Here is a 144,179-nt window from a genome sequence, read left to right on the forward strand (position 1 = left end):
GCATAGTAAAAACAAAAAATGAAGAGTTTATTTGAGCAAAAATCAACTGAAATAGGGCAGCACCAAACTGGAAGTGGTTAGGAGCGCTGTAAGGACAAGAGGTGGGGAAGAGGAGGAAGATTTATATAAAATTTTATTCCATTAATTAAAGTTTACAGGGGCAAAGAAAAAATTATTTGATTGGCTAGAGCTTAAAGCCTAGTTGGCTGTTTGTTTTTGGTTATCCTTAAAGTTTTGATTTTGTATCCTTGAGGCATTTGCAGGCTTAGATTTTTGTTTTCTAACATAGACTGCCATGGCATTAAAGCCTTATTAACCTTATGGCCTTCTTGTTTAATTAATTGAACATAAGAAACTTAGTAGGTATACTGGTTAATAATGAGGTTTTTTTTTTTCTAATAGATGGAGTTACACATATGTTGATATATATTCGATTTGATATGTATGCTATTTTGTTGTATTGCTCTTTCAGATTACCACTTGTTCTGATCAATGGCACACGCACTTTCTGAGCAGCACTTCAAAACATACAAAGAGTAATCTTGGTTGTAAGTTTTTGCTATTCATCACTTTGAATATTTCTTGCCACTCCCTTCTGGCCTGCATAGTTTCTGTTGAGAAATCAGCTGACAGTCATATGGGTACTCCCTTGTAGGTAACTGGTTTTCTCTTGCTGCTTTTAATATTCTCTCTTTGTCTTTTGCCCTCAGAATTTTAATTATGATGTGTTTTGGTGTGGTCCTCTTTAGATTCCTCTACCCAGCAAAGCTATCATTTAGAATTGAAGGTCAGATAAAGAGCTTCACAGACAAGAAAAAGCTAAAGGAGTTCATCACCACCAAACCAGAATTATATAAAATGCTGAAGGGTATTCTTTAAGAAGAGGAAGAAGAAGAAAAAGGTAAAGATAAAAAATAATGAACAACAAAGTGACAACAAATACATATCTATCAACAAGTGAATCTAAAAATCAGATGAATAAAAAATCTGATGAACAGAATAAACTGGTGAATGTAATAGAATCAGGGGCACAGAAAGAGAGTGGACTGACAATTCTTAGGGGGAAGAGGGTGAGGGGGGTGCAGGAAGAGATTGGACAAAGATCTTACACCTATGGACGAGGACAATGGGGAGGCAAGGGCCTGAGGTGGGTGGGAACCGAGTGGAGGGGAGCTATAGGGAGAAAAAGGAGGAACATCTGTAATAATTTGAACAATAAAGATTTTAAAAAATGAATAGAAAAAAAAGTACGAAGAAGTGGAAAATGGGTCTCTGAATGGTCTGCCTTCAAAACAAGAAAAATTCTATTGGGACAGTATCCACAAATTACCTGAAAGATGGGGGAAATGTGTAACTAGCGATGGCTATTACTTTGAATAAAGCACTTTTGATGTTTCTCTTGAAATTATTGTGTTTTCTTTGATTACAAAATCCGTATTGACCGGTTAATAATGTGGATTGACTATTAACCAGTTAATATTGTGGATTTTGTAATCCAAAGAAAACAGGATAATTTCAAGAAGAAATCTGCTGGCCATTGTATTTCCTGTTAGGAAGCCTTGAGGAAGGGGGAGCCTAAGGGTTCTGCAGAATGAATGACAGACATACTGGTAATGGCTTCCCTGGGACACAGGTGCAGGTCTGATGGACATAGGCATTGGTAAAGGACACTTGGATCAAAGCTCACCTACCATTCATTGAGCCCCACTCTTCCTTCTCCCCTCTTAGGTCTCCAGTGCTGAGAACCAAGATCAACAGTAATTAATATAAATGCGAGATGTCTGGTCAGTCAGAAGGCTGAATTTGGGCTCTTTGATATTCAAAGGGTGAATATTTGCATTTTATTACCTACTTCTGACTCAATGGCCTAAAGCAAACTCCCCCAACCTGATAATCTTACTTTTACTAAACATTACCATTGATATGTCTGTTTGCATTCCTAAAAGGCAAATTGTGTGTTCTAGTAAATAAAAGCAGATGGGAATGAAGACTCAGTGGAACTTTACTACAGTTAAGCTTTCCATGGCTTCCCCCATAATTTCCAAATTTATATTTCATGTCTTGTGTTTTAATTTGCACGTCAGCTCTTTCTCCAAGCCTTTGAACCTGAGGCCACACTGGCCGTGGCTTTTCACACTCCAGTCTTCCAAAAGCATTATTAATTCTAGCCCATATGATAATGATAAAAGTATAATATTAGTAACTACAATAATTGCCATTCACATAATGCATACCAGGTGCTAGGCTCTGTGCCAGGAGCTTAAGCTATAATATCTATTTCTTAAGAACAATTCAATCTTAGGAACAATCCAACAATTACACATATTATTTCTAATTCTACAACAAGCAGACTAGGTTTGATTTTCCCTATTCCACAGACAAAGAACTGGAGAGTTATGTCTGTGAAAGGCCACACAGCCTGCTGAGCACAGAGCTAGCATTTGGGCCCTGGCCTTGAGGGCAAAGGTCTTGTTGTGTCCTTCACAACACAGCCCCTCAGCTCATTGTTCTGTGGAAGGTTCTCAGGAAGTACTAATTTAGTAATGATTTACGTGAATATCTACCATCTACACCCAGAGGCAGTACTATGGTATGTGCCTTTCTGTATGCATCCCGGGGGTGGAAAAAGGAACGTGGATGTGATCTCTGAGAGAACCCTGGGTATCAGCACCCACCTGCCATGAGCTGCCAGGTGCCTCCCCCTAACCTCACTCTTCCACAACTCAGAGGGTTCCATGGTTAGAGCTGGAGCTGGCCTCACACACTCTCTGGCCCAACCTCTTCATTGTATAGGTGTTCCCATCTATACAGCCTTTTGGAGTGATGTTCAGAGAGGCTGAGTGAGTTGACCAAGATCACACAACTAATGAGTGGAGGGCTGGAGCATGAATGCAGGCCACCTCCTAAACCAGCTGTGGGCAAACTACGGCCCCATTCGGCTGTTCTATCCGGCCCGCAGAGCCGAAAGAGCGGAGGGTTCTCTTGCTCTCCCCTCCGCTCCTTTACTTTGAATTTATATTAGTTCACACCAACACTCCATCCATGCTTTTGTTCCAGCCCTCCGGTCCAGTTTAAGAACCCATTGTGGCCCTCGAGTCAAAAAGTTTGCCCACCCCTGTACCCTCATCTGGCCCTTTTTTTCATTATATACCAGCAAGACAGGGGACATTAGAGCAGAATGGGCCTTGCCCTTGCTTAGCCGACCATGGTAACACCCAGTCTTGCTGTGGGTTTGAGGTAGAGCAACACAGATCACTTGCCTGCCCATGTCAGTCTGCCTAGGCAGAACCTATCAGCAGCCTCAGGTGCATATTCCTGGCAGGCAGGCATCAGCCTGTCACGACCCTTGGTCTGCCAAGAGTCAGGCCTTGGCTGTGACAATGTGCACCAACGGAGGAGATTTGCCTTCTGAAAGCTGACTTCTACATGCTTCCTTACAGACCGATTGTGACGAAACAAGCTCCGCATCTGTGGGAGGTTTCTCTAGATTATATTTATTTGGCCTGCCTTGCTTGTTTCAGTTTTCCTCTATTATCCCTGCCCAGACACTCCAGGAGGTACTACATATAGGAAAATCTCAGTTAATTATTCAAAAATAGGAATATATGCAGTTGAAAATACTTTTATTAGACAAAGTAAGTTTTTCAAAATCTGCACCAGACTTCACTATTTCACTGCTTTCTCCTTCCTGAAGGAAATGGACCTACACAACGGACTCTTCTCTCCTGTGTCACCCGTCCCTCACAGAGATCCACACATTCTTGAGCATATATTCTGTGGAAGGCCATGTGGGAAGAACACGGAGCTATGAAAATTAGTCCCTGTCCTCAAGAGACATACCTTTTAGTGTAGAAAAATAACAGTAACTAACAGGTACTGAATTCTTCCCATGTGCCATGCACTGTGCCAAGTGCAGGCCATCTCATTTACCCCTCCTAACACGCTAGGTGCGGGGGACTGGTGGTGAGAGACCAAGGCCCCAGCCATGCTCACGCTTCTGGGAGTGGCGGAGCTGGGGTATGTACCTGGCCTTGCACTGCAGCCAGCAGACATCACACTTAATAGCCAGGGCTGTGCGTGTGATGGTTCCCCAACAAGGGGGCAAACTCATCGTGAGCCCCAATGTCTTACATGTTTAGGATCCTAACAATCCCATTCATGGTCCAGGCTTAGTACATGTTTCTTGATTGATTGCTCAGGATAGGGGAGCCACACTGCTTTGTAGTGTTCTGAGAATCAAAATACGCCTTGTAAGTAGTAAATTCTATCCCAGTGGTCGGCAAACTCATTAGTCAACAGAGCGGTAAACCGTGGCTCATGAGCCACATGTGGCTCGCGAGCTGCAGTTTGCTGACCACTGCTCTATACAGCTCAGATGAAATCTAGCCCAAGAACATTTGTTAGGATGGGTCCTGGGCAAGTCTAGCACACGGGAGGGTGGGCATCTGTTCACCTAAAGCTGCTGAGTCCATAGCTTAGGCATCATTAAGGATAAGCCACTGGAGGGTCAGTGTTAAGTTCTGGGATCAGGAGCCCCGCACAGGGGCTCTGATTAAGAACTCTGTGGTATCATGAAGGTGAAAGAAGATTGGAGCTAGGCCTGCCCTCCCGAGCTGAAGGTGAAGCTCTGAGCTCTCATATTGCCTTGGCCCTGGCACCAGATAGAATGTTATGTGTTTATGTTTGTATGTACTGTATGTTGGTAAATACATAGGTATCTTTCTTTTGTTCTTTTGTTTAATTTTTAAATTTTGATGATGAATCCATAAGGTTCCACCCTCCATTCGTGGGAGGAAAACCTTCGTCCGGGCTCCACCACAGACATTAACATGTAAAAGTTACCCTGCTGAGGATTGGGGCTGGGAAAAGGCAAGACTCAAAACAGAGGTCCTTGTTTGGTGGGGAATGGGTCCTTCCTGGAGTGTATCATCTGTGACATTTAAAACTGTCGGAGGCATTTCCCAGCCAACTTCACTCCTGGGCAGAGGGGCCTGGAAAATGCTCGTGTTTAGCCTCCCTCCACCTCCCCTTCCACTGTGGTGCTTCCTTTGCCAAGAACACAAGGGCGCTACCTGTGTGAGCTGGCCAGGCCACTCTGCGGCCAGAGAATCTGGAGGCTGGCTGGGTCCCAGCGATGCCGCACCCAGGACTGCGCGGCCTTGGGAGGCGAGGTGAGCCGCCTGCAGTGACTCAGGACAAGGAAGTGCGAAGCCCAGACACATTTGTTCATCAGTTCCTCCCAGGCCTGAGCCCATGCTTACTATCCTGGCAGGACAGACAGACACTGAGACCCCAGGCAATGACTGGGAGTCCCCAGGGACCAGCAGTCTAGGACCTGTGGGTGACAAATATGACTCAATGATCTGATCTTCATTTCAAGTGCCAACAGCTTTTTTTTTTTTTTTCTTTTCTTTTCTTTTTCCTTCTTTAACTTATTAGGGACTTTTTCCGTAAGGGTATATAAAAGAGCCTGCTCAAGCTTGCTCCCAAGCTCAGACCTAACCAGGATTTTTCAACACCCTCCTGGTTCCCTGCCCTCCAATTACATACAATTAATAAATGCTGCAGCCAAATAGCATTACATCCTGAGAGCAATGTCCAGGGTGAGCCTTGCAGAAACAGCATGCAAAGGAGCCTTGGACCCCCGGGTCACAGTTCCGGGGACAGGGCAAGAGCCAGGAGAGCAGGCCCAGCTCCAGGCTTCTCTCCCCTGAGGACCACCTCTCCGTCCCGAGCAAGGAGCCCTGTGTTGGCTCATGATCCCTGCAGTGAAAGTGCTAGAGGAACATGGAATGTTGTGAGGCCCACATTATTGCTCTGTTCCACCTTCAGATGGACAGACAGTCCGAGCCATTCCCTCTCATCCTGAGAGTCTCTGAAGAGCCCCTTTCATCTGAGCTTCCCTGGAGTGAGCTCCGCTCAGTTTGGCATTTATTAAGGCCCCACTGAGTGCCACACCTGAGCCAGGGAACGCAGGAAGCCAGTGATAAGAGCCCACTGATGGCAGAAAGTATTCAACAGGGTCTGCTTTTCTCTTGGATTTGAGCTTGATGGGATCCTAAAGGTGGCACTTCCTTTCTAACACTTCCTACCCACCGTGGGTTAACTAACAGGTACTGGGCTAATAAGGCAAGGAAGCAAATAGAAAGCGTGCTGATGAGCAGGTTGCTGTGTGCCCTCATTTCCACGAGGGACCTCGGGGAGAGGACATAGAGCTTGCCTGGCCTTGTCCCCCACCTTCAGGCCCAGGAAGCTGGGGCATGTGTCTGCAGCTTTCTCTGTCTCTGGTGGAGGGCATTAACACTTGGCAAGTCTGGTCTGCCCGTGGGCAGAGCCTGTTTCTGAGACAGAGAGATCCCTAAGACAGGCCTGTAGAAGGGTGAATGTGAGTGGATGTGGGCATCGCAGCACCCACCTTGTCCACCCAGGCCCAGGCCCGGAGGAGGAAGCCAAACCTCTGAGGACAAGAGAACCAGCAGGCCTGGTGGGAATGGCAACATAAGGCCCAACCCAGGGAGGAGGAATGCTGCCCGAGGTCAGTCAGTCAGTCTCTCTGCTTCCCACCAGCAGGAGGGGTGGTGGTTCAGAGGTGTTTCAAACAGCGCCTGGTCCAGAAGGGGGATTTTAGCTTTCCTCTGCCCTCCTCTCTCCTGATTAAACAATTCAGGTGTGATGCTGGTGAAAACTGAGAGTTGAGAGGCTAACCTAAAGCCGAGAGGCTTTAGTCTACTCTCCCTGTGAGGATAAAGGGGCTCACATCAGAATGTTCTCCCCTCTGCATTGAGAGCTTGGGGGAAAGAGAGAGGTGGCTGCTGGCTCATCCCAGGCTCCACCAACAGGAGGTGGCTGACCAAGTGCCTAACTATTTAGGCAAACAAGCGCTCAGGGCTCAGGCAGCCTCCCTCCCAGCCCTCCCTTCCTGCCAGTTTGGACTGCTTTCCTCCAACGCGAATGAACAGCTCATCGGTACTCACAGCTCATAAGTAAGCTCATAAGGAGTCTTCCTTGGCACCCGGAAGCCAGGCAGCTCAACTTCCAAGGTGAATTCGGACCAAGCCTAGACCCCAGTGCAGTCTCGGCATTTTCTGATTGACGACTCTGGGTGGCTGAGATGTGCAGGAAGGCTCGCCACAGCTCCCAGAAAGCTGGCTCTCTGCAGCCCAGCTGGGCCTCCCACAGACCCTTTCTAGGTCACAGAAACTTCCATCTCACAGACAGGTGTGAACACTGAACCCTCCCTGATACTCAGAAGGTGGAGCAGGTTCCAGAAGGTCCAAGATGGGCCCCTGGTGTCAGAGAACATTACTATGGAGATGAAAGCAGGGATCACACAGCAGTTCCTACCCAGCACCCACCCCAGCCACCTGCTACAGCTGTAAGTGTGAGAAGTACAGACGATACATACTCTGAGCTCCTACTCGGGCCCTCGGTAGGTGGCGGAAACTCCACTGTGTGTGTGTAAGGTTCATTCAAACCTACCTCCCTGAGCACTTACACCTTTTCATAAGGAAAGGGCCCAAAGGAGATGTGTCTGTCCTAAGGAGGCCTCAGGACAAGGTGTACCTGGACATGGCCCAGAGAAAAACTTGCCCCCCACTTATGCTGGGACTAGTACACTAGCTGAAATGCCCAGTATCACGTGGACCTCAACGGAGCCAGGGCAAGACTAGTGACACCTCCCCAGTACAGATAGGTGACCAGTCACATTAGAGGGTACTGATCCCCATCTCTCCTCTTCCCTGCCTCCTGCCAACCTAGAGCAACTTGACCTGTGAAAGGGAAGATGAAGAAAGAAAGGGCAGGCCACACACATGTCCTCCTGAAGCCTAACTTTGCCAGGAAGAAAGGAAAGATAAGATTTAAACTGGGTCTGAGATTGGAGTTTTGACCCAGACGGGACTGGATACTGAATGTGACTGGTGATTAGGACATTTCCTTAAGACATTATCACAGGATGGGCAAAGGTGGTTACTGGGGAAAATAGTCATTTATTACAACTTTTCCCCACTTAGTTGAAACTCCTCAAACTGTTTTTGCAGCCATGAGTTCTGAGAACTTTAAAGAACATATTTCCCTCTGGAAACACAAGATCGGGAGACACCTAGAAAATGGAGCCAAAGTGGTTGCCTTGTTTGAAGCAGAGCCGAACACTCTGAAACGTTCTTCACTTCCTGGAGAGCTATTTCTCAAAGATGTGTTAATACACAGAATACACAGTGTGTGCGTTTCCTGCAGCTACTGTAACAAATCACCACGGACTTAGTGGCTTCATGCAACACAGCTTTATTCTGTAAGTTAGAAGTCCAACATGGTCTCACTGGACTAAGATCAAGGTGTCCACAGGGTGACCCTGGAGTCCTCGCATGGCATCACTTCAGCTTCCTCTGTCGCCCCCCTCTTCCACATTAAGGACCCTTTTTATTGCATCGGGCTCACCTGTATAATCCAGGGTAAAGTCCAGTCTTAGAGTCATTTGGTTAACAACCTTAATTTCACCTGTGATATGGATTCCCTTTGCCATGCAACCTAACACAGTCACAGGATTTGGGGATTAGGACATAGACAACTTTGGGGGCCATTATTCTTCTACCACATGAGGCTTCTATGTTATTGAATTCAATATAATTAAACAAAAATGCATGTGATCCTCACAACACATGGCCAAGATTCAGTTACTATCAGTCACCTCACCTCACCAGGGTGTAGGGAGACAGGCTTACTGTGAACTCTGAGAGGAGTAGCCAAGACTTTGTTGTGTCTGGAGGATCACACAAAAGCATTCAGTCTCACTTAGGCCCCCAAGCAGAGGTGACTGCAGGAACGTGGCCTGCACTCACCTCCCCAGGTAAGGGGCTCTGACACCCACCTCCCCACTCCAAGCCCCAGCTGCCACTCTGTTGCTCTCACTGTTCTGCTGGCACCAGGACTTACCCTTCCACTGATAGCATCTTCTACAAGTATTTGGCCAGTAAAATCCCAGGTGACCTTAATCAGTATCAGGTGCTGCAAGATGCTGCCTTAGGGCCATGGTCAGCAAACTGCGGCTCGCGAGCCACATGCAGCTCTTTGGCCCCTTGAGTGTGGCTCTTCCATAAAATATCACGGCCTGGGTGAGTCTATTTTGAAGAAGTGGCATTAGAAGAAGTTTAAGTTTAAAAAATTTGGCTCTCAGAAGAAATTTCAATCGTTGTACTGTTGATATTTGGCTCTGTTGACTAATGAGTTTGCCGACCACAGCCTTAGGGAATAGAAAAGGTGGTGACATGTCTTGTCACCAGCGCTCCTGAGAGTTGAGGTTCACCTTTCTCCAGGGTGTTATCTCCAGTCTTAAGCTGCATCTGCACAGGTGCCACAGCCTGGTTTGGAGGGAGAGCTGGAGTCCAGCCCTGCTGATCTGCAAGGAGGACAGTTGGTGGAAGAGTTCTGGGGAGCTGGGACACAACATTGTTAACTGAGCTTGCTGGAATGGGAAGCATGCGGAATCCTGGCAACTCCTCTGCACTAACAGCTCTTGTCTGGCCTCTGAATACAGAATGGAAATCTGTGCACCCTTCTAGGACTGGGTTCCCAGGACACCATAGGGCTCCCAGGGTGTTGGGGGAAGTCTGAAGAGCAAGGCTGCTGTGACACATCACCTCCTCACACCTTGACCAGTCAATCTGGTGCTCTGGGTTTTGGGGACCTTTTCATCCCAACTGGTGGGTCCCAGCAGGTTAGGGTGGCCCTGGGGTAGCATAGGCCCTGAACATCAGAAAGTTCCCCCTAGGGATCTTCCCCGTCTCCTCGTCAGGATGCTTTGAGGGCAGCAAACCCACATTCAGACCACCCTCAGCGATGGCGTCTGGGCAGCTGAGCCATCCCTCAGCAGCCCCCTCCCCCTGGAGCACTGCATGGCCCACACCCCAGAGCTTGTACACAAAGGCTCTCATTCTCTTCTTTTCTTACACAATAAGCTTTCCAGCTTGCTGGGAAGGACATGATGACCTGATAAACTGGAACCTCAAGCTGGGAGAGACATAAGGCCTTATTTAACCTCCTGGGGGGTAAAAAGGGCCCAATCCTCCATTAGAAACACATAGCTACTGGGACCTTGGACACAGAGCCCCAGGAGCATTCATTCCTTTAAGATGAGGTCATCTTCCCCCCAAGAATGGCCCAATAGCTTTCTTTCTGAAGTAAAAATATCCACAAACCCACTCTCTAAGCACATTTTCTATAATAAGCATTGTTACTAGCATAATGGAAAAAATGGAAAAAATAATCCATTTATGAGTTGATGGACATTTGCTCTATTTCTTTCTGACTACTAGGAATAACACTACTATAAAAATTTAGGTACAAGTTTTTGTATGGACAAATGTTTTCATATATATATATATATATATATATATATATATATATATATATAAAATTGCTGAGTTACATGGTGACCCTATATTAAACTATTTGAGGAACTGCTAAATTGTTTTGCAAAGTAACCACTATTTTCCATTCTCACTAGCAATGTAGGAGGGTTCCAATTTCTCCTCATCCTTACTATTCTTGTTATTGTCTGTCTTTTTTTAATGATAGCCATCCTAGTTAGTGTGTATGAAGTGGCATCTTATTACAGTTTGATTATATTTCTCTAATGATTAATGATGTTAAGCATCTTTTGAGGTGCTTATTAAACATTTGCATTTTTCTTATGAGAAATGTCTATTTAAATTATTTGCCCATTTTTAAAATGTGTGGGGTTTTTTGGTCTTTTTATTGTTGATCTGTAAGTGCTCTTTATATATTTTGGATACTAGACTCTGATCAGATATGTGATTTGCAAATATTTTCTTTCATTCTGTGGCTTGTCTTTTTACTTTCTTCATAGTGACCTTTGAAGCACAAAAATGTTGCACTTTGATGAAGTCCAGCTTGTCTATTTTTTGCCTTTGGTTGCTTGTGTTTTGGTGTAACATATAAGAAACCATTGCTCAATTCAAGGTAATGAAAATTTACGCTCATGTTTTCTTCAAAGATTTTTATAGTGTTAGTTCTTATTTTTAAGTCTTTGGTCCATTATGAATTAAGTTTTGGTGTGATCTAGGAGTCCAACTTCATTCTTTTGCATGTGGGTATTCATTTGCCCAGCACCACTGTAAAAAGACTATTGTTTGCTCCATTGAATTGTCCTGGTGCGTTGCCAAAATCAATTGTACGAGTTTATTTCTATACTCTCAATGCTATTCCACTATCTGTATGTCTATTCTTATTCTAGTGCCACACTGTCTTGATTACTGTAGCTTTGTAATTTTGAAAGAAGAAAGTATAAGTCTTCTAACTTTGTTCTTCTTTTTCAAGATTGTTTTGGCTATTCTGGGTCCCATGCATTTCTAGTACCAACTTTGGGCATTGGCTAAGAAATTTAGAGCTTGAGGGGATCATCTGATCATCTAGTCTGCTCCTCAGCTGAGAGAGCAGAGTCTAGAAAGCTGAAGTAGCATGGGATGCTCTATAGGAGAAAAAACAAAGGGTTTGGAAACAAGTGACTTAAGTCATCACTACTAGGATGCCACAGTCTTTTTGCAGCAAGGGTTCAGGAATCTGGAGAAGGGGCTGTGACATAAATGAAGAGACTAGACAAGAAATATAAATTTGGAAGGCATGGGGAAACCAGGTGGAGGCCTCACCCTCTAGTGAAGTGGGCTCCCGAATGTCCAGACTCATGGCTTTTTATTTACACATTTTGCCCTTTAGCAAAGCAAACACACATATGAAAAGTAAGGTTTGGTAAATAATAAAGGAATATCAGGTTAGGGTAACTTCCTTCAGCTGTTCAGCCAGCAGCAGGTAATAATATGCAGATTTTCAGCCCTGCTGAATATCAATAATCCATCAGCTTTCTGATGAACTTCTTCTCGAACTTCTTGCATTTATGACCTGCTGGTCTTAGCTTCTAGCACTAGGAGACCTTGTAGAAATCTACTTAGCCTCTGTTGACCTCAGTTCTTCATCTTTAATAGGAGAAAAATGATGCCTAAATTTTAGGGTAGTTGTAAGGAATCAGTTATTCAATGAATTATAAGTCTTTCTCAGTCCCGTGTGCCAGGTCCTGTGCTTGGTGCTGGGGATGGAGCAGAGAACAGAAGAGGCACAGACCATGCCCACAAGAAGAGTAGTTTTAGGATGAAGATGAAATGCGACAACAGAACACAAAGCTCAGCATTGTGTTTCTCTGGTTCACTAAAAGTTCCAGTTAACTTTCCCAAGGGCAGGGGCTCTATTTCATTCAATATTTTTATTTTAAAAAAAAAAATTTTATTTTTTATTGATTTCAAAGAGGAAGGGAGAGGGAGAGAGATATAGAAACATCACTGATGAGATAGAATCACTGACCAACTGCCTCCTGCATGCCCCACACTGGGGATTGAGCCCACAACCTGGGCATGTGCCCTTGACCGGAATCGAACTCAGGACCCTTCAGTCCATAGGCTGATGCTCTATCCACTGAGCAAAACCAGCCAGGGCTATTTCTTCATTTATGAATCCTGAGCACCAAGCACAGTGCCTGACACACTGTAGACACTCTGTGTTTGTTGAACTAAACAAACCATCTTCTTACCCCAAGGCAAAGGAGGATTTTAGATAGAAAGGGCAAGAGTAGTGTATGCTGGGCAAGGAAGCAGAGCATTTCAGGAGCAGGTGGTTCTCAGCATGGGGCTAGGCATGAGACCAAGGCCTGCCCTGAGCCAAAGAAAAAGGCAAATATTATCAGTTGAGCCAAGGTTTATTTTATTTTATTTTTAAAAGAAAGCTTATCTCTTGATAAATTGAAACAAAATCCAAAGACCTTTCTGGTCCCTTTTCCTTTTAGTGACATCTGCATGTGAATGTCTTATCTTACCAATTGGTTATTCTTAGCCAGTAGGACAGGTTTTTAAATAGAAAGAAAATGAAATTTATGCTAGCATCACTCTGAGAGAAAGACAAAAACAATTCTATGCATATCATCCCAAACTGGGATGATAAGAATGATGAGGGCAATGTAATTACAGGGAGAACATAATAACCTCAGGCTCTGGATCAGAAGTCCAGGCCCCTGGGCATCACTATAGGTTTCTGCATGGGGAGGACCTCTCATTCTTCCTCCTGGGATCACAATGGCTTGAGGCTTGCTGTCCTGCTGGGAGCAGACAGAGAGAGCAGGAGCCATGTTGGGGCCACAGAGCAAATGGTTATCATGAACCATGTGTCAGGCAGTACGTGGAGCATGACCTCCCATTGCCTCATAAAATCAGCCCTTTCCAGATCTTGTAAATGAGAACAACAAAGAGTTTATGTTGCAAATAATATCCACTCTCCCTGCATGGTTACTCAACACTCTATTCCTCTCCCCATGGTGCTGGAAGGACCATGGCCCATCCTCCATCTTTGAGTGAGCAAAATCAAGATCAAAACAGATGTGGTGAAGTGATTGGCCAAAGGAAAAAATTATGATAAAAAAGAAGCAAAACAACAAGAAGAAAAGATTGGAAAAATGAAAGCTGCAGATGATGAAAATTATGCCATTAAAGAGCAGGCAAAGGAATCCCGGATGATGATCCCAGATTGCCAGTGCAGGTTGGAAGCTACATATACCGATCTCCTGCATATATTAGAGAATAAAAAGGTTGGAAGAAGCTGAGGAATATAAGGAAGTGATAGGGCCAGTGAGAATGGCACCAGGTGTTAGACTGGTGGGGTCAGACTGGACCTGGATTCAGCAACCTCAGTACCTGAGTTCTGGCTAGGAAAGAATTCAGAGCCAAGACTCAAACTATAGGAGAACATCCTATCTAATAAAAGAGTAATATGCAAATTAACCATCACTCTGCTACACCCACAAGCCACGCCCACCAGCCACGCCCACCAGCCAATCAGGAGTGAATATGCAAATAAACCCAACCAAGATGGCTACCACCACAGAGAGCAGGAGGGAGGCTTGGGTTGCCCCGGCGATGGAGGAAGCCAAGCTTTCTGCCTGCCCTTGCCCGCCTAGGCCTCCACTTAATGCTACAAAGTTTCAATGATAGAAGATACATAAACCCAAACAGAAATGGCAGCACCCACGGAGCTGGAAAGAGCAGGAGGCTAGGGTTGCCCATGGTGATGGAGGAAGCCAAGCTTTCCGCACACCCTGGCCGGCCCAGGCCTCGCTTAAGGTTACAAAGTTTCAATTATAGAAGATACATAAATCCCCCCAAAAATGGCTGCCGCCATGGATCAAGCAGAAGGCTTGGCTCTGCTCCAGGCTACAAAGTTTCAATTGTAGAAGATAAATAAACCCCAGATACCAGGGCCTCCACTTGGGTCACCAGGGGGCGTGGCCAGCCTGCAAACCACCACAGGCCCCTCACCCAGGCTGCCCCACGCCCCAAGGAAACCCCCACCCTGATCCAGGACACCCTTCAGGGCAAACCAGCTGGCCCCACCCGTGCACCAGGCCTCTATCCTATCTGATAAAGGAGTAATATGCAGATTGACCATCACTCCAACACACAAGATGGCTGCCCCCATGTGGTCAAAGATGGATGCCCCCATGTGGACACAAGATGGCCACCACAAGATGGCCAGCAAGGGGGGGGGGCAGTTGGGAGGGACCAGGCCTGCAAGGGAGGGCAGTTGGGGGAGATCAGGCCAGCAGGGGAGGGCAGTTGGGAGGGACCAGGCCTGCAAGGGAGGGCAGTTGGGGGCGATCAAGCCTGCAGGGAGGGCAGTTGGGGGTGACCAGGCCTGCAGGGAGGGCAGTTAGGGGCAAACAGGCTGGCAGGGGAGCAGTTAGGCATCAATCAGGCTGGCAGGGGAGTGGCTAGGGGGTGATCAGATTGGCAGGCAGAAGCGGTTAGGGGCAATCAGGAAGGCAGGCAGGCGAGCAGTTGGGAGCCAGCAGTCCTGGATTGTGAGAGGAATGCCCAACTGCCCGTTTAGGCCCATCGGGGATCGGGCCTAAACGGGCAGTTGGACATCCCTCGAGGGGTCCCAGATTGGAGAGGGTGCAGGCTGGGCTGAGGGACACCCCCCTCCCCCATGCACGAATTTCGTGCACCAGGCCTCTAGTTTATTTATAAAATCACAGAAGTGGAAGAAGTAATTTATTAGAAGAAATGGGCTTAGGAAACAAGTTGTAGAGGCAAAGGAAGCATTCTTGGAGCTTAGAAGTGAGGAAGGTAAAGATGAAGCACCTGAGTGGGAGTGGGGGCGGGAGGAGGAGGGGAAGAAGGAAGGGAAAAACCTGGCATGCTCCTAGGAGGGAGAGTGCTCTGGGTCCTCCGTCTGAAGGGTTTTAAGGGTGAAAATTTTAGGGGAGCTTTCAGGGGAAGATCTCAATAGACTATTCAGCAGCTTTCCAGGTGTGTCCTTTCAGGGTCTAGGTCTCCACTGATTGGCTGGTCGGCACCAGGACAAGGGGTCATTATCCAATACAGCTTGTCCTGAGGTCAGCTGTGGGGTTTTGTCTGGTTTTGCTGCTTTTCTGGGCCTGGAGCTGAAATACAACTGAGGTCTAGATGTTATCTCTCAGGAGGAAAGGTCAGGGGGTCCTAACCACATGACCAGTGACATACTAGTGGAGGAAAGGACACCCTGGGGTTGAGGTCGCACCTACATTTGTTCTTGGCTGGGCACCCAGAGCTTTCCACCTGCTGACCTTCTTCTCTACCTGGCCCATCGTCCTTGCTCTGCTCATGTCTGTCTAACTGCCTACCACATCAACACGTTTAGTCCTGGATTCAGTGAAGCTAGAAGCTTGAAGTTCTTCTGTACAGGGTGTTTCTTGCAATTCATCCTGGGATTCATTCCACATTCTTTATTTTGTGATCAAGTAGAATGAGAATGTGATTTTTCTTATGCAGTTGCATATATTTTTCTTTGCCTAATTTAAGGTGTTAAATAAATGAATTCATCTAAAAAAAAGAAAGGAAAGAAAACAGTACTCAGGTAGAAAATTAAAGGGCTGGATTCCAGGTCCAGCTCTGCTTCTCATTGGCTTATGATCTCGATCTTGACTCCCTGAATATCAGTTCCCTCAATTGCAAAATGAAAAGTTAGGGCTTGATTAAAAATGGTAAATACCCAAGAGGGGTGCTCCTGTACTGCATCTCCTCCAGGGCAGACACTGCTAAACATTGTCCACCATTCTTCTTCCCAACCAGCTGCCTGAGACTCCTTCACAGACCAGTGCTACATGGAGCTAATACCACATATTTGGAACAAGTGCAGGATACAAGCTATTTGCCATTTGTTGGGGGAAAGCCCCAAAAGTTTAAATTCAGGATTGATTCTGAAGAACTGATTCAAGAATTTATTCAAATTCTTAAGAGCTTTAATATGAGAATCTTATATACATGGGCAAAGCAGCTGCTGCCAGCAGTGGCAGGCCCCCCCAAAATCCATACCCTCCCCAAACAGGACCTCTTTTTATAGGGGATTAATAGTAAAACCATGTGATGGGTAGACACCAAGACCACCAGAAAGAACAATGCGTTCCTAAGTAAACAGACAACACTGGCAGTTATCACACTCTATGCTTATATTCACTGGCCTCCTTCCTGGGGGTATGATGTTTATCTGTGGTATTCTGGTTTTCCTAGTAGTCAGCCAACTTTGAAGCTACAGATAGTAAACAGTCACAGTTAAACAGAGTCAACATTTCCTAGACACCTTTGCTGCTGGAGCCATATTGCATCTCTAAGTGAATTCCCCTACACCAGGTGGGGAATGTCTGGCCCTCGGGACATATAAGGCCTGCAAAATCATTTGGTCTGGCCCTGTCAAGGCATTAGGGGTGAGTAAATTAAATGTTTGGCCAAATATAGCAGAATGATTTTTAAATTGATGATTTTGTATGGCCAGTGAACGATGTTATCAATATCCAAATACCCTTGGCAGAAAAATGGTTCCCCACCTTTGCCCTAAACCATCCTTAACCAGACAGTTTGCTATGACTCTTTTACCCTGACATGTGATTCTAAATAATTTCTTGTAGGTTTGCCCAGGCTTCCTATTAATGTTGTCATGAGGCAGAAAAATGATAACTTCATAAAGTCAAGAATCAGCCCATGATGGCTCTATGTAAACGCAAGCTATTGTGAATACTATAATTTATGCAACATACTTTCAACACTGTTTTCACACAAGGCTTTGGAGTTGATGATGAAGGGGACCCTGTGCTGAGCTTGGTCAAAAGCAGTTCCTGGGGGTGGTGATTGAGTAGCAAGGGAGATAAGGAGACAAGGAGAAAGAATTTCTAAATGTCCCCTCGCCCCCTGTGAAATATAAACTTCCGCTTCTATGCCAGGGTTAATTCCATTCCCTGCAAGAATTGCTAGAGCCGTGTTGCTAGGAAAAAAGCAGCTGTCGATCTGGATGAGCTTGGAATAGGATGTGTCATTCGTGCAGTGTAAACAGGGAAGGGGTTTGGTTTATGAGACCAGTCTTTGTCAGTGCTGTTCAAGGAAGCACGGCACACAGGGCCTTTTAGACAAAGCCAAGGTGGGGATCCTTCCCAAGGTGACCTATTTCCCAGAGTTGGATGACCTGGAGCACTGCCTCAGGGTCTTCCTTCCATCTGTCTGGTTTGTCATTGTCAACCTCACAACTGTTGCCTAGCTTCTGACCCTTAGCCTGGCTGCTGGGAGCCTGGGACCAGAATGACCCCTGAGCTCAGAGGAAGATGATATCTCTTTAGAAATGAGTCCCGGACAGCTAACTCACTCCCCCAAAATTCGGCAAATTGGAGCTTGTAAGAATACCCCGACCCTTCTCTGATCTCACCTCACCCCTGCCACTCCTCATCCTCCTTCCCTGTTTTATTTTCTCCATACACTTACCACCAGTTAACATTTAATGTATTTTATTGACTTACCTGCTTAGAGTCTCTCTCCTTTCTTGCATGTTTGTTTCGTTGGTGCCTAGAACAGTCACTGGAATAGAACAGACACCTAGTAAACATTTGTTCAATGGCCAAATCCATTCCTCTATTCAATATTTTGGATATCCAGAAAACTGGATTTTTCATCTAAGAAAACTTTATTGAATACCTTCTGAATGCCTGCAATTATTCCCTGAGCTTGGGATTGGGTTCTGGGAAAAGTTTGAAAAGAAAAGGAAAGAAATTTCCCACTGATGATTGAAGGGAAGGGCGAAATAACAATAGCCTTCCTGATGTACCACTTCTTAATATACCAAGTGCTCTTATGTTCATTGTCTGCGTCTTGAGTCAGCCATTTGAGATAAGTAGCCTGATCTCAGTTTTTCAAAGGAAGAACTGGAGGTTTATTGGAAGTAGGCAATTTGGTCATGTTTATGAAAGAATGTCCAGCCTATAGAAAACTCTTATAAGAGTTTTTTTGACCTAAATTATTGAGGACATGCTCAGAAGCAAAATCTCAAAGAATTGAGAAAATGCTCCAGGGAATGGCAGTTTTACAGCTTATTTTATACATTAGTATCAAAGGAACATGAACACCATTGGTGATAGATCAAGGGGTGGGAGAAAGCAAAATGGGAAATCTTTAGGATTGGACAAAAAGCAACATGGAAAAACACATCCTTCTTTTACTTTGGTGGGTACGGGATAGTTACTAAGCATAATACAGAGATGGCATGTAGGGTTCTATGATCTCATGCTCTGGTGGTCTTGTGCTCCGGTGCCTGCAGTTGTACCTCCAAGGGGTCTAGAAAAGAAAGTTAGGCTGACATTTCAAAGGTTATCCTAGATTCGTAAGAACAATGGACAGAGGCCACTTAAGGTAAAGATGAACCTTGCTAAGGAAGCTATAGGCCTGGGCGTGACTAACCACCATGACCTGTGCAATTAGGAATTTATGGTCAGACCACCCTGTGTGGTTACTTTTGGTCACTGAGTGTGTAAGGCCTGCCATGCAGGACCCTCTAAACTTGTCAGGTTTAGTATGTGGCCCCTTTTTTGTCCACACTCCAAACCGCATTGCTACTAAGCCTCCCCAGTGATAAAGCCTGGGCCTATACACAACATACAGATGCTGCCTTCAGCAGCTGGCCACTGCCCTCCTTTCTCCTCTTTATCTGTCTCTCCAGTCAGCTGTTTTCCAGGGGGGCAAAGGGGAAAAGCTGTTCTCATAATCAGGGTCTGACCGAAATCCCTCAGAGAATAGAATATCCTGTAAATGATTGCAACACATTTTTTTTTTAGTCTGCATTGGTTTGAGATTCCTACTACTATAAGCTCTAAAACCCAGAGTATTCCTCCTGATGCTTAGTCACAGGAGGGGAGAACGTGCATGGAGAAGAGACATCCTGTCTTGGAATCAGATTTCCCAAACAACTAAGGGATTGGACCCTCCAAGAATACCCTCCATAGAATTCCTGCAGGATTAGCAATCTCATTTTTAGGGAATTCCAGGTTTACGTCATAAGTAAAAATCAAATCTTTTACCAATAAAGTTTAAGTTTAGAGATTCTCAGTGATATACTCCCCTTTCCAGGCCTCCAGGAATTTAGCTCCTGATCCCCAAACTGCAAACTGGGAACACTTTGAAATTTTGGTGATTGAGCAACTGAGGATTTTATCTAAACCCTCCAGCAATTAGGAGATGTCCCATCTTGTGTGTAAGTTAGTTGTCCAGAGGTCTCTCTGAAGGAAGTCTCAGCTCTGGGCTGGAGAGCGTGCCTGTTTATATTTGAATCGAGGGTTCAGATCAAGTCTCTCCAGAAAGCGCCACTTTGGCATGCAGACTCTTTTGCGCTCAAAACAATCAAGGCCCCTGAAGACTCAGGAAGAGCTCATTACTTCCCCTTTAAACGCCTAAAAGAATTTAGAGGTCCTGGTCTAGGAAGCGGACTATTACCAGAGATAAGTACCAAGAGTATGTGCTAGTGTGGTGGGCTAGGGGGAGCGTGGGGCCCTAGAGATCAAAGTCTGTGTCCCATTGTCTCTGAAACATTTGCTCTTCCCATATTCCTGTGAATTGTCTCCTTCCCTTTGAAGCAGAGACCCCTATCCTGTTCTCCTTAGCTCAACATAGCATATAGCCTATTTCCCCTGACTGCATGTGGGTCTCATAATCGTATGGTGTCCCCATATGGACATAATTAAATTATTTTCTCTCCTGTTAATCTGTCTTATGTCAATTTAGTGATTAGATCAACCAGAAGACCCTAGAAAGGTAGAGGAAAATATTTTTCTTCCCTATAGTGTATTACAGAATCACTGGATGTCTGGAGCAGTGGTGTAGGCCTGCCTGGCATAGGAGGGTTAGAGGGGTCAGTGGTTTCACTCAAATAAATATCTTTTAAGCAAGTACCTAAATAATAAAATTTATTTCAATGGAGTTTCTCTTATCTCTTTTCACATTAGTTCATTTTCTTCAACTACTCATTTATTATTTTGTAAAATAATTCAAAACATTTTTTTAAGTTAAGTTCATTTGCTAGGCTTTTGGGCAAAAATGACATCTGTTGTAAAAAGGGCCTAGATATTTGGTAATATCCTAATAAAACATGCTCCTCTTTAGACTTGATGGGAAAAAATTAGCAGCATGTTCTAAATACAATCATGTCTCAGCATCCAGCCTCAGGATCCCAAAACCCTGCAGGGCCAGAAAATGACTGGTGAGAGGATGCTCAACACCATCAGTCATTAGGGAAATACAAATCAAAATCTCCATGAGATACCACTTCATACACACAAGTTTGGCTAAAATTAAAAGACAGACAATAACAAGTGTTAGAATCTGGAGAAATTGAAATGCTCATACATTGCTGGTGGGAGTGTATAGTGGTGCAGCTGCTTTAGAAAACAGCTCTTCAAAAAGTCTGACATCGAGTTACTATATGACTAAGCAATTTTACTTCTAAGTATACACTCAAGAGAAATTAAAACATGTCTACACAAATATATGCGTACAAAATTCATTGCAGCGTGATTCATAATAGCCAAAAAAATGAAATCAACCCAAATGTCTATCAACTGATGAATGCATAAACAAAATGTGATATACCCAGACAAGGGAATATTATTTAGCCATAAAAGGAAAAAAAGTACCTATACCTGCTAAAACATGGATGAACCTTGAAAACATGCTCAGTGAAAGAAGCCAGTCACAAAAGGCCATACATTGTGAGATTCCATTTATATGAAATGTCCAAAAGAGGCAAATCCATAGAAACTAAGAGTAGGTTAGTGGTTGCCTAGGGCTGGGATGAGGGAGGAATGGGGAGTGACTGCTGGTGAGCACATTTTTTTCCTAGGTGGGTGGTGGTAAAAATATTCTGGAATTAGAAGTGGTGATTGTACAACTTTTCCAATATACTAAAAACCATTGAATAGTGCACTTTAAAAGGTTGAATTTTATGATATGTGAATTATGTCTCAATAAAAGCATCTAGTGAAAGGAGATATGTAAAAATAAAATAATGTGAAAAAATCAATAATACAGTTAAATTACTACTCTCTTTGGAAACCATCTTTGCATCCATTTTAAGACTCGCTGAATTCCATTCTAAATCTGCCACTTTGGAGAGTATGAAAGTATAAATTGGGGAAGTGTACATTATTCTTTAGTTCTATTTTTCTCTCTGTAATACCCCCCATCTTGCCTTGTTCCTGGATGCTCATTCTTGCCTTAGAATCCAGGATTTCTCAAAGTGTCACTTTAGTCCAATTGCAACAAAAATCTGTGGTAGTGCTTGTGAAAAATTCTTGGGCCCCACTCTGGGACCACTGAAACAGAAAGTCAGTGTGTATGACTCTGGACCTCGCATTTTAAACAAGTCACCTAGCTATAAAAATAATACTATTATTAATAATAATAGCTCTTGCCTATAGAATACTATGTGCAGGCACTACTCCAAGAGCTTTATATTAATTAATTAATTAATTAATTAAATCCTCAGCACAAGCTATGACTGGGTAATATTATAATACTCATTTTTCAAATGAATAAAATGAGTTACTGAGAGGTTAAGAAACTTTCCCAAATTAATATATAACTAGTAAACAATAGAGCCTGGAATAAAATACAGACAGTCTGGCTTCAGATTTCAAGCTCTTAACCATTGCACAATGCTGTCTGATATGGTTTGAATGTTTGTTTGCTCCCAAGTTCATATGCTGAAATCCTAACCCCCAAAATGATGGTATTAGGATGTGGGGCCTTTGGGAGATGCTGAAATCATGAGAGTGGGACCTTCATGAACGGGATTACTGCCCTTCTAAAGGAGGTTCCAGCGGGGCCCCTGCTCTTTTCACCACGTGAGGACCCACAGAGCAGGTGCCAGTTATGAACCAGGAGGAGGGCCCTCACTGTGCTGGATTGCCCAGCCTCCAAAACTGTGAGAAAGAAACCTACCAGGCCTGTGGTATTTAGTTATAGCCATTCGAATAAACTAAGATACCACCTCTTCTCCTCATTGATTCTCATGCTTAAGTTTGAGATTATTATGATTATTATTTAATATATTCTTGCATCTGCAAAAATAAATACCTATATTTCTACCTTTGGTGTGAAAATCTACAAAAATGAATTTTCTTAAGGGGAATGTGCCAAGCCCATTGGAGGTTGTACATTTGGAAACAGGGATGTGAAAAGCATGCCTCCTTGGGAAAGGACCATGCCCCTCCCTCCTGCCTCTTGAGTAATTGACTCCAGGGAAGCCAACCACCCAGAGAGAGACCTGTCTCCTGCAGCAGAAACCTGTCCCGGGTTCAGTTCCAAAGCCTGGGCCAACCTGCCCCTCTGGTGCTTCTGATTCACCAGAGCAAGAAGAACCCTTGTCTGAGGGTGTCACTGCTCTTGTCACAGAGCTCAACCAGGCCTATGTGGAAGTCATGGCCAGCTTTGGGCTGCCTACTGATGGCCCAGGCCACTTTCAGGCTGCAAGTAGGTCCCACAGCTTCTGGCTGGCCAGTGCCACCATGGCCTCAAGGTCCATGCTCGGTTCCATGTCACATGGGGACCTTCCAAGGCAGTTTTCTCCATCCCTGCAGCACACTGATAAGAGCTTGGCAGGGATGGAAGAAAGAGCAAAGGTACAAGGCCTGGATCGACCCCTGGGGGTGGGCTCATTGGGAAGGTCCTGGAGGCCCTCCCAGCCTCTGATACTTCACCTGTAGAAGAAAGGTGATCTTTCCCAACCCAGGGCCTCTGCAGGTGGCTAAGATGACTGGTCACAATTAACATCCATGAAACTGCTTCCTATGATGTTAGCGTCACTGTTCTGAATTGCAAATCTTTAACTTTGAGCTTGACCTTCTTCACCCAAAAAGGTCTGGCACCCACTAATTCAATAAATACTAATTGAAGGAATGAGTGATTTTCTTTGTAGAAAACATGTGGGATTGCAAAGTGACTAATAGGCATCTCAAATTTACCATGGTTGGAGTGGAATTCAATTTCTCTTTGAAACCTGCCCCTTTCCAGTGGGATCTATCTTGTGAACAGTGCCAACATCCATCCAGTTGCTCTAGCCAAAACCCAGGAGTCACCTTTGACTTTTCTCTCCCTTCATTCAACCCACCAGCAAGGTCAAAACACACCTGAGCCCCTCTCCCACTTGTCCAGCCCCCATCATCTCACTCTTCATTCACTGCAATGACCCTTTATATGCCATGTGACACTCAGCAATCAGGATAAATCACATAATATCATTCCCCCGCTGAGAAATCTGCAATGACTTCCCAGTGCACTTAAAATAAAACCCAAAGATCTTGTCATGCAGGCAAGTCTTTACATGAGCCGTTCCCTCACACCTCTCTGGCCTTGCCTCCTACACCATTCCCCCTTTCACTGCATTCCAGCCACACCTGCCAGCCTACTTTCTGTCATTTCAACATGCCAAACTCATTCCCATCTCAGGTCTCTGCACTGACTGCTCCCTGGGCCTGGAATGCTCTTCCTCTGAAACATGGCATGACTCCTCATCACTTCAGTTTTAGTTCAAATAGCACGTCCTCAGGGAAGCCACAATTCCTATCCTAAGTTATCCTCTCCTCCTTTATCTGTTCTACTTCTTCATTGTACTTGTTACAATCTGAAGTTACCTTGTGTGTTTAATAACACGTCAACTACTGTCATTCTCCTCAACTGTAACAATGCTGCAGGAGGCCAGAGACTTTGCCTGGCTATGCCCAGTCTTGATGCCTGACACATAATTGACTCTCACTAAATAGTTCTTAAATGAATGGTGTGATGTCACTATGAAAGCACTGGTTTCAACTATGTTTGCCTTGTTCTAAAAAGAACATAAGGAGGTTTATAGAAATGAAAATAATAAGGTTTGTTAAATACCAGCCTAGGAAATTAGGTTTAAAAAAATGAGGGTAAGATGCTTAGATGAACTCTTAGTTTTGCAGCACCCCAGGACTCTGTCCCTCAAACTTAGCATGTCCAAACCCACTGTCCCATATTCTTTCCTGAGAGAGCGTGAAGTTCAAAGCCTGACATTATCCTGCTTCGAGATACGTTTGACCACTCCACTGCCTCACTCACTCCACTTCAGTCACACTGACCTCCTTGCTGTTTCTTCAAAATGCCCAGCACACACCTGCCTCAGGGATTTTGAACATTCTGTTTCCTCCATCTGGAATGTTCCTCCCCTAGGGATCCACACAGCACACTACCTCAGTTTCCTCAGGCTTCAGGTTTTGCTCAAATGGCATCTCAGAAATTCATTCCACCTCTTTCTACTCTAGTCCTCTTCCCTGTTTAGTTTCTACCTCTCTATCACCAATGAATACAATATTACATGTATTTATATATAATACATTTTATATAAAATATATAATACATTAAAATATATTTTAACACATTAAATACATTGTATATGATTATATACATATATTATATACAATTATATATATACATATTTATATATAGTCCCCAAAATTGTATATACACTTTAACAGCTGATTTTATTACATTTTGAAAATGAAATGTCTTTGAATAAACACTGCCTTTGTAATTTTTCAAAGTGTGTATACATTTCTGGGGACACCCTGTATGTATAATTTTGCCATGTATTCCTCCACTAGAACGGAAGCTTCCTGAGGTAGGGACTTGGTCTGTTTTGGTCAGAGTAGTATCTAGAGGAATGCTTGGCTTGTGGCACGCACCCACTAATTATTTGTTGAATTAATTAATGCAGATGAGGCAAGGACACAAAGCACATGCTGTGAGGGCTTTATACTAGTGTTGAGCTACCAACCTGTCTCTCGACTTGCTCACACTTAATATACACATGAAAGCAGCTTCGGTTATGTGAGTCACTGCCCGTCTATAAAATCAAATGAAACTGTCCAGAAAAAACATAACTCTTCCTGATACTGAGATCAGAGAGAGAGAGAAGTTTCTCCCATGAACCCCTCCAAAGAGGTTGAGTATTTGAGCAAGGTCCTAGCTAGAGTGTTCAGACAACTGTGGTGAGGATCAGTGTTTCTCTTTACATTCTCTAACCTTGCTGATGCCTTATGCCAGACCATAGTCATGTAAAAGCATTTGCACGTAGGGTTAGAACAATGCGGTCCAAAGACACAGCTTTCTATTAGTCTGGACTATTGTAGGCATGGATCTGAAGTCCTCAGGAACAGACAGGATTCATGGATGTTGGGCCTGCTTCTCTCAGTCAAGCTTTTGTTGAACACTAAATGGCCAAGCGTCCATTTGCTGGCCTTCCTGGAGTCCTGTGGAGACTGTACCATACAGTTTTGGAAGTGCTATTGTGGTCCACTTCATGAAGGCATACAAATGGCCAACAGGCATATGAAAAGATGTTCAGCATCACTAGTTATAAGAAAAATGCAAACCCAAACCAAATGAGATGTCACCTCACACCTGTTAGAATGGCTATTGTAAAAAATTGGAGCCACTTTATATATTTTTTTAATATATTTTGATTTTTTACAGAGAGGAAGGGAGAGGGATAGAGAGTTAGAAACATCAATGAGAGAGAAACATCAATCAGCTGCCTCCTGCACACCTACTACTGGGGATGTGCCCACAACCAAGGTACATGCCCTTGACCGGAATGGAACCTGGGACCTTTCAGTCTGCAAGCTGATGTTCTATCCCAGTGGTAGGCAAACTCATTAGTCAACAGAGCGGCAAACCACGGCTCGCGAGCCGCATGTGGCTCAGGAGCTGCAGTTTGCCGACCACTGCTCTATCCACTGAGCCAAACCTGTTAGGGTGAATTGGAGCCACTTTAAATGGAGCTGGAGCTTCCATGCCAGAGATACTGCTTTGCACTTACCCCTTATGACTCAAGTCTTTGGAATGTTAAAATAGCAACTTTGTATCCCAAGGAACTATTTGCAAAGATAATACAATAGTAGTGGGGTGGGGATAGATTAACAAAGAATTTATATGCATACTAGAGGCCCAATGCATGAAATTTGTGCAAGGGCCTTGGCCCAGCCCCCTCTCCCCTCCTGCTTGCTGCAGTGGCTGGGGGGGCCTCTGCTGTGGCCCCTGCCCACTGCATCTTTTTCCCGAAGGAAAGACATCTGGTCTAATTAGCATATTATGCTTTTATTATTATAGATATGAATAACCCATAGACACAGACAATAGTCTGGTAAAGGCCTGGGGGGGATGGGTGTGAGGTAGAGGGGGTCAATGAGGAAAAAATAGGGGACATCTGTAATACTTTGAACAATAAAGATAAATTAAAAATTAATTAATTGATTAATTAATTAATTAAAAAGTAGTTATGAATATCAGACCAAAGATTAAAAACATGGTTTAGAATTAGCATTACTACCTTTTGTCATCTGCACCAATAGAAATGCCTTCCTTTTATTGATATGATTGTCCTCCTTGTCTTTCTTATAAACAACCACTGCATTTGTCTCCCAATCAGAACACTCTTTGGACTTCTGCCTGAATCAGTGCATCCTGAATTGCTATTCTTTTGATCTCAAAAAAAGCTTATTGCCTCTCACACTGAAAAGCCTTTTTATCTTTAGGTTGGCATATCAAAAAGACAAGAAATAACAGGTGTTGGAGAGGAGGTGGCGAAAGGGAACCCACATACACGGTTGGTAGGTTTGTTAATTGAAAATAGTATGGAGATTCCTTTAAAATTTAAGGATAGAACTACCATATGATCCAGCACTGCCTCTTTTGGGTATTTATCCAAAGAATATGAAAATTTGTAAAGATATATGTATTCATATGTTTATTACAGCATTATTTACAATAGCCAAGATATGAAAACAACCTAAGTGTCCATTGGTGGATGAATGAATAAAGAGGATATGGTATGTATATACAATTGAATATTACTCAGCCATAGAAATGATGAAATATAGCCATTTGTGACAATGTGGATGGATCTTTAGGGTATTATGCTAAGTGAAATAAGTCAGAAAGAAAAAGACTAGAACCGTATTATTTTGTTCATATAGGGAATATAAAAAAAGCAACAAACAAACAGAACAAAACAAAAACAAATGAATAGATACAGACAAAAGAATTGTGCCTACCAGAGGGGAAGGAAGGTGGGGGGAAGGCGAATTGGGTAGAGGGGGGTGAAATATATGACAATGGAAGGAAACTAGACTTTTGGTAGCAATAGGTTATATAGATATCAAACTATAATATTGTACACCTGAAATGTGTATAATTTTATTAACCAATGTTACCTCAATAAATACAATTTAAATAGATAAATGAATGGCACTCCTTGGAATCATGCAGGACACACCTTGCACATCTCTACAAAGCATCCCTGTTTATGAGAATAGGTAAGTGTAGAGCCGTAAGGCTTTAACCAGCAGCCAAGACAGGAGAAGTTTTGACACATATTTAGAAAAGTTCCAGGGCCATGAAAAGACACATGATATTTCACTTCATGCAGAAATGGGCTAAGAGAGCAGCAGTGGGTAGGACCACAATGCTCCTCAACAAAGAATTTGGAGTTAGATCTAACACAGAGAATGGCAATAAAAATATGTCAGTGTGAAAATGTTCAAAGCAGATGAGAACAATCTGCCTTCCCCACACAAGCCAGCTGTACAATATCTCAGGAGAGCTCACGCTGACTAGCTCACTGAGGAGGGCGGTTTTCCCTTCCATGAGCAGCTGTGAAATAAACACTAAGGTAGGTGATGAATTACATGTTACACTGCTATTTTGGATTGCCAGCCATAAGCCAGGGCAGTTACCCAAACTAATGAGTGTGGTAAGTTTTTCCACTAAGAAATTGGATTCCATAAAATTCACAGTAATAAAAATATTCACTCCATCAGGCATCCCAGTCAGCACTTCCACCCAAGGGCCCTTAACTTTGCACATGGCAGGAGCATCCATATTTCCGTGTGTTTGTGTTTAAGAAGCACATTTCTTAAATTTTTGTGGTGAGATCAGGGCTTTCATGAGAGTTCATTTTCACACACACTCACCACAGTTACACATAGTTTTCTTTCATTTATTGGAAGATATGAAGAAATTGCAAGATAAGCTGAAAAATATGTACGACGGTGATGACTCAGTAAACACCTCAGCTTTCATGTTGTGGCTGCCTGAAGTCCAGGAATGCATTCACTCAGGGCTAAACCATCCTGGAGAGCTTACCATGTGCCAAGTACCATGCTAGGCACTTTTCTGAGGCTGAGTGGGGTTTGACCTTACGGGGCTCCCAATCTGGTGGAGGGGTCACCTTGTTCTCTAGCACTGAAGGCAGTGTGTGCTGAGTGTCCACTGAGGGGGTGACCATGTACAGTCCCTGTGGATGAGGGATCTGGGGCCTCCAAGGGAGGTGGGCTCTGAGTCAGTCTTGAAGAAGCATAGGATGTAGAAAATTGGGGTCTCAGAAAGAAGAGCTGCTCACCAATCTCCTGCCTCTGACCATCTCTGTGAATAAGAGAAAAATTAAATTTGAACACATTTGGGCCACAAATTTGAACACATTTCGATCTCTTTGTTACAGCAGCTTAGCCTATAGCTTAACCAATACATTTGTAGAACAGTTATTGCACTTACCTCCTCCTAACACATCCAGGCCAATATGACTCGTCAGCAAGATGAAAGGAAGGAGCCAATGACAAGATAATCCTTGTGATGAGCCGCGCATTATCCTTAAAAAAGAAATACATCAACTCTGACCTCCCACGGTGCCAGGCAGGAGCTATCTCTCTCACTTCTAGTGATAAAGGAGCAGAGGTGTAAAGATTATCCAAGATGACTCACAGCCAGTAAGCAGCCAAGACCAGAACCCGGACAGGTCTGATGCTTCCTACACTAAAGTGTAATCAATTACATAGAGGGAGTACCTCAGAGGGCCCTATCAAGTGTCCCGCTGGGTCTCTGTTTATTCCAGGAGGGCAAGGAAAAGCATCCCTGACATTTTGCTGAATCCCAACAGGGGCAGGTGACCTGGGAAACTTAGCAGAACTAGAAAGGAACTTGGAACATTTCCAGTTTAACACCTTGTTTTGCAGAGGCCAAGGGCAGATATGTGCTTCAGTCATTGGGGTCCAGAGCTGACCCTTGACCCAGTTCTGCCTTTGTCTCCAAGTTTCCCTTCCTGGGTCCTTTGCTGTCCTCCAGGTCACCCCTCCCACTATTATCTCACTTCACTTGAGGTATATACGTTCATTTGGGCTGTTTCTCCAACCATGAGTGAAAAACTATCCTCATTACAGAGACTTTAGGCTCAGCCAGCAAGTAGAGTGGGATTTGGAGCGGGGAGCAGGATGGTGGCAGTAGAGGGAGGAGGGGTCACTGAGGAAAGTCTGTTATGCATAACAGGGAGGCAATCACTCCAAGCAGACTTGTACCCTGAGCACTGTTTCCAAGCGGTCTGCCTGCTGGAGCGCAGCGCTGCCTTTCAGAAAAGATAGTATTTCGGCGATGAAATAAGAGCTTTCCTATCTGCCTCATTCCTGCAAGGCTTCTGCCTTGAGCAGGCTGCGTTAGGTAAGTGCAGAGAGTTAGTGGTTCCTCAAGACTTTGTAAACGGATCCTGTGTGGGAGTGTTTCCCTGTCCTTAAATGGATCATTAGAAAAGATTGGACACAAATCAGGAATTCAACTTGTAACCAAACAAATTTCTACCCACACAGATAACTTGACTCATGCAAGCAACTTCTAATAAATAAAAGGTTTGCGTCGTCTCTGAGACTGGCTTCTTTTTGGCACCTCGGGGAGGCTCTGCAGGGGTCCTTTCCGGGTACCCCTCTGGGTTGCTGTGATGCAACATGTTACAGTTAAGAAGCACCACATACCCATGAAAGCCTGGGATGAAGACTGTGGATCCAATTATCATTCCCACTTGATAGATGTGGAAACGGAGGCCCAGAGTGATGAAGCATTGGCCCAAACTCACACAGCGAGAAACCATCTTCTTCTAGTGCCTTTTCCCACTTTCACACAGAACCCAATTTCTTGGACGATGAGCCTGAAATGTCACCGGTTAAAAGGGAGAGGGGATGAACCACCAAGGACCTATAGGTAATTTACTCATTTGTTCATTCATTTAGAAACCTTTACTGAGTGCTGACTGTGCGTCAGGGAACACTCTAGGTGCTGGGGATTAAGCGGTGAATAAAGTGGACATGAATCCTACAGCTGTTCTATTCTGCCCCTTTGATTGCTGTCCATTTCTGGGTAATAATACCTGGCATTTACATAGATCTTATTGGTTCTCAATATGCTTTTCTACACCTGCCTCCTAGGACCCTCGCAGCCATCCTCAGAAAGGCTGAGTGTGTTGCCCACAGGCCCAGGGCAGTGCTGGGATTCTGACCCAGCTTTTCTGACAGCAATGCCAACAGCCCTGCGGCTCAGGGGCACTGTTTCCTTAACAACTAGCCATGGTTAGAGCTAGGGGTGGGGACACCCAGGGCCCTAAGAGTTGTTCCACTTCCCATCCCCTTCTACCCCCACCCAGTCTAGTGGGTTTCCTGAGAGCCAAGTGGTGGGAAAGAGAGTCCCCCCAACTATTCCTAAGCTCACAACTGGCAAAGCCCAAGGACTGACCACAAACGGAGAAAAGACATAGGTATTCATACCCTTGTGCCCTGTCACCTGGAGAGGGATCAGGGAGGGCCAGACTGGAAGGAGGGTTCACAGGAGGTGGGGCTGTGCAGAGTCAGGCGGGGACAGGTGCACACGCATGAACTTTCTTTGCGCCATAGATCACCTTATGTAGTTTGGGCACTTTGCAATTTGTCCCAATGTTTTACGTATTTATGCGAGCAGCCAACCTATCCTTTTGGAGATCTCGTAACCTCCTTCATGTTATTATTAGTGAAATTAGAGATCGATCCTTTTTCTGGACACATCAATGGAGTGATCTTCAATATAACCACAAAAGTTCCGTTTTTTAAGCATTGTGAGTTTAGATGCCATAATCTCGTAAATATCGGTGCCTCAGCCTGGCCCTGGTGCTGACTGCATGGGCATCTGAGAGTATCCTCCGCTCAGGGCCAGGCCTCACTGGGTCCAGCTCACCTTCTGTGGGTCCTGTGGGGGTAGCTCCCCAAGTGGGTGCGCCGCACTCCGCTGGCTCCGCCCCTCTCAGGTCAAGCAGGACCTGAGGGAGCGGGAAGAGCTAAAGCACGTCGTGAACTTTTAAAGGCTATATTGTCAATATCCTGACCGGAAAAGTTAAGCCGATTTACTTTCTATTAGCAGGGGCTAAACCAAAAGATTTGGGAACCTTTGTAACTCCCTCATGCCTGCTTTCTTGTTTGCTGTTACTGCAATTAACAATAAAACCCATAAAAGACCAGGGGATCTGTGAAAGATGTCAGGGAACCACAAAGGGGACATTGAAAAGTTGGTCCTAGTTTCCAGGCTGTGGAAAGTAATCGCAGGAAATTGGATAAATGACAAAAGATTTCACGGTGTTTTTTTGTTTGTTTGTTTTGTTTTTAAGAAAAAAGGCAGATGGAGGCTGGGTGGAATAAGGAAGTACCTCTTGATGTGTGTTTTCACTCCTGGTGCCCACAGAAGGTCCCTGGGGGCAGAACAGCTCTGCTTTCTTTGCACTGATGTCTGAGCGCCCACAGTGCTGAGTGCACAGTGGGGCTCCCTCACTTGGGGCTGGAGGAGGATCTGGAAAGTAGATTTAAAGTATGGCCGCCTACAAGAGGAAGGGAGAGTGGAATCCTTGGGCCTGGTTAGCTTCAGGGAGAACTAGGAGCACGTGTGGGGTGGAGACCTAAAGGCCTTCAGATAACCAGCTCTCAGTGATATGGGGCTCATTCTCAGCAAAGCACAGAAAGCAGGCGATCCCCGGCTTTCTGACCCTGTGTAACCTAATCACCTGTCTATCAAGCTGCCAACTAGCTTTCACCGAGCACCCGTTTAATGCCCAGCACTGCCCCAGGGTCACAGATGAAGTAAAAGCCATCTACCTACCTATGAGGAGCCTGTGGTCTTGGTGGGGAGGGCAGACCACTGTGCCCAGGAAAACACCACAGTCCACACAAGACCACGGAGAAGCGAGTGTCAGACTGTGCACCGGGTGCAAGATGGTGCAACCCAGTCCTGAGGCTGGAGCGGGGGAGGCAGGGCAGGGCTCCAGCAAGGGGGCGAGGCTCGCGCCTTGGAGATCCCAGGTTGGCTGCTTTGGGTCCTGTCTTTGGTGCGGAGCTGGTTCTTCAGAGAGAAAGAAAAGCATCACCTGTCACTTTCACTATCTCCTGCTCCTTCTCAGCAACCACCTGCTCTACGCATCACTGCTCACAGACTACTGTGAAGGGAAAAGGAAGAACAAATGGCTGTGGTGAGGGTTAGAACACACCCCGCGCCTCCCACCCTCCCACCAGGCCACCTTTTGTGGCTGCCCCCTGCGCTGCAAAAGTGCATCTTCAGGCGCTCCACTCGGGAAAGAGGGGGGCTTCCAAGTATGGTTTCTGAGAGTCCCTAGGAGCAAACAAAACCAAAGAACTCCAGCTCAGTTGCAGTTTGTCCACATCCTCAAGGATGGTTCTCTGAAGTGCTGGCGTATTTCCCCGTTTAATCACTGCCCCACCTTCTCAGGTAAAAAGCTGATTTCAGCCACTCGAGAGGAGAGAGGAGCCGTGACCTTTCCGCCGGACTGATGATAACTCGCTCCTTATAAGGAGCAGAGAAGCAACAAGCCCAGGCTCACAGCTCAGGAATGCAGCCTCTGTGTGTGTTCTCCCTAACCTGACCTGGTAATGGGGCTCCACACCTGAGCCCAGCATTTCCTGTGGTCTCCAGGGGGGCGTGGCCTCCCTTCCCACTGAGCCAAGAGAGTATTAATTGTTGGAGATAATTCTAGCCATAAAATGTCTGAATCAGCCCTGCAACTGGATTCAGTGGGACCAAAGAGTTAGTTAAAGCAATATTATTTTCTATTATTTGAGAAACAAACTTCCTAACAATGATATAAACTCCAGCCTCACAAGGGGCTATTATATAACCCCTAGTAAAAAGGAGGGTCAAAGTCCACAGCGCTCAGAGCCAAACATCCCTCCAGGAGGGAACACAGTCATAAGCCATCAGTACTTTTAGCTGTTTTGTACTTACAGTGCCTCTTCTAGGCCAGGCGCTTCACCTATCTGTTAATTCCTATAGTGGCCCAGTAATTATGCCCGTTTTATTAAAAAAGGATATTGAAGCTCAAGGAGAGGTTACACAACTAGTAATGGGAACCCAGAGATTCAAACCCAAGGCTTTCCTATTCCAAAGCCAGCAGAGTTCTTTCAGCAGGAGCCACAAACACCTGCTTGGCTTTCCAATGCCCACCGAAGAGCGGGGTCCCTCTGGGCTGTGCAATGTAGACAAGGATTTTGGCTACTCCATCTTGTCTAGTTCCTCATGAGGATTTCTCAGGCCATCAAGGAATAAATGGATGCTGTATTTCCTTCTAAGCTATTTTTCCTTCCAGTCTTGTGTTGCTCAGTAAAACATGGAACCAGAAAGCCAAACTCCAGAGCGTTCTCTCTGCTCAACACGGAAGGAGTCTGTCCAAGGCCTTGTGAAATGCAACCTGGCTGAGCCTCCTCACCCAAGTTGGCCTGCAAGCCTGTCCTCTGACCGTCCCCACCACCCACCCAGACCATGTCTCGTTTCTCTGGTTTCAAGAACTAGTCTGCTGGGCTGAACCCAACCCCATATGCAGTGTGGCTGCCCAGATATTCTGACCCATGACCCCCATTATTTATTTAGATAAATACTTTGCACCCATCATGGTCTTGGGAAATAAGTCAGAGATGGTTCCTGTCCTCTGGGAGCTGACATTCAGGAATGTGGAGTAAACAGCCACTAGTTAATTGCTTGACTACCATCATATAAGTCCTGCAGAGATTGCTAAGTTGGCAAGAGAGTTCATAACTGGGGCACAGATAGGGGCCTGGTCAGGAACTGAGGGATCAGGGCAAGACCCCTACCTTTGAGAAAGAAGATGGGGTGGCTGGATGTACTCAGAGGGGCTAGTGGACAATGTGAGGCCAGAGAGGTAAGCAAGGTCTGACCTTGAGGGCCCTTTGTAGATCTGGACTTTATCTTTGGAACAATGAGACACCTTTGCAGGATTTAGGTGGTGAATTATATGGGTGAAGAAAGGAAGGATACATTTGCCAACAAAGTCTAACTCATGCTGAGAATTAACATCTGCCTTTCTGGCTCTTGGTCCCTCTGAAACTGTAAACTTGTAGTCACTTAAAGGCTGTCACTTAAAAGGGTCATGATAAATGTGCTTGACAATGATGACTTAGCTCAGGCAGTCCTCTCCAAGTGGAAGTATTCACCCACCCCTGCCAGCAGCCTGGACCTGGAATGGCCTTCCTGCATGCCCCGCAGCACCAGGCCCAGTCAGAGAGGTGGGTTTGGGGGTAGGAGTTTGAGGACAGAGAAACAAGACAAAGAGTAGAGTTGTGCCAGGATCTCAAAACAGCTGATCCCTTTCATCAGGGGGCCCTGGGGAAGCAGTGAGAGATCCCTAACAGCACTCTTAGAGTCTGGCCTGACATGGGCCACTGAAGACTGAAGCCCTTGGTTCTTGAACCTTTTCCAGTGCATACAATGAGGGCCTTGCCTCAGGGGATCCACCAAGTCTCTTCTCACCCTAACATTCTGACATTTCCAACTGACTCCCTAAGAGGAGTGTTTTAGGGTGAACAGCTCTGAGGGCCACCTGGGGCCTGGAGAGAGGATGGAAAGGAAAAGGAGGAGTGTGCGATATCAACAAGCACTTCATGATCAATTGAATGGTGAGAAGGCAGCAAGGTAGAGAACAGTGGATGACATCAGCATGATTTTACCCAGAGAGTTCTGCTGCTGAGAGCTTGACTTGTCCCATAGTGAGTGAGGAAGATTGAAACACACACCCATGCATACACACAAACACACAGACACATATTCCATGCACTTCTTACTTAAGGGATTATTAACATTTATTTAAATTTACATCAGGAGATCACATTTTTTTAACTTGTGTGAATATAGCTTCCAAAATTGCAATAAAATGTGATTTTAAAAAACATCATCTAACAATGACTCCATTTAATATCAGTGATCAAAACACGTTAACTTGCAGCATGAGCAATAGATGCAATTGACTGTTCTGCCAAGTCTCTTTTCCTAGTATTTCCTACGTTACCACACATCTGCAAACATTCCCCCAAGCTAGTCCCCTCTAAGGAGTGGTGTGAGTGAGTTCCAGGGAGGGAGTTCCTGGGAAGTGCTCCTTACATGAATGTCTAGGGCTGCTTCTGAGTGTTAAAAAGAATGTGAGATAAAAAGAGATAATGTCTGAAATGAAAAAAAGTAGGAATCTCTAAACCAAATGATCAATTGTTGCCAGTTCTGCTCCCCGGCTATCATGAATTGATACCAAATTAACAAAAGAAAAACAAATTTATGTGTGCGTGACATGACCCTAGACAGTGGCCGGATCCAAGAATAACATGTGTCTAGATATCCTCCAGCTCCGTAGCGTACAGGCCCAGGCTTTGTGGCCTTGCCCCGCGATGGGGCTCTGCTTCCAATAGAGTAGGAGGTAACATTTCCATGCACTCCAGCTTGGTATTGTGGCTTGTGCCCTGGTTGGGACGTCGGAAAACTTCTAGAACCAGCCAGCTCTGCTCTTTATTATTTGTATGCTTTGGCCAAGTTTCCTAACCCACTAGAGTCTCTATTTCTTTATCTCTTAAATGACAGCAACAACTCAACACCCCGTGACTGAGGACAGACTTATGCTGGGCTGCACCGCGTGTAAGTTATGAAGCAGCCATCATCTCAGTGAGAGTGCAGCGGTGGATGTACGACCACCTGCGAGGTGACCCTCAACATTACAGCACCCTTTTCACCTAATGGGCACTTAAGAAAGGATTTTGTTGAGGTGAATATAAAAATGTGTCCAGATGTAAATGAAATAGACAAATATCTGGGTGTAATAGTTAATGTACTTAAAATCCCATATGCTATTTGTTAATTTATAAATACTGATTATTATGTTATTAGTTTAAATGATATAGTTAAACATCACATCCTAGGGAGTAAGGTCAATCAACAACACCTCAAAATGCTGCTGGGTGGAGCAAATGTGTTTATACTTCCTAGCACTGGCGGAGCAACCTCCAGCCATGCTCCCACACTTGACTCTGAGGAACATGCTGAATGAAAAATAGCACAGAGGACTCACCCATCCCCATCCCACTAAGCTGGTACTGCCGGCTTCCAGCCCACTGCCCTGTCTCCTCTTTCTATGGTTGTTCTTTTTTCTTTCCCCCTCTCCACCCAGCTGCCATCCCCCAGACAAGTCATTAACAAGATATCCTTGCCCTTTGTTCAGACTAGAGTCTTTCCAAAGAAACCTTACCAAGAACCAAAGACATAAAGACTGTAGCTGCAGAGCCCTCCACAGACTTCAGTGTCATTGTTCCCTTCTGCACTCTCGGGGAGCAGTAGGCATTTTCCTCTCCCAGGCTCAGCTTTGTTCCCTTCCACAAGCAGTCCCTATGGGATGGAGTGGGGCGGGTGTTGAGGGGCAATAATAGAAAGCTGATGGGATTTGGAAAAGGGAAAACTAAATTCAAATCAACCACTACCTCTCATTAAGACTTTGAGCACATACCTTCACCTCTCCATATACAGTAATGGAGACAAATCTCTTGGAAAATCTTTAAGGATTCCATGAGATCATATATCCAAGGTACTCAATACAGAGCCCATCGTTGTTAAGAGCTGTTGGGCCAGTTAACAACTATTAAGTCCCTTCTATTCTCTCCTGTATTTGCTGGAGTGGACAGTGAATGGGCAGGGGAGAGATGGTTCATTCCCCCTTTTTTAGGAATAACTTAACAAGACAATATTCAAAACAAATACTTGAACCACCCTATTACCTTTTTTCCAGTGAGAAAGTGGTTTGTTTGTTTTTTGTTTTTGTGTTTTGTTTTTTTTTTTACTTTTACCAAAAGAAATTTGTTTGGGCGATCTTCAGGTCTAGGGTTGGCTGCTTAGATTAGCATATGATCTGGAAAGGGCACCCACCTCCATGGTCCAAAGACATTCCTTGCTCTTTGAAGAAGATGAAGCAAGCACATAATTCCTCCCACATGTACAAGGTCTTTCCTTTCTCCGGACATTCTAGTGGATTTGTAGAAGTTACCACATTGACCATGAAACCCCTCGGTCTTAGACCTGGCATTTGTCTCTCCTCCAACTTATCCCCTTTATTAGCTGCTTCCTTGGGGAATATTTAATAGGGGATATTTAGCAGGCTTAGGGGTCATCTTGTCTATCAAAACCTCAGCAGGGGGCTCTGGCTGGCAGTTTATCCTTATCTGGATCCTGTAAGAGTTCTGCCACCTAGGTCTTCTGACCTGTCCCCCTCTCTTCTTCCTGGTGATGTCCCCAAACATTGGGTTTCCTCACCAGGATTCTTTTTGGCAGAACAATTGGCTTGAGTTTTTGCTGGACCTCTGGTTACAGGAGGATAAACGTGTTGAGAAGACCATAGATTTTGAACACTGCCCACTACCACCAACTTTTTCCTTCCATGCTCAGTGCCTGTGGCATTTGTAAAGTGTCCCCAGAGCCTTGTCATGGACTTGAACACATTTCACTGTGCCATAGGAAACTCCCCTTTCCCATTACCTCTTTAGACTCTGCAGAATTCACTGTAGCTCTACTTTCAGTAATACTAGCTAAAATTTATTGAGCACATTGTATGTGCCGGAAATAATTCTGAGCACTTTATATCCATTGTTTCATTTAATTCTTTCAACCATCTTGTAGGGTAGAAACTATTATTATTCACTCACTTTACAGAAGAGGGAACCACGGCACTAAGGTTAGATAATTCTCTTATATGGAAAGAAAGTGTCAGAATCATGATTAAAACAGCTAACTCCAGAACCTGTCTTTTTATGTCTATGCTCCACTGGATGTTATTGGGTCTTATCATGTTTGCCAGCAACTTCCTTTACCAAAGAAGAGAACTGCTTACTTCCTGTCCACTTGGTGAGTAGTGGGTACATGCGGCTGACTGTCCTTAGCATGGCACATGCAATGAGTATCAAGTAGTGTTTGGTAGGTAGATGGGTGAATGGGTGGGTGGGTGGGTGGATGGATGGAAGGATGGCTAGATGGGTGGAAGGGTGGATGGATGGGCAGATGGATGACAGGTGAATGGATTGGTAGATGGTTGGATATGTAGATAGATGGGTGGATGGATGGCTGGGTGGGCTACCATGTGATCTGAGATCTTTTGTACAGAAAAACATTTTGGAATATAAGAAACCCAGATAATCCAGAGCTACATACTCTCTGACTGTTGTGACTTTTGTTCTTTCTGTTTGCAAGAGGGGAAATATCTCTAGGTACCGAACCCCATAGAACAAATAGAACAACTGTGTTCCTACTAACAGTTATTTCCACCTGCATTTATTTTCTTAGCTGCTTCACACTAACCTTGGAATTCAAAACAACTTTTGAACTTGCTCAGGGAGGTTTGTTTTTTAGTAAGAATGGCTGCTCTCTGATCCAGGGGGGGTCCTGCAGCCCAAACCTTATTCAAAAACATCTGGCCATGGGATTTGTTGTTTGTGTCTAGAAGTTGTTCCGGAACAAGAAAACCCACATCTTCCAATCTACTGCTGCCAAACAGAGGCTAAGACTGAACACAGTGTGGCCTTTAAATGCAGACAATTTCATGGAAAAGGTGAGCTTGCAGGATGGGGATAAACTTAGCTTCAGGTCCTCTTCCCCCTTCACTTCCAGGTTCCCGCCCATGCCCATCATCATTCCAACCCTCATACAACTCCCAGACCCTGTTTCTTATTTCCTTGTTTCAGATGACAAACACCTTACTCTTGCTAAGGTGTTAGTGACTTCCTACTTTCCTTTCCTATCAGAAACAAGTTCCTCAGTAAATGAAATCAATAAATATATATAAAAAGCAATGGTAAACTCAAAGGCAGAGTCTCAACGTGCACCAGGCATGTGCTATCCCCTGGGCCTGTCATTCAGGCTTGTCTGTTCATTTGTGTGCTAGTCTGTGTATTCTTTTACTAATATTATTAAGTCAAATGGATCTTGAGAACAACTCAAGGCCACATTATTTTCTCATCGACTCTGGTTTCTCTAGAGTGGCTCTTCCTGTCCTACTCAGAATGAGGGTTTAGGGCACAAATGTGCTAATTGCTTTCACCAACCCCAGGACCCACAGCCCCTGTCTCACTGCTGTGTATGTAACTTACCAGACGTGGCCTGCCCTGCCCCTTACATGGGGTTCATTGGCCCCATCAGAGTGACCATAGGCCCTGACCTGGCCGTGAGGCCTTGGCTGCAATGTGCCTCTGACCAGACCCCACCTTCTCCTCAGGTGCTTGTACTACAGGAAGGTAGAATTACCGCCACAGGAAAGTTTTTAAGGTGTTGAGTAGCACATTTTGGCATGGGCATAAAAAAAGGGAAGGAAAATTATATTGTCTCTGTTTGGTCTTTCTCTAAGCTTTTCAGTAAACTCTATATGCCCAGCTCTGATCTTTTTGTCTGCTGTGAGCTAAGATTACAGGTAAACTCTGTGAACTTTCTGCATGAAAACTTATATTTAAAAAAACACCAAGTTCTTTGTTTAATGCTCCAAATCCCATTTTTGTCATTGATATGACAATGCTAAATTTAGTTGTCATATCCAATTAGCCTATTTAATGTGAAAACAAATTAAATCTTTATGCCCATGAACTGTGGACAGACCTGCCCACTACAGGTATGTCTCAGTCACTGGCAATTATTTATGCTGGGTCTCATACTCTTGTTTAATTCTGATGGGAAAATGATTAGAAGGAGGGAAAGCAGGGAGAAAGCAGTCAGTGTGGTGCCTGCTTGAAGATTGGAGAAAGGCCTTCTGTCTTCCAGGTGGATACAGTGTCACCGGGCACACAGCTCAGTTAGCAGCCCCTATAGGTCCCTCAGCAGGTGGTGTGTGAGGCAGCTCCATCCCTGACCAAACAGCTTTGCGGAGAGGGTCTCTGCCCCGCTCTGGGTAAACTCAAAGATAATCCAGAGCTACATACTCTCTGACTGTTGTGACTTTTGTTCTTTCTGTTTGCTATCTTAGCTCTCAGAATGCCCGTTTCAAATATGCCCACCACAGACCTGAGCACAGCAGTGATGTCGGTGATGGAGCATAAGGATGACGAGTTAACAGGCTGACCAATCTCCCTCTTTTTACTCAGAGGCATCCATCGTCCATGCCCACTCAGCAAAAAAGGTACTGGATCTCACCGCACACAAACTGCAAATTTCTCTGAAGCCATCCATTTGAAACAGCTCTTAGATATGTAAAGCATAATTGACAGAAACTCAAACCTAGAGGCATCCTTGAGAGGCCATCTGTGTCACTCTCTGGCCTTTAGGCAAAACCACCTATAAACTTTCCCAGCACCCCTGGCAGCCAATGGAAAGGTTGCTGGTTTACTAGTAAGTCTTCCTTGGGAAAAGATTTTAATGGACTCTGAGGACTTCCAGAATGCTTGTATTTTTTAAAATTTATTTATATTTTTTGTTAATATCTCACCTGAGGATATTTTTTCCCATTGATTTTTTAGAGAGAGAGGAAGGGAGGGGAGAGACAGAGAGAGAAACATTGATGTGAGCGAGACACATGGATTGGTTGCCTTCTGCATGCGCCTGGACCAGGGCCAGGGACTGAGGCTGCAACCGTGGTAGATGCCCTTGACCGGAATCGAACCTGGGACCCTTCAGTCTGCGGGCCGATGCTCTATCCACTGAGCCAAAAATACAGGTAGGACTGTATTTTTATTTTTAATTATACTATACAAAAAGAGAAACATTCTCTGTAAAGTCAGACGTCAGCACCTCACCCCCACCACTATCACCCCTTCCTCCTCCTCTTTGATTTGGCCCCTGGGGAGCCACTCGGAGAAAGTGATAAATGAGCAAGAAGGTGTTTAAGGTCTGTTCTCAGGTAGACACCTGTGAGGAGGTAAAGGAAGCAGGACTGGGCAGAGGTAGAGGCTGGACCGCAGTGCAGTTGTTAGTGGCTTAGTCGGACAGAAAATGATTCTCAGGAAAGGACTGTGATTGGTGCAGGTTGGGTCCTGTGCTGACTCTTTGGTCCAATCACTGTGATCTGGAGATGAGTGATTCTGATTGGCCAGTTTCCAGTCACATGGCCACCAATACCAGGGTGATGGAAAAGCTTGCTAAACAGTCAAGAACGGTAGCCGACACACACACACACCTTCAAAGCTATCTACCTCTCAAAATTGCTGAAAAGATTAGTGCAAATATATAGTAAATGTGTCTAATAGAGAGCCTAAAAGGAGACACTCAATAAACTATCATTATTCTTTCTTCCATTGGGGTCATCAGAACTAATACAAACAACCTTTTTTTTATTCAAGTCTTGGGGAAAACAGATGCTGATAAAATCAAAATTGGCTCAAATCTCAACCCCAAATTTGAACTGAGCCTGAACTTTTCTGAAGAACTGAGAATACTTAACAGACATTTTTCTCCAGCTAAGCTAATCTGTGCGTCCTTATATTGCCTGAGCCAGAATGGGCCTGGATCACCAGAACCATCATCAGGATGCTTATCTCCCTGACAGCTTCAACGGTCTGAAAGTATTTCCCAAGACAGACAGTCACTAGTGTTTTTCTGACCTTTTCAGAGAGCCAGAGCATTTGGATGAAGTGGGAAAAAATTCCTGTCTCTGAACTGAATATCAGCTTCTTGTAGGGTCTTGTTCTAAGGATGGATCTTGTATGTCCTTCCCGCCCTTCAAAACTGTAGCGTTCTCCAAAGCCTCATGAAGAATTAAGGACAGAGAGTTCTTGGCCCTCGGTGACAAGCCCATAACCTCTACTCCCCCGCTCCAGCGCTACACTGTGGCCAATTGGATGTCTGGATGTTCCCCGAACCACAGACACCCTGCCCTCTGCATCCTTAACATGCTGTTCCTCTGCGAAGATCATGCTCTTCCCACTTTCCACCTGCATAACCAACCCTTCGAATTCTGCCTGTTTTTCAATGACATCTCTTCCAGGAAACCTTTCCTACCCCTTCAACAGCTGTGGTCTTGTGGTCTTGACTCCCTTTAGTCCCCTTATAGAATATACATTGTGCCTTATGCTATGTTAACCTGAATGATAAGCTTCACAATTCAGTTACAGGGCATTTATCCAGAACTTAGCATGTTCTCTACCAGGTACTGGAGATGGAGATGCATGAGATGAAATTAACCCAGTCAACATAGGGCTCTTAGCAGTCTGGGTATTACGTATTTCAAATCATGAATTTCCAATTTGAAAATTCCAATTTTGAAATTGGAATTCTGTCACTACCTGCTCATAGCTTTGGTGTCCTCAACTATAAAATAAAAGTTTTGGACTCCATGGTCCCTGGAGGGCCTTTCTCACTCAGCAATGAGTCACCCTTATATTCTACTGTCACCTGGTCAGTACTTCCAGTGGTCACTTTGCTCCTCATTTTATCATCCATCAAGAGAGCATCCATCTGAGCTTCAGATAATTTTAAGCAGAACTTTGGAATAAATAGGTAATTAGCATATCTAAGTTCACTGAACATGGTCAGCATGGTGGTCAAGTCAGAGACAAGTCACACCCTTAATCTAGACCTCAATCTGTAACATGGGATGGTTGGAGTAGGGGCTACTAAAGCCCCTTCCTACTCCAACATTTATGATTCATAGTCATTCTCTGTCTTGGTCCCACAAGAAGCATATGATGTTCTATAAGGTCGTGGCTGCTAAGCCAACTGGCAGCAGGAAACAAATGCTGTCACTCCCAGCCTCACCCAGGAAGATGAACTAAGTTTTGAAAAAGAGGCTGTGACTGAGTCCAGAAGGTTTGGTTTTCAGTCACTGGCCCCATCCTCAGCATAAGTTTGCTGTGGGAACCAGTTGAACAAATTTAATCTCTGGAGAAGAAAGTAGCCAACATTACTCAATTGAAAAAACTCACCCTCTTCCCTCATCTCCCAGCCCCCTGTCTCTGTTGGCTCCCTCCAGGCCTGGCCACTTGCCCGTGTGTTCAATGAACACTTCCTATCTGTGCCACCATGTGGATTCCACTCGACTCAGCATGCTTATGGTCAGGTACCCATCACCCAAAGAACCTGCTGTAAGATGGAAAATTCAGTCAGTTCAGATTTTTTCCGAACAGAGAAGAAATTTGTAAAACAGACTTCCTCTTAGCTTACTATGTAACCATGCTTTCCATCTTTCTGTAAAAAATGCTGGTGGACACCCCATGTCAGGAGGCTGCACCATGCACTTTGCTCCCACCAGCTGAGCTCGGTGCTGACCAAGAGCCAGCTATGCTTATCCCCCAGCCCGTTATTAGCAGTCATCCTTGGAACTGCGAGGATGCAATTTAGGTGAATATTATAAATCAGTTAAGTACGAGTGCAAAGAAGAGAGTTGTTGGTTATATAGAAACCAAATTAATGCTTAGTAAGGAGTAAACAAAACTAAATTCCTAAAAATATTTGCAGTCTACTTTTGGCATATGGAATAAATATTGGTGTTTGTTGAAAAATAATACAAATATAGAAATATTCTGCACTCAGGTTGCTCTGTAGCATCCATATCTTCTTGTTCCACTTTAAAGAAGCCATAATTAAAAATTGTGGATGAGACATTATGGCTGTAGTCTATGTAGAAGAAAACACAAATGCCCATCAAAAGGACCCATTCTCAAAAGAAAAAAACAAGCCTTAGCCCAATATCAAAACATTGGCTAGCATTATAGGTTGTAAGTTAAAATACAATATATATGTTTGAATCAGCTCTGCTACTTTTTCAGTATTAGACCTAAGAAGATTTCAGCTGTACATAGATGATCATCATTTTACAGCTTCGGACTCAAATATTTTGTGGAGTTTTTAGTTTACATTGAGATCTTATTATTATTATTTGAGATCTATTATTATTATTATTATAAAACTTTTAAACATATATAAAGAAAAGTAGAATGAACATCCATATCCCATCATCCAAATTTGCCATCCATACTTTGTCCCTTTCTGATGTGTTTTAAAGCAAAATTTAGACATCATGTCATTTCATTCCTACTTACTTTAGTAGATATCTCTTTACAAATATGGACATCTTCTTATCTACCTACACCATCATCATGACTAACATAATTAGCAGCAATTCTTTAGTGTCATCTGATACTTTATGCATACTCAGTTTTCTCAGAATGCCCCCAAAGTGTCTTTTTACTGTCAGTTTGCTCAAATCATGATACAAATACAATGCACACATTATATTTGGCTATGTCTCTTATATGTTTTTAAGTTTAGAACAATATCCCTTTACCTTTTTCTTTCTGCTATTAACTTGTTGAAGAATCCCTGCTTTTATAAAGAGAGGTGTGAGAATTTCAAATAATAGCAATTGACAAGGCGTTAGTGGTGAGGAATCGCAAAAAATGCCAGAATGGACCCAAAATTTCTCAGGGTGGTCAGGGAACTGACCTGGAGAAAAGTTTTCACTCTCCTTGGAGTGACAAATGAGCAGAAGGCAGGGGACTGGGTTGAAAGATGAAAGGTTTTAAAGTTATGAAATAGTTTTAATCTCGCACAAACAGAGGTTGAAATCATCAAGGAAATGCAAATCAAAACCACAATGAAATAGTACTTCAGACCCACCTGGATGACTATCAACAGAAGAACAATTGTTGCTGAGGGTGTGAAGAAACTGGAACCCTCATACATTGCTGGTAGAAATGCAATGGTACATTAAAATGTACCTTGGAAAACAGTCTGGCAGTTCCTCCAAAGATTAAACATAGACTTTACCATATGACCAGGTGATTCTTCTCCTTGGTCTATATCTAAGAGAACTGAAAATGTAAGTCCTCACAAAAACTTGTGCTTGAGTAGATTATTCATAATAGCTAAAAAGTGGAAGCAACCCAAATGTCCATAATGAATGACTCAATTAATGTGGTATATTCACACAATGGAATATTATCTATATACCAGAGGCCCAGTGCACAAAATTCGTGCATGGGGAATGGTCCCTCAGCCCAACCTGCACCCTCTCCAATCTGGGAACCCTCAGGGAATGTCCTACTGATGGCTTAGGCCCACTCCCCATGGTTCTCTGCTCTCTGCAAGGCCTGCCTGCTCCACACCACGGCGATGGCCAAGCAGGCCCTGCTGTCTGCTGTCAAGCTGCGTGGCTGCTCTTGCCTCCTGGGACTGGCGGTGGTCCCGGGAGCCTGCGGGTGTGGCTTGGCGCAGCTGCCCTCGCCTTCTGGGGAGGCAATGGTCCCGGGAGGCTGCGGGCTTGGTGCCTGTCCCCAGGACTCAGGCCACTTGGTGCCTGCATATGCAAATTAACCCGCCACCTTTGTTGGGTTAATTTGTATACTCACTCCTGATTGGCTGGTGGGTGTCACGGAGGTATGGTCAATTTGCATCTTTCCTCTTTTATTAGTGTAGATATAAAAGCCTAAGCGGCCTTTACTACCGAATGACTGGAGTGACCAGAACGACTGGAACGACTGGTCGCTATGACACACAATGACCACCAGGGGGCAGACGCTCAATGCAGGAGCTGCCCCCAACCTGCAGGCCCCGATCACCAATGGGGCGTGCTGGCCAACCTCCTGGTCCCCAGGCTGGAATGGGGAACCAGGGATGGGTGGTGGCAGATGCAGCCCCTTTCCTAGGGGTGCCGAGGGCTGGCTCCCTCCTCAGGGCTGGCAGCCAACATCCCGGGTCCCGCCACTGACCCTCCCCCAGGCCAGCAGGCCCCGATTGTCTGATCGGGGCTGGGCCCCAGGCTGGGACAAGGAACCAGGGGTGGGTGGTGGCGGATGCAGGTGTCGAGAGAAGGAGGAGGCGGGGAGGTGGGGAACCTGATTGGTCCTGATTGCTGGCCAGGCCTAGGGACCCCACCTGTGGATGAATTTTGTGCACCAGGCCTCCAGTTTACCATAAAAAGGAATGAAGTACTGGTACATCAGGAATGAACCAAATAAAAATATTACGCTAAGGGAAAGAAAAGACACCTATTGTATGATTCCATTTACATGAAATATTCAGAATTGTCAAGTCTGTAGTGACAGAAAGCAGATTAGGACTGAGGGATTGGAAGACTGGAGTGGGTGATGGCTAAAGGGTGTGGGATTGGTGGGGGAGTGTTGGTGATAAAAATGTTTGAAATTAGGTAGTGGTGCTAGTTGCATAGTCCTGCGAATATAGCAAAAGTCATTGGATTGTATAGAGAGTGAATTGTATGGTATATGAATTATATCTCAACAATGCTCTTCAAACATAAAGTGTGACTCAGTGTCAGTGAGGGCCACGGAGGGAGACAGCTCCTCTGCTGGTTCCTACCGTTTTCAGGAGGGGATTGTTTTGTATTATGAACCAGACAACCTTTTGACCCTCGTTTTAGTAACACTGTGAAAGGAAACCCAAGAGGAACAGAAAGGAGCATTCATTTTCATTTTCGCCCATCTGACACTGGGCTGACCGCGCTTCCTCCCAGGCCTGCACGCATTCTCCTTTCCTCTTGCCTTTGTGGAAGACAGTGACATGCAGGTCCAGCTGCTTCACATGTTGGGGAGCATAGAGACAGGGGGCGCCGTTGGTCAGCCACACTGCCACCACAGCCTCCTCGCCCCGGAGAAAGCGGGAAACAGCCAGGCAGCCAGGGCAGTCAGGTGGAGTGAGAGTCTGCTTCCACAGGGTTCAGCATGGGGCTCGGCCTGAAGGCTGGGGCAGGTGGGCAAGGGCAGCACGAGGTTCTGGCTGAGGGAGAGTGGGATGTTGGTGTAGAAGTTTCCTTGCCTGATTTCGAAATCTTCAGGCTGTTCAAACTGCCGTTCTTGTCAGAAATGGACATCTGCCCAACCCACACATCTCCGATTGCCCCGAGCTACAGGATCCTGCGCTCCTTTGGCAAAGGAGAAGCGTGTGGGCCACTGAAATTTCAGAGCCTCTGGGTCTGCAGAAAGGCCTCGGGTTTTTGTGTGTTAACAGGGAAAGCTCCATTTACGGAAGGGCGGCGTGGGTGGGCAGGCCACATTCCCAGGAGTCTCTGAGGGCTCCCCGGGGCAGCAGCAGGCCTTTCAGGCCCCCTCCCTCCTTGCTCCCATTGCTTCCAAATCCTCATCCCACTCAGGGGAAATGTGGCCACAGGCCACAGCTCCTCCTTGCAGCTCCAAGGGAACAGGTGAATAAACAGAGAGAAGACAAATATCAGTAAGAAAAACACAACTTAGCCCTAACCGGTTTGGCTCAGTGGATAGAGCTTCGGCCTGCGGACTCAAGGGTCCCAGGTTCAATTCCGGTCAAGGGCATGTACCTTGGTTGTGGGCACATATCCAGTAGGGGGTGTGCAGGAGGCAGCTGATCGATGTTTCTCTCTCATGGATGTTTCTAACTCTCTATCCCTCTTCCTTCCTCCCTGTAAAAAATCAATAAAATATATTTTTAAAAAAGAAAAAAGAAAAACACAACTAAAAGCTCATGTTTTCAGGGAGAAGAATACCGACAAAACATCAGTGGTTGTCTGGAGCCCCCACCCTAGATGCTAAAGAAGTGCCTTCTTATACCCTGGAGCTGACACTCCATCTCTCGTTCTTCTGGTTTCCAGCGCTGTGACCCCTTGAACCATCCTCTGTGCCCAGCACCCAGGAGCTGGTCTTTGTATATCTCACCCCCAACATTTCTCCTCTGTCCCCTCCATCAGATACAGAGGAGACACCTTTATAAATGTAAATTTTTCTTACAAAAGAATTACTTCTACATGGTTTTTAGAGTTTCTCTTGTTTCTCAAAATTATCAGTGCAAAATAATTCTTTTGCCAAAGAGACATATTTTGGGTGACATATTTTGGTCTTCTGCGACAGATAGGTAGAAAGAGATTTATTGTAAGGAATTGGCACATGAGGTTATGGGAGGCTGACAAGTCCCAAGATTTGCAGGATAAGTTGGCAATCGGAAACCAGGAGACTTGATGGTGGAGTTCTAGTCAGAAATCCAACAGGGTCAAGACCAGGAAAAACTGATGTTCTAGTTCAAGTCGAAAAGCAGGAACATAGCCAATGTCTCAGTTTGAGGAAGAAAAGAATTCTCTGCTACTTGGATAAAGGTCAGCTTTTTTGTTCTATTCAGGCCTTCAACTGATTCGATAGGGCCCACCTACATTAGGGAGAGCAATCTGCTTTACTTAGTCTATTGATTCGAATGTTATTCTCATCCATAAACACTGTCACAGAAACACTCAGAACAATGTTCGCCCAGATATCTGGGCACTTGTGGCCCCGTGAAGGTGACACATAAAATTAACCCTTTCCAGTCTCTCATGGAACCTCCTGGGCAAACCTAGGGCAGCTTTCTCCAAAATGTGTGCTGCATGGAGCCTAGTCTTGAGAAATACTCTGGGGGGGGGGGGGGGGGGAGGGAGAGAGAACACCTCTAGGCTCAATTATATTTAGAAAATATGATATAATATATTCCTCCCACAGCCCACCTCCACCTCTTAGAAATTCTTAAAGTGTACTAGCTGATAAGAAGAGAAAGGTCCTGCAATTAAGACAACTACTTAATGCTATTTATCTCAGTAGCTCTCAGAACAGTGGAACCCAGCTTGGGAAAGGCTGCTTCAACAATGGTTTTGAGGCTTTGCGGGATGTCTGCACCTCATGGGGAACTTAAAAAAAAAATGTTTTATTGTTTTTTAGAGAGAGAGGAAGGAAGAGGGATAGAGAGATAGAAACATCGATGAGAGAGAAACATCATCAATCAGCTGCCTCCTGGATGCCCTCCTTCTGGGGATGGAGCCCACAACCCGGGCATGTGCCCTGACCAGGAATGGAACCACCATCTCTTGGTTCCTGGGTCAACGCTCAACCACTGAGCGATGCCGGCTGGGCACGGGGAACTTTTTAAGTGCCGCTTTTCACACTCCGACTGTAGTGGGATCTGGAAGTCCATATTCCTAAAAGATCCCTGGACTGCTCTCTGTCCTGTGTGTGGATTGGTGCTGGGAACCACTGCTTCAGACCTGGGGGGAGGTGAGGGCAGGGCTGTTCCATTTGGCAGTTATCCCATTCACTGAGGTATGTCCAGGGAAGGGAGGCCACTGCCAATTCCACAGAAGTCCCCTCTCCTTGGCCTGGCCCCTGCTTCGGTGAAGGCAGCGTCAAGCTTCCCCTTTCTTGAGTCGGCCCATCTTCTTTGCAAGGCAATCGGGGAAGGCTGCTCACTTTTGGAACCTTTTACAAACCACAGGGAGGCAGCAGAATTGAGAATAATAAATAAAGGTGCTGAGGTGCATACCAAGGAGCGGCACACAGTGGTGGGTCTAAGGCCTCGCCTGGCCTTCTAGGTCCTGCCCAGCCCTGCAGCCTCTTTCTGTCCTGGGCACAAAATTGTGTTTGTCTCTCACACTAAATTGTTTTACACCTTTGTGCCTGCCCTCACTACTCCCTCTCCTTATACCCCTTAACGTGATGCCCACCTTTCTTTACTTGGATGGCTCTTCCCCCAAAGTGCAGGCCAGGTATTGTCTTCAGGAAATTTTCTGAGTTATCAGATCGAACCCAGGACTCCTCCTCTGCACTCCCACAATGCCAGCGCCACGTCCCATTTTAGCATTTATTGCATATGTGCTGAAATGATGTGTTTATGAGTCCCTACCTTCCCCACCCCCAACCCTACCCACCTCTACTTTAAAAATGAGTGTGTGTATAAAATGGGAGGTTTCATTTCATGAATATTTTGCCTAACAACGTATCATTTCTTATTACAAACTGCCCACTTATCCTTAATTCGCAAGTGGAATTTGCTGAGTCCCCACAAACTCGTGATTTCCAAACCACTCTCTGTCCTCCCTTCCCTCTGTGAAGGGTGAGAGCACCTCCACTAGGGCTCATCATTTAAGGTCAGGGAGTGTGTCTGAAACGTCATCTCTCCCCTGGAGTCTAAATAGTAACCATCAATGGAAGTGAACTGAACTGCTGAGGACCTCTTAGGAAACAGAGTCCATCTATGTGATTCATTATCTTCATGGTCTTGTATCCAGAAACCTAAGCCAATAATTTTCTTTTTCAGGCTTCTACACCCAGGACTCAGAGATTTTTAACCCTTTACCAGGGGGAAGAGAAGGTAGTTTGTTTGGAAATCATGAATTTGTAGGGGCTCAGCAAGTGCCACTTAGGAATTCGGGACAAGCAGGGCAGTTTGTATTAAGAAATGACACCAATTTTTAGCCAACATGTTCATGAAATGAAACTTGATATTTTGCCAAAGTAAAGAAATGAATAAATACAATTTAAAGGGGGGGGGGAGCTTTTTTCCTATTTATTTTCTTTGCTTGCTCAATTCTCTCACTTCCATGTGGAACTTGGATGTCTGTAAACTGACCAACAGTATGAGTCAGGGCCCATAGGAAATCAATAGCCCTTGTAATTGGAAGTGAATTGTAATTGAGAAGACCATTTACAAGCTGAGATGGGGCTATTCTTGTCCAGGGAACATGATAGGGGATGGTGGGGCCTTAGGTAGAAGGCTGCAGTGGCAGACAACCCATGGCCGAGAAGGGAGCTGGGGGATAAAGGCCCAACCTCACTTTCATCCAGCCTTCCAGTCTCTGTGGGGCCTCCTTGGCTAACCCAGGCAGAGGTCATGGACAAAGGAGCCTGTTGATGAAAATCTTCAGCCTCCTGGGCCACAGGACATATGGAAAGGGAGGAAAATCTGCTGGAAGGGGCAAGCGGAGACTATCCAGTGCACCAGCCCTTGATTAAAAAACATTCTCCTTTACTTAATGTCCAAATCACAGCAACTCTGAGCCTCCACTTCCCCAAATTAGTCTTTTTCCCTCAACCCCTGAAGAGGGCACCTGCACCAAGTTTCCATCGGTCATACACAAATCCAGGCCCTTGCTGCCTCAGGCTTTTGGCAGGATATGTGCTTCTGAATTATATTTGTTATTTTAAAATCTTAGTTCACATGGACTAAGAGAGGATAACTTTAGAGATTATTGGGACTTCCTGGCCACCTAATCTACCAAAGTCACAGATCTAGCTGTCTTCTCAAGTAAAGCTACTCCCACCACCTTCCCAGGTCATGATATAATAGTATACAGTAATCTCCCTTAATCCGTGGTTTCACTTTCTGAGATTTTAGTTATCCATGGCAAATCGCCATGTGAAAATAGTAAAGGAAGATTCCAGAAATAAGCAATTCATCAGTTTTAAATTGGCACCATTTAGGGTAGAGTGATGAAATCTCACACAATCCCACTTCCTTTGTCCAGCATATCCACCCTGCATATGGTACTTGCCCGTTAGTCATGCAGTAGTCTTCTTGATTATTAGATCAGCTATCAGATACTTTGAGAGACAGAGAGATATAGAGACCACATTTATATAACTTTTATTACAGCATATTATTATAGTTATTCCATTTTATTATTGTTAATCTCTTACTGTGCCTAGTTTATAAATTACACTTTAACATAGGTATGTATGTATAGAAGAAAACATAGCATATGCAGGGCTCAGCATTATCTGTGGATTCAGGCATCCACAGGGAGTCTCGGGATGTATATCCCACAAATAAGGGGAGACCACTGTACTAGATTTCTGGAGCCATTTAGAAAAAGAGCTACTTCTGGGTCATTTTACTAAACATTAAATTAGGAAATGTCTCTATGTTATAATCAGAGGATGATGATGGATCAGATGCCTAGTTTCTATATGAATTAAATATAAGGAAGATAGGAAGCATGAAAGTAAATAAAAAATTGTTTCGAAGTCATGGGAGAAATTTTGCTTTCAAAATTTCACACCCATTTTAGATAAAGCTAGGGTCATTTCTTAATCCAAATGGCATTGCCTACCCTTACATAGAACTGGTTTTGAGCTTTAGAGTTGGATTATCTAAGCATCATCTATTATTACTAATCTTGCCTTGAACTCAAATACTACATGGGATTGGAATGAACTTGTGAAATTTATTGGCAATTTTCAGACACCCCCCAGAGTGGTATAAATTAGCACCTGGGAACATTTGTTATGCCAAAAATTATACCTTTTAAAGTCTAGGGCCCCAAATCCTGGTGTTAAGATTTCTGGTTCTATAGACACTGGCAGCAATTCTCAGAACTATCTTGGCTGACTTCTGAGTGTTCATCAATCAACTTCCACTTCCAACAGGATGCTAAACAAAAAATTTTTTAAATACATTTTTATTGATTTCAGAGAGAGGAAGGGAGAAGGAGAGAGAGATAGAAACAACAATGATGAGAGAGATTCATTGACTGGCTGCCTCCTGCACATCCCCTGGTGGGGATCGAGCCCGCAACCTGGGCAGGTGCACTGACCAGGAATTAAACTGTGACCTCCTGGTTCATGGGTAATTGACACTCAACCACTGAGCCACACCAACTGGGCAAACAAAACATCTTAATTTTCATGATGATATGTCTTTTTTTTTAAAAAAAAGGGTTTATGAAGCTACTGCTAATTAAAAAAAATAAATGGTGTCGGGCATGGAGTCTAACCTACCAGCAGCATAGCTATGTAGGAAAGACAGCTGTCTGTTGTCCTGGAGTTTTGCAAGCGTTTTTATACATCAAATAGAGGAGAGAAAGCTATTAGTCATTCTGAAAAGATCTACATTAGCTATTGACAAAGGGGAGGAGAGAAGGTGAGCAGGGCTAGTTCTGAAAACCTTATGGCAGAGTGCAAAGGGGGAAGGGTCCTCCCCTGTGGATCAGCTGTGGGCTGATCATGTGTAAATAAGAAACGGAGGTTCCTGAGGGTCTATGGTGCCTGGCTATTCCCTCTTTTGGAAAATCACAGAAATAGCCACTTGGGAATTAATCCTAAATTCCAACTAATGTATAGGAACGTGAGCAGTCTTTTGTCAGAGCTGGTCTACATCTATTCACAGGCTGTTCTCCCACTCTCCAGTCTCTGTCATTTTAATTTAGAACATCTCAGAATTGTTTTCTTGACAAGGGTGTGGTAAAATACTGTTTCATTTGTATCCAAAGCCAGAATGTCTTTTAGGATGTTTTTCCTGGAAGAGTGGCAGGTGGAGAGGAAATGCTGGATGCTTCTAACATCACCTACTCCTGGTCACAAACTCTTTGGATATGAAAACATTGGGGGAGTGTATTAGAATGTTTGCCTTTAAATGACTGATAATCTTGAGTTAGAAAGCCTTATACAACAGGGGAAAATTCTTATTTCACATAACAAAATACCATGGGATAGGATGGCTCCTTCAGGTTATCAACTTGTGGTTATCAAATGACAGCCACTGCTATACATATCACATGAAAACACAAAAATGTCAAAAGAAAAACGAATTTTTCTCAGAGTCCTCCAGCAGGCTCTTTTTATTTATTTCTTACTGGTCATGGTTGTATCAGGCTTAATCTATTACCAGCAAGAGGAACAGGGTCACTTGGATTGGCTTCACTGCATCAAGATCCAACCTCTGTAAGCTGGCAATGGTCCCAGCCCACCCAGAAGCCCAGATACCTGGCCAAGGAGGGGGATACTGCATGGAATTAGGGTTCATTTAGGAAGGAGGGTGAGCACCTGTCCAGGTGGGGAGGCAACCCAACAGTGCCCACTGCAGGAATGTAGCCACATGCTTGAGAAAATGCCACAGGTTTGAAAACCCTGGTAGAATGGAAGGTGAAAGACAAACAAACTCGGAGAGAAGCATGGGCACTCCATCTTGTTCCCGTAATCTCTATGTTGTAAAAACTGCTGTTTGAAATTTTCCACTAAACATAGATGGTCCTTTGTTCTGTGAATTAACTCTGCTATTCTTGGCTTCTGTAAACACGCTTGCTTGAATAATAGAGAAAATAAGCTCAATTATCTGGCCTTGCGGGCTGCTCTGCTGACGTAAGGATCTGGTCCGTCCCTGGCTACTCCCATGCCATTTTTGTGTGTCTTTTAGTTATCTGAATTGTGTTGTGCTCAAGGTTACTGAATTGTGCTGTGCTCAAGGCTACAAGCTTCCTGCAAAATTTCTCCCAGTACATAGGGCTCTTTGTAAAGCCTACATACAAAAGGTCCGGAAGCCCCATATTTAGGAGACAAAGAAAGCGGGAGGGTATAAAGGGAAAGCTTCCTCCATGTTGCTTTGCTCAGACTCTGGAGATAACTCAGCGTAATCAAGACTCCAAATTTGGCTTACTGATTGTTTAAGGCTGATTTACAATATAATAGGCAGAATGTTTTGTTAGGGATGCTTCTCTCTGGTCTTCATTCTCCACACGAGTGAGGGGAGCTCTGTTCTAGGAAACTGGTTAGAAAACAGACACAGACAAACCTAATGTTTGCCCTTTATATTTTCATCTGTATAAGTATCTTCAAATACGGATCTAAAATGTAGTTAAAAACATGGAGCAGGTAGAATTCTCAATGTCAAGCACTCAGATCCTCTCTAGTTGTGCTGTATGCTTTCCCGGGAATGGTCTTCTAGGTGCTGACTCATTAGGCAGCTATGTGTCAGACCACTTGTACAGTTCTCAACTGGGAACATGTTCTGCACCTATGCGGAAGCTAGGAGCTCTCACAATGTCACAACTGTCTTCAGGTGAAAGGACGTTTGCCTCTCTGGGTCACACCTAGTCCTGCTGCCACTGATGGCTGGAGGACTGCTATTTCAGGAAGTCTAGACTTGTTATCCTGCCCCAAGCACACACCTGCCCACTATGTGACTCAACCATCAAAGAGCCAGCCGATAGCCACCTGGCCTCCCACCCCAGCCTGCTCTTGAGAGTCACTCACAGCCCCCCTTTCCCCATTCTTGTCCCTTTTATCACCTGAGGTAGGACTTCTAATTCTTGTGTTTAAATGATAAGAGTGGGTTTTGGTCATGTTTAGGTACAGACCAGTAATTTTGTAGAAACACAGGTTACTGAGATAAATGAGTGATCTCTCCAGCAAAATTGTCAGTTCTTTCACGAGTAAAGGCAACATTTTCTTAACCAAGGGGCTATTGGCTGAGTTCAAGAGGCAGCAAGCAAATTCCACCTTGAAAGCATCAAAAATTAAACTTAGCTACATCCAAAGTCACCAGTGGGGGATATTATTATTAATTGGGGTCCTCATGATGTCACTTGTTAAATATATGAATGTGTCCATCAGTAACAAGTGGCCTGTCCACTGGTAGCACATGGCCTGTTGGGTTAAAGTCCTGTTGTGGCAGGCTACTCTTCCTTCAAGGCTCTGACAGGTCCAATCCTTTTACAAAAATTCCTTCCTACTCAGAGAGGCAGTACTGTGCAAAGGTTAAGGATGTGAGGCTAGAGTTACTGCATTCAAATCCTGGGTCTGCCACTTAGCTGGAGTGGGAGCGTAGGCAAGTTGTTTCATATCTGTGCGCACACGTCCTCACCTACGAAATGGCAGAATAAGGGGGTCTGCTTTGTAAGCATGCCGTGACTGTTACATGTAAAGTAATTGGTGTGTAGCAAGTGCTCAATAAATTAGCTATTTTTTTTTAATGTTTATACCCTTTAACTCACAAATTCGGCTTCTAGAAATTCATGCTAAGAAAGTAATTATGGATTTATATAAAAACTATTCCTTCAACAATTTGTAGAATATTAAAAACCTGGGTATAGTCTAAGTACCCAAGAATGGGGAATTGGTTGAATAAATTATAATATTTCCATAAAATTAAACACTATTCAATAATTAAATACCAACATATCTCTAGATATGACATGGAGTGATATTTATGCAATATGCTTAATAAGTGATACAAACAAAAATATAAGATAATATGCATAGTAGATATAGTGTTTATAAAAAGGATGACATATAAGTATGAAGGAAAAGGGTATTCCAGATGTTGATAGTGGTTAGCATTTTAGGCTTTTTCTTATGTATGATTTTAATTTTTCTATAATTACAAGTAATCCATGTAAAAATGCATAGAATCTCAAAGTGTCTTATATTATTCACATCTGAACTTGGCTGACAGACCCTAACCTGGATTTGTGCTCAGGAAACTATAGCAAAGCTGTTCTAAGAGTGGGTACCCCGGCAAGGGCAGCTCACCCTTGAGCGGGCCTGGTGACCCATGAAGTGTGAGGGGCTCTGCCCAATAAGGGGACAGTGAATGTCAGGCGGAGCAGCTTTTTTGAGATCTAGACAACAGAGGAAGAAATGAGGTGGGCAGCCTGGCAGATGAGAATAAACCAGGACCTCAGAGATGGGCCCGAGACTCTACAAGAGAGGGAGAAAAGGAAAGGAGGCTCCCAGTGCTGCCTTTGGCTCCTGATGGCTTGCTGGTCCTTGGACCAGTGTTAGTCCACAGAGGTCTTCAACATCAACCCTAATTTCTGAGAGTACTTTTGAGCAAGTCTCTGTGTCTTAGCAAAAACAACACTGAACTGCCAGTTCTCTTAGCATTGTTTTCCCAAATGGATTATGAGTTTCTTTAGGACAGGATGTCTTCTGTATTATGCACATACAGCCCAAGGGAGTCCGTATTTTAGTTGTTCATTTAATGCTTCATTCATTCATTTCTTCACTCAACAAATATGAAATGTGCACTTAGGAAGTGCTAAGTATGCTTCCAAGAACTGGGAACACAACAGTGACCAAACCAGACCAAAAAAATATTTTTGCCCCATATAATGGTCATATATATATATATTAGAGATTAGAGGCCCGGAGCATGAAATTCGTGCCCTGCGGGGGGGGGGGGGGGGGGCGGGCAGTGTCCCTCAGCCCAACCTGCACCCTCTCCAATCTGGGACCCCTCGAGGGATGTCCAACTGCCTGTTTAGGCCCAATCCAGGCAGTCGGACATCCCTTTCACAATCTAGGACTGCTGGCTCCCAACTGCTCGCCTGCCTGCCTGATTGCCCCTAACCACTTCTGCCTGCCAGCCTGATCACCCCCTAACCACTCCCCAGCCAGCCTGATCGATGCCTAACTGCTCCCCTGCCAGCCTGATCATCCCCAACTACCCTCCCCTGACAACCCGGTCACCCCCAAATGCCCTTCCCTGCATATTCCCCCTTTATTAGATAGGGTTTTTTCTTTAGCATATTGGATAGCTCTAACTGGTTTGGCTCAGTGGATGGAGCATCGGCCTGCAGACTCAAGGGTCCCAAGTTCGATTCTGGTCAAGGGCATGTACCTTGGTTGGGGGCACATACCCAGTAAGGAGTGTGCAGGAGGCAGCTGATCGATGTTTCTCTCTCATCGATGTTTCTAGCTCTCTATCCCTTTCCCTTCCTCTCTGTAAAAAATCAATAAAATATATATTTTTAAAAAAGAAACATTTAAGATTCCTCCATATCTGCCTGGCTGGTGTGACTCAGTGGTTGAGACCCCAGGCTGCCACCGCTGGAAGGGGATCACACCCCGGCCAGGCTGAGACCCCAGCCCAGGTTGCCACGCCTGGCTGGGGATGGCGCAGTGGAGGGTGCGTGCCCTGGCCAGGCTGAGACCCGAGCCCGAGCTTCCACCCCAGCCCAGCCGGGGATGGCGCCGCGGGGGGTGCGCTCCCCGGCCAGGCTGAGACCCTAGCCCAGGCTGCCTCCTCAGCCCCGCCAGGCTGAGACCCCAGCCCAGGCTGCCGTCTCAGCCTGGCGGGGGATGGCACTGCAGGGGGTGCACGCCCAAGCCAGGCTGAGACCCCAGCCCAGGCTGTGGCCGGGGATCGCGCTGGGCGCTGGCGCCTCCCAGCCGGACACCCCGGGCTACCCCTGCTGGGCTGGTATCACTGCGTGTGGGGTGGGCGCCTCCCAGCTGGACACCCTGGCCTGCCACTGCTGGCCAGGGATCGGGCCGCAGGGGGTGCACCCTGGCCAGGCTGAGACCCCAGCCCAGGCTGCCGCTGCAGCCGGGGGATCACGCGGCTTAGGTGTGAGGCCCTGCCTTCCTGAAACCCTAGCCCAGGCTGTGGCCAGGGATCGCGCTGGGCACTGGTGCCTCCCAGCCGGACACCCCGGGCTGCAACTGCTGGGTGGCTATCGCTGCGTGGGGGGCGGGAGCCTCCCAGCCAGACACCCCGGACTGCCACCGCTGGGTGGACTGGGGGACTCCAGTGGGGCTAAGAGGACTGGGCACCGCCATTTTTGTCGCAGAGTGACAGTTAATTTGCATATTACTCTTTTATTAGATAGGATATATATATATATATATATATAATGTAAATTAATAAATTTTTATTATTCAGATTATTACAGTTGTTCCTCTTTTTTCCCCCAATAGCTCCCCTCCACCCAGTTTCCACCCCATCCTCTGCCCTCCCCCCCCCAACACACACACACTGTCCTCATCCATAGGTGTACGTTTTTTGTCCAGTCTCTTCCCGCATCCCCCACACCCCATTCCCCTGGAGAATTGTCAGTCCAATTCTTTTCTATGCTCCTGATTCTATTATATTCACAAGTTTATTCTGTTCATCAGATTTTTTATTCATTTTATTTTTAAATTCACTTGTTGATAGATATGTATTTGTTGTCACTTTGTTATTCATAATTTTTATCTTTACCTTTTTCTTCTTCTTCCTCTTCTTAAAGAATACCCTTCAGCATTTAATATAATACTGGTTTGGTGGTAATGACCTCCTTTAGCTTTTTCTTATCTGTGAAGCTCTTTATCTGACCTTCAATTCTAAATGATAGCTTTGCTGGGTAGAGTCATCTTGGTTTTAGGTTCTTGCTATTCATCACTTTGAATATTTCTTGCCACTCCCTTCTGGCCTGCATAGTTTCTGTTGAGAAATCAGCTGACAGTCATATGGGTACTCCCTTGTAGGCAACTAACTGTTTTTTTCTTGCTGCTTTTAAGATTCTTTCTTTGTCTTTTGCCCTTGGCATTTTAATTATGATGTGTCTTGGTGTGGTCCTCTTTGGATTCCTCTTGTTTGGGGTTCTCTGCACTTCCTGGACTTGTAAGTCTATTTCTTTCACCAGGTAGGGGAAGTTTTCTGTCATTATTTCTTCAAATAGGTTTTCAATATCTTGCTCTCTCTCTTCTTCTGGCACCCCCGTAATTCGAATGTTGGTATGCTTAAAGTTGTCCCAGAGGGTCCTTACACTATCTTCATATTTTTGGGTTCTTTTTTCTTTTTGCTCTTCCGGTTGGGTGTTTTTTGCTTCTTTATATTTCAAATCTTTGACTTGATTCTTGGGATCCTCTAGTCTGCTGTTGGATTTCTGTATATTATTCTTTATTTCAGTCAGTGTATGCTTAATTTCTAGTTGGTCCTTTTTTCATATCCTTGAGGGTCTCACTAAATTTCTTGGAGGTTTCTAGAAGATTCTTGAGTAACCTTATAACCGTGGTTTTGAACTCTATATCCAGTAGTTTGCTTTCCTCCATTTCTTTCATTTGTGACCTGTTTTTTTTTGTCTCCGCATTTTGGCTGCTTCTCTGAGTTGGTAGAGTGGCTTTGTGTGCTAGGTGTCCTATAGAGCCCAGTGGCTCAGCCTCCCTAATTACCTGAGGTGGACACTCTTGGTGCACCTCTTTGTGGGCTGTGTGCACAGTCTTGTTGTAGTTAAGTCTTGATTGTTGTTGGTATTACTGGGAGGAATTGACCTCCAGGCCAATTGGCTGTGAGGACCAGTTGTGTCTATGATGGGAGAACTTCTGTGCGGGAGACACCCTTATGGGGCAAGACTTGCTTCAGTGGGGCTTTGGTGCTCACTGAGTCTGCCCCCTGAGTGTGTCTCTTATGGATCTGAAGAGTTGTAATCTGGATGGTCTCACTCTGACCACTGGGTACACTGGCTCTTGGATCTCCAAGGAGGTGCAAAGTCAGCCTCTGCCTGAGGCCACCCAGCAGGAGCTACAGAGAGATCTTCAGATTCCTCCACTTTGTTTGGAGTTTGGAGGTGCCCAGATGAGGCCCAGCTGAGGTGAAGCAATGCAAGCTGCTGTCCAGCTTTGGGCCTTCTTTTGGAGACTCTGGGGCTCTCTGACCCAGCTGCAGTATGTTAGGTTTTAGATTGCCAAGGGTCAGGCCATTCATATGTAAAAGCCTCTGCGCACAGCTTGGGTGGGGCGGGGTCTCAGGGAATCACCAGGGCAGAGCAAACAGCAATGGCTGACTGTCAGCCCTGCCCGGAAGAGGTCCCCTGGTCTCTGTGTCCCACAGTACCGTGCATGAACAATGATCACTGCAAGCACCTCTGAGAGAAAGCCTCCCTCGTGTTCTGGCCAGATGGCAGACAGTCCAGTTTCTCCCTGTATGAGTCTGTGTCCCCAGAGTCTTGCCCAGAACTGGAGTTCAGAACAATCTGGAGCTTGTGTCTCCCTCCTGATTGAAAAAGTCAACAGCGTACTTAGTTGCCAGCCCTTTTCCGCGCATACCTCCATACCTCCGCACTTCACTTCCGCACCTCCGCACCTCCTCCCAATCTCAGTGAGCTTTTCTCTTTCCTTCTAGTTGTATAATTTTCACTCAGCCAGCCTTCCCGTGGTTCTGGATGATATCCGTTTTGTCTTTTAGTTGTAGTTTTGAAGTGGTTGTGCGAGGCAGCAAGTTCAGGTGTTTACCTATGCCACCATCTTGGTTTCTTTCTGATCTGGTAAAATATATTAAATAAAATATGTAATATGTAGTATGTTAGGTCATGATAAATGTTGCTGAGAAAAATAAGGCAAGAGTGGAGGGAGGGTGAGCAGAAGAAGTTGTGACTGTAAATAAGATAGTCAGGGAAGACCTCCCTCAGAAAGAATATTTGGGCAGAATCCTAAAGGGTGAGGGGGCCATGCAGTCATTTAGGGGAAGAACATGCCAGGCAGCAAGAATAGCAAGTGCAAGTTGCCCTGGTGAGTTTGAGAAACAGCAGGGAAGCAGGGACACCAATGTGACTGGAGTAGAGTGATTAAGGGAGAGCAAGGCTCATGGAAATGGGACCATTGACCTAAAACATGATGAGACTGGGGGACAAAAGAGACGCAAGAAAAGCCAGAGGTTGTTCCCAGGAGGGACATGTTGAGGAGGAAGCCTTGACCACCAATCTAATTCTGGAAACTGAGCCCTTTCTGTGGGTCTGTCTTTGGTTAGGAGAGGAGGTCAAGGAGGGGTTATACATGGAGAGCTTGTAAGAATTACTTTTCCTCCTAGTGATGTGGGGAGACAAGGAGGCCTTGGAGCAGAGGAGGGACATGCTGCATCAGATTACCCAGCTGCTGTGTAGAAAATAGACCATAGGAAGAACAGGAAGCAGGCTTTTGCAACAATCCAGGTGAAAGATGATAGAAGTGCAGGTGAGGGTATAGTAATGATGGTGGTAAGAAGAGGCAAGACCATATTCCAGCTGTGATTTGAAGGTGGAACACCACTGCACATATGATATCCTCGAGAGACATGACCCACAACAAAGGCTCTGGCTTCACTTTCCAGTTTTAGATCAAAGGTCAAGGCTACGCGTCAACATGCCCTTCCTAGGGACTATCATTGGCCTTTCTTTTGAAACATGATTCATGTGGGTTTTAGATATCAGGGCATTTCCCTGGGCCTTTGCCTGGATGAATCTTCTTTCCTAAACTACTCTTGCCTTTCTTCCTGTCTGATTGTTCACCACCAATTGTCCGCAATGATTGAAAGAACCACATTGTCCTTTTTGAGATCTTATCAAGTCTTGGGCAAGTTGAGATGAAATAGAAAAATTCCCCCTTTAAAATCATTCCACATATTTTCTTTGAAGATGACAAACAGTTTCCCTAGCAGGGTAGGGAGGAAGGGAAGGGAGACAGCAGAAATGCTCCAGTCCAATTAGTGTAAAGCTGCCCTTGGTTGAAAGTTGGGAAGAACCTTGGGAGAGGGATTAGGTATCTTTCTAAGTCATAAATTGCCGCTGAGGAACATCAAAAAGCACCATATGGCCTCTAATATTTAATGCTTCCAAATACAGCTAATAAGTTACTAGGAATGATATTAGCTCCTTGGTAATCATCTCACTGAGGCTGAATAACATAATTTCTGTGAAATCAATAGTCAGCCTTGCTCCCCCACCTTCAATCCCCACCCCCCAACTAACAGATCACTGTTAATCATAGGGAGGCAAAACAGCTTTGAACCAGACATAAACCCATCTTTCTAGCTATTACCAAAGCATTCTGAGTATGAATTAATACCAGGGAGAAAATTATGCTCCAAACCATTCCAGGAATGGGGCTGCTGAATTTCTGAGTTAAGCAGAACTAATGCTAATGTCTGCAACATGTGTGCTTCAATTGCTCAAGATCACTTTCAAGGAGCTATCCTAGAAGCTGACAGGCTTTGTTGGAATTATCAGACATTGTTTTTAGGCTGGGTCATGTTGGCCTACGTCATGTAGGAATCAGATAAAAATATCAGAGGTCTAACTGCCCAAACTCCACACTACATATTTTCTTCCTTGCTTACGCTGACTAGTTTTTCCTAAAGTCCATTGGCTTTGGGGGCAAATGAACTGTTTTGGAAATTTAACTTCACCATTTACTAGTTGTATGGCATTTAACAAGAAGCTTAAACATTCAACAAATTTTTACTGGACACCTACTGCGTCCAGGTAACCATTGATGAGCATACAGTCCTTTGAGCTTTAGTTGCCTCATACTTAGATGGCACTAAATCTTCTCTTAGAGTATTAACTTAGTAGGGAGTAGGATTAGTGAGAGGATTAAGTGAGATGTTTTCTGAGCAGCCAGCACATAGTAAGTATAGAGTAAATTATATTCATTATTGTAATTTAAAGAAAATATTCAGATTTTAAAAGGGGGTAAGGAACATTTTCTCAACTAACCACCACTTGAAGTGACAGATAAGAAAAGCTGATCCCCTTTGAGAAGGTAATCAATGGTCTCTCACTGGTCCATGCCTATGTTTTCCGTGATGATTAATTTTGTGTGTCAATTGGATTGGGCCATGGATTGTCCAGATATTTGAGCAAACATTATTCTGGGTGTATATATGGGGGTATTTTTGGGATGAGATTAACATTTAATAGGTAATTAAATGTAAACCAGATTGCCCTTTTAGTACAGGTGAGCCTCATCTAGTCAGTTGAAGCTTTAAATAGAACAAAAAGGCTGATCCTCCCTCAGGTAACAAAGAATTCTTTCCTGCTTGACTATCTTCAGCATAGGACAATGGATTTTTACCTGTCTTCAGGCTTGAGCTGAAACACTGGCTCTTCCTGGGTCTTGAGCCTGCCAGCCTTCAGATGCAAACTGACCACCAGTTCTCCTGAGTCTCCAGCTTGACAACTCACCCAGCAGATCTTGGGACTTGCCAGCCTCATAATCACATAACATAGTTTTTACAATAAATCTCTTTATATATAATATACTGTATATCTACCTAATAAAAGAGTAACATGCTAATTGACCATACCTTCATGACACCCACCAGCCAATCAGGAGTGAGTATGCAAATTAACCCAACAAAGATGGAAGGTTAATTTGCATATGCAGGTGCCGAGCGGCTGGGGGTGGGGTGGGACTTTCCACACCACCCCAGCTGCTCCGGGCCTCTGGGAAGCGTGGGAAGGCAGAAAGGTGGCTCTGAGCCGGATCGGAAAGGCAACTCCAGCCAGAGCGAAGGTGGTGCAGGCAGCCAGGGGAAGGAAGGCCCATTCTTGCATGAATCTTCATGCATCAGGCCTCTAGTTTAATATATTTATCCAAAAAGATAGATATATACATATAGATGCATACAGATTATACATTTGTATAATCTATCTGATTGGTCTTTTTCTCTGAAGAAACCTAATGTATTTTCAACCTCAATTTGTTTTCTATCATTCTCCATAATCTATCTTGTACTCCAACTGGGCTAAACCCATAAAGCTTCTTGGTTTGTCATGCTCTTGTGTGTCTCTGCCTTTGCACATCACTCAGAAAGTAATCGTTTTGAATTGGGGCCTTCTCCCATAGCACCCAATGCTTACTTCATTCCAGCACCAATAACCTGCCATGTATCACGACTGTGCCTTTATCTGGCTTTAACAGGAGAATGTGAGCCCTTTGATGGCAGCAGTGGTAACCTATTATTCATTGTACCTAGCATGTTTGTTGCATAGCAGAGAGATAATAAATGCCTGTTGCACAAATAAAATAATAAATGATTGAGCTGATGAATGAAAGCATCTCTTTCTCCAAATGAGATATAAAACACGGAGGCTAAGAGGAAAGTTGTTCTAGAATCATTAGACCAAATTGGTGAATTCATAAGGTCACTGGCCACTGGCTTCAAAACTATTGAATGAGGGCTTCTAAAAAAGCAATTCAATGTTTGGAGTAAAGGAAGAGAAGAAGATTATCTCTTTTAGAAGCCAAAAAAGCATCTATTATATTTACATTAGCTATTTTGGAAGACAAATCCTGCTAAAACCTCCATTTCAACTATACCCAAGGAGCAAAGGTGGTTAAGGCCTCCTGGCTCAGTTCTTCCAGGCTGTTCTGATCTGGTAGGAGGGACTATCCCTGACTCAGGGCTGTACTGAGTTTGGAAGTTTGGTTTATAGATTTCATTCCTCCATTCAAGTTAGGTGCCTCTTCAGGATTTTTTACATTGAAAAGAACAACTATGGCCAACTTTTAAGAATGAAGGAGGTTCATAAGGGCCAACAAAAGAATGCGATGCAATTTCAGATCCACCATGGAAAACAAGATTTCTTCCAGATTAGATGCTTACTACTGTTGCCAGCTCACCTTTAAAAGCCCCTTTGCAATTCAAGATAAGAATTCCATCCTTCCATAGAAGCAGCCTTAGATAGAAAGGGCAATGGCAAAACCCACACAAAGTGATATTAAGGGTATAGCTGTTAATCAACCTCCCACAGGCCACTGTTCTTTGCTTTGAAGTCCAAGGAAGATTTTGGCAGATCCCTCTAGCTGATATTCAGAGGCTAGCTGCAATGGATTCTCACTTTGGAAGCACTCCTTTTGGTTCCTAGGATGGCTTAGTGAACATGAGAAGCCAGGAAGAGAGATAACAGAAGCTACAGAGTTGAAATTCAGGGGCAGGTATACTTCCTGATAGGTCAGAGACTTCTGGGAAAAAGAGCCTAGGAGTCCTGGTCAGGTCTGGCTGAAATAAGAAAGAGCCTGGAACAGAGAGAAGACTACCTCCTGATCCTAACACCTGGGTCTTCATATCTCATTCTTATGTCAAGAAATGCAGAGAAGTTTTCCTGGAGAGGGGGAGTCTCTACTTGCCATCTATGCATCAGTATTGAGGACAGCAGTGGGAAGGGGTACTGCCCTATGGACACCAGATGAATGGAGAACTAGAAGGAACAGGAATCCACATGGAATGTAAGAAGGTGACTCTTGCAGGTGATGGAGATAAAGCACTACTTGATTTGGTTGGAAGAAGCTCATGCTGCCAGAATGTGGATCTTGGTGATAAAACTCTTCTGGCTAAATCCATGAGTGGGTCATTTTTGAAAATAATTGTTTCAAAACCAGATTTATTATAATCTATTTATATAAAACCCTAATATGCAAATAGACCAAACGGCAGAACAACCAAACAACCGAACAACCGGTCGCTATGATGTGCGCTGACCACCAGGGGACCCGTGCAGAACATGGCAGGCTTCGGCAGCAGGCAGCAGAGCTTGGAACATGGTGGGCATCAGCCGCAGGGGGATGGTGGAGCAGGTGAGTGGGGGCGCCAGACCAAGGCGGGGCACCGGTCACTGTCATTGGGGTGAGCCTCTGGTGGTTAGTGAAACACTTTGCTCCCACGTGCCATGGTCCCGCCTGGCACTTGCACCTGCTGCTGGCGCCGGAGCCGCCCCGATCACTTGATGCTGTCAGCAGGTATGAGCAGTGGCTGCGGGCCCCAATTGCTTCTCAGGGCTTCTCCACCTCCCCCTACTCTTGAGGGGCTATCAGGGCTGCAGCTGCTGTTCGCACCTGCTGATGGTGCAGGCCCCAATCACTCCACACCATCAGCGGGTACAAGAAGGGCCCGCACTGTCATGCATGGGAGCAGCGGCGGCGGGAGCGGGACTGCAGGCAGACAGAGGACTGGGGGCTGTGGTGAGAGGGGATGGGCAGGGGCACAGAGGATAGGCCAAGACTTGCTCCTGTGCCCACTGCAGCCTCACGGTCCACAGTTTCTTCCAAGGTGCATGAATTTGTGCACTGGACCCCTAGTGCTACAATAAAAATATTAAGTTGTATATGGTGTGATATAGACCACAGACACAGTTAAAAATTTACTGCCTCAACTAACTATATTTTTCCTTTTTCTTCCAATTTACTATTTTCAAGATAGCTTTAAAAAAATGTATTTTCATCTCTCGCCTTCCAGAAAGTGGATGAAAATATCTAATTATTCTAGATTCAGTAAATTTCTCCATAGCCAAGCATGTGTTAGGGACAACTGCATTCCCTTTGTTCTCACCTTTTTAACCATATTCACCTTTAGCAAACGTGGTGATTAAGCACTGCACACAGTATATATAATACTTCAGTTTATTCCAGCCAAGAATTGCCATACACTTTATCAGAAACACAAATAGTGCTATGATTAAAAAATTCTAAGTAGCTTGGGTAAGCAGATATTTCATTGTATAGGATCCTTTTGCTACAGCATTGCTTATGCATCTCCATGGACACCTCTGGGGTCCACACCTCCAGCCGGCCTCAGTTTCCTGATGTGGGGAAATACAAAATATTTGGGATTAAATACATTTTTCTTGAGCAGTTCTCCTTACACTGCTCGGATTTATTGCTGTTGGGAACAAGAGCATTGTCTTATTTACCTTCTCTTCAATCCCACCAAAATCCACCTCCTGCAGGACCCATAGAAGCTGTGTCTCAGCTCAGAAGGAAAGGAAACAGTGATGTCACACACATGTGCTGAACACCCACCTGGATCCAAGGTGGGAAGACCCTCCTTAATTTTCCAAAAGCCTCACTCCATCCTCTCTTCAGACCCAGGGGTCAATCCCTGCCCCCACACGGCCTTCAGGAGGCCCTGACCTTGGCTAGTACTGGGAGAAGACTTGCTTACTTCCCTGTGTGGGCTTTGAGAAGGTCAACCCTGAGGCCTGGGTGGCCCTCACCTAAGGGAACAAACAATACTCAGAGTCACCCTTTAATGACTCTTGCTATGGAGGAGCATGACATAAAAAGTCCCCCAGTCTTCCCTCTTTGTCTTTGCAATGTGTTATCTTATTATTTCCTGATGTTTTTCCTAATAATAGTTGCTTGATCTATTGGAAGAGTGAGTCAGTGTTCCCTGAACATACAGTGGGTGTGGGGAAATACAAAATATTTGGGATTAAATACATTTTTTTTTCTCCTGAATGATTCTCACAGTTGATAATCCACCCATGATAGCATGCAGATTGGAAAGAAACAAATAAGACTATCCAGATTTTCAGATGACACAATGACTTATGTAGAAAATCCCAAGGAATCTAAAAAACAACCCTCCTCCCCAAATCCCAAGTGAACAAACAAAAAACAAGCTAGAAAACAAACAAAAACACCCTCCTAGAACTAATACTTTAGCTAGATCTCAGAATACAAAATCAACATTCAAAAATCAGTTGTATCTTATCAATGACCATGTGGAAACCAAAATTAAAAACACAGTACAATTTTCAGCATCACCCCCCCCCCCAATAAAATATGTAGGCACAATTCTAATAAAATGTTTACAGGACCTGTCTACTAAAAACTACAAAATGCTGATGAAAGAAATTGAGGAAGATATAAATAAATGAAAAAACACACTGTTCACGGATTGGAAGAGTCAACCTAGTGAAGATGTATATTCTCCCCAAATTTATCCACAGGCTTAACATAATTCCTATCAAAACCCAACAATATTTTTGTATATTTATACTAGATTATGATAAAATTTATGTGGAAAGGCAAAGGAATTATTATAGCTCAAACAATTTTAGAAAAGAAGAATAAGGTGGGACAATCACTCTACCAGATTTTTAGACTTACTGCATAGCTACGGTAATCAAGCCAATGTGTATTACAGAGGGACAGATACATAGATCAATGCAACAAAGTAGTTAAGCTAGAAATAAATCCACACAAATACAGCTGTTGTTGTTGTTTTTTTTATTGATTTCAGAGAGGAAGGTAGAGGGATAGAAACATCAATAATGAGAGAAAATCATTGTTTGGCTGCCTTTTCACCCCCTAGTGGAGATCGAATCCACAACCCAGGCATGTGCCCTGACTGGGAATTGAACAGTGACCTCCTAGATCATGGGTCGACGCTCAACCACAGTAACACTGGCCGGGCCAGCTAACTGATTTTTAACAAAGGAGCAAAAGATACTCAATGGAGAAAGTATAGTTTTTAAAATATACTAGTATAGTGCTGGGACAATTGAACAGCCATCAACTAAATAAATAAATAAATAAATAAATAAATAAATAAATAAAAATAAAGAACTTTGATATAGACCTCATACCTTAGTCAAAAGGAATTCAAACAGGATCATAGATTTAAGTGTAAAACTATAAAACTTCTAGAAGAAAACAGAAAATCTTCAAGCTGTAGTGTAATGCATGACACTGAAAACACAATCCATAAAAAAAAAGTTGCACATCATCAAAATGAAAATATTTTATTTTGTGAAAGACTCTGTAAAGAGGATGAAAAGACATGCATAGACTACTAGAAGCAAACCATACCTGTGGCAAACGATTCATATCTAGAATATATTAAAAACTCTCAAGATTTCACAGCAGCTAGGGGTTAGGAATGGGGTGTAAAACAAGGGATATCTTTACGGTGACAGAGCAGTTCTGTGACTTGATTGTGTTTGCTGTTACCCAAGTTTACACATGAGATAAGATTGCATAGGCTCACATGCAAAAGGAGTGAAATCTGAATGAGGTCTGTGCTTTGTATTAATGTCACTTTCCTGGCTATGCAAGTGTTACCATTTGAGGAAAATGGCTGAAGGGTACATAGGATTTCTCTGTATTATTTATTTTGCAACTTCCAGTCTATAATTAGTTTCAAATTAAAAGTTTTTATAATTGGTTGCCCCCATGGTCCGCACCCATGATAACTGCAACTTGACTCACACTCTAGACAGCAGATTTTTACAGCTAGGGATTGAGGCTTATATCTCCTTGTGACCTCTATATGCTGACCACAGACAAATGGTCAATGTTTTTATTTATTTATTTATTTTAAAAATATTTTTATTGATTTTTAGAGAGAGAGAGAGAGAGTCAGGGAGAAGGAGAGAGCAAGAAAATCGATGTGAGAGTTCAACATCAATTGGCTGTCTCCCGCATGCTCCCTACTGGGGAAGGAGCCAGCAACCCAGGCATGTGACCTGACTCTGAATTGAGCCAGCAATCTTTTGGTGCACAGGACAATGCCCAAACAACTGAGCCAGGGCAGATGTTCAATGTTTTTAAATGACACCTCTCCTTGATCTCCTTTGGCTCCTGCCTCCCACTGTACCTCTGCCTACAACTGCTTGAAGTTTCCATCAGCTGAGCCCTGATGAGCCCCACTAGTTCCAGGGTATTCAGATCCTACCAGCAACAGCAGGCCAGTCCAAATGAACATGTCATTCCATACCATTCTACACCTTCCAAGGGAGTATAAGCTCTTTGAAGTGGAGTCTCCTTTAGTTGTGTGCACCCCTGGGTCCCCATTCCCAAGAATAACACCCAACACTTAGTAGGGACCCGGAAAATATTTATGGACCAAGTGACTGGCTGACTATCCACTAAACAACTAAGAAAAAGGAAAGAGCAGAAACAATCTTGCATACAAACTAAAGAACAGGTCCACAGGGCTCTCCCCGGTAAGGAGGCAGTGATATTCACAAATGGATGTCTTATTCAGGACCCCCCCCCCACACACACACCTAACAAATCTTCATGGGTCCTCCTGTATGCAGCAATTTCTCCTACAAACACTGAAAAAAATGGGTCACCATGCAGTGTCCTCAGTTCAATTCCAAACAAAGGCATTTACTGAGCCATGCTGGTCGACCGGGCACTGTGCCAGTCATAGGAGTTCAGAGATGAGCATGGCCTGCTTCCTGCCCTGAAGGAGCTCCCAGCACAGATGGAAGAGACAGACAAGCAGATCAGTTCAATAGATGAGCCCAGGGTGTTGGGACAGTGAGAGGAGCGGAATCCCAATCTATCCAAGGGGTGATGGGGAAGGCTCTCCAGGCATCAGGCAGATGGGATGATGAATGGGCAGGCAGGTGGGTGGATAGACAGTCACTCCTGAAATTAGTGTCTACCAGACACTGCACTAAACATCATCTTGGTGAGCCTTCTACCACTTCCAAGAATAAGTTTGTTCTTTCCAGTCACTTGAACCTGGGAGAAAACGTAAGCTGAGGCAGGTGAGAGGAAGGGAAAGATGCTCTCAGGTGAAGAAAAAGCTTCATGGGCAAAGGCAGGGAGATGTGCTCTACTTGAGATGTCTAGGGGCCACCAGGACAGATCATTTGTATTCTTGGGTGAAAACCTGACTGAGATTAAGGCAGGAAAGGAACCAGAAGTGGTTGCAGGAGCCAGAACCCAGATGGCTTTATTTGCTGTGCCAACGAATACCACTGACCTTCAGACCAGGCTCTATGAAGCTTGGCACTCATAGGCCAAGGCCGCAGTTGCTGCAGATGTTTGCTTCAAATTTCATTCAAAGTGCTTTTAGAAGAAGACTGTATCAGCTGTTATTGGTGCCCTGCACTGTGACGTTTCAATGCATACCTTTGTGTCTTAAACTGCTATCCTTTGCATTTCTTTGAGAGTGGACTCTAACTGCCAAAGTCCACTGTGTTTGGCCATATGGCTGGTTGCCTGAGCCCCACAGACCTCAAACAATGCAGTTGGTTATAAAACCCCAGCTTCACTTGCCCCTTGGGAGAAATAACTCTGAGCCACGTGCCCCATGCTGGCTCCCAGAACTCTCCAGTGGAATTAAGCTCTGGTTGTCCACGAAATGTACTCGATGATCTTTCCCTCATTAGCTACCCTCCCTTCCCACTCTCATGCCCCCAGCCCCCACAGGAGCCTCCTGGGAGCTCCTCCCAATAAACAGCTGCATTTAAATCCTTGTGTCATGGTCCAAATTAAGACATATGTAACAGTGACAACACTGGGGAGAAAAACACTGGCTGGGGATGAGGTGGAGGGAGAATGCTTTTTCACTAACTATCCTTTTGGACTTTTTGATTTTTGGACCATGTCCATGAATTTCTATTAAAAAAAAAACACAACACTTTTTAAAAATGATACCCAAAATATGTACTTTAAATTATTTTTAAAAATTAACTGCAATGTTACATCAATGTAGTCACATTTGCTTCGGGACACATTTTCACATAATGGAGACTACCCATGCATTAATTCATGCCACCAAGCAAATGCTTTTTGATACAGACAAAAGAATTGATCTTTTCTGCTAATTTGGTTCATGATTTTAAACACATAATGAAGGTGTCACTGATTATAAAAACTATATTTCTCTAGGAGTGATTTCTTAAAATTCAGGTCTATGCTGGTCTTCTCACATCAATTTGTACAAATAGACTTTGGTAAAGTGAGTAACCGCGTGCATGCTGACAAAGCCGAGGCGACCACGTTCCCTTCCCCACTGCATGCTGGTTGTCAGCATGACACTGACTGAGCACCTGTCTGAAGCTTGGGTTGCTTTTGGTGTGACATTCAACACAAGCATTGAAAGCAGTTACATATTGTTAATGATTCAACATTAAGATAAAAATCTCCTCCTTCTCTGCACTCAAGGTCCTGGATGTGTTTAACTGGGAGCATCCTGAGATTGCAAGGCAATCTGTGTAAAAATAAAAAAATAAAGCCGTTGCTAGTTGTATTACTTATCTCTGTGAGTCAAACTTTCTCAGCACTGGGAGATAGAAACAAATATAGGAAATAAATTGGATACAAAGACTGGTATAAAACTAAATGCACCATGACCATGAACGCCCAGTGTTTATGCTGTTGAAAATAGCCTCATTGTTCAGAGTGATTGGCTTTATAACAGGCAAATGTTATAAGAGTATATCTATAAGGTACATCTCTCAATAAAATAACTGCGCATCTGTTTCTTCTATTGCTGTTTAATGTAATATTTTATTTGAAAAACGAGTTACATTTCCAAATGTTTGGACCTTTGATGTGGATGACGGCGACTCATGCAGACGCCAGTGTAGGTCAGTGCCATGGTCAGATGTGTGTCTCAGGCAGGCCGCTCTGACAGCCAGGCAGAGAGGGGATTGGAGGGAGGGAGCCAGCATCCCTCTGCACCTGCAAAACCCAGTGGGAGACAAAGATTGGGCATTGAAAGCTTAGTAGGAGGTGGTTGATGTGTTGGGTGTAGGTGGAAAGCCCAGGGAAAATGCATCAAATAAGAAAAGAAGGTCAAGAGTGTAGTGGGGAAGCGATGCAACACCACCATCAACCACTTTTCCTGTTTCACAGCCAGAGCGAACTCCTGGAGAAGGCAGACTTCTATTCAACATCCTTGAATCACCCCCAGAGCCTAAAGTAAAACTGCACAAGGCAGCTACAGTACATGCTTCTTGGTTGACTGACTTCTTTATTCCAGAAAGCAAAAGATGTATTACAACAAGAATCCCATTTAAACAAATTTATCAAAATTCCCATTTATATCCAAACTTTTAAAAATGTCTCCAGCTAGACAGAAATAGCAGCGGGCAACTTTAAGAAAAAATTATCATGATTTTTTAAATTAGAAAAGATATTCACACACTGGCTACTTTTAAATGCTATATTTTCTCATGAATGAATGGGGGGATGGGGAGAGAGAGGAGTTGGAGGAGGAGGAGGAGGAGGAGGAGGAGGAGGAGGAGGAGGAGGAGGAGGAGGGTTAGAAAAAGAAGAAGGAGAAGGAGAAGGAGAAGAAAGAGAAAACTTTTAAAAAAAGAAGAAGAGGAGAAGAGGGGGAAGAAAGGGAGGATAGGAAGGAGGGATGGAAAAAGGAAAAGGAGGAGAAAAAAAGAAAGAGAGGGAGGGAGGGAGGAAGAGAGAGAGAGAGGAGGAAAGAGGCAGAGCTTGTATTTAACCAAACCCCTCTGCAGCCAGATCATGGAGGAATGGAATGGCTGCTCCTCCACACACTTAGTGTCTCCCCCGCTGCTAGTAGTTAAGACCTGGACACCGAATATTTCCTTTCCTCTCTCACCCTGCCTGCTCCACTCATGTCCCTTCCAGCTTTGCAGAGCAGCCTGGGCCTCCCTGGGTGGAGCTCACCCAGCCAGCGCAGGAGACAGTCCCTCTGCTAGTCTTCCTGCGGCCCAGCCTTCGAAGCGACTCCTGAAGGGTGCAATGGGGAGATCTGGAGGAGGACCCCCATCTTCCCTTATGGTGGGTATTATTTCTTTTCCTGGATGGGGACAGAACCACAAAATCAGAGAAATGTGCTCTGTGGAAAAGTGAGTCCTAGCCTCCCCCTCCCAGGAGGGACGTCCCGGCCCACAGGGATGGATGCTGCTCCACTTGTCCAGCCTGGGACTCACCCTCCGTTCCTCTCTCTGTCCCATTTCTATCTGTGCAAAGTAGCTTGAGATGGATGTCACAGGAAGTCTGGAATGGGGAAGAACTGACCAAGGACAGATCTGTAGGGCAGGAAGGGAGGGAGGGATCTGCCTTGGGGTGAGTGGGCCCCTCTGGTGGATCCCAGGAACTTCAGGTCCACTGCTCTGTTAGCAGGAAGCAAAGGAACCTAAGCTTCGGGACCCCTTCCTTGCATTACCAAAATGCTATGCCTAATTTCATACTTATTATTTCATGATTTTTCCTTAAAGAAGGCATCAAGGCCCCCAAAACCAAATCCAGCCATTGCCCCAGTGATTTTGAGCCTCTGTCTCCTGCTGCTACATGTCAGGGCTCTCCACACCTGGCCTGCTACTTTCCTGCAGGCCACTTCCTTCTCACTAGGATCCAGCCACTGGTCTCCCTGGTCCCCGAACAACCCAGGTAGCTGTCAAGGCATTCTGGTCCCTGCTTGGCAGTTCCCTTCCTGCCTGGAAGGCTCTTTTGCCATATGTTCAGCTCCCTTGTGTCTACTAGGTGGTAGCTTCTCTTGGAGCCTGACCCGAGTTCCCTGTTTAAGGTGGAACCCACTGCTCCCTCCACTCTGCACTCACTCCTACTCTCCTTGCTGATGCTCCATTTCATTATCAGCTACTAACACACTTCAAAACTAGTTACCTATTATTTCGTTTCTGTCCCTCCCTCACTAGAATATAAGTCCCAAAAAATTTGTTTTGTTGATCTGTGCATTCCTAGCATCTACCAGGGGTCCTCAAACTTTTTAAACAGGGGGCCAGTTCACTGTCCCTCAGACCGTTGGAGGGCTGGACTATAGTTTAAAAAAAAAAAACTATGAACAAATTCCTATGCGCACTGCTGACCCGGGACGAGTCGGCTGCTAAGCAGGACAGGCAGCGGCATCTGGCGGGCCGGATAAATGTCCTCGGCCGGCCGCATGTGGCCAGCGGGCCGTAGTTTGAGGACCCCTGATATTCTAGTATATAGTGCATGGTATTCACTTGGTTAATATTTCGCATACATTCATGAAATTGCAGGACCTGAAGCAAGGATCCCTCCTGCTGTAGTTGGAGGACAGCTCTGACCAATGCGCATCCACATGAGAGAAAGGAAAGTGACTTCTCAGAGGCGACTGAGCTTCTCAGGCTGGGCCAGATGCCTGGACCACAGGCTGAGGCCACAGGTGTGGGTACCACCTGGCCCTGTCTCCTCAGGATGCATCATTTGGCCCTTGGACCGTGCTGCCGCCTAAGAACTCCCCAGAAACGCTGAGGCTGGGATAACAGAAAGGCTGGAAGCCTGCTCGGGCTGGGGACTGTGGGACTTTTCATGTGTGGTGTCCAGTTCTTGAAAAATGTAGCCAATTACTAATGAGCAGAGATGTTTTCTCAGACCCGGAGCTAATTTCCTGCCTTTGCACATCTGGCAGCCGCAGCTCGCCTGACCTCGGGATGCAGGGGTGGAACTCGGGGTCTGAGGGCCTTGTGTCATTTTAACCCCACAGGACACATCGCTGAGTAGTATTTCATCCTGGCGCCGGGAAGAGGGTGTGTGTCTGTGAGGTACGGGGTGTGGGTGACACTACGTTGTCCATGGCGCCCCTTCCTGGGGATCCGCAGGCAGCCAGTCGGGACCCCTGCAGACAGTGCTGATGACCTCATGGGATCTGGGCTTTATATAATAGTTTAGGGTTGCCAAAACTCTTTGTCATTCCCTCTTTCATTTTGTGATCCTCCAAACCTGGAAGAAAGGCCAGGAAATATCATCCCGTTTTCCACAGGAAGAATGTGAGAGCCAGTGGTTAAGGGACGCTGGGGTCACAGAGCAGCACATAGGTCTAAGCATTCACAGGGGACCCAGTCCTGGGTGCTCAACAACATGGGCCCTTGACAACCCGGCTTTAACACTTGCAGCTTCAACTACTTCCTAGAAACCTCAGACCCCGAGTGCTGTGGCTAGATTTGAGTGTCCCTGTAGGAAGGCTGGCGTGAGGGGCACTCACTCAGCCTGGCCTCTGGGACTCACAGCACACTGCTTGCTACTCTCTAATCACTATCATGGATTTTAGTGATTTAAAAAAAAAAAACCCAAACCCAAACTAAAAAACTTGTTTCTTATTAAAAAATGGTCATCAACTGAGAGTCACAAAAATGAAAAAGGCAATCAGCGTGTGTGTTTCATGATCAAGAGGAGTGTGGCTGTCAGCAGCCGCCTCCTCGTACACATTTGTCAGACTGTGTGGGCAATGCTTTATACACATCATCTCAGTTACACCGCCAAACTGCTCTGTGACGACCTGGGCAATATTGTTATCCCACATAACAGAGGGAAACAGGCCTAGGGAGGGTAATTCATTGCTAAGTGGTGAAGCCCAGACTCAAAAATTGAGTCGTGTGGCAAGCCCATGCTCTGAAACTCCACCTTGTGCTGTCCCTCCGTGCAGTGAGATCTAGCCACTTGTGTGGATTCCTACCCGCTCCTGAGCTCATCTGCAGGTGGAGAAAGGTCTCGGAATGTACCCTATCTCCTCTCCTCTTCCCATTCCCTCTCCTCACTCTCCCCCTTCTTATCTCAGGGCTTTCTTCTCTTTCTTGGGCTGACCAGGAAACTCAAAATCCTTCTCTTGTGATCATGCAGAACATTCCACTCATTCCATTCATGCGACAAATGGTTTTGGGTGACTGTTGTGTCAGACCCTGTTCTAAACACGGGGAAGTGGTAATGGACAAAACAGATGTGGCTCCCTGACTCAATGGTGCAATCATACCAGTGGGGAGACAACAAAACCAAATGTCCCCCGTAAGATCAGGCGGGATGAGGCTGCGAGGAAAGCAAGGTGAGGGAGGTGGAATGGGGCTACAGGCACTGCTATTGAGATGTGGGTTAAGGGGAAGCCTCCCCGGAGAAGAGGCACTTGGGCAGAAACCAGAGTCATGTCACTGCCAGGGAGAACATCTGCAGTGATGGGAATAAGCTTAGCACAGTTGCTAGATTTAGGAGGAAAAGAAAGAGGAGAAGGGAGAAGGGAAGAAAATAAAAATTGGGCATGCCCTGACAGGTGTGGCTTAGTTGGTTGGAGTGTTGTCCGATACACCAAAAGATGGCAAGTTTGATTCCTGGTCAGAACACTTAATTAGGTTGTGGGTTGGATCCCCGGTTGGAGTACGTACAGGAGGCTACCAATTGATGTTCCTCTCTCACATTGATGTCTCTCTCTCTCTCTCTCTCTCTCTCTCTCTCTCTCTCTCTCTCTCTCTTCCTATCTCTAAAAATCAACGAAAAAAGAACTGTCTTTAAAAAATTGGACACCCTATTGAATTTGCATTTCAGATAAATAATGAATAATTTAGTTTGGGACATACTTATACTAAAAACATTATTCATTGTTTATCTGAATTTGTATTTGACTGGGATCCCGTATTTTATCTGGTAACCCTAGCATTGTGTGCTTCAGGAGCAGCAAGGAGAAGACGGAGGGAGAGGAGGATGAGGCACACTTGCAGAGGGCAGGGTGGGTGACATTCGAACACAGAGAAGCCATCAGCTATGCTTCCAGTTCTTCCAGTGGCATTATCTCCCTGCCGTGCAAGAGAGAAATGTATGCTAAGAGTTATGAACGAAGAGATAGGAGAGAACACATCACAGGGAATTAATCTAGTCTGGGTCACTAAAGGTGTTTGGGTCTGCAGTACCTCTTCTCCAAAGAAGGTGAAGATCGAGGAAACCTTGACAGCAACTTGACCTTGGGTCCTTTCCCCAGCAGAAAAACTGGATCCTGAGCAGATATTTCTGTGCCAGGGAAGCAGCCAGCAGAGCCAAGAGAGGGTGTGGTGGTGTGAACTGAGAGCCCAGAGGTTATGCTATAGAAGCTGCTGGGGTCTTCCCATCTTCTCTCACAATGGGGTAAGGTGGGGAGATGGGGTTGCAAGGTCTTCGGGCTCTAGAGTTCTTGGCTGTGGTGACTAGCTTGGGGAGCCAAGCGTTGGCCATTGGCCAAGGCAGTTTATTTGGGTATTTGAGCTGAAAGGACATCTAGGTGATAGATCTGAGCTGTAAGTACTAAGGTTGAAGCAGAAAACACCCTTTGAGGTTAAAATGTAAATAACTAAGGGGACTCCTCCTGGCTGACTTTGGGAGTCTAGCCAGGCGTCCTCAAACTACGGCCCACGGGCCACATGCGGCCCGCCAAGGACATTTATCCGGCCCGCCGGGTGCCGCTGCCTGTCCTGCTTAGCAGCCGACTCGTCCCGGGCCCGCAGTGCGCATAGGAATTTGTTCATAGTTTTTTTTTTTTTAAACTATAGTCCGGCCCTCTAATGGTCTGAGGGACAGTAAACTGGCCCCCTGTTTAAAAAGTTTGAGGACCCCTTAAAAAGCAAGATAAACTAGAGCAGTCATTTCAAGGAAATTCCACTATCACCCCAAACACCTACGTCACAGGTCACTCACTGTAAGGGTTAAGTCAGGTAGCAAATGTAAAGCACTGCTTGGTCCATATGACATTAAATGTCCAATGTCCCTTCACCATTCTACCGTCCCTTCTTAAGTCCACGGACCTGGATGGACTTTAAGGAGCTCACAAAAATAAAAAATAAAAGTAATGTTGGATCCCAGGCACCTTGAAGCTCAGCACTACACCTGGACCTCTTCCCTTTCCTGTAAATAGTGACCCGACCCGGTGAGATTTAAATGCCGAGCACAGTGCTACTGCTCAATATGTATTGCTGAATGTATTGCATGGAAATAAATGACCTTGTTTGTAAGGTTCTCCTGCAGTTCAAGTTCTCACATTCAAACTCACAGAAAAGGAAGTAGGGCCGCCTGAGTGGGGCTACAGATAATTAGGAGCAAGCTGCTCCCCACCCTTCCCAGTTCAGGGACATTGCTTCATCGCCCTCTGAAAGGCAGGCCAGGGAAGCAGCCAGCCGCACAGCAGCTGCCTTATAAGGACATTCGTCAGGCTGCCAGGTGTGTCATCCAGAGTCCAAGAGGAGGCCCGTGACGGCCCTGGTGAGTCAAGGCCTGGGGGGGTGCAGTGGGCTGAGGCAGCCACATGGGTGACAGGGAGAGTTTTCCATATGTTTTAAATCATCTCATCTACCTTTGCAATTGGGAAAACAGAGAAAAGACTGCTGGACTAAAGATAAAAAGGTACTCAGAAGCTATTACTTCAGTAGTTAAAGGAAAGTCCCTCTACTTTTTTTTTTTGAGGTATGGGGGGAGTCAATGAAATGAAGAAAATGTAATTTTGCTGAGAGAGCCCCTTGAGAATTAACACATGGTGGCCCCTCAAAGACAAGACAATATCCCAAGTGATGGAGAGGTGGCTGCTTTGCCCACAAGTGCAGAGCCCACAAGTGCCCAAGGGCAGCTGCTGGGAGACCCAGGCCCCTCTTGTTGTCTCCCAACAAAGAGAAGCCAGGGTTGGGTGGGGAGTCTTAGGTGAAAGTGGTCTTTTGAAATACATTGTGGTGAGGGAAGGGGCACTATGCCGCAGCAGAGTGGCACAGAGTCACAGTTAAGAGATCAGTTTTGGAAACCGTACAGATCTGAGTTTAAATGCTGTCTTTGCCACATTAGCTTGGTGAACTTGAGCAAGTTAATTAATCTTTGTTACGTCTTGTCTGTCCCTTACGTGAAGTATTTGTTCCTTTCACAAATACCTACATAGCACTCCAATACTTTACTCACATTAACTCCTCCAATTTTCACAAGCAGCCTATGAAGTAGACTCAATTATTATCCCCATTTTACAGCCCAGGAAAGTAACTTGCCAAGGTCACACAGATGGTCATTGGCAGAACCGAAATTCCACACTAGGTAGTTGGGCACTGAGGCCTGTGCCCCTAAGTGATAAGCCAGGCCGCTGAGCATTCATAATTGTTCCCACTTCACCATTGGGGTTCTGGAGGAGTAAGTGGACTAAGACATGGAACAGCTCTTACCACAGTGACTTGCACATGAGTAAATGCTCCATGAATGTGACCTATTATTACCTACTAGAGGCTCAATGCACGAAATTTGTGCAAGAGTAGGCCTTCACAGCCCTGTCTGCCTTGGCCCTCGCAGACCCTGAAGGTCGTCCAGACGGTCTTTCTGCTGTTCGGCCATTTGGTCGATTTGCATATTACACTTTTATTATTATAGATTATCTGTGTGAGGGTGAGGGATTACCCAGAGCAGGCCATGAGATTACAATTTTGGAAGGCCCTGGTGCAGGAGTGGGGGAAGCAGGCCAGGGAATGGGAGGGGGCCAAGGTTGTGAGATTTAGAATAGAGACTGGAGAGTTTGTCCCATGGAGGCATGGAAGTAGACTTTGTGTCCCCGGCTAAGGGGTGCCCTGAGGAAATGAAACCTCCCAGGCACTTCAAGGCTCTGCCCCTGTGGGCAAGGTGGTATTGTTGCTGGAAGGCAGTCTTCCAAAGAGCTTCGCAGGCATAGAAGAACAGCACCGGAAGGCAGCTGCCTGCCACTGTGGCTGGTCACTCGGCTAACTCACATTCATCATCAACCTCCTCCTCTGCCACTCTTTCCCGATTCCCCTCACTCTCAGCCACCATTTCTGCTGGCCGAGGAGGCTTGTTTGCTGAGGTAGAATGGGCTTTTATTCCAGAAAGGTCTGAACTCCTACTTACTATGCCCTTAGCAGGTGTGGCTGCTTACAATTGTCCATCTACAGCTAAAACTGGGCACCAAGATCGGTCCCAAAGGATCCCCTAAGTTCCAAACCAATTCCCCCCACCCCTATATTGCAGGAGCAATCCTACCTCCTCATAACGATCAGGCAATTACTCTGCCAAGTTGGGTGCACACTTTATCTCTATTTCTGCCACCATGGTAACTCCATTCATAGGCCGGTGGTGCCAGCACCAGGGGCGCTGAGAGCTGCTGCCTGGTATCTATGGGTCAAGTCATCCTGTTCATCTAGTTGATAAGTGCCTGATTCTGTAGTAGAGTCTCTGGTGGGCATTCATATACAATATAGCAATCCCTATACTTTGGGCCCCCTCTGTATGTTCTCCTGTAGCACCTCATCCCCAATCTTCCAAACTTTCAGCTTCCAAACCTCTGACTAGGCAGCCAAACCACTTGCCAAGCTCAGGAATCACAGAATAGTCTGACCTAAAGCCATTCCTCTCTCCACGAACTGTATAACCAGGTACGTAGTCAGAAGCACCGCCGACTTGGAGGATCTTCTCCCACCTTCTTATTCTTTTACAGAGTCCTCTGAATTGTAATGTTAGCAGAGTCTAGTTTCAGATCATGCCAACAATCCTCCATTAATCAATTTCTTTTTTCCTCCTCTGCAAACAGGTCACAATCCCCTGGCCCTCATCATGAACTTGGAGAGAGGTGTCAATGCAACAGAATTAGATAATGTGTGCGTCTGGTCAATTTGACAAATTAATTTTCTTATGCCCTCCAGATCCAGTCCTGGAAGTGCCATGATCATTGTAAGATGGGTTACCACTGGGCCTCTCCTACTATATGACTTGGTGGAAATGACAGCACTCAGTCCGTGATAGGTAGCTCTGGATGCATAAATATTTGATAACTTCTGGCAGATGTTCAGTCTCTTCTCAGGTTCAGTAGCCTGCCAAGAGCTGCCTTTCAAAGTGCACACTTTCCTGTGCAGATAGCACGTCCTTGCTCCAGAACTTAGAGATCCCCAATGCAACTCACCTAATGCAACTTGCCAGAGACACTGTATGGGGCTATTATTTATCACAAATACCTCCAGCACCATGGGGTTGTCCAGCCTGTGGGGCCCAAGAGGCAGGACTGCTTGTACCACAGCCTAGACCTTCTGCAGAGCCCTCTCTTGCTCTGGAAACAAATAAAAATGGCCAGTTGTTTGAGTCCTCTGATAAATGGGATGGAGCCACTTGTTTGAGTCCTCTGATAAATGGGATGGAGCAGTGTTTCCACATCTCCATCTGAGAGCTGGACTTCTAGAGCTGTCTGCGATCAGCCTGTTGCTGAACACTGAGATCTTGGAAATGGATAGATAGTGTTATTACTCCTGGACATGTTAGAATGAACAACAGAACTGGCACAGAACCCCAGGGAAAACCAACAGAGGAAGATAAAGGGTGGGAGACCCAGAATTCTGGGACAGATGCTGCCTCTCCACAGGCTCTGGGATGCTGCAGTAATGAGTCAAAACCAATCTAGACTCACTCTTCAGCTCACTTAGTGAACCCATGCTCAACACTTTCAAATAGTCTCTCTAGTTTGCAATGCTGGTTTAAATTTGCTAGAGTAGGGGATTCAATAGTTTTACCCCCTGGTATCATGGCCCAACCCAGTTAAGTTGTGTTTCTTTCTATAAAAGTTCTTTATGGTTGAAGAAACCAGCCTCAGTATATGTGGTGCCTCCATTCCTGGGTTCATTCAGTGATGTTTGCACAATCCCAACTAGGCGACTATTTCCCAGGCTCTGCTTCCTCACCATGTATCCTCTTCACCCCATGCAGAGCCCCATGGAGAAAATGTTTCAACATAAGGAAGTGTATTATGTGGAGAAAAAAAACACACACATCCTTTAAGTGTCCATGCTTTCATTGAAATGAGGCACATCTACCAGCTTTGCTGGGATCCCACAGCTGGGAGTAGGGTAGGTCGGGTTGACTTGAAGCCAAATAGTGATGACTTGTTCACCAGACAAGTTGTCTGACCCTTGCCTAACAGATACGTAATTTTCAGCAAATGTTAAGGAGGATTTGCTCTTCCTTTAACATGATCCATTTTTCCACTAGGCAAGACTCATTCAGCAGCCTTCCCAGAGCCCCTACACTCTGGTCCGAATTGCACTTTGGGAAATTAGTTATTCACTGTTTTGTACCATCAGTTGTGTCTCCAAATATATTAGTAACTCTATGAGGAGCCAGAGGCCATGATAGTACTTCTCTTGGAGTCCCCAAGTGCCCAGGGCTGGGCTGCATCCATTGGAAGCCCTCACTCAGCGAAGTGAGTCTGGAAATACAGAGCGTTGGGGCCCACAGGTCTCCTCCCCAGAAATAGGGAAACCGAAACCCACAGAGGTTCAGCCTCCTGTCCAGCAACGCAGCCCGCGGATGGCAGAGCCAGGACTGCTGCCCAGGAAGTGAAAGGAAGCAGAACAGTGACTGGTCAAGACACAGCCTTTGCCAGGCCTCCCTCACTTCCAGCCCTGTGGGCTTGAGCAAGTTTCCACGCCTCATTTCCTCTCCCCTAAAACAGAGATGGTGAGGGAACGACAGCTCAGGGCCGCATGACGACCATGTGGGCAGGTCCGTGGAGCTCCTGGTACGGGGCCTGGAGTGGAATAAGTTCTCAATGAACATCAGCAAGAGGAGAAAAAGCAGTGAAGCATCTGGTATTAACAAGTTTGTTAAATAACTTGTCATTTGCAATTTAACTCTAGCCAGAATGCAGTTGGGAGTTGGGGCTTTTGGTTCTTTCAGGAGAGAGAGGCCCACATGGCTTTGACTGCCCGGGCTGCAAGGAAACCGGAACATTCACTGTCAGTGCAGTGGTCTGCAGCCAGGCCCTGCAGCCAGGAATGAAGATGTGAAGTCATGCAAGCAGGGCTGAATGGAGAAGTGATCTCCACCATGCTGCACAGGAAGCACAGTCAGGTTCATAAGAACAAAGCATTTTTCTGTCCAGACACTGGCCTCACCTGGTGCAGGTTAGTGGGGGAGGAGGGAACAGGCTGCCTCACGCCTGGAGCCCCTTCCTCTCCTTGGACCCACGCTGTGTTCTCTCGATTACACTCCTCGGTGAGACCTGTTTATGGCACCTCCCTGTGGTCTTGTCCTCAGCTTCCCACCCACATGACAGGCTTCTCCAATTCCAGAACTTCAGCAACTGGCACATCCATCCTTCTTCCATCAGCACTGCTGCTTCCATCCTGCAGGCTTTGTGTGTCTACCTGGCTTTCCATTCCCCTAGGATTCCATTAATACGGAGTTGAAAAACCAGCAAATTAGACCATATTTGCTAAGGGACGTATATGTAGGGGGCACATGGTAAAGAGCAGCATGCTATCCAAGGCACTGTTCTAAGCACTGTATAGATAAGCTCATATTTAATCTTTTAAACAAGCTTATCGGCTTGCATTCTGTCATCCTCCTTGTATCAGATGGAGAAAATGAGCACAGCAAGATCCAGTAGTCTGCCCAAGGATGCACAGCTAGTGAGTAGAGGAACCAAGACGTGAACGAACACCTTCTGGCTCCGGAATTCATGTTCCTACCACTGTACCATGCTGCCTTGTAAACAAACAAAACAAAACGTGCAACAAACAAAGAGCATGGAAGTGATTGTTCCAGAAGTCAGAGTAGTAATTTATTTAGGGGGAGGCAAGGGATTGAAATTAGAATGGGGAGGTCTGCCAGTAGTTCCCTTCATGACCTGGGCGGTGGTTACACAGAAGTTTACCTAATTATTTGTTGAACTGTGTGTGTGTCTCTTATGCAACATCTAGTTTTGAGGGGGGCAGGTAGAGGCGTGCAGTAAGCCTCACAGTTCTGGCTTGTATTTACCTGGATGAAAAGTGACCACACTGCAGCGTTTGATGTCTTGGCCTGTTCTGTTCCCTAAAGCAGTGCAGTCCCCTCCTTCATGTTGGGGACATTGTAGCACCACAAGGACCTGAGGTGAATCACCTCCCGGGCACCAACGCAGCTGCAGGGGTCACGTCACTGAAATAACTGAGGTCAGAGGCTCCCTAATCCCTGGGGCCTGGGCCTGAGGGTAGGGGTGCGGGCTTCCTCCAAACTCCCAGTCATGAAGCTGAGAAGCAACCCTGAAGTCTTCCAGAAAATTCACCGGGAAGACCAGGCAAGGCACAGCCGAGGGCAGCAAGGGCCAGAGTCACGCCAGGTCCGGAGGGAAAGGGCATGCTCCATGACCTCCAGGGCCTTTCCACATCCCCATGCCACCTGAGAAGCCCCTGACAAGCACCCCTCAGACTTCTGCCCCCATCAGAGCTCTCACCTACTGAGTGGTGAAGAAGAGCCCTTGTCCTCTGCTGTCCAGAGTGAGGCTCTGGCTCGCCCACAGGATTTTCTGGTAGCGAGGCTCGGGCTCCAGAGTCCAGCCAAGCCCGACCCAGTCAGAAGCAGTGGGACCCGGCCAGTCACTGTGTTCTTCTCACAGTGAGAACTGCTCCCTGCTCCTTGCAGGGGGCCCCACAGTGTCATCCCTCCTGGGAGGAGTGACTCGTGCCTTTGGGGGGAGTCTGCGTCTGCAATCCTTTCAGATTCCGGCCCTGGTTTACTGATGATGACACCAGAATTCCCCTTTCACCCCCTAAGCAGCCTTGGAAGTCCGGCTTGCTTCCCAGCTCCCCTCCTGGGTTCATCCCTGTGAACTCAGCATGCTCAGCCGCCCCCTCCCTCTCCTCCCACTCTGCGCACTCCCCCTGGGTCAGCGTGGCCTCTCCCAGAGCTTCCTCTCACACCACCCTCTCTCCTGACCACCTGGTGCTCCCTCTCCTCTTCCTGTTATTACTCAGTAAATGCTAACATTTACAGAGGGCTTACAGTATGGCACACACATTGGCAAAGTCTTCTGTCCGTGATCTCATTTAAGCCCCATTAAACACCGCTCCTGGCACATGGGAGGGGTCCCACACATATTTCTTGACTGGATGTATCCTCACAAAGATCTTTGTAGGAGGCACTGTTAATCTCTCCATTCCGCAGATGAGGAAGTGAAGGCTCAGAGTTGTCATATAACCAGTTCTAGGTCACAATGACCAGTGTTAGAGCTGCGATGCCAAAGGCAGGTCTGTTTCTAAGACTTACGCACTCACCTCATGGTCTATTCATTCATTCGACAAATATTCATCCGGTACCTACAGCGTGTCAGGAACAATTCCAGGTACAGGGGATGCAGCAGAGACGAAAACAGACTTTTTTTTTTTTTTTTTTTTTTTTTTTTTTTTTGCCTTATAGAGCTTACACTCTAATGAGGAAGATGGCATTAAACATGATAAATAAATAACATTTATAGCATGATTAATAGTAATGAGTTAACGAAAAAAGAAAGACAATAGGAAAGAGTGGGGTGTCATATTAGATGGACTGGGCAGAAAGGCTTCACAGGGAAAGACCTGAAGGAGGTGAGGGAGACAGCTCCTCAGAAATTCCCTGGGCGGGGGAGGGGGGGCAGGTGTAAAGGCTCCCAAAACAGGAGGCTTCCTGGTGAGTTCCAGGGACAGCGGGAGGCCGTGTGGTTGGAGCAGTCACTGGGGGAGAGAGCAGAGGAGCTCAGAGCAGCAGGGCCAGGCCACGCAGGGTCAGTGCACAGTGGCATGAATTCTGAGTGCATGCAATTCACTGGAGGATTGCGAGGGAGGCATGCCATGTACTGATGTGGCTTTTAGCACCATTACTCTGGCTGTTGATAGACTTGAGAAAACGCAGGGAAATGCAACAGCAGGGGGACCGGCTGGGAGGCTGTGGCAATAATCCAGATGAGATATTACAGTGGCTCCGATTAAGGCAGTGGCAGTGTAGGTGGCAGGAGATAATTAAACTGGATATATTTTTAAGATGGTGCCAACAGGATTGCAGACTCCCCTACCCAGTTGCCTGTTGGACATTGGTAGGTTCCCTATCAGCTTGGACTCATCACACCTGAAACTGATCTCATCCCCTTCACTCAAGAAGCCTTCGGCCCTCCAGTACTTTTGCCTCTGTTAGTACCACTCCCTTGTAGACCACTGCCCAAGCCAGAAACCTGAGCATCATCCTTGATTCCTCCCTTGGTTTGCCTCCCACATCCAGTTGGCCACGCTGTCCCAACAGGCTGCTTTCTTCTCCCTCATCCCCACTTCCTCTGCCTTCATTTGGTCCCACATTCCTGTTTCCCTCCATCAAGTTTCCCTCCGCCTGCCTGGCCATGGCAAGCCCCACACAGCACCAGATGGGGCTTTGCGGGCAGCAGACCACATCTGTTTAAACCTCTTCCAAGATTCTCTGTTGCCTGCTAAATAAAGTCCATAGTCTCTGGTCCAAAGCTACCGAAAAGAAATACAATACCAGCCACATGTGTAGTTTGGAATTTTCTAGTAGCCACATTTTAAAATGTAAAAAGAAACAGATGCAATTAATTGTAAATATGTAACTAATCCAATATATCCAAAATACCATTATTTTAACATGTACTTTACATCAAAATATTAGTGAGATCTTTTATATTCTTGTGTGTGTGTGTGTGTGTGTGTGTGTGTGTGTGTGTGTGTGAAATCTTCAAAGACCAGTGTATAGTTTATACTTACAGCACTTCTCAATTTGGACCAGTCACATTTTAAGCACTCAGCAGCAACATGTACGTACTGAATTAGACAGTGCAGCTCTTGCCTTTCAGCCAAAGGCCCTCCCGTGGTCTTTTCTCCCTCCTCTCCAGTCTCATGCCTCCCTGCTCCCACTCCACCTTCCCCACCTCTGCTTCCTAGAGCTCCAGCAACTGGTGGAGCCCCGAGCACACCATTCTGCTTCATGACTCGCTATATTGCACATAAGTTCAGCAGTGAGCTGGAGCAGGCTTGAATCGACTCTCAAGAGCCCACTGTGCACATCTCTTCCCCACTCCCCACTCAGTGATGCTATACATCAGCCATGATGGGGGTATTTACACCACAGAAATTGGCAAATACTATACATCAGGGCCTTGGGGGAGGATGGAGGACCAATTGCGGAACATTTACCAGCATATCACTGTACACGATGCTGCCCTCTCCATAATGCTCTTCTCCCACCCCTAGTTATCTAATAAGCTTTTCATCCAGTTAGTCATCTCTATATATTTGCACTCTGACTAGACTTCAAGTTTCAAAAACAGAGCTTAGTTTTCCATACCCATTTCTTGGCACATGGTCGAGCTACTCTCTCTTCCTTTGTTTTTGATCTCTCTGAACACCCTGTCACAATTATCATTGTATATGAGGCTTTAAAGAGAAGTTTAAAATCTAAGTTGAAAAACAAATTCTGTCTCGGTTTGAATCTTTCTCTTCTACTTACTAGTGATGTAGCCTCAGGCAAGATCCTTAACTATAATGAACATTAGTTTTCAATACCTGAAAAGAGATTTAAAAACAGCTTGGCCACAAAGTTGTTGTGGTGTCTACATCACATACATTGGTTTAGTTCAGGACCTAGAACATACCAGACACAAGTCCTTCAGTATTTATCACTTGTATAAAGTAGTTGCTGTTAAAATAAATATTGAATGAAATGCTTTAAGACCGATTCACAGAGTGTGAGTCAGAATTCCAGCTGGAGCCAGGTGGTACATACACCCAAAGAGCTGACTAAGGCGTGTCTATTAAAGGACTGTTTACAAAGGTCTGGGCAGAGGTAAGGGAAGTCCAGGGTTGGCAGCAGTCTGTTACCGCCTCTGGGCCTGAGAGTGTGATGGGGGAGCATCTTCCTGACCCCAGGGTGAACTGTAGCTGTATGGAAGGTCACACAATGGGACCTACAGCTTCTTGTAAAGGAATCTAGCCTCTATCAAACTATCAGGGACAAGGCTGGATGGATATGCAGCCTTGCTTTCCTCCAGCTCGTCTGGAGGACCTTCTGCGCTGGCAGAACCCAGCTCCAAGCCCAGGGGCACGGAGTCCTTGCACAGTTCCCGAAGGTCAGCCTCTTGGGCAATGAGCTGGATGGAGAAGGAGAAAGATGGGCTGGAAGCCCAAAAGGAGACTCGCCAGCAGAGTCTTCAAAGGGGATTGAATCCCCTCAGCCTACTGGTGGCCAGCCTTCCTTACACACTGGAGATGTTAATCATTGAGATTGGGCAGCGTTTCTTTGGTTCTGACCTTGAAGGATAGAATCAGATGACAAGCATCCATTTGGGCTAGGTTTGGTTACTTTACTTACAAGTTTTTTTCTCTCAAATATAAGAAAGCTGATTTTAGTCTATAACCCACTTTGTTGGCATCTAACCATTCTTAGAGTCAGGAAGTCTTTTCCTACATCTAACTTAAAATATTCCCACTATAACTGAAATATAATCTACCTTTGTTTGTTTTTTGTTAATCTTTACCCAAGGATATTTTTCCCATTGATTTTTAGAGAGAGTGGAAGAGAGAGAGAAAGACAGAGAGAAACATCGATGTGAGAGAAACACATCAATTAGTTGCCTCCTGCATGCACCCTGACCAGGGCCCGGGCCAGGGAGGACCCTCCAGCCAATGTATGTGCCCTTGACCAGAATCGAACCTGGGACCCTTTGGTCCGCAGGCTGACGCTAAAACCGGGTAGGGCCAGAAATATATTGTATCTTAAACAGTTCTCCATAGAGTAGGAAAAGAACTGGTTATATATAACCTTAATTAAATCACCACTACAGCATTTTTAGCTCTATTGTTGATCATCACAGTTCTTTTCATTTTTCTCCTGTGGTCATCTTTTCCAACCTTCTAATCAGTCTGTAGAAATGGCCTATCAGATGTTCGGCTGCTGCCCCAAGAGTTGTTTAAGCGCTGGTTTTATATCCTTGCTGTTGGTGGAGGCCTGGAAAAAAGATTTATGGTTTTCTTGGAAAGGCCTGGGAGGAGGCTGTAATCATTTCCTGGCTTTATTCTGGAACCTCTTCAGCTTCCCCCCAAATCCCTTATGGTGGAGAGGATGGTCGTGGCCAGGAGATCAGTTTCACTTTCCCATCTGTCCTAAAATGTGGTGTTCTGAGTCTTCCCTTTCCTGCTCACAGTTTCTAAAAGTACTGGCTGAAGCCCATTCCGCAGGAAAGAGGTGGGAGAGGGGCTAGGCAATAGGGATCCAGATCCAACCAACATCTTTATTTCTCCAGTAAAATGTAAGCCCCACAAGGGCAAGGATCACATCTACTGGTATCTGCTCACCTGTGTCTAGAGAGCCTCGCCAGGTACCTGGCATACAGCAAATGCCCAATATGTTTGTGAAATGAATAAATGAATGAATGCACACTATATGTCAGACACTTTTATGTATAAGATATTGGAGATGTTGTTTTTCATATGAGAAAACTGAGGTTTTCTGTCTTGCAGTCCAATGCCCCCACTGCTTTCATCCCCAGACGATGTGGTCCTTCATTAAGCCACCTTGCTTGACCTCTGCTGTTTCCTCACCCAAATCCAGCTTTTCAGCAATATCCTGGACCACAGGGACTGCCATGCTCAAGATCCCCTCTCCCCACAGTTAATTAGCCATATGTGTTGCTGTCTCTGTAATGCTCACCTCGTCCCAGGAAACTTCACCTTCTGATCTTAAGATGTGCAGCCATATGGGGGATTATGAGTATATTCTAGTCTAGAGGTTCCTCTTGAGTAAACTATTATTGAGATATTAGAAACTCTGGCTGCCCCAGAGCTACCACCTGCCAGGAGTGGTCTCCATGACCCAGGTTTAGTTGCCCCGGGGCATCCTGGTCTGGGTAGAAGCCTGTCTAGATTCAGGCTGCCCCAGGGTACCTACATCAAGCTGTAACCTGATTCCAAATTGAGTTTCCCCTTCTTCTCTGCAACCCATCTGCATGGACTCCTGGGCACCCCTGGCTGAAGACCCCAGTGAAGTACTGCACTCAGTTGTGTTGCCCTCTCCCCTCGCCCACAAGATCCAGTGCTTCCCTGTCTCTGTCAGCCCCCCGCAGCCAGAACTGACTAGCTCTGGACCTCTGCCGCCTCTACTTGCCGTGGCCCCGGTCTCTCATCACCGTGGAGCCAGCAAAGCCCTGAGTGAACCGTGTGCTTTGGTTGTTCTGCAGGCCCTTCTATCCATGTGTAGGACTTCTGTGTGTTGGCCTTGGGGCAGGGTTGCATTTAGAAACACAGAGCAATAGCCAAGATATAATTCCGAAGGAACTTCATTATTTGCTCATCCCTCATGCAAGTCATTACAGAAAACAGACATAACATAGACATTTACTAAATGTTCTTTTCTCTCTCCTTTGCACCTGGCTGCTCTGATGGGACTGTTCTCATCGCCCTGAAGAAAACTCCTTGTCTCCTGCTTCCATGACTGTCCTTTCTCCCTCACAGACTTAGCTTCTCTCCAGCAATAATGGATCTTTCCCCTTTGGAAGGGGGAGAAGTCAGAGGTTCTGCAATGAAGGAGTTCTCTTCAGAGTGCTGGGAGAGAGGGAGTAGTGAGTACTCACACAGAAATAAGCTTTGACCCATCACGTAGACATTCTTCAGAATAGGCAGATCCTCGTTGTTTTATTGTTAGTCACTTACCACTAGAAACACGTTTCCAATTAGCCTACATGGTGTTTAAAGTGCCATATCACCAGTTACCATCCAGCACTGAGGTTACTAGCTGGTGAAAAGCAACAACTGTGTGCTTGACAGTGGCTCATGAAAGGGCTGAGATGAGTTCTCCTTGGTCAATTTTATCTGGTAGAGGCAGGGAAGGCTGCAACTACATCAGGGTTCTACTTTGTGTAAAAGATCCCGTTTACCATTCATTCATTCATTCAACAATCAACCAAGGGTGTTGTCAGCCCAGCTGTCTGCTAGATACATAAGAGACAGAGATGAATAAGCCTCAGCCCTTAACTTCAAGGAGCTCACCTCCAATTGTGGAGGCCATCATGTGATCTCATCAGGCACACTTTAGTGGTGTTAGAGCAGACATAGAAGCAGGAGACCATGAGGCCACTGGCACAGAACAGTTAACTCTGACATGAGAGGAATGGATCAATCTAGGAAGGCTTCCCAGTAGAGGTGATATTTGAGCTGGGTCAAAAAATGAAAAGTAGAAGTGTTTCAGATGAAAAATAGAGTACAGGCATTTCAGGAAGAAGGCACAGAATGGGCAATACCATAGTTGCATGAAAGGGGATGCTATGTTTGAGGAAGATTGAAAAACCTGGAATAGCTGGAGGGCATGTGCCACTGGGTAGTGGGAGAGGATACTGGGAAGTAGATTGGGGTAAGAATGTGAAGGACCTTGGAAATTTAAAAATATATATTGGAAGAAAGATTTTAAAAGTTAAAATATGACCTATATTCTCATTTACTAAATGTTATAGAAAATAAGACATAATGGAAATTTCCTCTCTGCTTATCCAAAATCACCTCATCAAGGAAACCACTGCTAATAGTTTAATAAATGTCCTTTTTTTCTGAATTTATCCAGGCATTTTTATGTATAAATATCTAAATCATATTTTAAAAAGAAAAACTAAAGTATCCTATACCTATTGATCTGTAATTTTTTTTCTAGTTAGTAACATACCAGAGATATTTTTACAGGTCAATTTATACAAAACTTTTTTGTTATTTTTAACAGGCAGTGAGGAACCAGTAAAGGACTCTAAGGTTGGAAATGGATGAATCAAATCTGTTTTATGTGGAGGCTGGAGTAGAAGAGAGAAGTGAGAGGCCAGGGAATCCACTGAGGGAGGGCAAGAATAATAACTCCATTGAAAAGACCATAGGATGATATTAAAGAGAGATTTCTGAGATAAATAAGCAGGATGCAATGACCTGTGATGGATGGGCTGTGAGAATGGCTTGGTGAAGGCTCATTTTGTATGTAATAGAAGCCACTCAAAGTATCTTCAGAAGAAGCATTTTGAAAGGAAAATTCAAGGACAGGAGCTACAACCCAGAACTAGAAAGCTCTCAAGAATGGAGATCACTGTCTACTCTTTTCAGAGCCCCGGTCTCTCATTCCAACTTCCTTGCTGTCCTCTGTGTGTCTGCTTCTCTGTGCACTTGTGCCACTGCTGGCTACACTAGTGGCTCTGCAGAGAGGCGTGTGTATGAGTGTGTGTGTATGTGAGTGTGTGTATGAGTGTGTATGTGTGTGTGTATATGTGAGTGTATGTGTAAGTATGTGTGAGAGTGTGTGCATGTGAGTATGTGTGTGTATGCATGTTTGTGTGTGTGCGCCCTCATATGAGTATGTGAGTGTGTGTGAGTGTGTGTGTGAGAATGTATGTGAGTGTGTGTGTGAGTGTGTGAGTATATGTCTGTGAGTGTGTGTGTATGTTTTCAAAATTCCCTGGGCAATTTCAACACAGAGCAAAGGTGAATCACCTCTAGTTGGACTTGTTCAGAGTCTCTGAGTGTGTTTTTCAAGTTCCCAGGAGAGTATGTATTGGCCCAGCAGGGTGGGGTGTTGGCTCCAGTCCACTCCACTGTGGCCATGGTGAAGCGCCAAACAGAATACACGTGCTGGTAACTCAGTCTCAGCGACAAAAATGGAGAACTGACCCGTGACAATATCAAGATTTTACAATTGGAGGGTTCGTGTTTACTTCTCCTCCCCTCAGGACAAAGCCTTGGCCTGGGTGGAAAATAAGTACTTTGTGTCACTGGCATGGGTCCCCTTGACTCCGGTCTCCACCAGAAAGGTCAGAGGGAGTGACTTACCCCTACTTCAGTGACCAAGCCTGCTGGGCCCTCATCCTCCAGCAAGTGCTGCCTGGATTTTTCCAGGGCTCAGAACCATTTCAGTAAGTAGATGGCAAAAAGTTCATCTCCTGGGGAGTGGAAGTGGAAGCAAACAGCTGAGAAATGATGTTTCATGGAATCAGCTTCTTGTTTGTCATCAGAATGAGTAACTGTGAGCAAAATGTGGCTTCGTCTTTCCATCCAGGTTTGGGGGAGGGAAAGAGACAGAAAGAGCTGATGGGCCACTGTGGTGTCTTCCCCTATGTTTGCCTGGTTGCCAGGCCACTCCTCCCACTCACCTAAGACAGTCTCCCTAAATGGAGAGTTCCGTACCCCAGCTTCCACAGAAAAAGGGGAAACTTGGCCACATTTGAAGGGACTTAGCCCAACCACGAGATTTCTGTTTCCTGTTCCTTCAACTCAAAGATGACTCCGGGGGCGTGGGTCTTAATATAACTACAAACTTCAAGAATAGCCCCATGATGGGTTTGAAGCCAGCAGCTTTTTGTTTTGTTTTTTCTGTTCTGCTAGGTCTTATCTTTCCTTTTAATATTCTACCCTTGTCTATCCTTTCAACAATGTGTCTAAACTGTGCACACTAGGTAATTTATGGATTTATTTTATAACATTTTTTCAGTTTTGTGTTTACTTCTCCAGAAAAGCTAAGGGGTAAAATTGCCAAGACAGAGGACCTACTTGAGACTGAGAGACCTTAAGACAAGTTCCAGTTCTGCCAAATACTGGTTTTGTAACCGCAAGCAAATAACTTTGGTTTTCTCCCCCGTCCTCCCATGGCTGTGTTTATACTTCTATTATTATGTCTATCACATCTCTATGTCCCCTAGGAGGTTTTGAACTTCTTAAGACAAAGCTTTTATCTGTCTGGGAAACTATCTCAATGCCTAACACAGCATCTGACACATAGCAGATGTCCAAAAACTATTAAAATTTAACCTCTCAAGGTCTATGAAATTGGGATAATTATATCAAATTGTAAACATTAAATAAGGCAATTCATGTGACTTGCAAAGAATAATAATGCATATAAGAGTAGTAATAATGCCATTATAAAAATTTGTATAGCTTTTAAAAAATATGGTTCTATTAAATTCTTATTTTTCATATTTGAAAAGTTTACGGTAAGAGATTTTGGGGAAAATCTAAGATTTGCAATGAGTTTATAAATCATATAACTTATTCTATTTCTAGCATATGCCTCTGTTCTCACCTGTGGTCTATTGTCATTCAATTACAGTAGTTACCTCTGCTTCAGTGACAAAGCATCACTGAAGGATGAGGGCCCAGCAGGCTTGGTCACTGAAGCAGGGGTAACTATTATTTAATAGTTAATATATCTGGTATAAAAGATGATAGATATAAACAATGGTTTCTCAACCTCTACTATTGACATTTTGGGCCAAATAGTTCTTCATTGGGAGGGGGCTGTCCTGTGCATTGTCAGATGTTTAGCAGCATCTCTGTCCCTTTTTACCCACTAGACGCCAACATCTCTCCCCTGTAGTTGTAACAATCAAAAACTGTCTCCAGATATTGTCAAATGTCCCCAGAAGGGGATAGGGGACAAAGTCATCCCCTTCCCTTCCCTGTTGAGCATCACTGCTCTGAAGTTTTGACTTATAATTTTTTTCCTTGCATCTTCTATTAACTTTCTCAATATTTTATATGTGTGAACTCAGGTCTCTCTTTTTTTTTAAATATATTTTATTGATTTTTTTTTTTTTTTTACAGAGAGGAAGGGAGAGGGATAGAGAGTTAGAAACATCGATGAGAGAGAAACATCAATCAGATGCCTCCTGCACACCCCCTACAGGGTATGTGCCCGCAACCAAGGTACATGCCCTTGACCGGAATCAAACCTGGGATCCTTGAGTCCGCAGGCTGACGCTCTATCCACTCAGCCAAATCAGCTAGGGCCTCAGGTCTCTTTAGTGCTGCAAAATATGCCCACTCTGAGTCTTGATTTGTGTTTGAAGACAAATTATGTCTTTCAACACAATTGGTCAGGATTTCATAGCTTATCAGAGAAATTCTCTCTTTCTCTGTAATTTTTCTTTCATACTCAGGGTTGAAAGGTTCGGAGTGGACCGGGGTCACACACCTATGATATGAGGCCATAATGTATCAAAAAAGATTTTTATTCCAGGCACCTGGGTGCAGGTGGGCTGAGTCTGACAAAATGGAGTCAGCGAAGACAGAAGGGAGAAACAGGTTTTTATTAACGTTTGCTGGCTGTAAGCCATTCTGCTGATGTAAGTGTCCACTCCGTCCTTGGTTCCTCCCATGCCAGGTGTCTGCTGGTTATCTGAGCTATGCCGTGCTCAAGGCTACAAGCTTTCTGCAAGATATCTGCTAAGCACAATAAGTTTTTTTCTGCCCCATTTTATTCTCTTTAACCCTTTCAAAGGTTGGTACAACTTTAATACCTATCTTTTACACCGAGACTTTGAAGATCAGTCCTCCAATTTCAACATCATTTTCTCTAAGGAGCAAGTAGGTTTTTACTCTGAGGGTCCATGATGGCCTGCCTTCTCAGAGTTCCCCAAATAGACACATAATCAAGTCCTTTCTATGAGCCTCATTGTGCTAGTGAGACTCTAGGTTCCTTTATGCACATTTGGGTGTTGTCGCTTTATATTATACAAAGAACGAGTCTCCTGTAAGGGAACTACACCTATCTTCCTTCTTATACATGTACCTTTCTCCTCATCCCCTTCCCTTCTTATGCATTTGGCATCTTTATGGACATACCCTAATTCACTGAAAATGACTTAACTTTTCTATCCCTTGATGGCTAGAGCCAGTGTCACAGTATTCTCACTGTAGACAAGATGCCTACTTTACTCCCCATCTCCTGTCCATACTCCTTTGAAGAGCACAGAAGCCTATGGGTTGGTCTCACATTCATTTTCCACAATGTGCAGAAGCTGTAATAATAGTCTTCATTTGTTTGCCTATGAAGTTGGTAAGCATGAATTTAACAAGAGCACATGCTTTTCACTCCTCTGAACACCTGCAATACTGACACTTAACAAATGCCTTCTTCTGGATAGAAAGGATGCTGTCTCACCAATTGAAAACAAGCCCATGTACCATGCACACAGCTTCCATCCCTCCTTGAGAAACCACAGTCTTGTGGTCAAGAAAGAATGGGACTCCCTGTCATCTGATTGCATATGACCACATTGGATGCTCAGTATCTCCATATAACAATACGTCTATCATTGCTTTTGGCAAGAGAGTTTACTAACTCAAAATTCTTGTCCTTACAAAGTTGAATATCTTTTTAAGTTAATGTGGTGAAGATGGGTCGATATTTTAGAAGACAGGAGAGTAGGTCATTAGAAACATATCTGAAGAGGAAATTTGGGAAGGCTGTTTAATGTGTTAACATATTTCAAGGTAATTATCTTCACATTGACAGCCACCACCACTTTGAGGTCTTACTTAGTGCTTGGTGTACATTATGCCATTTTAACCTCATAATAATCCTGGTGAGCTTTGAATGGAGATAAGTATTACTACTTCCATCTTACAGATGAGGAAATGGAGATTCAGAGATGTTGTGTGAACTTGACCAAGAGCACACAGTTCTTAAGTAGCAAATTTAGGATCGAGTCCAAAGTCCAGCAAAGTAAGATGCTGGATATCACCATCTAGAACAGGAATTTCTACAAATCTGAAGCAAAGTAAAAAGCTATCTCATGCTCAGCTGGTGTGGCTCAGTGGTTGAGCATTGGCCCATACACCAAGAGATAGCTGGTTAAATTCCTGATAGGGCACATGCCTGGGTTGTGGGCTCAATCCCGAGCAGGGGGCATGCAGGAGGCAGCCAATGGTGTTGTTGTTTCTCATCGATGTTTCTATTTCTCTCTCCCTCTCCCTTTCTCTCTCTCTAAAATCAATAAAAAATATATATTTTTTAAAAAGTTATCTCAGTCTGGCCAGCATGACTCAGTGATTGAGTTTTGACCTATGAACCAGGAGGTCACAGTTCCATTCTTGGTTAGGCCACATGCCCTGGTTGTGGGCTTGATGCCCAGTGTGGGGCATGCAGGTGGCAGCCAATCAGCGATTCTCATCATTGATGTTTCTATCTCTCTCTCCTTTTTTCTTCCTCTCTGAAATAAATAAAAAAATATTTTTAAGCAAGTTATCTCACTAAGAAGTCTTAAAAAAATCTTTGTGTAATGCGACAAAACACAAAGTTAGCAATCAGAAGATCTGGATCTTAATCCATACTTCACTTCTTTCCAGCAGAAGGATCATGGACAATTGCCTTACCATCACTAAGCATCGGTTTTCTTATCTAAAGTAGAGATTATGGGCTGTTGTGAGAAATTATGTGTTAACTGTTATGTTCTACAAAAATGTGGTGTGACCATAAGTATTTCCCAAAAGACTCATCACCAATCATGGGAAGAACCTGGCCTCGCTTCTCAAGTCAAGTTGGACAGCCGTTGCTGAAGCTTTCCAATGGCGATGGTGTTCTCTTTCCCATAACACCAGCGATGACACAGGAAAAGCATGCATGTCAGGCCACGGGGGCCACTTCTAATAGGCTGACCACATTTGGAAACAAGCCTCTTCTGAGTATCCACAACGAAAGGACTGAGACTCAAGGGCAGGACTTCCAAGTGGTTGGCCAGCACCCACAGGCTTTGGAACATTGTGGTTAGCCCCAAACTCTCTTAGGAGCAAAACGTCCCAGCTCCCAAGTTAGTCGCCTCCACAAAAGTGCACCAAAATGAGTCATGTGAGGATGGAGAAACCACCAAAGACAGCCTCCCATGTGAGGACCACTACAAACGATTAAAGCTGGAGATGGGAGAACTCTAAGAACCTGGGCGGCTGAGTTTCCACTTCAGAGAGTCAATATTTGAGACACACAGTAGGGTGTGAGCATGTGTGTTTATGTTCACACATGAAGGAAAACCTTTGTGTACCCCTCTGCTGCCTCTTGGTTGGTTTGCCAGCTGCTGCTCACCAAAAACCTTGTGGTTTAAAAACTGAAACAATATTATTATTATTAGAGTGAGATCCTAGTTCTTTTTAATACTACAAAATTGCCCTTTCAAAAATTTGGACCAATTCAATTTTCACTCAGGCAAACAGAGTATAAGAGGGTCTGTTTTCTTTACCAGTGCCAATACTAGATAAGAGTATTATTACTCCCACTTTCACTTTTAGATTAATACATGTGATGAAAATTGCATTCAAATGGTACATAACACAATTAAAATCTCCTTCTCCCCATCCTTATCCTGTTCAACTCCCTATAACCAACTTTAGCCAATTATGATTTCAGTTCTTCTGGTGGTTGCCATAAAATACTAGATAATGTGTTTATACCTCAATTTCTTGATTTATCAACTTTCTTCAGTACTTATTGACTTATGCACACAAGGATTTGTTTTAACATATCCTCTCACTATCTCTGTTTCTTCTCACCTTCATAATTTTATTTTTCTTTATTATTTTTTTATTTTTCAATTATAGTTTCTTTTCAATATTATTTTGTACTAAAGGCCCGAATTTGTGCACAGGTAGGGTCCCTAGACTTGGCCAGCGATTAGGGCCGATCTGTGGGGTGACCTGCGGGGTGATTGGGGGGGGAGGGGCCCACTGGCACCCACCTTGGGCCAGCCTGGCACCACCCACTCACAGGCCCCACCCCATGCCACCACTGCTGGTCGCCTCCCTCTGTGGGGTGACTGGCAGGGCGAACGGGGGACTCTGCTGGCACCTGCCTTGGCTGGCCTGGGCCTGCAGGCTGGGGGCAGCTCCTGCATTGAGTATCTGCTCCCTGGTGGTCAGTGCGCATCATAGCAACTGGTCGTTCCACTGCTTGTTCCGCCATTCAGTTGATTTGTATATTAGGCTTTTATTATACAGGATTGGTTACAGGTGTATAGCTTAGTGATTAGGCAATCATATACTTTACATAATGTTCCTCTTGATATTTCCAGCACTCAACTAACCATCATTTTAGAAGGTGTTCCACTTGACTCCTCACTATGTAAGTGAGGAAACTGTCCCCCTACTCTTCCCTCCCTTTTACCCCTACTTCCTTCACCCCCTATCTTTGGCATAATTGCCCCATTCCTTTTTATATTTATTGGGTTTGCAATAGTTGTATTCTATTCTGATACTGAAATTAAGCTGTTTATACTTTCTAAAAATTTATTATAAAACTTGAAAACCAATGGCAGTTTTTATAATTCTGCAAATATATACATTTTATTTACTAAAGCTTTGAGGAAGAAAATAATCCACTTAAAAAAGAGAATTTTCAAAATCAAACAAAAACATCTTTCCTTACCCTAATCAGTTTCTCACAACTATGCCTTAATTTACTAGTAGGTTGCTTTTTATTTGGATTTAGGATTTTTACCTCTGATTTTTGTTTTCTTCTGGGGTTTCTACTTGCTTTTCTTTTTAAAACTAATTGACAATAGAAAACATATATCTTCATCTCTCTCTCTCTATATATATATGCCTAAGCGACCATTATGACTGAATGACTGGAACTACCAGTTGACCGGTCACTATGACGTGCATTGACCACCAGGGGGAAGATGCTCAATGCAGGAGCTGCCCATTGGTGGTCAATGCACTCCCACCGCAGAAGCACCACTTAGCCAGAAGCCGGGCTCATGGCTGGCGAGCGCAGCTACGGTGGCGGGAGCCTCTCCAGTAGTGGCGATGGCAGGCGCAGCAGGGCTGGGATGAGTGGGAGCAGCACGGTGCCCAGCCCAGGCTTGAGCTCCTTCCTGGCTTCCTGCTGCTTAGTGCACTGCTGCATCCCTCGTACCCCATAAGCCTGCTGTTACAAACTCCAGAGAACAGTTGAAGTGTGGACACTTGGAGTAACGAGGAGGAGCCTGATATCACCACCATGCTCCTGGAACTCTGCCTCAGGCATTGAGATCAAATCTCATCCCTTACCAATTAGCCCAGAGCTACAGACAGCAATATAACAGTGGCCACAAGGTGGCGACTGACAATCGGGGTAAAAGTCAAAGAGAGATGGATCTGAAGGGTGGGGGCTTGGGCAACAGAGCACCCCTGCCCCTCAAGATCCCCAACATTGTATTGTTCACCTCAGAGTGTCTCTTATCTGGCTCTGAGCAGTGGAAAGCATTCAGCATGGCCCAAGGCATCCACTGGGGACCTCCCGGCCAGCAAGGCACGACCCTGGCTACAGAAGGGACATTTGGAAATATTTTTTCAGGAAGCTGAGGGGAGGAGGACAGACTCCCTACACAACTTTCTGGGAGCTCACAGGGACGTGGAAACTCCCTGGGCACATGGGAGCCGGCTCTCAATTTCCTTTCAATGTGCACGAATCTGTGCACTGGGTCACTAATCTATATATATAAAGCCCTAATATGCAAATAGACCGAATGGCAGAACAACCGAATAAACAAACAACCGGTCACTATGATGTGCGCTGACCACCAGGGGGTGCGCGCAGAACATGGTGGGCATCAGCTGCAGCGGGATGGTGGAGCAGGTGAGAGGAGGTGCCAGACCAAGGCAGGGCACTGGTCGCTGTCATTGGGGCAAGCCTCTGGTGGTTACTGAAAATTTTTTGCTCCTGTGCACCACGGTCCCACCCGACGCTCACACCTGCTACTGGCACTGGCCCCCCTCTCATCCATTGCTGGCACCAGAGCTACTGCTCGCACCCACTGCCAGTGCTCGGCGCCGGCCCTGATTGCTCAGCGCCATCAGTGGGTGCAAGTGATAACTGATGGCCCCTATCACCCCTGAAGGCTTCTCCACTTTCCCCCGCTCCTGAGGGGTGATTGGGACAGCAGCCCCCACTAGCACCTGCTGCCAGCGCCAGCCCCAATCGCTTCGCACCCTCAGCGGGTGAAAGCGGGTCCAGCACTGTCAGCATGTGGGAGCAGCAGCTGCAGGAGGGGGGCTGTGGGCAGACAAGGGACCAGGGACCATGGCAGGAGGGGCTGGGCAGGGGCACAGAGGATGGGCCGAGACCCACCCCTGTGCCCACCGCAGCTTCACAGCCCACAGTTCTTTTCAAGGTACACGAATTCATGCACTCGGCCCCTAGTTCTATCTAATAAAAGAGAAACATGCAAATAGACCGTACCTCCACTACGCCCACAAGCCATGCCCACCAGCCAATCAGGAGTGAGTATGCAAATTAACTGCCATCTTGGCTGGCAGTTAATTCCCTAATTGTGGCTGCCCAGCTGCCCATGGCAGTTAATTTGCATATCCAGGCGCAGAGCGAAGACTGAAGACAGCATAGAAAGAAGCCAAGCACTGCAGAAGGGAGCGAAGCTGCGGAGAAGCAAGCGGGGCAGTGGGTTAAGCAGGCAGGGCTGCGGAGAAGGGAGGGAAGCAGGCGGGGTGGCAGAGAAGGCTGCAGGAAGCCCTATTCTTGCAGGAATCTTCCTGCAACGTGCCTCTAGTTCCTATATAATTAAGATCATCTAGTTTCTTAAACATACTATTTTTGAATGACTTAATGTTGCTTCATTGTCTTCTAGGTATGTACCACAGATGCTGCCATGATTTCTAAATTTTAATTATACACTTAAGTTATTTCTAATATTTTTTGACCCCATGATTTCCTCTTTCTTGGATTTCACTTTCATCTATTGGAGTGCACAGACAAGTGATCTTTCAGTGCTATGGACTGAATGTTTGTGTCCCCCCATTTCATAGGAGGTGGGGCCTTTAGGAGTTGCATAGGTCACGAGGGTGTGGTTAGTGCCCTTATAGAAGAGGCCCCAGAGATCTTGCTTGCCCCTTTCAACATGTAAGAAAGTTGGCATTCTGCAACCCAAAAGAAGGCCTTCATGAGCCCCCTGATTTTGAACTTCCAGCCTCCAGAAATGTGAATAATAAATTTCTGTTGTTTATAAGCTACTTAGTCTGTGGTATTTTATTGTAGCATCAAAAACAGAAAAGACAATGTATAAATATTTAAGTCTTTGTTTTGTCTATAGAACAAATTAATTCTGACAATTGGAAATAAATTGTCAGTTTTTGTAATATTATAATTGTACAGTTGGCCCTCTTTGTTCATAGATTCCACATCCTTAGATTGAACCAGCTGCAGATCAAAAGTATTCAGAAAAAAATGGTAAGTCATTGATGACATGTATCGTGTAGTTAGGCCTACAGTGGCTATGCCTGTACTAAATATATACAGACTTTTCTTCTTGTCATTATTCCCTAAACAATACAGTACAACAACTATTTGCATAGCATTTACATTGTGTTAGGTATTATAAATAATCTAGAGATGATTTAAAGTATATGGAATGATGCGTGCAGGTTATAAGCAAATACTATTCCATCCTATCTAATAAAGAGGGAATATGCTAATTGACCCTCATGCCATTGCAAAGATGGCAGCGCCCACAGCCAATAGGAGGGAATATGCTAATTGACTGCCTCACCATCAAAGATGGTGGCACCCACAGCCAATAAGAAGGGAATATGCTAATTGACTGCCACGCCCTCAAAGATGGTGGTGCCCACAGCCACAAGATGGCAGTGCCCAGTCCCCTCAGCCCCTCAGCTGCCCAGGGCTGGCCTGAGGTGCAGGTGAGCCTCGAATTGTGGCTGCCCAGCTGCCCAAGGCGCCCTAGGCTCAGGTAACCAGGGCTGGTCGAGGTTTGCACTGCCAGCAGTGGCAGCAGCAGAGGTGTGATGGGGCGTCGCCTTTCCCTGATCGCTGGGTCACCTGCTGCCCCTGAGGGGGCAGGCTGGGCTGAGGGACCCCCCTCCAGTGCATGAATTTTCATGCACTGGACCTCTAGTTTTATATATGGGACATGAGCATCAGTGGATTTTTGGTATCAGAAAGGGATCCTGGAACCAGTCCTCCAAGGATACCAAGGGGCAACTGTATAAATATTAACTGAAGAATTGAGTAGTGTGGTTCTGAAAAACTCTATTTGCCCTGATGCTTGGCGAATAGCTTGGGTAATAATTCTAGATGAAAATCAGTTGGTACTCTAAAGGTATTCCACTAGGTTATATTTCTGGCATCCAAAATTAGTGACAAGAAGGACAAAGCCATATTAATTCTTATTCTTGAATGGTACCATATCTTTACTACCTGGAAGCATTGAGAACCTTTTCTTTATATTTCATGTTCTATATTTTATCACAAAGTATATTTCAAAATTCTGTATGCTCAAACCTGAGTGGCTTCTTCCAATTTGAAAACTCTTGACTTTCCTTTGATAATTTCTCTCCCTCATGTTCTCTGTTCTTTTAGGAATTACTGCCAGATAGATGTTGGGCTTCTTTTAACTTTCCCCTAATATTTTTCATCTTTCTCTTTCTGCTCTACTTTCTTGAATATTTCCTCAACTTTGTACTTCAGCCCTTCTATTGAAATATCTAATTTTGAAGAACTCTGGCCATCCTTGCTCATCCATTCATGAAGAGTATGTGTTGATAGGTCAAGCATATGGGCTTGCATTGTTCACTTTAGGCCACAGAGGTAGAAGTCAGACTGACTGGATGCTCTCCACACCCCTGCGTGCTCCCTGCTCAGGGCCAAAACCTCTCTCTGGAGGGCCAACCATTACTCAAGGAGCCCTAGACCATCTGAGGCTGACTGTTCAATTCCTCTGAAGAGCAGACTCTTCTCTGAAGGTGACCAGTACATGGCCAGCGGCTCTGCACATGTGGCAGGGAAGTGGTGGGAGTGAGGATGGGTGACCAGCTCAGCTGCTCCACCCATTGCCCTGCAAATAGCCACCCTGTTAGCCAACCCACTTTCTGTTGCTACTTTCCCTCTCTGTGAAGTCACAACTTGGCAGCCCTTCCGGAGCCTCCAGGAACAAGGCTCCCTTTCCCAGGAATAAGGATCCCCTTCCCAGGAACCTGGCTCTCTCTCTATTGCAGCATTCTCCCAGACTTCAGATACTGCTTCTCCCTCTGTGGTGTATTTGGCTATTCAATCCCAATTACTTTCTATTCTCCAGAAAGTTAACAAAAACTCTGCTGATGTCCCCACCTGCTGCACACTGCCCCACTGTGGCTCTATTTCCTTTGCACATCTTCACTGCTGTTTCTAAGTGGGAGGGAAGGAAATATGTGGACCCACTTAACTCTCTGAACTAGATACCCAAATTGGCACGGTTAAACATTTTAAACGTTGGGAGGCAAAAAATTATATCTCGCCTTTAATTTGCCTTCCTATAGCTTTTAGTGAGACTGAGTACTTCTCACATTTGATTGGTCTTTTAACCTTCTCTTGTGGATAGCCAATTTATACAATGAATGGTTCCAGACGTCAATCACATCCAGCAGATGTTTGACTTCAGCTCCTAACACAGGCCATTTTAGGTTGCGAAGACACACCATTCCTGAGCTCTTAATTCCTGTGAGTAGTAACTCATCATTCTTTATGAATTATTAATTCACAAAAATGGAGCAGTTAGTTAAAAGAGCTTGATGTTCTCTGTTCTCCAACGTTTCCTCCTGCTCCTCCATCCTTTGTTGAGAAATTAAAGGCAAAGAGGAAAGGGTGCACCACACCATGATATTCTCCCCTTAAGTCAAGTTTCCATCTTGCCGCTTACCTGAATTCTGACTCCCACATGTTTCTCTGTCCTCAGGGTTGTCCCATGTGGGAATAGTGGTTGGAGCCACCTCTGTCTGTCCATAAAAGTCCTCTGGTACTTGACAGGCTGGCAGCCCTGCCCCATATGACACTCCCCAGTGGGACATACCTGTGAGGTGAAAGGTTCTGTGGGCAGCTCGAAGCTTGCAGCTGGTGGTCACAATAGCAGGTACCAATGCCTACTTTGTCAAAATATCCGCCCCCCCTCCACCACCTTGGTTTATATAAACTGAACTCTCTCTACCCCCTGCAGCTCAGAATCATGCTCATGGTAGCTTATTTTAATAACTTGAGCACTCTTTGAAAATAGACTTTTTTTGAGTATGTGTGTACGTGTGTGTGTGGGGGGGGGGAGCGGGCTGCAATGCATCAAACCCTTTCTGAAAACTAAACCTTGAGAAAAAGTCATGATAATGCCGAGAAAACTTGAAGTCATGTCTGTGCCTCTTAGGAGCGTTATTTTAAGTAGGACAGGGAATTTTGACATAACTCATGCAGCAAACTGGGGAGATCTGGGGAATTCAGAGCCCATGTTCTCCCCCTCAGCCTGCCTGGGGACACGGGGACGTGTATCTATTGTGGCAGAAGTCTGTGTGGCAAGAGCTTGAGAATCCTCTTCTTCCACTCACCTCATGGGCACACAAACTTCTGAGTTTAGGAGGGAGAAAGAGGTGCCAGGCAGAGTGGCCTTCAATGAAAGATGAGGGGTGCCTTCTCTCAAAACTTCTTGGGGGGGACCAAAATTCTATCTTAAATTATATTCTCACAGTAAGAAATGCCTACTTAAGGAGACTCAAAGAATGGTACTCAAACAGGAAAATTCCCATGAAACCATGAGATCCTCTATTGATCCCTCAAAGGCAAAAAACTGTGCCCACAGTAGGTATTTGTACCAGTTTGCCAGGGCTGCTGTACAGAATCACACAGTTCCAGAGGCTCTGAATCCAAGACTAACGTGCTGCAGAGTTGATTTTTGGTGAGGGCTCTCTTCCTGTCTTACAGACCTTGGTATGTCCTCACTAGGCCTTTCCTCTGTGTGCGTGTGAGAGAGAAATCTCTGGATTTCTTCTTCTTATAAGGAGCCCAGTCCTATCTGATTAGGGTTCCACCCTTATGACTTCATTTAACCTTAATTACTTCCTTAAAGGCCTTGCCTCCAAATACAGTCACATTGGGGGTTAGGGCTTCAAGATATAAATTAGGGGGGACACAATTCAGTTCATAACCATGTTGAATTTACACCCATGGTTAATTAATTAATTAATTAATTAATTGATTAGTCCTCTATCTGACTGCTTTCCCAGATATGTGGGGGCCTATTTTTCCCCATGGAGGCTGTAAAGAGAAAGAAACTATGCTTCTTGTCTGCATGCTTCCGATTCTTCCTCAAGGCAAATATTATTATCAATATGATTGCATTACCAAGGTCATCAAGGCTGCAGTTCTTACACCCTCCCTGTAAGGTGGCAGAGACTTATTCATCCAGCACTCAACAAACACCCTATGTCCGTGACCAGCCACCACCTCATCTCCATCTTGCCCACATTGGGGTGGCTCCTTCTCTTTATCTCTGTCTCTGTCACTATCTCTCTCTAGCTCGGGGAGTGGTGAGAGCCTGAGTTGTGTATTAATTATTAAGGGGAAATAGGAGGCCTCACTTTAGTTTGTAGCCTTAACTACGTGTTCTGACTCAGTCCTCTGTTCCAGAGGCGGGGAGTGGGGCAAGCAGAGAAGTAGAGTAGATATTATGCACAGCCCACAAAAACAGCAGTACTCTCTCTTTCACACACACACACACACACACACACACACACACACACACACACACACACCATAAGCATTTCTCATTTCTTGGGCTAAATACAACAGGAGTACAGATGGGATAGTTTTCAAATCACAGCTGCAAGTTTTAAATCTTTCTCAAAAGCTGTGAAGATCTCATTAGTAGATCCAGTTCGAGATCAGCCTAGAAACTCACTCAGAACAGTATTTACTAAGGAGTGAGTGGAGAATAAATCCTCTTGGTGAGGAATTTTTTTCTCTCTTGACAAAATATAATTTGCTGTTTTCAAGTTAGTTAAGAAAAGAAAAACAAAACCTTGAAAGGCCTTTAAAAAAAAAAAGTACAAACTTGGACAGACAAAGAAACAATTACAAAACAGCCTGCTGTGTGGCCCCAGGGTCATCTAAAGAAGAAACACACTGGGGATGGGATTTGGGGAAGCATAGTGTGTCAGGCACATGATGCATGGAGCAGCGACCTATCTTAAGGGTCTAAGATGCTACAGCAGGCCCCATGGCATGCTGCCTGCCTGCCTGGGTAGCAATCGGCTGCCCAGCTCCTCTGCTGTAACTCCTGGGAAGAATGCTGGGCCGAGGTGGTGGGGCGAGCCCAGCCTGCCTCCCAGCTGCAGACAGGAAATGCCAGAACACTGGGAATCAAGGGCAACAGAGTTCATGAAATCACATGATCGTCAGCTGGAATGGGATGGGATGGCTGTCCAGTTGCACTCCCACCAGCTGGCATCTGAATTTCCTCTACAACATTTCCACCAAGTGGTTATTAAGCCAGAGTTTGAACAGCCCTCATGACAGGATACTCTTATGCTTCAAGAAAGGCCATTTTATCTTCAGACAGTTCTATTTTATCGTCAGACGGCTCTGACTGGAGGGGTGGTCTTGCTAACACTAAGTCTAAATGCCTCCCTAACTTCAGCTACCTGTTGTGAGATGATCCTCTACAGTCACATGAAATATGTTTCTGCCTGTTCCAAGTGCCAGGTGTTTGATTATCTGAATACCTTTGTCAGGAAGCAGATTAGACTGACCACCTTATGCCTCTGAACACAGGTGTGGGGCCACGTTGAACTGCATGTCACAGAGCAAGGAGGGGTCTGCTTTGTTCACCTCTGAATCCTCAGCACCTGTGTAATAATGGACACAGAAGATACTTGGTAAATATTTCTTAAGAAATGAATAAATTAAAAAGGCTAAACTATTGGCATATATTTTATCAGGAAACATAACTGACATTAATATGGAAACTCCTGTTAGATTTATGAACTTTAAATGTGATTTTAAAGGACATCCAAGACACTCTTAAGAGAAGTCATTCTAACCATACCCTTAACCCAGTGTAGTCAGCCAGGGCTAGGTACCAAATTTTGTGCTGTGCTTTTGCAATGGGTCTCTACTTGAAGAGATATGTTATCTCCTTTATCATATTGCAAATTCCTCCAGAAAGTTATTTAGAAAGTTATTTTTGTTTATTGTATAACCCCCAAAGTAACAGGACAATACTTGGTACATGTTGAGTCATTAAAATATTTGATACTTGGTCCATATTAGGTACCCACAAATATTAGTTGAATGAATTACTGATGGCAGTAGGAGAGGCTTTATTATATATATGTTTAATTGCATAAATTTTTTGTTGTTTTGTAGAAGGACAAAAGTTAGATTATCAAACTTTTTTTAATGTTTTACAAACATTCATATATGCGCAAACACATTTCTTTCCATGTCTTTATTTTGACTAATTCCTAGTGTTTTTGCCTTACCAAAACTTAATTTTTAAAAAGTTGTTTTCACTATTTCATTTAAAACTAGCTGAAAGCTTTTTAAGCCCTTTATCATGAACCCTATAGATAAAATATTAGTAGTAACTAATATTATCTAATAAAAGAGTAATATGCAAATTAACCATCACTCCACTACACCTACAAAGCCAATCAGGAGTGAATATGCAAATTAACCCCAGCCAATATGGCTGCCACCCAGGGAGAGCAGGAGGGAGGCTTGGGTTTCCCCAGCGATGGAGGAAGCCAAGCTTTCCACACACCCTGGCCGGCCCAGGCCTCCGCTTAAGACTACAAAGTTTCAATTATAGAAGATACATAAATCCCAAGAGAAATGACTGCCGCCCCAGAGCAAGCAGAAGGCTTGGCTCTGCTCCAGGCTACAAAGTTTCAATGGCAGAAGATAAACAAACCCCAGATACCAGGGCCTCCGCTTGGGTCACCAGGGGGTGTGGCTGGCCTGAAAACTACCACAGGCCCCTCACCCAGGCTGCCCCATGCCCCAAGGGAACCCCGACCCTGATCCGGGACTCCCTTCATGGCAAACCAGCCAGGCCCCACCCTTGCACCAGGCCTCTATCCTATCTAATAAAAGAGTAATATGCAGATTGACCATCACTCCAACACACAAGATGGCTGCCCCATGTGGTCAAAGATCCTGCCCCCATGTGGACACAAGATGGCCAGCCAGCACAAGATGGCCAGCAGGGGAGGGCAGTTGGGAGGGACCAGGCCTGCAAGGGAGGGCAGTTGGGGGCGATCAAGCCTGCAGGGGAGGGCAGTTAGGGGTGACCAAGCCGGCAGAGGAGGGAAGTTGGGGGCAACCAGGCCTGCAGGGAAAGGCAGTTGGGAGGGACCCAGGCCTGCAGGGGAGGGCAGTTAGGGGTGACCAGGCCTGCAGGGGAGGGCAGTTGGGGGGGACCCAAGCCTGCAGGGGAGGGCAGTTAGGGGAAAACAGGATGGCAGGGGAGCAGTTAGGCATCAATCAGGCTGACAGGGGAATGGTTAGGGGGTGATCAGGCTGGCAAGCAGAAGCGGTTGGGGGCAATCAGGCAGGCAGGTGAGCAGTTGGGAGCCAGCAGTCCTGGATTGTGAGAGGGATGTTCGACTGCCCGTTTAGGCCCGATCCCGTTTAGGCCCACCGGGATCGGGCCTAAACTGGCAGTCGGACATCCCTCGAGGGGTCCCAGATTGGAGAGGGTGCAGGCTGGGCTGAGGGACACCCCTCCCCCCGTGCACAAATTTCGTGCACTGGGCCTCTAGTAATAACAATAAGATCCATACTATAAGCCATAAAAAAGCACTAAAATAAAGAGTTACAGGTAATATGCCAAGAGAAGAGATAAAATAGATAATAAAATCCCTAAAAAGGCAGAAGAGGAAAAAATAGAACAAAGAACAGAAGGAACAAACATAAAGCAAACAATAAAATGTCAGGTTTAAACTCAACCTTACAATAATCCCATTAAATGTAAATGTTCTACAAACCCCAATTAAAAGAAGTAGATTGTCAGATTGGATATAACAAAGAAAGATCAAACACTGTACTGCCTATAAGAAACACACTTTAAATAAAAAGACACAAATAAGTAAAAATTAAAGAGAATGTAAACACTAATAAAACAGTAGAAGCTGAAGTGGCTATATTAATATTAGAAAAAAATAAGTTTCAGAGCAGTAAATATTATCAGGGATAAGAAGGGTCAGTTAATAATGATAAAAGCATAAACTCACAAAGAGGACAGAAGAATTACAAATGTTTATATCTCTAGCAAATAAACTTCAAAATATATGAAGCAACATGAATAAAATCACAAGAAGAAACTGACACATTCACAATTATAGTCAGATATTTCAACACTCTTCTCTCAATAATTGATAAAAGTAGAATGAAAACCATTAAAGATATGTAAGGCCTGATGACACTATCAACCAACTTCACCAAACTGACATTTAGAGAACATTCCCACCCCCAAACAGTTGAATATACGTTCCTTCAAGTGCATATGAAACATTTTCAAAAATAGACCATATTCTAAACTATAAAACAAGTCTCATAACATTTAAAAAGATGCAGGTTACCCCCCAGCTGGTATGGCTAAGTGGCTGAATGTTGATCCATGAATCAGGAGGTTCGATTCCTGGTCAGGGCACATGCCCGGGTTGCAGGCTTAATCCCCAGTAGGGGGCTTTCAGGAGGCAGCCAATCAATGATTCTCTCTCATCATTGATGTTTCTATCTCCCTCTTCCTTCCTCTCTTAAATCAATAAAATTATATATATTTTTAAAAAGGATTCAGGGCACTATACAAATATTTCTGACTAAAATGGAATTAAGTTAGATATCAATAACAATAACATATACGGGAAATCTCCAAATATTTGGAAACTAAATTACTTACAAATAGCCTGTAGTTAGTTCAAAAAATAAACTTAAAGAGAAATTAGAGATTTTTTTTTAACTGAATGAAAATTAAAAAAATATATCAAAATTTGTGGGATGTAATTCAAGCAGTACATAGAGGGAAATTTATAGCACTGAATGCTGATATTAGAAAAGGAAAAAGGTCTCAAATCATTGACTTCAGCTTTGATCTTAAGAAACTAGGAAAAAAAGAGGAAATTGAGAAGCAGTGTTATCAGAAGAAAGGAAATACTAAAGATCATATAAAAATCATGAAAAAAAGGGTGGGGGAAAACATATTTGATGTAAGTAACTTTGGAAATGAGTGGAGCTGGTAAGAGCTGAGGGAAAAGGAATGGCATATAAACATGGCACGCTAGGTTGGTTGTTTCCCAGTGGGTACAGCCTAACAATTCTGATGTTGCTATACATGTATCCTGGAATGAAACCATTACATAAATGAATGATGGATGGTTGGAACCAAGTTTTTCATGCTTGGAGCAGGAGGTTATAGCTAAGCAAAAGGAAGAGACTAGAATAGTCCAAGAAGTAAGGATTAGAGCTGGAGACATGAGTATGAATTTGTGTTTTGCTTACTATAGATACAGATAGTTACATATAAAAATATTTATAGATGTGTATATATACAAGTGTTGGTATACACACATATATTTCTTTTCTTTGTCAGCTGAGAGGGCCTAGAAGCAATGACACCTTAATAGCAATAAGCATACCTAGTACTCAGATCTTGGTTTCTAATACCATTCTCTAATAAAAGAAACCAGGGCTCCTCGGCAAAACTGCTAATTCTAGGACTTAAAGGGAAACAAATAAGATGGTCCTAGAGCATTTTTCAGTGACAGAAAGTAAGGAAGTTTTAAAAAACAAGCAAACCCACAATAATGAGGATATGTTAAAAGGACACAGGAGCCAAGTGAAATGCTCCCAAAGGCCAAAACTGGAACAACTTGAGGAATAAAATAAATGTTTTAGCATTGAATTATAAATAAAATAAATAGCAATGAGTCAATGCTGATATAAATAAATTATTGGATAAATAAATAAATGTGGAAGAAGAGAAAAATCTCTCAGGCAAAAGAATTCCAAATAATTTATGCAGATACTCTGCTCTCAAGGAGGTGGAGCAAAACTCCCAACTCCTTAAATGTGGACTGCACAGAGTGATTTCCTTCTAAAGGGTTTAGTACTGGAAGGAGTGAGTAAAGAAACATGACAAATACTACTTTAGCTAGGTGATCAGGATTTACAACAACAGTGACAAGTCATGCTGATAGTATGTACATTTGAGATGATGTCATGAAAATGGCACTTAACCTCTGTAGTCTTCCTTTCCAAACCTCATAACCCAATATAATCATGGGAAAGCATTAGACAAATCTAAGTTGAGAGACAATCTACAAAACACCTGACAAGTACTCCCCAAAATAGTCACAAGAAAAGACTGAGAAACTGTCACAGCTAAGAGAAATAAGTTATTTGCACATGACCACTAAATATGATGTGGTATCCTGGATGAAATACTGGAACAAAAAAGACATTAGGTAAAAACTAAAGAAACTCTGGCTGAGTGGAAATTCTACAACTAGAAGGAAAGAGAAAAGCACATTGAGACTCAGAGGAGCTGCAAAAGGCTGAGGTACGGAGGCGTGCATGCAGAGAGGACTGGCGGCAGAGTGCATGGCAGGCTTTCTCAAGCGGGAGGGAGACGGAATCTCTCGACTGTGCTGAACTCCAGTTCCGGGCAAGATTCTGGGATCCCAGACACATTCGGGGGGAATCTGGACTGTCAGGAAAAGAGGAAAGCACACTGAGACTCAGGGGAGCTGCGGAAGGCAGAGGTCGGGAGGCACGGGCGTGGGGAGAGGACTGACTGCTGAGTGCACAGCTAGCTTTCTCAGGTGGGAGGGAGACGAAAGCTCCCGACTGCACTGAACTCCAGTTCCGGGTGAGATTCTGGGAACCCAGACTCATTCAGGGAGAAACTGGACTGTCTGGCAGTGGGCAAAACTCGAGGGCAGCTTCCTCTCAGAGGTGCTTGCAGCGATTACTGAGGGACACTGAGACCCAGGGGCCTCATAGGGCAGGGCTGACGGAAAGCCAAGGCTGTCTACTCAGCCCTGAGACTCCACCCCATCCAAGCTGAGCACAGAGGCTTTTGCAATTTTGCAAGTCTTGTCTCATAAGGGTGTCTCCAGCACAGAAGTTTCCCAGCGTAGACACAGCTGATCCTCACAGCCAATTGGCCTGGAGGTCAGTTCCTCCCAGTGATACCAACAACAATCAAGACTTAACTACACAGTCCACAAAGGGGTGCACCAAGAGTGTCCACCTCAGGCAACGAGGGAGGCTGAGCCACTGGGCCCTATAGGACACCTAGCACACAAAGCTACTCTACCAACTCAGGGAAGCAGCGAAAATGCGGAGACAAAGAAACAGAACACAAATGAAAGAAATGGAGGAAAGCAAACGACTGGATATAGAGTTCAAAACCATGGTTATAAGGTTTTTCAAGAATTTCCTAGAAAAAGCTGATAAATTTAGTGAGACCCTCGAGGATATGAAAAAGGACCAACTAGAAATTAAACATACACTGACTGAAATAAAAAATATTATACAGAGACCTAACAGCAGACTAGAGGACCTCAAGAATCAAGTCAAAGATCTGAAATACAAAGAAGCAAAAAACACTCAACTGGAAAAGCAAAATAAAAAAAGAATCCAAAAATTTGAAGTTAGTGTAAGGAGCCTCTGGGACAACCTCAAGCGTACCAACATCTGAATTATGGGGGTGCCAGAAGAAGAGAGAGAGCAAGATACTGAAAACCTATTTGAAGAAATAATGAAAGAAAACTTCCCCCACCTGGTGAAAGAAATAGACTTACAAGTCCAGGAAGCACAGAACCCCAAACAAAAGGAATCCAAAAAGGACCACACCAAGACACATCATAATTAAAATACCAAGGGCAAAAGACAAAGAGAGAATCTTAAAAGCAGCAACAGAAAAACAGTTAGTTACCTACAAGGGAGCACCCATATGACTGTCAGCTGATTTCTCAACAGAAACTATGCAGGCCAGAAGGGAGTGGCAAGAAATATTCAAAGTGATGAATAGAAAGAACCTAAAACCAAGATTACTCTACCCAGCAAAGCTATTATTGAGAATTTAAGGTCAGATAAAGAGCTTCACAGATAAGAAAGCTAAAGGAGTTCATCACCATCAAACCAGTATTATATGAAATGCTGAAAGGTATTCTTTAAGAAGAGGAAGAAGAAAAAGGTAAAGATAAAATTATGAACAACAAATACACATCTATCAACAAGTGAATCTAAAAATCAAGTGAATAAAAAATCTGATGAACAGAATAAACTGGTAAATATAATAGAATCAGGGGCATAGAAAGGGAGTGGACTGACAATTCTCGGGGGAAAAGGAGTGTGGGAGGTGTGGGAAGAGACTGGACAAAAATCGTACACCTATGGATGAGGACAGTGGGGGGTGGGGGTAAGGGCAGAGGGTGGGGTGGGAACCGGGTGGAGGGGAGCTATGGGGGGAAAAAGAGGAACAATTGTAATAATCTGAACAATAAAGATTTATTAAATTAAAAAAATAAGTAAATAAATAAATAGAAAAAAAAAAACAAAGTTAACTCAAGAAAATATAGGTAACTGCTATACCTATCAAATAAATTGAATTTATACTTTAAAATCTTTTCATAAAGAAAAATTTAAGAAGAGATTACTTCACCCTAGCCAGTGTTACTCAGTGGTTATAGCATTGGCCTACACACTGAAGAGTCAAGGGTTTGATTCCCAGTCAAGGGCAAGTTAGGGAGATTTAGTACCTCGGTTGCAAGTTCACTTCCAGCTACCCTGTCAAGTGGGAGGCAACCAATCAATGTTTCTCTCTCACATTGATGTTTCTCTCTGTGTGTGTCTCCCTCCCTTGTATTCTCTTTGAAAAGCAATGGAAAAAATATCTTCAGGTAAGAATTAACACAACAACAAAAAAGAATAAAGAAAGAAAGAAAAAAGGAAGAGATGGCTTCACTGGAAATTCTACCAAATATTTAAGAAAGAAATAATGCCAATTCTACAAAACCTCTTCCAGAAAATTGAAGAAGAGGGAAATCTTCCCAATTTACTTTATTAGGCCACTACTACTTTAATACAAAAATTAAAACATCCTATCTAATAAAAGAGTAATATGCAGATTGACCATCACTCCAACACACAAGATGGCTGCCCCCATGTGATCAAAGATGGCTGCCCCCATGTGGACACAAGATAGCCACCACAAGATGGCCAGCAAGGGAGGGTAGTTGGGAGGGACCAGGCCTGCAAGGGAGGGCAGTTGTGAGCGATAAGGCCAGCAGGGAAGGGCAGTTGGGAGGGACCAGGCTTGCAAGGGAGGGCAGTTGGAGGCAATCAAGCCTGCAGGGAGGGCAGTTAGGGGTGACCAGGCCAGCAGAGGAGGGAAGTTGGGGGCAACCGGGCCTGCAGGGAAGGGCAGTTGGGGGGGACCCAGGCCTGCAGGGGAGAGCAGTTAGGGGTGACCAGGCCTGCAGGGGAGGGCAGTTAGGGGAAAACAGGATGGCAGGGGAGCAGTTAGGCATCAATCAGGCTGGCAGGAGAGTGGTTAGGGGGTGATCAGGCTGGCAGGCAGAAGCGGTTAGGGGCAATCAGGAAGGCAGGCAGGCGAGCAGTTGGGAGCCAGCAGTCCTGGATTGTGGGAGAGATGTCCGACTGCCCGTTTAGGCCAGATCCTAACAGTATCTGGCCTAAATGGGCAGTCAGACATCCCTCGAGGGGTCCCAGATTGGAGAGGGTGCAGGCTGAGCTGAGGGACATACCCCCCCGCCCCCCTGTGCACAAATTTCGTGCACCGGTCCTCTGGTACACTATAAGAAAAGAAAACTACAAATCAATAACCCTCATAAACATAGATGCAAAAAATTCTTAATAAACATTTAGCAACTCAAAACCAACAAAATATAAAAATAACAATCCACTATGACCACACTGAGTTTTTTCCAGTAATGAAGGATGGTTTAATATTAGAATAATAATCAATGTAATTCTTCATATTAACAGACTCATAAAATACATATGATCAACTCTACTGATGCAGAAAAAGCATTTGACAAAATTTAACAACCATTGCTAAAAATAAAACAAAAAACCCTCACATCAAATGAGGAATAGAATGAAACTTCCTCAACTTAATATGGGTTATATTTGAAAAACCTTTAGTTAATATCATAATGAAAGATTGAAAGCTTTTTCTCCAAGAGTTGAACTGTACTTAATATAATACTGGAAATTCTAACTGAAATTCTAATCACAGCAGTAAGGTAAGAAAAAATGTAAAAAGCATACAGCGTTCAAAGGAAGAAATAAAGCTGTTCCTATTTTCAGATGACATGACTTATAATGAAAATCCCAAGGAATCTACAAAAATCTCCCTAAAAACCTCTTATAATTAATTAGTGAATTTAGGAAGATATAAGATAAACACACAAAAGTCAACCACATTTTTTTTGTTTTTTTTGTTTTTAATCCTCACCTGAGGATATGTTTTCATTGATTTAGAGAGATAGGGAGACAGAGAGAGAGAGAGAGAGAGAGAGAGAGAGAGAGAGAGAAAGAGAGAGAAACATTGATGACAGAGAGAAAGATTGATCAGTTGCCTCATGGGATTGAATCCAAAACCTGGATATGCGCCCTGATCAGGTATCAAGCTCACGACCTTTTGGTGCATGGGATGACACTCCAACCAACTGAGCAACACTGGCCAGGGCATCAACCACATTTATACAGCAGTAAACATGTGGACCAGAATAAAAAACACAATACCATTTATAATCATTTAAAGAAAATAAAGTATGCATATATACATTCCACAAAACAATGTATAGTATCGCTATATGCTGAAAATTACAAAATGCTAATAAAATGAATTTTAAAAAATCTAAAAAAAATGGAGAGGCATACCGTTTCATGAATTAGAAGCCTCAACATAGTTAAAGATGTCAATTCTCCCCAAATCGATCTGTAAGTTTAATATAATTTCTGTCAAAATCTCAGAAATGTTTTTTTGTAGATATGTGCAAACTTTGTAAGGAAAGGGAAAGACTTGAAAATAGCTAAAACAATCCTGAAAGAGAATAAAGTAGGAAGAATCAGTTTAGCCAATATTAAGACCTAATATAATCTAAAGTAATCAAGATACGGTGGTATTTGGTGGGGAGATAGACACATAAAGTAATAGAACAAAAATAGAGAACCATGAAATAGACTTGCATAATATGCCCAATTGATTTTTGACAAAGGTGCAAAAGCTATTAAAAGGAGGAAAAAAATGCCTTTTCAGTAAATGGTGCGGGAGAAGTTGGACATCCATAGTCAAAAAATATCTTAATTGACACCTCAAATCTTACACAAAAATTAACTCAAAATCAACCACAGAGTTAACTGGAAAGAGTAAAACTATAAATTTTTAGGGGAAAAAATGGAAGAAATTCTTCAGGGGTCAGATGTAGGAATTTAACATACAACTGGCTTGCATTTGAAACTGAGGTTGGATATAACAGAAAATAAGCAAAAGGAATCAAAAGGAATAGGTTGGGATGGAGTGCAGTGAGGAGTAATGGTATGGGCCTTGAAGTTCTTGCTAAAAAGTTTTAAGATGCCCTGAAATAGAAATGCATGTGCTTTCTGAGAAGGGAAGTGGCATCATCAAAACAAAGCTGCCGCGAGCTGATGCTTAAAGAAGGTTCAGAAGTGGCTCCTGTGTGTTCACAGAACAGTAATGGCTGGTTGACTCTTCATATGTTTCAAGAATGTCAAAGGTTGGTCAATGTTTTTTTTGCAGACCACATTTATAGATAATTTAATGCATCATCTGATTTTATAATCCTGGATTGTGACCTTCCTAAATGATTCTGTTCTAGAAGTCCTTTATGTTTAATATATTTCTGGTCTCTACATTTCAAATACTCTGCTACATACTTAGACAAGATTAAAGTTTTTATCCTGCCATGATTTTTAATGGGACTTTAGGAGATGACCATTTTCAGCCAATGACATTCTTCCTTAAGGACTGCCCCCACTCTGTCCACAGCAGTGAGCACCTTTCAGTAGCTATGTTTGAGCTTTAGTGACCTTGTTCACCCAGATGAGAGAGTCCCCAGGAAATTGGAATTGTGATAAAGAGACATGATCTGGCTATCTCTGGCCTCTTTACCCGTGTATAGACCATTCAGGTGCCATAGGTAGCTGAAGGGTGAAGATCACAAATTCATGAAAAGGCAGAAGCATGAAAAGGTAGAAGCATTCAATTCATGGCAAGGCAGAAGCATGAAATGAATGGGGCTCTCAGGACTCAGTGAGTCTTTGTCACTTTCTGTATTGGGTGACTCGAGATGCCCCATGGCTTCCAATATATCCTTTTATCTGCCAAAGCTGCTTTGAAATGGCATTTTGTTATGAGCCATCTCAAGGGAATTGAATTTGAGAGTTGCATAACCACAAACCCAGTTGTACTTGTTATTTTCAGTATACACTTATTTTAAATTGACAAAGGAATTTAGTACAGCTATTTCCAATGGTGAATCCATTCCATTACTTTTTTCTTTGCCTTAAAGTAACAGGGATGCTGACTTTCTGGTCAAAGAGGAAACCACTGACCAAAGAGGGACTAAGCTGATTTCCAGTAAAGTGGGCGGGAAGAAGGCCTCTCTTTCCATTTCCAGGCAGCGATGCAGAGATTTCGGCTCAGAAACAAAACCCGTTCTGAAGGTGAATTATCTGTTCTCAAGAAACCGTCAAGTCACATTCATGACACTTAAGAAGGTGGGAAACGGTAGGATTATGTTCTTCCTTTTGGAAACTGTTTATTACAAAATGGATTTTAGTTTAAAAGCTTTGGGTGCCTATGTGGCAAGTTTCAATTTGGAAATTTTCTTTTACATTCCCTCTAAATTCTATATACCTTAACTTGAGCCTTTTTCTGAGGAGATCAGGAAAGGGCTGTTACTGGTCTGTTTCATAGACACACAAGCTCTCATTACGGTGCTGCTGTTCAACATTTGTTCTAAGCAAACCAACCCCATTTCTCTCACCTTCACCACCTATCATCTTTGTGGCTCTATTCAGATTGTCATCCATTTGCTTTTCCATTCTTTGATGCCCCCACCCTGCTCATTGGAATTGGATGTAAATAAATTTTCTCTTTCTACTTTCCAAAGGCTTCTTTAGTCTCTTCTGTTCCCTCCCTTCCATTCTCTCTGGCACTTCCAAAGTTCAGGCCCTCATCAATTCTTACCTGTGTTCTATAATTAATACTTCTGCTCTCTCCTGTCTTCCTGTATCCTGTGTATAACTGCAAACAGACTGGTTCTTTGACAAGTTCATTTGCTAAGATGTAGCTATGATCATACCAATCCCTCACTCAAAAAACCTTCCCTCTCCCATCCTATATAATAAAAGAGAAACATGTAAATTGACCATACCTTTGCTATGCTCAACAGCCAATCAGGAGTGAGTATGCAAATTAACCCAGCAAAGATGGGGGGTTAATTTGCATACACAGGTGCCGGGCAGAGAGCAGAGTGGGAGAGCTGGTGGAGAGTGGAGCGGCTTGGGGAACTTGGCTCCCCAAACTGTCAGATGGAGAGCAGAGAGGGAGAGCTGGCGGCTTGGAGGACTTGGCAGAACAGGAGGTCATGGGATGGAGACAGAGCAGGAAGGGAAAACCAAGAATGCAGGGAGCACCAGGAATACTGGGAATCGTAGTTCTGGTGGCAGACAGACCTCCTAGACACTAGAGCAAAATGAGCCTGCAGCAAGTTACTGTTGCAGTGGGGGATGGAGGGAAAACAAAGGTGAGGGACATAAGTAAAATCAGAGTGTCTAGGAAAAATTAAAGGAAAGATATCCTAAAACTTCCAGGAAATCTCCACCAATGAATCAAAGAAAAAAAAATGCCTCTATTATTCTGTGAGCAACAAACCAAACTGGGTTGGGGTCTCAGACAATTCACTCATATGATTGCAAAAACAGACAGAAACTCCCAGATTGGAGAGGGCTCCCCTGAGGGCTCCAAGATTGGAGAGGGTGCAGGTTGGGCTGAGGGACCCCCCCTCCCCCTCACGAATCTTCGTGCACTGGGCACCAGTATAGAATAAAAAGCAAACTCTGGTCCTGACCATTGTGGCTCAGTTGGTTGGGCAGTGTCCCATGCACCTAAAGGTTGCTGGTTCAATTCCTAATCAGGGCACATGCCTGGGTTGGGAGCTCGATCTGCAGTGGGGGGCTTACACGGGGCTCCTGATCAATATTTTGCTCTCACTCAGCAATGTTTCTCTCTCTCTAAAAATCAATAAAATTATTTTTTTAAAAAAGGAAATTCTGTAGTTTTGCATCCATCCTGTATCCTCCATTAGCTGGCTCCTTTGATCTCCTAGGAACTGACTCTATGCTTCCTGCGGTCCAGTCAAGCATGCTGATCACCTGGCATGATGTCTGAACCTGCATTCCCCTTCTGCATTCCACCACCCTCTTCCCTCTCTGGGCCTGTCAAAGTCCTGCTTTTCCACTTTCCTTCCAAAGCCTACCCAGATGTGCCTTCCTTTGCGATTCTCCCCAGTGAATTACTCTGCCCTTCCCAGTGACATGGTCTATATTTCTGTTTATAGTTTATAAAACTTTCTAAGGTCTTACTGTAGTCCTTGGATATGGATCTATCCTCCCCACTAGAAAGCAAGCTCTTTGTGGACAGAGCCAGGCCGTATCCCTCCCAGGAAACTCCAGGTCCCTAGTTCAGTGTGGAACGTGTAGTATGTGATCTGTGAATATTGGTTGAATGGGGGTTGAAAAAAAAAGAGTGCCTTCAGGCAAGCTCTGTGCCCACAACAGCTTCCTCTGCTCATGTGACTACTGTTTCAGAAGATCCAGGTCAAATGACTCAGCAAAAATTTTCAGGTCAAATGACAGGAAATAAGAGCTTCAGAAGCAGACTGTTAACACTAATCAGAAACACATGTGCCTGGAGCCCCAGGGCCGGTGCGAGGAGGTTTTCCACAGCCCATGCCAAGAGGCTGCAGCCTGATACTGTGTCCAGGAGGGTCTGATGAACCGCAGGTTCCCCGCAGCCCCCTCAGTCATCTGGTGCCCCTGCTGTTACAGAATTTACCAGGCGACCGAAAAATATACAGGAGTAGGAGATACAGGAAAAGCTCATTTATTTTCAGATGTTTTGCATGTACTAGTAGTGACTCAGGGGAGACTGTCTCTCTCCAAATCCTGAGCAAACCAATATGGAGGAAGTTCTCCCTTTATACCCTTTGGTTTCTTTGTCCCCCAAATATGGATGGGACTTCAGACCTTTCGCGTGCTTTGCAAAAAGCCCCGTGTGTTGGGATGGGGGCCGTGAGACCACACCTAAAGGCCTGGCCTGGCGCCAGCGCTGTTAACCCCCTCCAGGGATTGTGTATTGTTCATGGTTTATGGCCTCGGTAAAATGGGAGTACTTAGGTAAACAGGTCTTGCAAGACCAGATTGTGGAGAAAGGGGCAGTGACTTAATTATGTGCTATCAAGAATGTACATTAGGTTACTGGCACTGATTCAGATTGCTAGCCCCCCCAAAATGTCTTATTTTTCCCATCACTTCAAGGACCTTGGGATGTCTGCAGAGAGTTGAGCAGCATTCACAGATTGTGCCCCCATTCAAGAAATCCATCTGCCTGGATTTCCCAGATAATCAAAACTTGCCACTATGGGCACCCAATCTTTTAAAAGTAAAACCCATTTTGTGATAAATGGTTTCCAAAAGAAAGAACACAATCCCACACCTCCCCACCTTCTTAAGCTTCTGGATAGCTCTGGGCTTGAACCGGACAATCCATGGGTCCATGCTGCCTGTCACTACTTGAACCAATTAAGCAGACAGGTTGAATCATGAGCTTTTATTCCAATACTGCCAGCAGTATGGGAGAGCAGTAGGCCATCCATAAAATGACCTGAAATGAGGTGACCGACTTGTCCTGAGACTTTCCTGGTTTTAGCATGGAAACCCTTAGTCTAGGAAAAACCAGGATGGTTGGTCACTGGACCTTGAGAGCAAGAAAGCACTCGGCAGACATTTGGCTTCTGTAGACCAGCTGTTCCACTGCCAATGATCCACCCCAAGCTGTTGAGTGAGGATGAAGAAGGAACCTGTTAACCAAGCAAATCAAACCAACAGGGCCAGACAGTGACATTGGGTCTTCCTGGGACTGTTCATAATGTCATTCCCCTTGAAAGCATATCTGTTCAACGTAGTGGGGATAAGAAACTTCTATGAATAAAAATCGTATACTTCATTTTCTATGTTTAAAACAAATGAATGGCTACATGCACTTATTATGGGCAATTTTCTAAGTCAGACTGTTTTGAGGGGCATGTTAAAGAGCTTATCATTAAGACTAGAGGCTTATCATTAAAATTCGTGCAAGGGGGGGAGGGGTTTCCCTCAGCCCAGCCTGCACCCTCTCCAATCTGGGACCCCTCGAGGGATGTCTGACTGCCCGTTTAGGCCCAATCCCACTGGGGAGTCGTACATCCCTCTCACAATCCAGGACTGCTGGCTCCCAACTGCTCACCTGCCTGCCTTCCTGATTGCCACTAACCGCTTCTGCCTGCCAGCCTGATCACCCCCTAACCACTCCCCTGCCAGCCTGTTTGCCCCTAACTGCCCTCCCTTGCAGACCTGGTCCCCCCCAACTGCTCTCCCCTGCAGGCCTGGGTTCCTCCCAACTGCCTTTCCCTGCAGGCCTGGTTGCCCCCAACTTCCCTCCTCTGCCTGCTTGGTCACCCCTAACTGCCCTCCCCTGCAGGCTTGATCACCCCCAACTGCCCTCCCTTGCAGGCCTGGTCCCTCCCAACTGCCCTCCACTGCTGGCCTGATCGCCCACAACTGCCCTCCCTTGAAGGCCTGGTCCCTCCCAACTGCCCCCCTCCTTGCTGGCCATCTTGTGGTGGCCATCTTGTGTCCACATGGGGGCAGGATCTTTGACCACATGGGGGCAGCCATCTTGTGTGTTGGAGTGATGGTCAATCTGCATATTACTCTTTTATTAGATAGGATAGAGGCCTGGTGCACAGGTGGGGGCCAGCTGGTTTGCCCTGAAGGGTGTCCTGGATCAGGGTGGGGGTTCCCTTGGGGCGTGGGGTGGCCTGGGCGAGGGGCCTGTGGTGGTTTGCAGGCTGGTCACGCCCCCTGGTGACCCAAGCGGAGGCCCTGGTATCTGGGGTTTATTTATCTTCTACAATTGAAACTTTGTAGCCTGGAGCAGAGCCAAGCCTTCTGCTCCATGGCGGCAGCCATTTCTGTTGGGATTTATGTATCTTCTATAATTGAAACTTTGTAACCTTAAGCGGAGGCCTGGGCCGGCCAGGGTGTGCGGAAAGCTTGGCTTCCTCCATTGCCGGGGAAACCCAAGCCTCCCTCCTGCTCTCTGTGGCCGTAGCCATCTTGGTTGGGTTTATTTGCATATTCACTCCTGATTGGCTTGTGGGAGTGGCTTGTGGGCGTGGCTTGTGTGTAGCGGAGGGATGGTTAATTTGCATATTACTCTCTTATTAGATAGGATAATAAAAGATATCACACCTCCCCTCCCTCCCCACCATTCCCAAGGAGCAGCACCTGAGGGTCAAGCATTATTCAGTTTCATAGCCCTGACGGTAATGTGACTCCCTCTCAGGGTGTGGACACAGGTGGTGTGGGGACGCTGAAGCCAGGCCTGCGGCTGTGCCCTGTGGCACAAAAAGGAATGCTTCCTGAGAAGCCCCAAGAAGGTGAAGTTGCAGCAAAGATCCGCTTACTCTCACAGTGAAACAGGAATTTTAGGGGTAAATAGGACAGATTTAGGAAATTTTAGAAATTTTGTAAATTAAGGAGACCATGGAGGAAGCACATGGCTGCAGAGCAGCAGAAGGTATGTTCCCATAGAATAGGGAAGCTGAACAGCTGCAACAGGTACATTTCCACAGAATGAGGGAGCTGGGAACAGCAAAAGGTCTATATTTACAAAATAAAGAGAAGGAAGCCCTTCATCCAGAAGAAGAAGAATGCCCAAAGGGAATAAGAAAACAATAAAGAAAGCCCAAAGGGAATAAGAAAACAATAAGGTCTAACCTCACATGACCTTTGAGCCCAGGAGTAACTATAGTAACCAGTCTAAGGGAATAGTGACCAATCAGAGGGGATATCAAGGCACAAGGATCTACAGCCTTTATAAGCTATAGAGAAAAGGAACTCAGTGGGACCCTTTCCCCCTGCCCACGTGGGAGTCTGTACCTGTTCTTCAATAAATCTCCACATTTTCTATACTACCCTCTGTCCGTGGATTCATTCTTCGACTCTGGCGGACAATGAATCCGGGTTCCAGTCCAAAAATTCAGTTTCCACAGAAATCAGTTGTAAACAGAAACCTGGGTGAACTGACATCACATTTCATTTATTCCAGCCAGTGTCCTAGCGTGTTTACATGGTCCCCTCCCCATTCTGCCTGGCCTTCCGCCTGAGAAAAGAGGATGGGCTTTGTGACCGCCTCTTCCTCCAAAGGACAAAGTTGAGGTCAACGGCATTCTGGCCTCCAGAATGTCAGGGTTGCTGGATTGGAGGGTGTTGCTTCCACAGGACATTAAGTGCTCCTTTGAGAGTTCACGATTAACTTCCAGGCAAAACAAAGTGGAGTGGCTTTCTGCTTTGCTTCTTGCATCTGCACAAGCCAGGACATTATCTTGGCAGCAAGACTCACTATTTTAGGGAAAGAGAAGGGGCAGGGAAAAGCTGATCAGCTTACAGGCAGGAGGGGCCGCTGCTGTCTCTCCCCAAGGCCTCAGCTTACCTTGGATCTGTTAAGCAGCAGCTTCCAACAGGACAGGATGGAGCCATTTCTGTGGGGGTGCCCTTCAGCCACCTCAGAGGGATTCCCAGCTCCAAGAGGGCAGTGGGCATTTGATGGGGCAGCTGGGTTACTCTTCAGTGAGCTAAATGACTCCTTTAGAAATTAGGAGCCAAATAGCTTGAGGCTGCCAGAAAAGAAGACAATTTTGCTTTTCCTTGACTATATATACAAAATAAATTGTTTCATGGAAAATTATAATGGCATTTTTTAAAGGATATTGAGGCTCACATTTCAGATTGTTATATTTTTTATTTGCTTCTTAAATGTAACTTAATATTGCTATTTAGAAATTGTTTATTAAAACCAAAATATTAAGACAGTTTCTCCCTTAAAACCAAATCTGGACTGTTTCTTTCACGGGAAGCTCATAATGTCTTCAGGAAGGGGAGTGTTCACCTCTCCTCAGTGTCCTAGTGTTTTTTGGCTAAATGTCCATAAATACTATTATTTCATTTGTACCTTTTCCAACTTTTACCTTCCTGGCTCATTCATAGGCTTTTGAATCTCCCAGGGAATTTCTGCAAATTGCCACTGACACAGTATTGAAAGCCTAGATAATCAAACAATTTTGGAGTCTGGTGGGACTCTGGATGGACTAGGCTATGGCCCAAAGCAAAATTAGACCCTGAAACACAATCTCTCACTACAGAAGCCTATCTTCCTCAAGAGTGTTGAATGGGTACCCCAACTCCTCTTCTGTTCAATGACCTCAGTGCCCAGATAGTAAGACCTGCTCAGAACATCCACTTTATGGGAATACAGGAAGAAGATGGTGACCATGAAGAATAGACTCAGAAATGTTCAGCCATATTCAAAGTAATAAAATCTGATTTCAAACTAATGAGACCAAAACAAACTATAATTTCAGTTTATTTGTGAAAGGGTAGTTCTAGCTACATGGGCTGTGACTTCTGGATAAACCTAGAAGTGCCTCCTTCTTAGTTGTTCCCATATTTCTCTCCTCCTTCCTTTTCCCTCCATGTCATCTTCACTTCCCCTCCTTTCCTCTTCTTTCTTACTTTTTTTTTTTTTTCTGTCCACTTATCTAGAGTACCTACCAAGAACTCAGAACTCCTCCCCACCCTGGAGGAATTCACCATCTAGTAAAGGACATAATAATAACGACTATTGTTCTCATAAAAATGAACACTAAATTGCTAACTGCTAATATCTATGTAGTTGTTCCTGTGTGCCAGGTGTCATGCTCAGTGCTCTTCTTGCATCGGCTCACTTAATCCTTGCAGCACCCCTACGTGGAAGGAACTGTTATGTCGTCTGAGATGCTGAGAAGTCAAATGATGCACCTCAAATCTCACAGCTCTTACCTGACAGAGCGTTTTGAACAAATGAGAAGTCACAGTGCAACGTGACAAGTGCTTTCAGAGTGATATGTACAAAAAGCAGAGACGCTGACAAGACAAAGAGAATAAGGATCTCTCCCTACATGACTTTAGAAAGATTCTTGAAGAGGTACCATTGCAGCATGACAGGGACTTTACATGGTGGAGAAGAATCTGATTGCAAGGCTAGTTTAACTCATAACTTACCAGGCGTCCTCAAACTACGGCCCGCGGGCCACATGCGTCCCGCCGAGGACATTTATCTGGCCCACCGGGTGCTGCTGCCTGTCCTGCTTAGCAGCCGACTCGTCCCGGGCCCGCAGTGTGCATAGGAATTTATTCATAGTTGTTTTTTTAAACTACAGTCCAGCCCTCCAACAGTCTGAGGGACAGTGAACTGGCCCCCTGTTTAAAAAGTTTGAGAACCCCTGACTTAGACAATGAGAAAGAAGAAATAAAAAATGTCACTGTCATCTAAGACTATCACAAGAATGGAAGTTACTTGGATTTTCATTAGGCTATATCAATGCAGATGCTGCATAATTTTTTTTGCCATACAATACCACTTTATAATTTTAATTCTTGCTTCATTTCCTCCTTGATGCTAAGCAATCCTGCCTATATTTGTTGAAAGAATACCAGAGTTTTCTCTTAGCTTCCTGCCTGCCCAGTCCATACGTTTGTTAATCACGTGGTGATTTTCTAGAGCCAAGTGTTTGAGCATACTTTACTTCTTAAAAAATACTCTAAAACAGTTCAGGGAACCCCTCTTCACTTTCTAGGAACATTGGTAGCTATATGGTGGACTTAGGACCTTCGTTTAAGTTCCAGCTTTGACTCATACCACATTGTATTTTCAGGTCAGAAAGTGTGGACACATGATGCTTTTGCTGCTCAGCACTCATGTCCTCCTCTTAGATGGTAGATAGGAACTCAGTTTTCCTTGGAGAACCACTTTTCACCCAATCACAATCCAAATGCTTAAAAGTGGTTACTTGCCCCAATCTTAGCCTAACAAGATCCTAGCCATACTATTCGACCTGTTCTGGGCCAATGAGCATCAGCCTTGGAACTTTCACTTAGTCCTCTTGGGAAGAGGCAAACTCTTCCCACTTTGCTAACAAAGCTGGCGGGATATGAACTACAGGTGCCCGACTCTGCCACCACTTGAAAGCCTACCTGAACATGAAGCTAACCCAGTGCCAGTGTTTCTGTTCAGACTGGTTAATCCCCTTCATAGTTTTCTCCCTACCCACACCTGTGGCTACTAGTGTCACTGCAATTGAATGCTATCAGAGGAGCCCCGATGGGGGACATAGTGACTATTGATACTGCCTTTATTCATGAGGTCAGTGCTATCCCCCACCCCTATCTTTATTCTCCACATCCTGTCTAACTTCCCACAACCTTTTCAACTACTTAAAGTCTCTTTTTGTCAGATTTCCATTTCCTTGACCCCTTCGAAGACCTGCCATTCCCTTCTCCATGTCCCAGGAAGTACATCTGAGTTGTCAGTCTGGAACACTTTCAGAGCCAATATTAACTCCTTCGTTAGCAGGGTGACACTGTCTAATGGCCGGAGAGCCTTAGACTCTCCACCTTGCCCCAAGGCTTCAGGATCTTCACACAGAAGAACAAGGTGCCAGACTTCTGCTTAGATAACTATGGCTTCAACATAGGTACCACCTGAAACTGCCTACTATTCAGATCAACCTCAGTCTCCAGGAGAGCAAGTTGGGGTGCTGGAACAAGTCTATAAGGATACTATCCCTCAAACTGGCATCAGTATGCAGCAATGTTGTTTGTTATATGTGATAATCCAGCCATCTTCAAAAGCTAAGTAGCATCAAGACCAACCTTATGTTCTTCTGAGATGATACCCTGATTTGCTCTGGTTCATTTGCAGTTCACTGAAAGGCGTGATTGCTGGTTGCCCACCGTGTTGTTTCTGAGCCACATTCTGTTCAGCCAGAGCATCTGAGATTTTAATATATCTTGAAAGGACACCTCTCTGGTCGATTTAAGATGCTCTTGGTCTTCCTGGGCCAATTAAAGAAACGTCATAGCTGCATAATGACCCATAAATTTCAAGACTCATTACTGATACCATACCACTCTTCCTGCTGAAAACAAACCATAAGAGCAAAGGCCATTCAGATCTTCTAGCAATGCTTTATTTGTGCACAAATTGCAAAGTAGCCACCGTTTAACCAGAGTTTCAGACAGGTCTCAACTCTTCTTGGTTTGTGCTTCTCAAGGTCACTTATAAGCAAATTATTGAGACTCTGATGCATTTTTTCCATATAAACAATGTTACAGACTGTATGAGGACTCAGGTCAAGCCATAAGTGCTATGGTAACCATGGTACCAAGAGCACTATTTCAATAACTCCCAATCAGTATATATGATACTAGAGGCCCCATGCACGAATTTGTGCACGGGTGGGGTCCCTCAGCCTGGCCGGTGATCGGGACCGATTGGGGCCATCAGACAAGGAGGATGGACCGTGGGAGGTTGACTGTGGGAGCGCACTGACCACCAGGGGGCAGCTCCTACATTGAGCATCTGCCCCCTGGTGGTCAGTGCGCATCATAGCGACCATTCGAGCAGTTCGGTCACTTAGGCTTTTATATGTATAGATTACTTCTATAGGAAAATGCATTTCAGGCTCTAATGCAGGGTTCTGGGAACCCATTTCCTAGCCCCCACATTCATCCTATTTTGATCCATCATCCATTTATTCCTACAAATATTCTTTGAACATTTATTTTGTACCAGTCACTGTTCTAGGTGCTAGAGATACAGCAATGAACAAAATTCACTCCCTAAATGATCTGAAATGAGGACACAGATCAGCAGTACCACATTGGCCAGCACAATGGAGAAAGGGCCACCCAACTGCTTCTTCCCAAATGCCTGGTGTGCTCCAAAGGTAAGTTTCCATTTATATCCTTGATGCAGAAATGTGGACTCTCAAAATGTCAGTTTTCTAACTTAAACAATGTTTTAGTTCCAGTCTTCATTTTGCATCCCTTTTATTTTCACAATTGGCTGTTGATCCTCAAATGGACTAGAAAGAAATCATCAAGATACGAGATATTTCCCTTTCTTTCAGGTGGCAGAGAAGATTCTGGGAGGCACCTTGAGTCTAGTGGAGCCTGACTAGCCTGGGAATCATGAAAGGGCTTGGGGGGCAGGGAGTGATGTCAGTGCTCCTCACACCAGTGGCACCACCAGACCAGTGGATTTCCAGCCAATCCTGCTGGTAAGAAAGAAGGTACATTCTTCTGCTTCCCGGCCACTCTGGGAGAACCTTCTGAGTCAGTTCACATAGACTCTGTTTACCTCTCTAATGTTTGCTTACTTCCTCGTGTAACTGAGCAACCTGCTACAAGACTAACTGCTGAATTGAGTTTACATTGTTCCTAGCTCAAAAGTGTTTCTAAGTCTAAAAAAAAAAAAAAAAAAAAAAAAAAACCTGATAATTTTCAAATGCTTATTGCTGCTTACAAACTGATCCTATAGGTTTATTTCTGCCACCCATGTTTAATATTTTTGGGGGATTGATTTAAAAACAAAAAAAAAAGTCCTTTTCCTCACACAAGGAACAACAAACTCCAAAAATAATAAATCTTCAAGACATTTTATAGCCGCTATTTTTCCTTCTTAATAGGCATATTTATATGCATTAAAATTTGCATTAAGCTTTGTTCTGGTTGGGGGGGGGTATTTGCAAAATGTCCACAATAATAGCCAGTGACGTGCCGGTGACATCATTAGATCACCAGCTTCCTTAGAACAGGGAGTGCGCTTAGTCCTGTTGAAGACTCTGTGATGTTAAACAAAAATCAGCAACAAAATAAAATCTCCCATTTGTGCAGATATTGCTCAAACACTGGCCCAGGTTTCACTATCAGTGTCACATTCTTTTTATTGACCGAACACCAGAAAAAAACAAAGCAATCTTCTACAGATATGGACAAAACGTTTCTGGAATATGTCTGTTTAAGATTATGGGAGGGAAATTCTAGTTATATCTGGCGAAAATAAATTCCATCTATGCATGTGTGGAAGATAAAAAAAAAAATCCTTCTCCGTAAGTTTTATTCTCACAGAGAGTGACTTCTCAAAGGTCACTATAGACCAGAGGCTCAGTGTTGGTAAACAGCAGCCTTTGTTCTCCCCGGAGCTGGGGAAGCTGTGTTCCAGACCCCAGTGCCAGAAAGTTGAGCCCCGCATCAGCCTGTCACACCAGAGCCCGTCGGTCATCCTCATGGCTGTGGGCCCTGGTGCCAAACATCAGGACGGCGGGTGAAGGAGCTGGGCCTCCTCCCCTGTCTTTTCACCTTCCCACAGGGGTAGAATGTGAAGGTGGGGACAGAAGAGAGGAGACATAAACAAGTGTTTCCCAGGAGCCCTCCTGCAGACACTTTTGGATTGGAGGGCTTACAGTCAGTGTAACTGCAGGCTCTGTCCCTTCCTAACTGTGTGACAGTGCATGAGGTCACTGGGGAATTCTAGCCTTTGTGTGAAGTCATGTGCTAGACCCTCAAAGCAAGCTTGTTCTTCTGTTCCAGAATGAATGACATCATCGCCCCATTCCTTGAAAACAGAATGCAAGTCATGGGGGATGCCTTGCTGAGTTTCCCCACGTTCACAGTGCATTTCGTGCAAGCCAGCTTCACAACCCCAAGCAAATAAAAAGTTAGGCAACACTTTTCTTAAGTACCATGTACGTAAAGAACACTGTGCTCTGGGCACACAGCCTCTAAGGGGTGGGAAAAGAATGCAATAAAATACCCAGGGCTGGAGGTCAGCATGGAGGCAGCTGAGCACAGGCCTGGGTGTCAGAACAGTCCTGGGTGTATCCCCTCCACTTAATACTGCATGATCTCAGGCATACCAGATATGAGATAAATAACAGCGACTTCTCACTGCATCCTAAATCCCCAGAAGACTAGACTAGAGAAAAGGGATCATCCACTGGGTAGGAAGTTTAAGTGCCCACTTTTCCAAGTTAGGTTTGTCTAAATGTTTTCAGTCATTGAACTAACTGCTTTCCTTAGCTTATCGAGAATATTTCTTCGCTGGGACAGAGACCTGGGCTGCTGGTGAGGGCTGGACACCGGAACTGGAAATTCTCAGGAGCCTTAATAGCAAACAGGCCACTCATCAGTTTATTGTGACAAAGATTAAAAGACAACAAGCCTGAGTTAGGCTGGGTGAGAAAGGAGGGAGCAAAATGATCTCACGGAAACCAGGCCTTATTGTTTTTATTCACCTGGGAATAAAACCCTGCCCTTCCATCACTTTAGGAGACAAACCAGTGTCAACTTAGCCGAGGGGCCTTGAGGGAAAACAAGGCAGCCAGTTGAGCTGGGGAAACAGGCTGAACGGAGGGCGTGCCTCTCCCAGGCCTGCTGCCCAGTGGTCCACCCTGAAATAACCAGCCCAGACTGGCTGAGGCCGCTTTCTTCCACAAGCCAGCTGGGGGCAAGCGTGCATCCTATGGGGCTTTTCCACAGACGTTAGTGTTCAGCTTCTTTTGATTCTGAGATTCTGGGAATCCCCAAGGCTCTGCCCACCCACCTCTGCCTGGACACCTTACTCCAGTTCCCACCTCTGTTGGCAGGGCTTTGCAAGAGGTCTTTCCATTTCAAAAGAACTGGAAAGATCCTGAAATGAATCACAAATATAGAGACACAGCGCTCTCTTGGGATCCCTGTTGTAGGAAACAGCTGAGAACAGGATGCCTTCTCCTCCCGCACTGGGGTCAGCTGGCCAGGACTGCGGTTTCTCAGAAGCATCCTGGATGACTGCCCTGTAGACACTCCAAGGTGAGAAAGCCCATTGTCACCTGGAACAAACACCTCCAAGCACCGCTGCCATGATTGGAATAAACAGTAGCCTTTCAGTCATACACACCCTAAGAAAACATGCAGAGATGGAGTCCACGCTCCCAGGCAGTTCTCACGCCTAAGTGGCTTTCACACCTTGTGCTCTGTACCTGGAACACCTTCTTTCCCTGGCTAATTTGCACTTGTCTTTCAAGACTCACTGGAGAGCAGAAGGCCTCTCCCTAAGCTCCTGGCCTGCCTCCAGTGGCACACACACCATGTCCTTGTGACCAGTGTGTGCCAGGGCTGCATTCAGAACAGCCTGTGAGTGGGGCCCAAGTGCCTGGCTCAGTGTGTGGCAGGAAAGAGTTCAAGATTTCAGACAAAGGATTGATCACCAAATGATGACCCTCAAAGGGCTTCCACTCCAGCAGTCGGCTGAAATACTTCATCTCATTTTTCTTTCGTTTTATTGGGTCTTGTCAATAATAACATCTTCCTTCCAATTAACTTATGGGTGAGGAAAGAATAAATTGGCTGTGGCTCCCAAGTACACAGCAGCCTGGAACCTCTATGCAAACATCAACATTTCCCAAGCAACAGCATTCCCCAACTTAAAAAAAGGCAACTGATCTTTGAGAAAGGACATATTATTACCCCCATTTAATTGGTTAGCAACCGAGGCAGAAACATTTCACGGTCAAGAGTCACAACTGTGCAGAATTGCTATGAGAAGGCCAGTTTTTCATTCATTGATTTAGCATTTATTTGGCAAGGCCATCCATTGTGCCAGGCACTTCGCTTGGCAAGCGAGGTGTTGAGTAAAACAGATGTGGGCTCTGACTTTGTGAAGTGGGTGTGGAAGGACTGACATTAAACAATTAACAAGTAAGCACATAATTGGAGGCTGTAATGAATGCTGTAAAGGAAAAGTACAGGAAACCAGGAGAGATTATAAGGGGGGAGGCACCTGATTGGCTGGCATTCATTAAGAACTTACTGGGTAATAGGGATTCTGTGATACTCAGACTGGCTCATTTGACCACAGCCCTCAGGAACCAAGTCAGGGAGAACTCGAGATTCACTCATAAGGAGGCCTGTAGCTTTTCTGTAGCCCCGTTTCCTCATCTACCCAAAGTAGAGACAACAATTTCCCTATTTGCTTCACATCTGAACAGGAAAATCAATATTCAAGCACTTGGTCTTTTAAAAATACCAAATAAAATTAGGACTGGATGAGAACTTGTATGGAAATGAGCAGTTATTTCCTTGAGTACTAATTTATTCTCAACAAACAGAACTCATTTCCTCATTCATCCCAACTCTAGTTTTTTTTTTATAATTTTTCTCCCATTTTTAAAAGGTGAAACCACGTGGACTAAGATGCATGCTTTCTTTTGGAACTCAGTGTAGGGAGGTCACCTTTCCTGCCTCCCTGCCTCCCCTGAGGTCTGAGAGACAGAGCTTCCTGGTGAAAGCAGTTGAGGAGCCACTGGCCTCATGTTTATTGTGTGCTTCTTCTCATCACAGTTTACCTCATTGGGAGACAGCATGAGAAATACAAAGGGAATGAGATAGAAACCAGGGGTTCTCTGGAGCGGAGGGAGATGCGGAAGAGGGCCCCTGCTCCAGCCCCTTCTTCCCCTTCTCCCCTGCAGCATTGCTCTGATGTACTCAACTTCAGGTGAGTCAGGAAAGGAGGAAAAATTGCCCTGTCATCATGCCCATGGGACAAAAATGTGGCTGAGAATGAGATCTTGATGACAGGATGGAGCAGGCTGATCTCTGTGGTCAGCCTCCTAGGAGACTCAGTGCCCCGAGGGGTCAGAGCTACCTGGCACAGGGGTGCAGTTCCAGGGTAGTGAGCTGCAGGGCACCAGAGGCTGCCCTAGGGCTGCTGTGTGACAGTAAAGTGGAGTTTGCTTCAAGCCCTGCCTCTCTGCACAGGTCTGACCTTTCTCCTTCCTGCCTGGGGCAGCTGGAACTCAGCATTAGCCCTGGAGTCCAGGTGTAAAAGGCTGCAAGGGCTTCCTAGGGAGAAGCTGCACAGGAGAGGAGAGCATGAAGGAGATGGGGGAGAGCATGGGCCTCTGGCTCACAAGGCCCTTCCATACCTGAAGCCACATTTGATCTGTATCCCTTCAGGCAGGTAAGTCACCTGAGGCTCAGAGGGTTGGCTGATGCCGCATGGCTAAGTGGTGACAGACTCAGCCAGTTGGGCATGTTTGCTGTTACACTGCTGCCTCCCCATGGCCCAGGGCCTCCTACTAAAGAGAAGGGAGGACATGATTCCCTGAGAGAGCCCCTTCCTTAGCCATATGCCTGCCTTCTCTGCCTCCCCTCCAAACTGGAGAAACTAGTTCATCCAAGCCCCAAATTGTGACAAGTCCACCTCTCATCATATTTGTAATTTAAAGGCACAATACCTTAAAATAAAGGACGTTTCCATACTAGAACAACAGGCAAGAGACCCATGGAAAAGGTGTTTGAGTGTCCTGGTGTAACTTCTTCTCCACCAAACAGCCGCTCCTCCCACAGGGCAGGCCACATCTCCTGAATCGGATCTCTGATGCTCAGCCCAGTGCCTGGCACGCAGCAGCTTTTCCGTAAGGTGTTTGATGATGGATGAATGAATGAGTGCATGGATGCATGGGCCAACCCCAAACCTCCCATTTGAAGGAACCATTCATTCATTTATTTAAATTATATTCACTAAGAACCAAGCCTGCACCAGACAATAAGCTGGGCACTTATTGCTGTGAACTAGATGGACCTCTGTGCCTTGGCCTTTCAGAACTTAGAGTCTAATAAGGGAGATGGTCATTACACAAAAGTGACTAATTATTTAGTGATGGTTGAGGCTGTGTGTGTGCTGTTAAGGCCAATGACCACAGCAGTCGGTTCTGACCATTTAGGTGTCCAGCTATTAATCTCTAATCTAACTTTGCAATTTGGCCATTTTACTTACAAATGTCTAATTTTTAAATCCACTTTTGTGTGGTTTAAACCCAACCGATAAGTTATAATTTTTTTTTTAAGTCAAAGGAATTATATTTAAGGTCCACAAAGGAAAGCCAAGGCACACATATTAAAGTCCTAGAGAATCAGGTTTAAGTTCCACCAGCTCTCCAAAGATTATGATTTTAAAGTTCAAAATTGCTTCTATAGTGATATTATAATTATATAAAAATTGCATGCATAAAACAAATTATAAAAATATTAACAGTACTTATTAAATGAAATAATTAGGAGCGATCTTTTTCTATTTTCATTTTTTTTAAAATTATTTAATGGATGATTATCACTGTAATAAAATGAAAAAATTTAAAAAGCTGTTCAAGTATACCCTAGTTTATTTCATTTTCCTTTTGGAATTATTATGTTGTTCAGTGTGCAATGTCTTACACTTAGTGACTGTTTACTATGTCTTCCTTTACTTTCCCACTACATATTTCTACGGAAAAATAAGTGAATGAATTTTGAATCCCAAGTCTATAAGAACAACATATTGAAATTTTTGTCTTAAAGTATTCAAGTCAGAATTCACAGTGATCAAATTGAAGATCTTTGGGCTCTCTCAAAAAGATTTATCAAAAGCTTGTTTTTATTGTCCTATTTAGTTCTTGGCTATTTTGTTTGTAAGTATGGGATCTGAATATGTTAAATGGATGGAATTAAATAACAAATAGCTGAACATATTCTGTAATTGAGTACTTCACTAAATTCCATTATTTAAAAAAGATCTGTCTCTTATCCAAAGCAGTCTTCTCAAGAAATCATTTATTATCACCAAACATTTGGATTCCATCAGAATGTTTGCTTTTCATTTGTAAATTTATCTCCTTTGGTGCCCTTCTGTGATCTGTTTGGTTACTATGATTCATAATTTAGAAAAGATTATCTTAAATTTATCCAATCATAAAATTTTTCATTTGCAAGGGTCATTAGTGGTCTTTTAATCCAAAATTCCTCCCACAGAAGGAATTCCTCTACAACCTTGGTCTGCTTGAATAACTCCTCTGCTGGGAAGCTCCCTGCCTCCCATGGAAGCTCAGTTTGTTTTTAAAAGCTCCTTAACTTGAAGCTATATTCATTATAGATGAAAGTGTCATGTTGTCTACATGTACATCCCCAGTCCCCAGCACATAACTCAGCACATCAAAATGTTCAATGTGCATTGCATGAGCAAGTGGAAGTCTGAATTCATTCATCTAGTGTATTTATTAAACACGTATGTGGTGGGTTTTATTTGAAGCACTGGGGGTGTTAGCAGTGGGCAAGAAAGACATGGTTCCTGGCCCAGGAGCATTTTTATTCCAGCTAGAATGAATTGTCTACCCATGTTTTCCTCTCCTATTTATATCTTAGACATAAGGCAGGAGGCGATTGGGGAGCAGTGTCATTAGGTAGATTGAGGAATATGTAGGGGTTAGTTTTTTTGTTTGTTTGTTTTTAATGACAGGGTTTCTTGAATAGTTCTAGAAATTACTCAGAAACCCCAGAGAAAGACTAACCCTCCTATCAGGCTGGCTGATGGAAGTTCTAAGTCAGTATTGATTGAACATTAAAGAAATGTCAGTCCCAGCCAGGTGGCTCAGTTGGCTGAAGCATCCTTCTACACACCGAAAAGGTTGCAGGTTCCATCCTTGGCTGGGGCATGTACTCGAGGCAATTGATTGATCTTTCTCTCTCACATTAATGTTTTCCTCTCTCCCTCTCCCTTCCTCTCTCTCTAAAAATCAATAAACATATCCTCATGTGAGGATTATAAGAAAAGAAATGTCAACTCTGAAGCATGATATTGAATAAGATAGAGATAAGGTGGAGAGGTTTTAGCACATTCACTTATACTTTCATATTTATTGATACATTTACATATGTGTATGTATGCAAAAGTAGATTTATAGTTGTTCATAGGGAAAAATAATTAATAAGTAAGAATACAAGAATAATCTCTGTGTTTCATGTACACAATATTGTAAACCTACTCTTGCCCCACTTTGTATATATGTACACTTATTTTTATTCAAACACACATGCACACACAGAAAAATAGGATATTTACCTAATTTTAAATTGTTACCTCTAAATAGTGAGATTACAGATTTATTCCTTTTGTTTTTCTATTATTTGACACATTTTCTACAATAAACAAGCATTACTTAAGCAAGCAAAACAAGTTTTAGAAAACTAACAAAACCAGAAGGTCCCACTAAGGTCTTGCTGTTGATGCCTCAGTGCTTTCTTCTTGCCTAAGCCTCCCTCCCCCTCTCCCTTGGTTCCCTGCCTTCCTACCACCTCATTGGCCCAGTAAATAGGCTCAGCTCAAGTATCACCTCCACTAGAATATTTTCCTGAATGGCCCCGCCCCAGGGGCCCTGTACCCTGCTTTCTTTGTGTGCCCTTCAATCTTGGTGCAGACATTTATGAGGGTGCCTACAACTCTGCTGCCAGCTCCCCTGAGTGTGGGAGCCCAGAAGGCCTGGCTTTGTGAGGCTTGCATAGGAACTCTAGCCCCTACTATGTCCCCACCTCCACAGGCCCCCAGGAGATGTGTACTGAATGCCTGAGCCTCCCCTAGGTCACAACCACAGCTTGCCATTGGTTTCTAGTCTCCTGCTAGATCACGCTGGCCCTTCCTTGATTGCTCCCTATTGTCTACCAAGAAGGTGCATTGCCTTAGGGCATCCAAGAGCCTCTACAATATAGTACCAGCTCACCTTTCCAGCCTAATTTCTTTCCTCTGTAATCCCCTCCCCACCCCTCCAAGACCACCCATCCTGCCCTTTACAGGCCGTACTTCCTGGTCACCTTTGCTCCCGCTGTTCTTTTAAAGTGAAACTCTCTTCTGTACATACATCTAAAAAGTCACCAAAAATTAGGATAACACCAACAATTACCCTTGGAATTGTGATGGGGATTGACTGACATAATAATGTGTGTGGCGCTCTTAGTGTTAGGGCAGTGGTCAGCAAACTCATTAGTCAACAGAGCCAAATATCAACAGTTACAACGATTGAAATTTCTTTTGAGAGCCAAATTTTTTAAACTTAAACTTCTTCTAACGCCACTTCTTCAAAATAGACTCGCCCAGGCCGTGGTATTTTGTGGAAGAGCCACACTCAGGGGCCAAAGAGCTGCATGTGGCTCGCGAGCCGCAGTTTGCCGACCACGGCGTTAGGGGGAAGGGCATGTAATAAGAATAGTTGTCTGATGATTATTCACCTTACTAATGAGAGGTGAGAAGTTTTCTTACAGACCCTGGAAACTGGAGGATGAAATAGGCCTGTAAAAGATGAGACACCTCGAGCCCACACACCTCGGATGGGCCCATTTTACTCAAAGAAAAGAAAAACATTTTGAGAACATGACACATTTTGATTTGGTTGCTGCACCTGAACCCTGACCCTGACCCCTTCCGGGAGTTTTCCTCAGGAATGCTGACCACTGGAACGGGCTGAGTTGTGTGTAAGATCATAGAAGATTAACCACCTTGTTATCAGACTTTGAGATTCTGATGGCTGGACTGCAGACTCTACCCTCCCCTGTCCATGTTAGATTTGTGGCTCGCAGCTGCACGTAGCTATCTTCTCCCTTGTGTGTATATAACCAGCCAACTGGCAAGGAGGGTCAGAGCAGATTTCTGTGGGTGACCAACTGCTCTCCCACACTGCCGGCAGTACTGGAATAAATGCTCATATATGCTTTAACCCTGTCTCTGCTTCATTGGCTCGAGTAGTGACAGGCAGCACAGACCCATTGTTTGTCTGGTTATATTAGCATTGTGCCTTGCAACTGCTAAGTACTAAGATGAATAATAGCTGTTACTATAATCATCATTATCATCATTGGTATGTCAGGCACCACCCTATACCCTAAGAATAGAGTTTCTAAAAAACTATTGCACTCAGGCAGGTGAATAACTCACTATAATACAATATGTTAAGTATTAAAACAGACCTAGGAGCAAAAGCTACAGGAGCAAAGGGTTGGGGGAGAAGGGAGGTGGCTTTCCAGAAGAGATGGTGTTTTCTTGTAGCCTTAAAGAAAAATAGGAATTTCACCAGAAGAAAGGGGGAGATTAAGATAAATTACTGCAGACAGAGGAAATGTCAAAAAGAGAGGTACGGACAAATAAATGAGCAAGGGGAGCTGGAATGGCTGCATGTACTACACCTGGGCTCTCCTCTTTTCTAGCACATTGCAAAGAATCACCTTCTTCTGTCTTTACTGCCCAAAAAACACAGTCTGGGTGCTGGGCTGATAAGGAGATTCCAAGGGAAGGAGTGTGTGGGACTCTGGAACTTTTTTGCTGTCACCCTGATGTGGGGAAAGGAGGCCCTGCTGCCGGTGAGAAGGACAAAGTTGCCAAGGTCCTAGCTGAGGAAGCTGGGGGACCCGCACACTCCCCAGAGACCTGGGCCAGCCTTCCAGCAGAGTCTTGGGAACCCAATCAGCAGTCCGAACGCTGCAGTGCAGCCTGCAGGGCCACCCATCTGGCCTTCCTCACAACAATCACTATTTACTTTGGATGCCAGCCGTCCCCACAATTCACACAGAAGATTTATCACCAGAAGCTGGTCACACACACTGAACATGAACCAACTTCCCAAACACAGGCCTTTGCTCCAGAGGCCAGGGACAGAGGATGTTAGGGAGGAACCACATCTAGTTCTGGGGGAAATCTATCAGGGTCTATGTATTTAGAGAAAGTAAATTCTCTAAAAACGTTCAGAGGTTTTCCTTACAATCTTCAGAAATTTTGATAGCTTATCCCCACAACGGGGTAACATACTAAAATTTTAAGCTGTGTTCATGCTCCCTGCATTTCCCCATCCACTCATTTCAATCAGGAAATCAAGTTTTATAATTTGTTGGAAGGGGAATTTTAACAACGTGGAAGGCAGATATCCATTCTAGAGCATAGAAATCTCTGTTCTTCTAGAGGTTGGGGCAGGAAGAAAGTCCTTGAGGAGCAGTCATGCAGGAAACAGATCCCTGGAAATGGCAGGAGAGAAAAAGACTTCAGAGAGGAATGGTAAGTGGTTATATGTGGGAACCCCTTTCACGTCCCGCATGGTTCAGGGTTTGGGTTCTGGAGAAGGCTGCACACAACTGAAAAAAGACTAGAAAAGTATTAATTTGGGAATATTGGGGGCCAGGCGGGAGCCCACCTCTAGTGGGAGGACTACCACCCGCTCTGGCTTTGCTATCCCTTTTATTAAGGTTATGGGATACACCCATATCCTTTAGGCAGGAAATTCCAATAATAGTCAATCAGCAAGAATTTACATAAGAGTAACAGGTGGAGGCTGCTTCAACTACCAATATCTCAACTAAACAATGAGTGATTAGCTCCGACCTTTCAGAGCAATTAAGGTTGACTAGCCTTCCAGATTCCCTTTCCACATCTCTCTATTAGTGGGACAATGATCGGTTTCCGGCAGTTATAGACTCACCACAGATCCCTGGAGCCCAGCTTGGCCCTGCGGGCATCACAGAGAACCGGCAAACAGGTGGCAATTAGATAGCCGAGGACTGGAGGGGCCTCCCTAAAGCCTTCGTACTTAAAGCCCTATGACAAGTCTGAGTCCTCAAAATGACTAGTTTGGAATTTCCTAGTAAACTGGGGACTCAAATAAGTCTTTGTTGGCAGTAGAAAGAGCCCTTACACCCCCATTTAAGAGGATTAACCCTGCATTGTTGAGGGACCCACAATAGGCTTTCCTAAGATAGTAGCCTTACAAGACACTGTTGATTCAGCTCAGGATCCACCCCCACTTCCCCTCTTTACTTCCAGGGCTGTAACTAGACTCAAGTTCCAGCAGCCCTGAAAGATGAAGAACAAAGTGTGACCCGTGAGGAGAGTTCTTACACTTCAAAAGAAGTACACGATTTTTCCAATTTACACAGGAATCTGGGGGATGTGCGTAGGAATGGATACTAAGGGTGTGAGATAACAGTGGAAGGAACATAAACTTGGATCATATTATTATGAACCCACTACGCAGAGATTCTGGATTCAATGATGTATCTTGAGTGGTTAGAAAGGGCTCTAGCAGTTTGGTTGGTTGGTTGGAGGAAACGTGGACCAAAGAGAGATCCTCAATAAATGAAATGCCAGGACTGTCTTGGTATACTGGAAAAGCTTAGGGAGATTGGAAAGTTGGAGTGGATTTATGGTGTAAGATCTGCTCAGTCACCCTAGGAAGGTCCCCCTCACACAATGCTTCTGCCATAACTGCCATCCATGCACATACATAATGCCTATCTACCATCGTGGCATTGTCTCTGACCAAGGAACTCGTTTCACAGCAAATGAAGTGCAAGATGGGCTATGCTCATGGAAATAACTGGACTTACCATGTTCCCTACCATCTTGACACAGGTGGGTTGGTTTCTTAAAGACTCCGTTACAGCACTAGCTAGGTGGGGATACCTTGAAGGGCCAGGGCAAGGCTCTCCAGGAGGCTGTATATGCTCTAAGTCAGCATTCAGTAAATATACGGTGCTATTTCTCCCACAGCCAGGACTCACAGTCCAGGAATTAAGGGGTGAAAATTGAGTGGCACCACTTCCTATTACTCCTAGTGATCCACCAGCAAAGTTTTTACTTCTTGTCCCTGTGAGATCCTCCCTCCCCACAACTGGTGGGCAGAGTTATGACGTTACTGGCGTTTGCCGCGAAGACATTGAACCACCAATCAGCGCGCACCGAGTGCCCTGGGGCCCACCCCTTCCCATTCCGCCCTGGGCCCAACCCCTTCCTGTTCCTTCCCTTTAAAAGGACTCTCCACCCACGCATGTGTTGCTGTCCCTTCTGATCTGCAGGAGGCAGTCTGGTTGGGTTCCTCCTTCTTCTCCTCCCGTCCGCATTTTCCTGGTTTCTCTACCTCCTCCCTAAGGAATCTCGCTCATTACTGCGGAATAAACCTCCTTTTAATATATCTTGGTTTCTGACTCCCGTTTCCTGCGCCTCGAACCTTACATCTGGTGCCGAAACCCGGGATCGAACCAGGGACCTTTAGATAGACATGTTTAGAAATATTTAATGGAAGGTATGTTGAAAGAAAGAAAGAAGTTCTAAAGTTAACTGTTGACAAGAACTGTAGAAAGACCCACTGCACCAGGCCACTAAAGAAACACCAGTAGGCCCCCCTCTCCTCACCCTTCCTAGTTTGCCAGGCTTTTTGTGGTATTATATAAAAAAATTGAGAGTCCAGGCAAGGTCAGGGGCTTGCAGATGCATGCATCGGCTCCGGACTTCCCCCCTGCCTCATCCTAACAGTCCCCACAATCTGTTGGTCTAGACATCTTGGTTCGAAGGGGGGGAATGCTTTCACCAGGAGACACAACAATATTTTATTTAACTGGAAGGTACATGCAATCAGATGGTTGAAACTCAAGACATCATGTTACTATGAGATGCTAGACATGAAAGACTACAAATTGCCCAATTCTATTTATATGAAATTCCTAGAAGAGGCCACACTATGGAGACAAAAAGCAGATCAGTGGTTACCTGGGGCTGAGAGTGGGAGTGAGGACTGCAAACAGGCAAAAATAAAATTTTGGAGGTGACAGAAGTGTTCTAAAATGGAATTGTAATGTAGCATGTAGAGGCAAATCTAGACACATTTACTAAAGTCATCAAACTATGCAATTATAATGGATGAATTATATAGTTCAATAAATTTTTTTTCAAAAACTGAACTAATTCTTACATACTTGAATTTGTTGATTTAAATTTATACCCATTTCATCAGCTTTAATATTCCCCAAGCAGAAATCATCCTTTTTACAATGAGAATCAGTTTGGACAAAAGCTGGCCACTTGCCTTCATCATTCTGTAATTTGTTTTGAAAATACAAAAGCTTATGTTATGTGTTTTTTATTCCATCTCCTTCATAATCTTGCTACTTTGCTATTTTTTTCACTTGGGAAGAGCTCCGTCATTGGGTCAGAACACCAGAATCCACAGTAATCATGAGATCCAGGAATGACTCCATCCCTTTTGTCTCATCTTACTTCCAAATCTATAGCAATGATTACTTGGAGCCAAGATTACTGCAATTTAAATACTGAAAAATCCACCAGAAGACCGTGAATTTCTAATTGTATTATGTCTTACTCCTATTAATGTAGATATGAAGCTAATTGTGAAGCCATTATCTAGAGCCTTCCATGTCCAGTGTCGCCCAGGATCTGAATTCTGGGATCTTGGAATCCTTGGGTAAAACTAACTGGGCCATGTGTCCACTCTTTGCAAATCTTTTATTCTTGGAAAGTTCTGTGAGTGATTAAAAGATTTTTAGCCCAGCAGGTTTTAGAGTGGTTAGAGTGTCAACCATTGGACTGAAGGGTCTCAGGTTCGATTCTGATCAAGGGCAGTTACTTTGATTGCAGGCTTAATCCTGGCCCTGGACAGGGGCACGTGCAGAAGGCAAACAATTGATGTGTCTCTCTCACATGGATGTTTCTCTCTCTGTGTCTCCCCTCTCGCTTCCACTCTCTAAAAAATCAATGGAAAAAATATCCTTGGGTGAGAATTAATAACAACAACAAAAAGATTTTTAAATTTTCACAAAATATAAAACCCAAATCAAATCATTTTTATGATCTCTTTCTAAATCTATAAATTTCAAGTTAATTGAATTGTTGATTACATTGTCACTCCAAATAAGACAGCTGGATGAAATCTAACCAAACTATACCAGCTGTGCAATTAAATTCAGAACAAAATACACAATTTTTGGAAGAATTGCCCAAATCTAGTAGCAGAAAACCCATGGCTCTATTTAAAAATAGTGGGGTTTAGATGAAATGTAACTTTTACATCAAGATAATGGTTATTTCTCCAATGGGAATAATGATAGTCATATCTTTAAATTCATTTTTCATGAAGAGGTCTATGTTGTGGAGCGAGCACGAGTGAATGACCACTGGAGCCCAGACCAAATTAAAATTTAGGGAGCCTTTATTAGCCGGCCAGCTGGCTGGCCAGCTGGCTGGCGACTGCTCTGCCTTTCTCCATGCAGGGAG

This window comes from Plecotus auritus, assembly GCF_963455305.1.
Source record: "Plecotus auritus genome assembly, chromosome: 2".
NCBI lineage: Eukaryota > Metazoa > Chordata > Mammalia > Chiroptera > Vespertilionidae > Plecotus > Plecotus auritus.